We start from the raw sequence: 144,179 nt of genomic DNA, 5'->3' as shown, positions 1-144,179 counted from the left end.
GCTGTCATGAGATATTTATCTATTCTTACCAGAAGTACAATCTAACAACTTTTTACCTAGCAATATAAAGCTGTACCCAACAGTTTTATTATGATCACTTAGCTATAAGTCAACAACTGAGAGCCACTTGTACATAAAAAATGCTGGCATCCATTGTCTTCAGTAATTAGAGTAATTAAATTCTCAGAGTCTTGTGGGTGTATTGTAGGATGTGATTAATAAAACTGATCTAGTACAGTTGTCTAGCAGTTGCAGACAATTATTAGCCTTCAGATGCTGCTCGTAAACAATGGCATAGTATTGCTCAATGCAATAAAAACATTATATTACAGTAAACACAGAGGTGAAGCGGCAGTATCTGAACAAGGCATTCACCATGAATTGTGGATCTATTGGTGATGCGTGGAGACCAATAGATCCGTGGAGACTTTCAGGGGAATAATAGTGTCAGGTATTAGAAAATAGATCGCTGTGTACTGTTCATCACTAAAGGAGTAAGCTGAATTGTGCAACCTGATTATTAGTATGAAAACCTTGATATTTTGCTGAAATCTTGGGGTTAATGGATGCATTAAATCTTAAAAAAACAGTAGGCGGGCCATGTGATAACTGTATTGTATGGGAACGCATTCACATTTTTATCATTTGAATTTGCAAATTGGTGACAATGTACTTGTATTTTCCTTCATTTTTAAACAGAATGCCCTGTGCTCCCCCGCAATGCTGACAACCCTAACCACTTCAATACAGGGCACGTTCACCCTCTTTGTGCCCTGGCAAATTTACAACTTTCCGCGCTGTCGCATTTTGAATGACAATTGCGCAGTCATGCAACGCTGTACCCATATTTTTTTTTGTATACGTTTTTATTGAAAATAAAAGGCATAACAAGTAATACACAAATGCGCAAAATAGAAAACAATAGTCAAGTACATAACAGAAATAGAGAAAACGACCACATGATGGAAGGTAAATGTATCAATCTAGGCAATGAGTGCAGTACGAGAACAACGTCTGGGCTCAACATGTCCCACCATGTATTATATAAAACATGTAACAAACAAAAGAGAAAACAGGCGCCTATCAAAGTAAGTATAAGCGGATAAGATGGGTCCTTCCGGTGTCCATGTGGAGGCTGGGGCCCCAGCCTCCACATGGACACCGGAAGGACCCATCTTGTCTGCTTATACTTACTTTGATAGGCGCCTGTTTTCTCTTTTGTTTGTTGCATGTTTGGAGATCGCTTCTGCTCCCCAACAGGCTGGCCCTGAGCATTCAGACTATTTCCTCATCTCACCTTAAGACTTTATCATAGCCTTGATGTGCTATTATATGGACTATCGTTTTTATGTAGTGCTAACAGCTTGCGCCACTTGTTCCATTTCTTGTCTATATAAAACATGTGTCTGCGCTGCTCTTAAAAATATTTTTAGTGTACCATGTGGTAATAATAAAGTGCATAAATAATTAATTAAACAGTGATACTCATAATCCATATAACATTACGCAAATAAAATTCAAATAAATCTCCAACATAATTAATTATAGTCTCTAATCAGCAGTCTTTTTATATAGAAAAAAAGTGCTCAGTGCAAGAAAAGGGCTTCTTATATTCTTCAGTGACTCCTTAAAAAGTGCTTTGTGCTCAGATCCTTCCACTCAGTGCTCCCCTCTCAGTTCCCCACTCACCAGATATAGGAGGGGGAAATGCCTTTCAAAAACTTTTAGGCTACGTTCACATCTTGGCGTTGCTATTACAGGCGTTTTTATGAGCGTTTTTGCAGGCGTTTTACAGGCGTTTTTACAGGCGTTTTTTGTGCAGGCGTTTTTAGATTGAATAGAGACCAATGGAAAACGCCTGTAATCTGCCCAAAAAGAAGCTCATGTACTTTTTTGAGCATTGGGCGTTTTGCTCACAGCGTCAAAATGCTCAGATGTGAACAGGGGCCATTGAAATGAATAGGATTTGTCTTGTTGGGCGTTTTGAGACCTGATCCTAGAGCAGAAAAACGCCCCCAAGATGCCTACATGTGAACGGAGCCTTAGAGATGGTGGAGGTTATTGCACACTTCGATTGTAGTTGAAATATCTATGTGGCTGAGGATTATCAAGCTGGTCTCCCAATCGATTCACCCCAGAAGCATAAAAGAAGGTATCTCCATAGTCCCACCATGTAATCTGAGAAGACAAAAGCTACCCAAGAGAGTGATAGAAATGAAGAAGAAAAGACTGGGAAACATAGAAAAGGAGATAGGGGGGAATAGGAAAGGGGGGGAGGGTCAAGAAAAGGAAGGGGAAGGATAGGAGGGGAGGTTCAGGCTGGCCTTAGGTAATACTCAATATCTGAGCAGTCAACGTTAATAGACATCCAGTACAATACCATAGACAAATATCAATGAGGTATAGACATCAACTCAACATATTCTCTGGAGTGGGTGAAGGTGAGCCAGCTGGCCCATATTTTATAAGAAAGGTGAGCCTGGTCCCTATGTGCATAGGTTATATCTACCATACGGTAAATATGATCGACAGTTTGCAACCATTGCTGAACTGTCGGGACTTTCGATTGTTTCCAGTAGCACGTGATCAATGCCTTTGCCGCGTTGAGTAAGACTGTACCCATATGACATTTTTATCATTTTTTGACACAGATAGTGCTTTCTTTTGGTAGTATTTATTCACCACTGAGTTTTTATTTTTTGATAAACAAAGAAAAAATGCTTAAAAAATTAAAAGTTTTTCTCAAATTCCGTAATAAAATTTTGTAAATAAGTAATTTATTTCCTTAACTGATGTGCGCTGATGAGGCTGCACTGACGGGCACTGATGAGGTGGCATTGATGAGGGGGCACTTATGAGGAAGCCCTAATATGCAGCACTGATATGCAACACCGATATGCAACACTGATGGGCACTGACAGGCACACTGGTGGGCATTGACAGGCATCACTGATGGGATGCACTGATTATCAGTGCAGATGTCTCGACTGAGGTAAGCCACTTATTGGCTCTCCTCATGCGCCATCAGCGTGAGTAGAGGAATGCCAATAATTGTTCTGAATTACTTCGTAAGACGTCCACTCAGAACAATGAAACCCCCACCCAGCTGTCATTCTGCTATAGGCCAGACAGGAAATGGTTAGGGAGAGTTTACAAATTTTTTTTACTTTTTTTGTAGAAATCTCCTTATCAAAGTTATATAGGTGACATTGTATCATCACTGAGTGGGAGGAGGAGTTTGCATTAGAACACTGAATTTTAATGATCCTAAATATAATATTTCTTTAACTATGCTTTTATTACTTGTAAACCCTGTGATGCTCCCCGGAAGAGTATTCCAAAATTCAACGCAATCCCTTGCTTGCTCCTACCCTAGTCTCAAAGTTGAAGGGGAGTTCACCAGGGTTTAAGAGATCGGTAACTCTGGTATGGTGACCCCTTGCTTACATTAACATTTGCAGTTCTATATTGTGTATAATAACTTGCAATGATAGCAGCCTTGGAGTAGATAACCTCAGTGTCAGTGGTCTGGTATACCTGCTGGAGAAGCACGATTATGAAGGCAAGCTCCAAAATTATGAGAGGCCCAACAGCAGAAAAGACATCATTTCGGACAAAGTTCTTGAAGTCTTAAGAAAAAAGCATGGAGTAATAAGATGCAGAGACCAAGTCCAAAAAAGATGGTCAGATTTAAAACACTGTGAGCAAGACCAGCTTGAACAAATATTGTACATCACACTATTAGAAAACATAAGTATTATTTTTTTGGGTATCAAATGGATGTGACAACAATGCATTAAAGCAATGTTATAGTGTCTCTGCATGTATGACCTCTAAATGATTTTTCATGAAAATAACAATTTTCTTTTCTTATGATGGGGAAAACATTGAAGTTTAGAGCAAGACAGAGAGAAAGGCAAAGCAGATTTCATGCTAACCTAGTAATTCCTTGGAGCAAGAAGTTGATGATGATGACAACTCAGAAGATCATGTGCGCACAACCACTCACTCAAGTAGGTACTCTGGAGGATACTAGGTCAAAATAAACGTGATGCGCTGTCACTTATTATTAAAGTGCATCAAAATTAAATCAACCCCATATGAACCATAAATTTATAAAGTGCATCAGTGATGAATGTTTAAATCCATATTCAATAATATCTTAAGTGATAATTGCGTGATGAATTATGAATAAAATGTAATCATGCAAAAATAAAGTGCAAAGAAAAATATGCATAAAACAGTCCAGAAGAAAACGTCCATGTGGTTGGTAATCCAAAAGTGCCAATTGAATGGCTCCCTATATCTTCCAGTGGCAATCACTGTGCTCCCCTTTCAGATCAACAAATATAGCCTCTTACCAGAATATTAGACCTAATATAGGTCAATAACAGTTTGCGACAAAACAGGGGTTTAGTAAGCACACATTTGCGAACGCATGTGTAAGCTGCAGGACAGGGTAATTTGGTTGGTAAGCAAACTGGTTAGCAAATTAAACTGGGAAATTTGTATCTTTATTTGTCTCATGTGCGTTGCCCTTCCATGTGTTCTTTGCTATGAAGGCCAGTTATAGGTGGGGGCAGAAGCCATTTTCTTTGTTGTTCATGTATACTGGTGAGTGGACACAATTGATACATTTGCTGTTGTGCTATTGGCTGGGCGTCTATTGTGCCCCCAAGTACCTTTAGGAGGGTTGGTCCACCTCCAGGCTCACCTGCCCCCTATCTATCCATTAGCTTGCATGTGCTTCCACTATGGAGACTCTCATAAATTTACAAGAGTTAGGACTGCGGGTAATACAGGGTGCTGTGAAGTGGCCCTGTAGCTTACACATGCGTTTGCAAATGTGTGCTAACTAAACCCCTGTTTTGACACAAACTGTTAGACAGGTTAATTTGGTTGGTAAGCAAACTGGTAAGCAAATTGAACTGGGAAATTTTTATCTGTATTTGGTTGAAATATAACCAAGACACATCTAATTTAGTTACACAGCGCAACATTTGTATTCCTTCTATATAAGGTAAATGTCCAGGTTCACAAAACAGCTTTGTTCTTATAAGGCTGCCACCACATAGGCTTTCTCTGTAGGAGAAAACAACCTGAATCTTCCCCAAGGATTGAAAGAAAATCTACGAAAGCAGTTGCTTCCTCTTTAAAGGTCAACCACAACCACTTAATTTGGCCAGCATTTTAGAAAACACATCCCAAGAGCAAGCGTGCTTTCAAGTTCCAAACCTGTGCTGGGGCAGGACGGGCTTTACACTGCAATGGGAGTTTTTTTTTTCTGCCTGGTTTTGGAGATGTCCCAACTGCACAGTCATTTTTTTTTTAAATTACATTGGGGCCCCTATACAGTATATTCTGTTTTCTTGAAAAGGTGAAGCTAGCCTTTAAGCACTAATTAGTAGGGTAAACAATAGGATCTATTTCATGAGTTGGTGCCCAAAAAAAACAACAACACACTAGCAATGCACTGATGTAAACTAGGGCCATGATAAAAGAACACTGATTGTAGGCTCATCTGATTTACATGCAGATACAGTGCCGTAAAGGGTCACACAAGCCTACCACTATGATACATTATGGACTGCTAGAACTCAGAAAGGGCCAAAAATGTAATTTCTCTGAAATATGGATATAGATTAAAGGAATTTTGGGCTTGTGTTTTTGGTTCCATAGACTTCAGTGGATCAAAAATGTGTATTGAAAAATGAAAAATGCACCTGGAATATGTATCAACTGCAACCTGCATAGGCGTGAATCAGGCCTAGAAACTCCTGACTTGTTCTGGGACACTGACTCAAGAAGTATTGAAGGTATTGGATCTGAACGACACTAGAAAATTAATGTTTCAAAAAAAGAGGTCAGCAGTGGCACCCTATGAATTCCCCTAGCATAGGTTTCTTTTAAATTGTCCCAATTTTAGAATTTGTAATAGCTAACACACATATGATGCTTAACTTGCAGATCAGCAACCTTAGCTGAGAAAACTTGTCATATTTTATGTAGTTCATACCGGGTGTGATGACTGTAGCCATGTGTATTTTTGGGTACAACAGCAACCTTACTGCACTAATCCTCCACACTGCAGAGCCTGGAGAATAGAAAGCTCAGCAGGATGCATCTCTATAATGAAGGTTTGTGTTACAAAGAAAAACAGGTACTGTAACATCAGATCATTAAGTGCATGCTAAACAGCAGCCTAGATATTTAATGAATATAAGGTAAACTGGAACCCTTCCAACTCTCTCATTATCCTGCTTGAAATTCCCATATGCCACATTTTATTAGTGGGCCTAATTGAGCATTGAAACTTCAGGGTAAACTGGAAAAATACAGGATCAAAAGTAATTTAGACATGAAATGGTTACTGAGGCTGAATAAATGAGTCAGTCAAATGTGACATTTCACAAAACAAGTATGAAAAAAACATTTTCATAATGAACAACTTTATTGCTCATTGTCCTCTAACAAATGAAAGCTGACCTTGTATGAAAAAAAAATCATTCTAGCATTATAATCTACATTGCCTGCTCACTTTTCCATTTTTAAAGGCTACGTTCACCTTTTCACTAAAACACACTATGCTATCTGGGGGCCCCAGTGTGTAAATGCTGTGCAGTTTTCAAATAGTGCGCTAAAGCCTGGCACACACTATTAGGCTGGGTTGAACGAAAAAGAACTGACAGCTCAGGTCGGAGCCACTGTACTAATGATCCGATGCTAGTACAGTGATCTCCCCTGTTAAGCTGTTATGTTCTGACAGGGGGACAGCCCCTCGCCAGAATACTCCGATCAGCGTTCTCAGCCGCTGGATGAGAGCGCTGATCGGGAGTCAGTCGGCTGCTGGTTTTCCAGCATGCTCGTCAGACAGAAGTCGGGTGCCATACACACGGGCCAAATGTTGGGTCATTTTTATTAAACCGGCCGATGTCACCCAACATATGGCCCAACATATACCCCTATGAGGAGTCCCTTCTTAAGAAGTGGACTGTTCCACCGGTGGGGGACCCTCTGGATTCCAGATTAAATAAGGCAACCATGATTCCGATTGAAGAGTCCCCGGCCTTTCAGGACCTGGCTGACAGAAAGGCAGAGGCTGTGGCCCGCAATTTGTACACCCTGACTGGTTCGGCACTAAGGCCGATATTCACCATTGCCCTGGTGTCGCAGACTCTGACTGAAGGGGCTAAGCTTTTGGCTCTTTCCTGCCTTTGCTGAGCTGGCGGACCAGCGGGTCCAGGAGCTCCAGTTTTATTTATAATGCCTCTTTGGATGCGGCTCCTCCAGTGGCTCGGCTCTTTGTTTCAGCAGTGGTCCTTCGGCGTGTCTTTTTGCTCAAATGCTGGTCTGAGTACCAGACTTCTAAAAAGGCCTGACTGATCTTCCCTTTCAAGGGAGATTGCCTGTTTGGTTCTACCCTGGATGACATCCTTAAAGGTCTCACAGGCAGAGTACCTTTCTTCCGCAGGCTACTAAGGGCAAGGACCCTGGTTGTAGACGTGGGCCCTCCTTCTCGGCTCATAAGAAGTTTTTTCATCCTTCAGGGTCGACTCACAAGGGATCGAAGCCCTTCGGGGGCCTCCTCTGGAGGATCCAAGTGAACTTGGTCTGGCAAGTCAAGAGTGAGCTTCTCCAGACCCACGGACATGGCCACTTCAGCAGGAAGGTGTGCCCTCACCTATATCTGGGGTGGGGGGACATCTTCGCTGGTTCCTGAACCTGTGGACTTCCTTGGTACAAGACAAGTGGGTTCACAAGGTCATACGGTCCAGCTTCAAGATCGAGTTTCGTTCCTACCCTCTGGTAAGGTTCTTCCTTCCAACTTGCGACTGTCCCCGGTCCACTTACAGGCTCTTTTTGGGATGGTGCAAGACCTTTTACATCAAAGGGTGATTGTCCTGGTTGCGACATTCGGAACATTTTCAGGGGGTTTTACTTAAACCTGCTTACAGTCCCCAGGAAGGAAGGCAAGGTGCATCCAATTCTGGACCTCGAAGCGCTGAACTGCTTTGTGCGAGTACAGAAGTTCAGAATGGAGTCCATTCGCATTGGTGGTGGCTTCCCTGCATCACCTGGAAATCCCCATACGAGCTTTGAGGGAGTTTGGCTGGATACAGAATTTTCAGAAGTCTGCTCTGGTTCCGTCCACAAAGCTAGACTATCTGGATCTGACTCTGGACTCGGCCTTAGCCAGAGTTCTCCTTCCTCTGGACAAACTCCAGAAACTGCAGGCTGCAATTTGTCTCCTGCTGTCCAGCAGATAGTCATCCTTCTGGACTTTAATGTGGATGCTGGGCCTGATGGTATCTACCATCCAGGCGGTTCCATTTGCACAGTTCCATACAGTTCCTCCCTGTAGGGAGATTCTGGCCAAATGGGATAAGAATCTGCAGTCTCTGGACAATCAGATCCGGCTGAGCTGGGAAACAAAAGAGTCTGATATGGTGGCTTCGTTCTCTGGCACTTCGGCTGAGCAAAATCCTTCCTCTCCTTCTATTGGATGGTGGTCACCATGGATGCCAACTTGTCCACGGATGCCAACTTGTCCGGCTGGGGAGGCGTCCTCGGCAAAAAGTCTGCGCAGGGGATCTGGACACTGAAAGAGTCCAGACTACTGATCAATGTCTTGGAACTCTGAGCGATCAGACTGTGCCTGGAACATTGGACGGATTGTCTTCATGGATATCCTGTGCGCATTCAATCAGACAATGCCACGGCCGTGGCTCATGTCAATCACCAGGGGGCACAAGAAGTGTCCTGGCGGCTCTGGAAGTAGCTTACATTCTAAGGTGGGCAGAACAGTTTGTTCCAGCCCTCTCCGCCGTACACATTCCTGGTAACTGGCAGGGGAATTACCTCAGTCGGCAGGCGTTGGACCAAGGGGAGTGGTCCCTTCATCCGCAGGTGTTTCATCAGTTGTGTGTCCGGTGGGGCACCCCCAAGGTGGATCTGTTGGCGTCTCGGCTCAATAGAAAGGTGCGGATGTTTGTGTCTCGGTCACAGGATACTCTGGCGGACGCCACAAATGTGCTGGTGGCCCAGTGGGGTCAGTATCGTCTGATTTATGCCTTCCCTTCTCTCATGCTTCTGCCAAGACTTCTACGCAGGATTGAGGCAAAAGGGATACTGGTCATCTTAGTGGCCCCGAACTGGCCTCGGCTTGGTACGCCGATTTGATGCAGCTGGTCGCCGACGTTCATTGGAAGCTTCCTCTCAGGGAGGATCTGCTGTCCCAAGGGACAATCTTCCATCCTGCTTTACAGTTGCTGGCTTTGATGGCTTGGCTGTTGAACACCAGGTGCTGATGGATAGAGGTTTGTCTGAGTCAGTGATTCCAATGCTGTTAAAAGTAGGGATCGACCGATTATCGGCAAAGCCGATATATTGGGAGCCGATATGCACTTTCCCCGATATATATCGGAATTGGCCACTGAGGTTACCAATATTGCCGATATTACGGGAAAGTGCTTGTACCGGAGTAATGCCTGCAGCTAGAGGCATCACCCCGGTACTGGTGTCCATAGCTGATGGTCGGCTGTCTTGTAATGACAACCGATGCGGCTGAGAAGCTCCATGTAAAAATACTAAAGTGATGTCATGACATCACTTCCGGGTACTCAGCGCCAAATTAAAAAAAACGACAGCATTCAAAACAGCCAAACTTGGTGTTTTGAATGCTTTTAAGTGCAGAGGAGGGGTTTGGGGTCTTTTAGACCCCCAGATCCCTCCACAAGAGTACCTGTCGAAAAAAAATAAAAAATAGAATGTACGAAAATATCGGCTAATATCGGCCGATACCGATATGCGATGACCAAAATATCGGTATCAGTAATAAAAAAACGATATCGGTCGATCACTAGTTATAAGATAGGAAATCTACTTCTAGGAAGATCTACCATTGTACGTGGAAGACGTACATTGCATTGTGTGAGTCTCTTGGGGTTTATCCTTGCTCTTTTTCGGTGGCATGGATCTTGACCTTCCTTCAGTGGGGGGGTTGAGCAGAAACTGGCCTTGAGTACTATCAAGGGTCAGGTGTCGACCTGAGTGGTCTTCTATCAGTCTTCCAGAAGTCTCCTTTTGAGAATCTTCGGGAGATTCCCCTGCTTACGCTATCCCAGAAGGTGTACTTTTTTGGTGGCTATCACCTCTGCACGCAGGGTGTCGGAATAGTGGCTTTATCCTGTCGCTCACCTTACTTGGTGCTTCACAGAGATAAGGTGGTTTTTGCCTCTGTCCGTTTTTTTCTTCCTCAGGTTATCTCTGATTTTCATTTGAATGCCTTCCCTGTGTCCCAGACCAAAACATCCGAAGGAAATTGCTTTGCATGCCTTGGATATGGTCCGGGCAATTAGGGTGTACCTGGCAGCTACGGAGTCTTTTAGGAAGTCAGATTTACTATTTGTGCTCACGAATGGGACTCGGAAAGAGTTGTTCGCTTCTTCTGCGACCATTTCAGACAGACGGTGGTTTCAGGTCCATTCCATCCAGGGTCAGGTTCCTCCTTTCCCTGTCAAGGCACATTTTACTCCAGCGCTCAGTGCCTCCTGGGCCTTCGGTCATCAGGCGTCATTGACGCAGGCTTGCAAGATGGCCTGCTGGTCGTCAGTGCACACTTTCACAAAGTTCTATAAAGTGGATGTGTTGGCATCTGTGGATGCTTCCTTTGGCCCCAAGGTTTTTGCAGGCTGCTGTTTAGAGAACCTGGTCCTCTTTGAGGTTGTATTGTTTTTTCAGGTGAGCTCCAGTTGTTTTGGGAGTTTATTTTTCGCTATTCCCACCCCTCATGTTTAACACTGCTTTGGGACGTCCCAATGGTTAAGAAGATCAGGAGCTGTGTCCGTCAATGAACGAAAGAGAAAATGGGATTTTTGACTTACCATAAAATCCATTTCTCTGATGTTCATTGACGGACACAGCACCCACCCCTCTGTGGAGTTGTAATTCTTCTGACACTGCTTGTAACAAAACTGAGTACCTATAGCAGAGAGAGGGAGTATACCGCCTGGGACTGCCCATAGGCGTAGCCATACTTTTTTTCTGCCTAGTGTCCTACTCCTGTGGGGGGCAGTATAACCCAATGGTTAAGAAGATCAGGAGCTGTGTCCATCAATGAACATAAGAGAAATGGGTTTTACGGTAAGTCAAAAATCCAATTTTTCTAAACAGCAGTATATAGCAGCCTCGTGACTTGTTTCAGTTCCTAGTAAGGCTACTGTTTTTAGCGTCAGACCTTTTTTTCTGCAGCCAGCAAACTCCCTGGCATGTTATCCTATGTGTCCATGCACACACAGTCTGTTATCAGCAGTTTTTGGCAGGGGTGTTTTTTGGCAGTAAAAAAACCCCAGAACTAGTGGGTTCGGCTGTAAAAACGCTCTAACTGATAAAAGCTAAAAAAAAAAAAAAAAAAAAAAAACGGTGAAAAACACAGAAAAACAAGGCTATTCAGCATTTATTAAAGTTTTTGAGCCATAAGCTTTTGTGGGAGTATAGTTTTGAAAAAAAAAGCTAAAAAATGCCACAGCTGAAAAAAGCGAAAAAAAAAAAACGCTGAAAAACGCTACTGCAAAAAAGCTGAAAAACGCCATCTACAGCTACAGCTTTCTACTGATGTGTTGATAACGTCCAGTGTGCATGAGGCCTTAAGCTTGTAGGAGGAGTTTTCCCTCTCCCCTGACCCTCTGTCTGGACAGTGCTGATTGGCCCTGTGCTGATCACATACACTCTCCCAAGAAAAAAAATAAAATAAACTCACTAGCAATACACACCAAAATGTGCATGTGCAGCCCATCCCCTTGGCTCTGTAAATAACAGGTTATTTTTTGGAGACAGTGAAAGAAGAGGAGGATCAGGGATCAAACAGCCTTTAACCACTTGCCAACTGCTCACAGTAATCCTACTGCGGCAGTTCGGCTCTCCTGGGTCCAGCATCGTAGACCTATGTCGCTGGACTCCTAGTGGTCTCAGGGGTGCGCGCGTGCCGCCTGAGGCTTGCTCCCGCTGTGTTTAGACACAGCGGGTGTCAGGCCAAAGGAGGAGAGGCAGCAATAGACGCCTCACTTCCCCGATCGTCGGGGAAAGTGTGAGAAGACCCGCCTGCTTATGTAAACAAGGCAGGCAGATCTTCTCAGTGACAGACAGGGAGAGATCACAGGATTCAGCATACCTGAACCTGCGATCTCTGTCTGTGTCACAGAACCCCCCCCCCACATGTCACTGGCCCCCCCAAAAAGTGTCAAAAATGTCAATTAGGGGTCCGATCTGTCTGCCGCAATGTCGCAGTCCCGCAAAAAAACGCAGATCGCCGCCATTACTAGTAAAAAAAAAACAATAAAAATTACAAAAGATTTCCTGTAGTTAGTAAACGCGATAACTTTTGCGCAAACCAATCAAAATACGCTTATTGCGATTTTTTTTTACCAAAAATATGTAGCAGAAAACAAATTGGCCTAAAATGCTTAAAAATTTTGATTTTTAAATTTTTTTTTGGGAATGTTATATAGCAGAATGTGAAAATGTTTTTTTTTTTTTTTCAAAATTGTCGCTCTTTTTTTGTTTATAGCACAAAAATTAAAAATCGCACAGGTGATCAAATACCACTAAAAAAAAGCTCTAAAAAAGACGTAAATTTTGTTTGGATACAGTGTTGCACGACCACGCAATTGTCCGTTAAAGTAACGCAGTGCCGAATCGCAAAATAGGGCCTGGTCATTAAGCAGCAAAATCTTCCGGTCTTAAAGTGGTTAAACACAATGCAAAGGAATACCCCTTAGGTTCCACAGTGAGTATAACAAGCATGCTTTACTGCCTATACAGACTGATTTTACTGTTAAGGGTTTAGTAAGACTTTAAGTATAGATCAGTGGAATAAAGCAAGGTAAATGAAGTGAATACCTTTGAGACAACTTTGTGTCACTGATCTCAAGGCTTGCACTGTTGTCCTGTTGTTGTAAGGCTTTATGCGTAGTGCTTAACAGAAGAGAGAACCAGAAGCAGGTCACACCTGTACAAAGCCCAGGACCTTAAAACTACAAAAAAGTCACCAACCTTTTTACTTTACCACTTTACCACCGGAGGATTTTCCTGCTTTACGTCCAGGCAACTTTTTGCAACTTGGCACTGTGCGAATTTAACTGACAATTGCGCGGTCATGCAACCCTGTACCAAAACGAGATTTACGTCCTTTTATTCCCACAAACAGAGCTTTTTTTTGGTGGTATTTGATCATCTCTGCTCTTTTTATTTTTTGCGATATTAATAAAAAAAGAGCGAAAATTTTACGAAAAAATTGACATTTTCTACTTTGACAGTTAAAAAATACCCAATATATTCAATTTTTGTCATATATTTAGGCCAAAATGTATTTAGCTACATGTCTTTGACAAAAAAATTCTCAATGAGCGTATTTTTAACCGCTTTAAGACCGGAAGATTTTACCCCATTTCTGACCAGGCTATATTTTGCGATTCGGCACTGCGTTACTTTAATGGACAATTGCGCGGTCGTGCGATGCTGTATCTAAATTAAATTTATGTCCTTTTTTTTCCCCACAAATAGAGATTTCTTTTGGTGGTATTTGATCACCTGTGCAATTTTTAATTTTTTAAGAAAGAGCGACAATTTTGAAAAAAAAAAAAACGATATTTTTTACATTCTGATATATAACATTCCCAAAAAAAATTTAAAAATCAAAATTTTTTAACATTTTAGGGCAATTTGTTTTCTGCTACATATTTTTGGTAAAAAAAAATCACAATAAGCGTATTTTGATTGGTTTGCGCAAAAGTTATCACTTTTACTAACTACGAGAAAGATTTGTCATTTTTATTGTTTATTTTTTTTTTACTAGTAATGGCGGCGATCTGCAATTTTTTTTGCGGGACTGCGACATTGCGGCGGACAGATCGGACCCCTAACTGACATTTTTGACACTTTTGGGGGTACCAGTGACATTACTACAGTAATCAGTGCTATAAATATGCACTGTTACTGTAATAATGACACTGGCAGGGAAGTGGTTAACTTTATTGGTGATCAAGGGCTTAAATGTATGCCTCATGCTTACTGACGTGTGTGGGGGGAGGGGATTGTGTGACACAGGTCGCAGGTTCAGCTATGCTGAATCCTGTAATCTGTGACTGTCTGTCACGTAGGAGATCCGCCCGCTTTGTTTACACAAGCGGGCAGATTTCCTCACTCGATCTCCATGATCACCGCCTCTCCTCCCCTGGCCCGACTCCCGCTGTGTCTGAATACAGCGGGATCGAGCCTCCAGCGGCGCACGCGCGCCACCAAGAGGGGGCGGGATCCAGCGACGTAGGTCTACGTCGCTGGACGATAACCAGCCACTTTGCTGCAGTACCAGCTCAGTGAGCGGTCGGCAAGTGGTTAAACACCAATCTACATTTCACAGGGATCCTTTTTCACAGCCCTTTCCAAAGAGCACAGGCAAATGCTAAACTGAGAGCTTCATGGGTACAACTGTCTATATCTTTCTTACATTCTCACAAGTGTGTGCCTCGTTCAAACCCCTGTGGGATTGTCTGTGTATTGTTATATATACAACTGTCTAAATTGGATGTATTTTTCATTACTCCTAATGAGGCTTCCTAGGTACTGCAGCATTCTGTATGTTGATTATGCAACACAGTGATCCTAGTGTGAGGTTATTAAGGTTAATTAGAGTTTTTTTTTCTTGTTTGTGGTAATTAGATATGTGGATCTATAGCAACCTTTTTCAACCATGGTGCTCAGGCACACTGGGGTACCTTGAGGTTTCTTCAGGGGTGCCTTGGCAAAATGCCTAAAAATTTCCCAAAAAATAGTTTACAAGCCGGCAAGTGGATAAAGCCTGCCTTAAAGTTACACAAAGCCAAAATGGGATGAATTATAAAGAGACTAAATTCGTACTAGACTTTAACATACAACACAAAAAGGTTGAAGAAATTATAACAAAATATTGGCAGGTATTGAAGCAGGATAAAATCCTGGGCCTGCTATTGAAGGAAAAACCGGATTTCGTGTATAGGCGTGCCCCGAATTTGAGGGATAAAATCATTAAAAATGTGATAGAACCCCCCCACCAAACCATCTATGTTTGGATGGAATTTTAAGGGATTCCACGTATGTGGGCGGTGTTATGGATGCATAAGAGTATCTAATAATGTAAGGAAACGATTAACATTTGAGAATCCCTCAAACAGTAAAATATACGAAATTAGGGATTCATTACCTGTGATTCTGAGGGAGTTGTCTATGTCATCAAATGCCCCTGCGACAAATTTTATGTGGGGCGCACTAAGAGATGCCTAAGGGAAAGAATCAAGGAACATGTTTAAAATATCAATAGGGGATTTGAGAAACATTACCTTTCTATGCACTTTAAGGAAAAACACAAAAAAAGCTGTAAGGGTATGTCTTTTTGGGGAATTGAAGCCCTCAATAAACATTGGCGAGGAGGTAATTTTGTCAGGGAACTCCGTAAGAGGGAATCCTGGTGGATACACCAACTTGGATCTCTATTCCCAGGGGGGATTAATAAGGAATTTGATTTAGGTTGTTTTATCAGTAATTATTAAATCAATTTATTTATTTGGCACTCACTGTTGGATTTTAACATTTATGGATCATAAATTTTTTAAATTTTATTTTTAATTTTTATGAATTTAGGTACTGATTGATGAATTTTTATGGATCATACACATCTCCACATTATTTTAAGGATATAGGTCCTTAGTTGTCCTAATTTATAAAAAATGGTCCCAATTCTGGTATTTTTTAACTTATGTTTTTAATCTATATTATATCGCTACTAATATTAATATCCTATATGTTGATTTCAGAATATGGATACTCGAGTGGTCATGTGGGAGATACTATGAGACAGTCAGCTACTGTTCGCCTTTTTATCTCTATTTATTACCATGAATTTGTTGTGGTTTGCATTAATTCAATAGTATTCTCAATTCCGATTGAGCTCCGGTAAAATTGTGCCTATCTGTTCTATATAAAACACTGAGCACCCCGCCGTCCAATCAAATCCCCCGATGAAGACACGCGGTCCCTTGTGTCGTCACGCGTAGGGGAGGGGCAAGGACGGACGGAGCGCTTCGCCGAGCTACTGGAGAGACTGTCAGGCTGTCAGACTGAATCTACACAGAGAAAAGGACACAGCTGAGGCGTCTCCCACTATACCACCACGGTATTCTGAAAGTTGTTACACCTAACTTGTATGGCTCTTTAAAGGTGCATGGATGCACCATCACATGTGAGTGCATTACCTTACGTTTTTACAAGAATTAAAAGTTTTTTAAGGGTATAAGCACTATTGTAAGCCTTTTATTTTCATGATACGTTGGCTGTTACGGTGAGATCTGCTGATATTGGGATGTGATCACCCGGAAGTGTCATCCATAGTATATCTTGCATTTGAGCCTAACTAAATCAATTTTAAGGTGAGCGCCCAATCACAAGGGGGTGCACGGTTATGATTGAGCTGTGACACCTCGGTCACTCACTCTGTTTGGGAAACACTGCCACATCTAGGTGGCTTGAGCACCTATACAAGATTCTTTTATACCACTCTGCACTGATCATCACCAAAGACTTTTTTGGATAATTTATTATCATTTGATTTTAATATATTGCACGGACTGATTTAATTTTATCACTGGTATTATCTGTAATAACTCATCATTGTTTTTTTTTTTTTTTATATATTGCATGGATTGATATATATATACATTTTTAGCACTGGGACTTGTTGCAATATTCACTTGTGTTTTGCACTTTTTGCCTCTAAGCATTGGATTTTACTAATGATACATTGTTATGCATTTTTAGATTCAGGATTCTTTGCTTGAGGGCTGAGATTTACATATACACTTTCTTATACATTTTATTATTTATTATTTTTTACACTATTTTATAGATTTTTATTTGCGCAACACTATTATATTGTTTATTGGTTCTTTGCACTTTTATGAGAAGTGAAGTGTCTACGGCATTTAAAATCTGATGTAGGTAGGTTGCTCGCAGGATTACCGTATATACTCGAGTATAAGCCGACTTTTTCAGCACATTTTTTTTATGCTGAATAAGCCCCCCTCGGCTTATACTGGAGTCACATTCTCACTTACCTGTTCTCCGGTGTAGTGCACATGCGCCGCTGCTCGGGAAAGCCTGTACACGTTTGGCTATTCCTGGGCAGACAGTGCATACGCGGTGACGTGTTGGCGCCGGGCGGCGCCATTTTTAACTGTAAGGCGCCTCACCGAAAGGTAAGTGAGACTCCTCCGCAGCCCCTGTATCTCCTCAGGAAATGCAGTGCTGTGGGCATGGTACAGGAGATTCTCCTGTACCATGCCCGCAGCACTGCATCTCCTGTTCCATCTCCTATGCCCTGCCTGTGCCATGCCTGTACCATGCCCACAGCCCTGCATCTCCTGTACCATGCCGGAAGCCCCTGCCCCATGCCCGCAACCCCCTGTTTAGGGTCTCATAGTGGTCCAGTTGGGTCCAGTAGCTGCTGCATTTCCTACCCTAGGCTTATACTAGAGTCAATACGTTTTCCCAGTTTTTTGTGGTAAAATTAGGTGCCTCGACTTATATTGGGTCGACTTATACTCAAGTATATACGGTACATCATTAGTTGATAAGGATTATGTCAGTCACCTGCACGGTATCCTTTTTGGACCCTCCCCTGTTCCTCTTTGTCAGCACTGGGATCACATTAGCTGAGTGATGGGAAAAAGAACGAGAAGAGAAACATTGGAATACTAGTCAGTACCAGTTTGCAAAAGTGTATTTGCTTTAGAAGAATAAATCACCTCTGAAGTTGGGAGTCCTACGTGTGTGGATGTTGCTGCATTGTGTAAAACCACTAGAATTTTCAAATTTAAAACCATTTCATTTTAAAATTTAAAATAGGGTGCCTTGAGATTGTCCATAATTTTAGAGGGTGCCTAGACTGAAAAAAGGTTGAGAAACACTGATCTATAGAAAGTCAAGTCACAATGTAAACTTAACAGCCAGGACATAAGGAATATTTTAGAAAAACTGCAGCATGCTACAGATTAAGCCACACCATGGTTCAAACATGTTATAAATGAATTGTGTTTGAATACATGTGAAAGTGCAGCTACTGAGTTCAGTAATTTGCTATATGGCTCTATAGCAAATCAAGTCATGCAAATTTAAAAGACAAATCCAAAAGATATGACCATTTTATGTCTGAGCTGAGACCACAGATCAGCATCAGCAGCAGAAGAAAAAATTCAATAAGCTATAAACCTTCAGACATTAGGCCACTTAGGTCTAACACATGTGGATGGTGTTTTTATTGTGATCTCACTTTACAACATGCTGAAAGTGCTATTAAATCCAAAACTAAAAAAGTCACATATTACAGCTTAGCAATCATTAGATGTTCTGGTTGCATTGGGTTTGTTTTTGTTTTTTTAACCTTCCATTCTCACCTGGTGATCTGGCCAGTAACACACCTCCTGTATTAGGTGAATGAACGCAGGAGCACCTTTGGACATCAGCATTGTTAATCTGGGTGGAGAGGAGTGTTAGATGGACTAGCAGATTTAGGCCCCTTTCACATGGGCGCAGCGCCCGGTGGAGTCCGTTCTGCTCAGAGGGGGATCGATCCGCCGATCCTTGCTGAGCAGGCGGATGACACCTTCGTCTCGGCTCTGTGTGCAGAGACGGAGCTGTCAGATCCCCGCAGTCCTCTATGGGGAGATTGGATGAGAACAGACCGCCTGTCCATTCTCATCTGATCCGATCCTCCAGACGGATGGAAAATAGGGTTGCCATCCATCCGGATTTCACGGACAGGATCGGATAGCAGCGGGTGTCAGCGGAGATGTCTCCTAGTTGGTGGAGGACAATAAAAAAACAACTTTTTTTTAGCATTTATACACACAGTTGAAATACCTAATGCACAGTGATATACACTATACAGTAAAACCTTGGTTTGAGAGTAACTTGGTTTAAGAGCGCTTTGCAAGACAAGCAAAATTTTCAAATAAATTTTGACTTGATATACAAGCGATGTCTTGATATACAAGTAGCCTCAAGTCACAGCTGAGTATAAAAGAGAAGAGAGGCGCCTCTAAGTGTAGCAATATGGTTAAATTTAATGAAGGTTCAATATTTAGCAACTCACATGGTTGATGATTGGAACAGGCACATCTAAGGATGCAGGCATCCGGGGTAAAGCTGTCCACATAGGATCATCCTCTGCACCTCCGCACCGTCATCTACGTCATCCTTTCCATGCTGCCCCTCGTTTTCAGATCGCTTTACTGCAGGGTGGTCTTCCCGGTCAGGATTACAGACTTGCAGCCGGCGGTGCAGAAGATGGTCTATGTGGACAGCTTTATGCCGGATGCCTGCATACTTAGATGTGCCTGTTTTATTCATCAACCATGTGAGTTGCTAAATGTTGAACCTTCATTAAATGGAACCATATTGCTACACTTAGAGGTGCCTCTCTTCTCTTTTATACTCTGTAGCTCCTGCTGGATTTTGCTTCCAATCCCCTTATGGAAGTGGCTATTTTTGGATGGACATTTTATGGTTACACAACCTATCGCAATGCTATAATCTTTTTATATGGACTATAAATTGAAGGATTTATGAATAAATGGTTGTGGAACGAATCATCTGAGTTTCCATTATTTCTTATGGGAAAATTCGCTTTGATATAAGAGTGCTTTGGATTACAAGCATGCTTCCGGAACGAATTATGCTCGCAATCCAAGGTTTTACTGTATTACCAAAAGTATAGGGACGCCTGCCTTTACACGCACATGAACTTTAATGGCATCCCAGTCTTAAGTAAATGAGTTCGATATTAAGTTGGCCAACCCTTTGCAGCTATAACGTCTCCAACTCTTCTGGGAAGGCTGTCCAGAAGGTTTAGGAATGTGTCTATAGGAATGTTTGACCATTCTTCCAGAAGCGCATTTGTGAGGTCAGGCACAGATGGATGGATCATTGAACGAGAAGGCCTGTCTCGCAGTCTGCGCTCCAGTTCATCCCAAAGGTGCTCTATTTGGTTGAGGTGCAGGCCAGTTAAGTTCCTCCACCCCAAACTCGCTCCTCCATGTCTTTATGGACCTTGCTTTGTGCACTGGTCCAAATCATTTAGTGGAGGGGGGATTATGGTGTGGGGTTGTTTTTCAGGAGTTGGGCATGGGGTGGAGGAACTTGACTGGCCTGCATTTAACCCAATAGAACACCGTTGGGATAAATTAGAGCCAGGCATTTTCGTCCAATATTAGTGCCTAACCTCACAAATTAGCTTCTATAAGAACGGTCAAACATTCCCATAGACACACTCCTAAACCTTGTGGACAGCCTTCCCAGAAGAGTTCAAGTGGTTATAGCTGTAAATGGTGGGCCGACTTAATAATGAACCTATGAACGAATGTGTGCAAAAGCTGTGTACAAAGGCTAAAAAAGTTGGTTTTATTGTCCGCCGCATGCTTTTTGTAAAACAAGATATCTCTGCTATGACACAGAAATAATTTTCTATGTGTAACCATGATCTTGTAAACCCTAAAAAAAATATTGCAAAAGAAAATAATGCATCCATATACATTAAATGATTGGCAGGTAGATGCCTATACATGTAGGCACAAATGAGCAAACTTTAGGTATAAATGTTCACACTGCCCTATGCAAACCACTGGAGGTGTTGATACAATGAAATAAATGTGACACCAAAATTACATAAAACAGGAATATGATAGCTGCCATTGATGTCTTGCCCAGGATAGAGTATTTTCATTCCTAGAAGGTTCAGGGACAGGATAGAGTATTCTCATTCCCAGGAGGTACAAGGACATACCTCTATTCCTGTACACATGTAACCTTGGCTGTGCAGTTACATCTGTACAGCCATGGCATTTATCAACCTGTCATTGATTTATACAGGGTGCTGACCATAGCTGTATGCAAACATTTGTGACCCCCAGGTGCAGAAATACTAATTAATATTAATTGTGGTGGTGGCTGGCCCTCTGTGCCCATGTGCATGAACCGTACTTTCTCAATATTAGGCAAGTCATGTATTGGGAAGTATATCAGGTGTTCAGACATTTCACAGATTGTAGTTCTGGTCCGAAGCAATAGCTCACCAAATAATGAATTCAGTGGAAGATGACAGCACTGGTAATGGAAAGTCCACAAGTTGTTCTAAAAGATTAAATTTAAATAGAAATCTCTAAAATGTAGAACTTGACATGAGAAATGTACAGGGGCTATCATTACTGACATACTAATGAAAGGGCTAGTTTCCTGGCTGTTATTCAGATGCCAATATAAAAAGCCAGGTAAGCTTTTCCCCATAGAGAACAATAATGGCAGGCTCTGTATTTCTGTCATAACGGCTTTTAATTCAAGCAAAACTCCACCTTCCTTTGGAGCCCCCCATTTTTTTTTTATAAACACCTTTTTTTTTTCCAAAAGTCTTCAGGCTAGTTTTGTAGCAAGCATAATCTTCTACTAGGTGGTCCTTAAACCTCAGATATGAAATATGAACAAAACATATCCCTCTATAGTGTGTACTGGTCTCAATTAAAAGCACCAGGTGTAATTTCTGTCTGCTACTTCGTTCCTCTTTTAGCATGAATCACTTCTGAAGAGTTTTCCTGCCATTAAAAGAAAAATGGTGACAGGGAAGGGATCTCCAGCTGATTGACAGCCTCAGCTCTGTTCCTGTGTGCTGTGTGGAGGGGGTGTGTATCTCCAATCAGCTCTCCTCCCTGAGTTCTGCAGAGTGTTACGTCAGCTCCCTGTCCCCTTTTTCTGAACTCTCAAACAAGCTTTAAAATTCTGCACATTGATTGAATGTAGGGGAAAGACGGCTGTAGACAGATAGGTACAACTTAAGTAGGAGGATTTGTTTCATCTCTGTGTATCACTGTTGCTGATGTGATGATATCAGCACCATTCTTTTTACCATTTATATTATAAATGCAGGAAGTTGTGGTGATTCCCACCCAGGGGGCAAGTCCACGACACCCAGCACTTCAGGAAGTTGGTTGAACGACCTTGAGACATCATAAAATGCATAAAAGGATCAGCACTGGATCACAGAGTTGCTGACTCTGCAAGAATAATTATAGAAGAGGTGGTACATATTGCAGCTTTTTATTTTTAGAATTGCTAGCCAGTTTAAAAAAAAAAAAAAGATCTGGGGGCCCCTTCTAGATTCCCATTAGCCCCGTGCCCTCAGACCCCCACAACCACCAGCCACAGTTGTGGGGATAAGGCCTTTGTCCCTATCAACATGGGGACAAGGTGCTTTAGGGTAACGGGGGCAGAGCCCCCTGCCCCAAATCACCTACCCCCCCTCTTAACGGCATGTGGCCTGGTATGGTTCAGGAGGGGGGGCCGGCCCCCCCTTCCGGACATGACAGGCTGCATTCTCCAATAAGGAAGTTGCAAAGATTTGCCCATTCAGTATTTGAATGAGGTGCGACACACCCAATGATGCAATGTAAAAAGAAAGTTTATTGGAACATAAAATTTCAGTAGGTAAACACAGACAAGTAGCGTATTATGAAACAGATTTGTGATGTTGTGCATAGCATTTTATATATTCATTTTCAAGTTCAGTACTCCTTAGAACAATCCATGGTAGGTATGAAAATGCATTCTGGTAACCTGACACGTTTCGTGAACACCCGTTCACTTCCTCAGGGGTTGATGCGATACATGGTTTCTAAGAAATAAACAGTTTTTGGCATGTAATAAACATAGCAGATAATGTTATGCTAATGTGAAACACTAAGGGGCCACCAAGGGGCCCATACTTACAAATCTGTTAAAAGAAATCGCATGCTCATGATCCATTGGCTGCCCCTGGGAATGTCTATCCCGGGAGCTGTGGGCCTGGGATCCACGAGAGCCCAGCAGGACAAACAGGGCCAAACGCAAGCACAGACCAACATAGTGTGGCACCCACGGTAATGGTTAAAGGAGACATATCTATGTATTAGACCCATATCTAAAGTGAATATAAATAGTAATATCAGCAATCAGTACAAGTATAATGCTGTGCAGTAAGTAGGGGTATCAACTGGTAACAATAATGAGTGAGCCTGAGTTCAAAAAGTATTTATCTGATGCTCAGGTCAAATGCTAAAAGTGAGCAATAAAGCAAAAGAGTATCAATGATGTGCGATTAAAGTTGAACGAAATGACAAAACAAGAAGCAAAACCAAGGGGGGGAGTAGCCACGCCATCACGCCACACCAGGTGTTCCGAACTGCAGGCGGTCACGTTCGGTACACTTGGAACCATTGTTTATGCCCAGTTCCTTCTATTTGCCATGTAAGTATGTTTCTTTTTTAATAACGTTTTTTTAAAAGGATAATGCACTATTGGCACTTTATATATCTTTTGTTATGGGGGAGCTACATTAGAGTACAGTATCGCCAGCCACATCGGTGAGTTGGATATGGTAGAGTGGAGAAACAGCCCACGCATTGAAGCCACCATTGGATACCCTCTATCTGGTGCATCCGTATAAACAACCGTGGTTGATGCCTACCCTCTACATACTTCTGGTAAGAAGTTTGGACTACCACCGAGGTGTCACCTCACTTGATTTCATTTGTTCACATGTGGAAAGTGCCTTTTCACCAATAAGGCTCACTGTTTAGTGTTATCTGGTAAGAGGCTATTTCTTCTATTTCACCCTCACATATCGGTCTAAGATTAGCAAGATTGAAGATCCACTATTGATGGAAGCTTGATCTTTGGCTATTTGAGATTATCTGGATCAATTGGAGGACTTTATATTTTTTCACGATTGCTATAAATTATATGTTTTTGCATAAAGAATTTTCATATATGGTTTTTCACACTGTATGAAGATCACCATAATATTTGGGTCATCCCAGATGTCATATGTTTAATATTTATGATTGTGTTGAGCGCGCAATACCTTTTTTCACATTTATTCTCCCCATTTCAGTGCCGTCGCATAATTGTATGATTAGTGCACCCTATTTTCTTTCATATCCGGGGATATAGGACTTGAAGGGGTACTCGATTGTTTTGTGTGTATTTTGGAGTATATAACAATTGTACATGTTCAGTACCTGAGAGATCATTTAATTTAGATGTTTACTTTCAAATAGTTCTCTCTCAGGTACAGAGAAAACCATGGGGTGGGGATTACCCTGTAATGTTGAGTCGGAAACCCCCTGCAAGGGCTGTTGCATAAAAAGCCGTGTGTGGCCTCCAATAAACAAGTTCACCTTAGCTTTCAGTCTCGAATAATTTCCCTGGGGGAAAGCTATACCTGCTATATCACTACTATACCTGCTTCGGATTATCGCTATTAGGAAAGTCTACTTGTTATTGCTACAAAGACCAGAGTTACTACAGCATAACTCGCTACTAGGGGGGGAAAAGGACATCTCTAGCAGCAAGACCCGTGTTACTACCCGGGTGGCCGCCACACCTATTTTCGAATTTCAGCTTTATGTGACAACCCATTTCTGGTAAGTGTATTTTTTTAAATTTAGTTTAATTTAAAAAAAATGATAAGGTTTGTACATATATTTACCTGGAAATCCTTTCATGCACAGCTAAATATTCACCACTACAAGTGTCAAGTCAGATAATGTATTGTGGGTTGTATGCTCAGACTTTTATGTGTGTAATTTATTTAAAATCATCCTTAGTAGTAGGAAGCAAAGCAGTTTTCACACCTCTGTGAGTGCTGTAATGACAGGTCTTTGCTGACATGAATTTAAGTACTTTAATAACCAATCAAACTTGCTTTGAACGAACAATGAAAATAACTATTCATGCAATTTTATACATCGTATAAATAAATTAAACACAGTTAAAACGCAGAGTTCCACAAATCTGGGTGTTCGCTCTCTGGTGTAGAATATTTTCTTGTCTTATGTCAGAGACATTGTTTTTGGTGTTTGTGTCCCCACTGAACACATCTACCCACTATCTGTTTTGCTGACCAATGCCACGGAGACCGAAAGTGATGGAAAATTAAAAAAAATCCTGAACAGTTGGCATTCAGGAAAAAAAAAATCCACACTAAAAGAGCTGACATTCAGTTTTTGCGGGCCCCTGATAATGTCAATGCTATCGTGTTCTTGTAGCTAAATGTTCCCTTGGAGAGGAGGTAAGACCAACCATTGTTTCACTTGCTTCCCAAAGCTTTTTAGCAATTCCACTGTCCTGTGCATGTGGCTGCAACTTGCATGGTTTACTGTCTGAGAAATAACCTCCATTGTGCTGGAGAATGTCATCAGATACAGCACAATATATTACAGTCTGAGCAGCTGCCTGGCAGGAGATGAAGAACATGGATGTGAAGACATACATCACTATGCGGAACAGGATTGAAAATTGGGACGTCCACTCGTCAACAATATAACCTGTAAGAGAAAGGGAAAACAATTATGAGAGCTATCTTTTAACATATGCAGAGATGACTCAATTATTAAGGCTCAAGCCTGGGCATGGTGATTCTTTTGACGGCTTCATTTTTTTTGCCACAAGTTTTTAGAAAATGTGGAATGAAAATGTATTTTTTTTTTTTTTTGTACACAAAGTTGTCAAGTTAATAAGATATTTCTATCACACAACATAGGCATACTTAGAATTACATCCCAAAACACATTCTGTTACTCCTCCCAAGTACGGGGAGACTTTTTCACAGCATAGCCACACGAGAGACCCAAAATCCAAGGAGCATCTTTCAGGCTATCTGGTGGCAAAAATTATGCATTTATTTGCCTGACTACCCGTCATATTTGTGGACACTGAATGGTGTGCTGGTGATAGGAGACTCTGTGGCTGACTACAATAATAGAGTTCCTTCACATGTAAGGTGGGGTGTGGGGGGGGGGGGAGGGGTGAGGTGCTAAAACCTTGCTGTTTACCACTCACCAACCGCAACGCCTTTAGCTGCAGAGGCAGCTGCCGGGGGTGTACACATGCTGTGGCTGCAATAGTTTGCTTCACAACAGTGGAAAGAATTATATCCCCTGTCTCTTTTGGCAGGGTAGCGTCCACCAATCTTGTTTGTGGGTCCAAAGTGTTTAAGCAGGCACTGCCTTTCAAATGTTCTCAGAAGAGGGATACAAACACAGATAGCTCTTCAGAGAGCACCACACATGTGAAGAAACACAGGCCTTATGATGATACTGGGACTGCTGTGGTGGTGACTGGGGACACTGACTGACTAAGAAAAAAGAATAAAATGTTTCCTCAAGACAGAGTAAAGGAAAAAAAAATAATGGTATTAAATGATGAACTTGGATACATTATATTATGAGGGAACTGTACATGCATACATACATGAAAAAAGAAAACAGAAATAAAAACCAGACTGAACTTAACCTCCATTTGAAAAAAATGTGCAATGTGTCCCTAGATAAATGTATATTATATGAGGGGACCTGACTAAGTAGTACAACACATGTACCAGTAAAAGAAAATGACTTTATTAAACACTAAATCTAAAAATACAAAACGCCCACTATCCAACAAATAAAATAAAATCAAACCGGCTGCTTCAGAGGCAACTGTCACCCATCCTTGTGAGCAATGTTGGTAAATATACTTAAAATGGCTGCTATTGGCGCCAAAATGTGTCATGACGCAAAAAATGTCACAACACTGACTGGCTGCACTGGTCACATACAGTACTTTTACATACTGTCCCCAGCGCAAGTACATTGCCACTATGGCGACACTGTACCGCTGTGGCGGTGATCAGAGACAATGGCTTGTTGCTCGGATATCCCTGTATGTACATAATTGCCGCCACAGCAGTACAATGACACCATAGTGACACTGCACTTGCTATTGTGACAGTATGTAGCTATTGACCAGAGACACTGTGTGCTGCACTGACATACAGAGTCATCAGTTGAGTAGTCACTGTCTCTGATCAATAGACAGATCAGTGCAACGTCACCACATAGAAAAACACCCAACGTCTGACAGGCAGCAGCCATGCAACCTTTGTTTAAGTGTGATCCCTGTGACTGGTCACAGTGATCACATGGTACAGTACCAATTGGTCCTGTACCCTGCTCTGTGATTAGATGTGTCCGCGCTCACGGATATATGCTCTAGGGGCAACACAGGAGTGGCATCCTGCAACTGACAAAGCTCCTGTGTGACCATTTCAAAGTGGTTGTGAAGGTATTTTACCTTAATGCATTCTATATATGAAGGTAAAAAATCTGTGTGCTGCTCCCCCCCCCCCCAGCCCCTTCACAATTCAGCAATGTGCACAGGAGCCTCGGCTATCCCGGGTCTCTCTCCTTATTGGCTGACACACAGCAGCAGAGACACTGGCTCCCACAGCTGTCAATCACAGTTAAGTGAGCCAATGAGGAGAGGGCGGGTGGGACTGAGTTGTGGCTCCATGTGTATATATGCCTAGAACAGGGCTCAGGAGTAAGCATGCACCAGTAACTCCATAGCAAGTGACTCGCTATGAGTGAGGAAATTCTTTTCAGCAGTTGGTATGTTAAGGCTACTGTCTGCAGTGTGATCTAGATGAAATAGTAAGCACATCTAAAAAGGCATCTTGTTTTATCTTGAGTGAATCTTATCAGAGTCCCCCTTCTCCTGTGCACAAGGAATTCCAATGCAACTGACAGTGAACTGTGAGTTGTTGTGTTGCTCTCTATGTACTGTATAAAAGCAGTGTTTCTCAGGGAGTACAAATGGCTTGCTGAATTCCTTATTGTATTAGTTGATAATTAACTAATTATACATCAGCAGTAAAGACTATCATAAGGGGGTTCAGATTAGTGTCTTGTGATGTGCAGTGTGCATATAACACGGCATCTGGTTAACTAAAAATATGAGCAAAATTGTATACATTAGAACGGCATGATGTCTGCAAAATGTTAAACGCAATTGCAGCAATGTGTTGTACCTCCTGACTCCTCCCACCAGCCAGTGCAGAGCCAGAAATAAAATACCAGTGATGGGCATGGGACCTCTTTTCTCTTCAGTTTTAAGATACTAAAAAGAGAGGTGGAAGTGGTCCAAAGAGACATATGGACTTTCAAAAAACAATCATACTTACCTAGGTGGATACAGCATCAATTCTATGCTGCATCTGTCCCCCGCAGGCTCTGCAGTGAGAACTGAGTGATCAAACACTGCTGATCACTCAGTTCTCCCCCTCCTCTCTGAGCAATGAGCCATTACTGTCAGTCACTGTCTACTTTTTCTCCTCTCTAGCGCTTACTGGAGCACAAGGCTGGGGAGGGGCTGGCTCAGGTTAGAAGTGGATTGCTGAGAGGCTGGGCCAGGTACTGGTCCAGGCATCTGGGTGGATCCCGACCATATGGTCGGGATCTTTACCGAATCTGGACCAGCTGAGGACTTTAGCCTGCTGTCAGCTGAAAACGGGTCACAGGAGTGCAGAATGAAGAGTAAATAACTTTGGCCATACCTCTTTTCAGAGTATAAAAATTTAGATCGCTGTATACTAGGGTTCTGCTTTAAGGTGGGTGTCAGAGACAAAAAACTGGAAGTTAGGCATTTTGTCATAAACATTATACAGTGGATTTAAAAAGTCTACACACTCCTGTTAAAATGTCAGGTTTCTGTGATGCAAAAAATGGAGACAAAGATAAATAATTTCAGAACGTTTTCCACCTTTAATGCGACCTATAAAGTGTAAAACTCAATTGAGAAACAAACTTAAATCTTATAGGGGGGGGGGGGGGAGTAAAAATAAAAAACTAAAATAATGTGATTGCATATCCTAACTGGGGATGTAGCTGTGTTTAGAATTAGGCAATCACATTTAAACTTATGTTAAATAGGAGTCAGTACACACCTGCCATCATTTAAAGTGACTTTTATTAACCGCAAATAAAGTTCAGCTGTTCTGGTAGGTCTTTCCTGACATTTTCATAGTCGCATCCTACAGCAAAAGCCATGGTCCGCAGAGAGCTTCAGAGGGATCTCATTGTTAAAAGGTCTCCGTCAGGAGAAGGGTACAAAGAATGTCCAAGGCATTAGATATACCATGGAACACAGTGAAGACAGTCATCCTCAAGTGAAGAAAATATGGCACAACAGTGACATTACCAAGAACTGGATGTTCCTCCGAAATTGATGAAACGACAAGAAGAAAACTCGTCAGGGAGGCTGCCAAGAGGCCTACAGCAACATTAAAGGAGCTGCGGGAATGTCTGGCAAGTACTGGCTGTGTGGTATATGTGACAACAATCTCCAATATTCCTCATATGTCTGGGCTATGGGGTAGAGTAGGAAGATGGAAGCCTTTTCTTACAAAAGAAAAAACACCAAGCCTGGCTAAAATTTTGAGAAAACACATCTGAAGCCTCCCAAAAGCATGTGGGGAAATGTGTTCTGGTCTGATGAAAGCAAGGTTGACATTTTTGGCCAGAATTTCAAAAGATATGTTTGGTGCAAAAACAACACTACACATCACCAAAAGAACACCATACCCACATTGAAGCATGGTGGTGGCTTACTTCAGCTGGAACAGGGGTCTTAGTCAAGGTAGAGGGAATTATGAACAGTTCCAAATACCAGTCAATATCGGCAAAAAATCTTCAGGCTTCTGCTAGAAAGCTAAACATGAAGAAAAACTTAATCTTTCAGCATGACAACGACCCAAAGCATACATCCAAATCAACAAAGGAATGGTTTCACCAGAAGAAGATTAAAGATTTGGAACAGCCCAACCAGAGCCCAGACCTGAATCTGATTGAAAAGCTGTGGGGTGATCTGAAGAGGGCTGTGCACAGGTGATGTCCTCACAATCTGACAGATTTGGAGTGTTTTTGCAAAGAAGAGTGGGCAAATATTGCCAAGTCAAGATGTGCCATGCTGATAGACTCGTACCCAAAAAGACAGTGCTTTTTATAAATTCAAAAGGTGCTTCAACGAAGTATTAGTTTAAGGGTGTGCACACTTCTGCAACTGTATTTTATTTTTACTTCCCTTCACCTAAAAGATTTCAGTTTGTTCAACTGAATTTGTACAGTCTGTAGGTCACATTAAAAAGTGGAAAAAAAGTTCTGAAATGATTTATCTTTGTCTCATTTTTTTCATCACAGAAACCTGACATTTTAACAGGGGTGTGTAGACTTTTTATATCTGCTGTAAACTATTCAACTACACATAAAATTATTTTCACAAGCAAATTGTAATCAGTCTTAACCGCGCTGTGCGAACACAAAACTTGGAAACATTATAAAAACTGGACATCACATTGTTGCAGATTGAATATACAGAATTCCAACTACGCCACCAGACTGGATTATAACCAAGCAGTATGTGAATCATACTTTAAATCTGGTGCTAAGTTTTACCACTTCAATACCGGCACTTTCACCCCCTTCCTGCCCAGGCCAATTTTCAGCTTTTAGCGCTGTTGCATTTTGACAATTGCACGGTCATGCAAGACTGTACCTAAACCAAATTGATGTAATTTTTTTCCCACAAATAGAGCTTTCTTTTGGTGGTATTTGATCACCACAAGTTTTTTTCTTTTTTTTCTAAACAAATAAAAAAGACTGAAAAGTTTGAAAAAAAAAAAAAAAAAAAAAAGTTTTTTATGTTATACAATTTTGTAAATAGATACGTTTTTTCCTGCACTGATGAGGCCGCACTGACAGGCACTGATGAGGAGGCACTAATGGGGTGGCACGAATATGCGGCACTGATAGGCAGCACTGACTGGCAGCACTGATAGGTAGCACTGATATGCAGCACTGCTGGGCATTTATAGGCGGCATTGATGGGCACTGATAGGTGCCACTGATGGGCACTGATAGGCGGCACTGATGGGCACTGATAGGCGGCACTGGTGGGCAATAATGGGCACTGGTGGGGGGCACTGATAGATGGCAATGATGGGCACTGGTGGGCAGTACTGATGGGGAGGTCATTGGCGGGCAGCACTGATGGGGAGGGCATTGGCGGGCAGCACTGATGGGGAGGGCACTGGCGGGCTCCCTGAGCTCTGATTGCCATCCCTGGTGGCCATAGTGGGCATCCCTGGGGTCATGGGTGGACATCCCTGGTGGTTCTAGTGGCAACCCCCCTAATGATCTGCACTGGTAATCAATGCTCTGATTACCAGTGCAGACCCGCCCCACCCGTCAGGAGAGCCGCAGATCGGCTCTCCTCTACTCGTGCCTGTCAGGCACAAACTAAGGAAAGCCGATCAACGGCTCTTCCTGTGTACTATGTGACCAGCTGTGATTGGACACAGCTGGTCACATGGTAAAGGGCCTAGGTCAGTAGACTCTTTACAGAGATCGGAGATGCTTTGTGTCAGAGTGACACGCCGCAGCACCGATCGCCGCTCTGCGTGCCCCCGGGGGTGCACAGAGCGCATTATCCTGCCGCCGCAATATGACATCCGGTCAGGATAAGGCAACCACTTTCCCGCCGTGAAACGCCTATAGGGCGAGCGGGAAGTGGTTAAAGGTACCCTGTGCAGTCCTTGCATTAGAGTACTATCACCTTCTAAATGAAAAAGGAGCCCCAAAAACTAAGGCATTTATTGTGAAAATGTTTCAGAATCTTCACACTACATAAAAAAAAAAAAAAAAGAAGAAAAAACATAATAGAAAGTATTTCCTGACCTGGATGAACAGCACATGCAGATATGCCATGCCTCTCCACCTGTCGAGCCAATTCCTGGGTAAAGTAAACATTTGCCAGTTTGCTCCTGCAGTATGTAAAAAGTGGCACTATGTTGTAGTTAAGGTCTGTGAAGTCCAGCTTCTGATATTTGTGTATGTTAGAAGTGACATTAACGATACGGCTTGGTGCACAATGCTTGAGACGGTCCAACAGTAGATTAGTGAGAAGAAACGGTCCAAGGTGGTTGACTCCGAAACACATACTGAATCCGTTATCGGTCCAGTCCAGCAGAGCTGGTACTCCTGAAGATTAGAGTAAGAGTATAAAACAAACAAAAAAATGCAGCACAATTCATTGTAGAATGCTTTGCTTGCCTTTTTATTTAGTCTTTATTTTAGGTTTTATGCAGCATAAAAAAAAAGACAGCAAATGCTATATAAAGATGCATCATAAAGAACTAACCAGAAGGAAAAGAGCTGGAACACATTATTAAAAAGAGAAGTGTGGACTTTGTAAAAATACAAACAGCTATACTCACCTCCATGCTGCAGCTGTCCCCTGCTGGTTCTAAGCCTGAGAACTGAGCAACCACGTCACTGCTGATCACTCTGTCCTCCTGTAGCAGAGTGTGGTGACTGTCAGTCACCGCTCTCCATTCTGCCCCTAAAGTGCTCACTGGAGCACCAGGCTGGAGAGGGGTTTGGCACAGCTAGCTTTCTGTTCTCAGCCACGCACTGAGAGCCGAAGGCAGCCGTAAATTAGGAAGCTGGGTGGATCCTGATGATATGGTCCAGATCCTTTCAGAGCCTGGTGTGGCTCTGTGATATCAGCCAACAGCAGTCTTTACCCCGCTGTTGGCTGACTCTGGGTCGCAGGAGAGCAAAAGGAAGTGCACTCCTCTGACCCTGAAGAAGCTTTGGCCATACTTCTCTTTTAAATCAGGAAACCAAACACAAAGCTAATATTTATGTTACAAAGAGCTACTGTTCTGCGGCTTCTTTGCACAGTGCTGTGGCAGTTCATTGAGAACTACAAGCTGACAGCCGCAAAGGATGTCAGGGCTTGTAGTTCATTCATACACAGAGCTGTGTGAATAAATGATGTAGCCGTGTGGGCAGAGCCTCGCCCGGATTTTAAAAAGTGACAGCTAGTACTGGGAACTTCTCCCCATACTGCTGTCATGGGGGGGGGGGGGGGGGAGCCACAGCATTGGGAACATGTTACATGTTCCACCCTAAAAACGGGCAGAACATGGAAGATGTTCCTAAAGGTGAACTTATCCTTTAAAGACTGAAGTCAAAGATGTCGGTTTGAACTTTAGGCCCATTAATCGTTACAACACACAGGCTACAGGCAGGCAAAAATAAATTGCTGATTTTTCCTTAACTGAGCTATCCTTTCTATATCACTGTGATAAAGCTGTTCAATTATGTGACATCCATTAATTTCATCATCCTGCCAACCCAAGTCCTGATGAACACACAGTCGTAAAATGACTGCCGGCGTTGAATAAAATGATCAATGGGCTTATTTAATGAGAGTGCAATGAGCAATGGTGTGCAACATTCCATTGCACCCAACCAGATTTTAGCAATCTAGTTATAAAAGCTAATTTCTTGCTGGTCTCTGAAGGCTGCTTACTGCAAAAAATGATAACTGTACTCAAATGCACATCAAAATTCAAGTTTATTTTTTGTTCAGGCCCTTATTATTAGGAGTTACAGCTAAAAACTTATAAATGGTTTCTTCATAAACTCATTCTCTTTTTGTGCGAACATCTCATCCTCATTACCAAATGATAGGCCAAGGAGAAAATAGCCAGGACTGGCCATATTTTAGGCCTGCAACTAAGGTAATCACACTTAAAATTAAATAGTTTTATAAGCTGCAACATACAGTGCATCCTGAAAGTATCCACAGCGATTCACTTTTTCCACATATTATGTTACAGCCTTATTCCAAAATAAATTAAATTCATTATTTTCTACAGAATTCTACAAACAATACCATATGACAATGACATGACAACGTTAAAGAAAGAAAATTGTTTAAAATCCTTAAAAATGTATTAAAAATAAAAAACTAAAAAAAAAAATCACATGTGCATAAGTATCACAACCTTTGCTCAATACTTTGTTGAAGTACCTTTGGCACCAATTACAGCCTCAAGTCTTCTTGAGTATAATGCTACAAAGCTTGCCACACCTATTTTTGGGCGGTTTCTTCCATTCTTCTTCGCAGGACCTCTCAAACTCCATCAGGTTGGATAGGGAGCGTCAGTGCACAGCCATTTTTGGATCTCTCCAGAGATGTTCAATCGGGTTCAAGTCTGGGTCACTCAAGGGCATTCACCGAGTTGTCCTGTAGCCACTCTTTGTTATCTTGGCTATGTACTTAGGGTCATTGTCCTGTTGGAAGATGAACCTTTGCCCAGTCTGAGGTCCAGAGCGATTTGGAGCAAGTTTTCATCAAGCATGTCTCTGTACATTGCTGCATTCATCTTTCCCTCGATCCTGACTAGTCTCCCAGTTCTTGCTGCTGAAAAAACATCCACACAGCATGATGCTGCAACCACCATGCTTCACTGTAGGGATGGTATTGGCCAGGTGATGAGTGTTGCTTGGTTTCCTCCACACATGATGCTTGCCATTCAGGCCAAAGAGTTCCATCTTTGTTTCATCAGACTAGAGAATTTTGTTTCTCATGGTCTGAGAGTCTTTCAGGTGCCTTTTCGCAAACTCCAGGCAGGCTGTCATGTGCCTTTTACTGAGGAGTGGCTTCCGCCTGGTCCACAGAGAAACACTGGAGCTCTATCACAGTGACCATTGGGTTCTTGGCCCTTCTCACCTGATCGCTCAGTTTGGCTGGGCGGTCGGCTCTAGGATAAGTCCTGGTGGTTCAAAACCCCTTCCATTTACGAATTATGGAGACAATTGAGCTCATTGGGACCTTTAATGCTGCAGAAATGTTTCTGTACCCTTCCTCAGATCTGTGCCTGGATACAATCTTGTGCCGAGGTCTACAGACATTTCCTTGGACTTCATGGCTTGGTTTGTGCTCTGACATGCAATTTTAACTGTGGGACCCTTTATAGACAGGTGTGTGCCTTTCCAAATCATGTCCAATCAACTTAATTTACCACAGGTGAACTCCAATCAAGTTGTAGAAACATCTCATGGATGATCAGTGGAAACAGGATGCACCTGAGCTCAATTTGAGTGTCACGGCAAAGGCTGTGAATATTTATGTACATGTGATATTTTTCTATTTTTAATAAATTTGCAAAGATTTCAAACAAACTTCTTTCATGTTGTCATTATGGGCTATTGTTTTTACAGCCGTGTCCAAAATTTTTGAGAAGGACACAAATATTAAATTAAAAAGTCTGCTGCTTCAGTGTTATTAGATCTTTTTGTCAGATGTTACTATGGTATACTGAAGTATAATTACAAGCATTTCGTACGTGTCAAAGGCTTTTTTTTAAAATTACATTAAGTTTATGCAAAGAGACAATATTTGCAGTGTTGACCATTCTTTTTCAGGACCTCTACAACTAGCCCTGGCATGCTGTCAATCAACTTCTGGGCCACATCTTTACTGATGGCAGCCTATTTTTGCATAAACAATGCTTAGAGTTTGTCAGAATTTTTTTTTTTTTTTTTTTTTTTTTTACCCACCTCTTGAGGATTGACCACAAGTTCTCAATGAGATTAAGGTCTGGGGAGTTTCCTGGCCATGGACCCAAAATTTCGATGTTTTGTTCCCCAAGCCACTTAGTTATCACTTTTGCCTTATGGCAAGGTGCTCCATCATGCTGGAAAGGGCATGGTTTGTCACCAAACTGTTCTTGGATGGTTGGCAGAAGTTGCTCCCGGAGGATGTTTTTGTACCATTCTTTACTCATGGCTGTGTTCTTAAGCAAAATTGTGAGTGAGCCCCCTTGGCTGAGAAGCAACCCAACACATGAATGGTCTCAGGATGCTTTACTGTTGGCATGAAACAGGACTGATGGTAGCACTCACCTTTTCTTCTCCAGACAAGTTTTTTTTTTTCAGAATGCCCCAAACAATCACCAAGGGGATTCATCAGAGAAAAGGACGTTACCCCAGTCCTCAGCAGTCCAATCCTTGTACCCTTTGCAGAATATCAGTCTGTCCCTGATGTTTTCCTGGGGAGAAGTGGCTAGTTTGTTACCCTTCATGACACTCGGCCATCCTCAACAAGTCTTCGCCTACGGTGCGTACAGATGCACTCAAACCTGCCTGCTGCCATTCCTGAGCAAGCTGTCAATAGTGGTGGCCAAATCCCACAGCTGAATCAACTGTAGGAGACGGCCCTGGTGCTTGCTGGACTTTCTTGGGTGCCTTGAAGCCTTCTTCACAAATGCAGTGGAAATGTTTATGGGTTTAAGTTCATTCTTATGGCAAAGAGGGACTTTGCAAATAATTGCAATTTATCTGAGCACTCCTCATAACATTCTGGAGTATATGCAAATTGCCATCAGAAAAACTGAGGCAGCAGAGTTTGTGAAAATTAATATTTGTATCATTCATAAAACTTTTGATCTGGATTGTAGAATGTTGAGGAAAATAATACAATTAATCCATTTTGGAATAATGCTGTAAAATGTGGAAAAAATGAGGCGCTGTGAATACTTTCCAGATGCATTGAATGGTACATAAACTGATGATTTTTTTTTACAAAGGTAGCACAAAGTGCAAAAGGAAGTGGCCCATAGTAAGAAGATTTTAGTTTACTGAAGAAAGAGGAATATAAAAATAAAATTTCCTCTTTCACCACCTTGTATAACCAGAAAATACAGATGCTTTAACATTTTGTCTGAGTCTACCTTACAGGTCTTTTCTAGAGTACACAGCATGGCATAAAAAACAAAAAAGTCTACCGCTAAAAATGTTAGCCTTTCAATATAGCAATACATATTTTTTATTCCAAGATAATACACTTAATAGGAGACGACCATGAAATGCAGTTGTTCTAGATATAGTCAGTCATTCGCAACATAATCCACAGCTCCATCTAGTGGATATTATTATAAATGCAGCACACTTTGGTAGTCAATTTAATGAAATTAATTAATTCTGCGGAAGGCACAGTTGAAAAAGGTTTTCAATTAAAAACACATAGAAGATTCACTTGATTTAAAATGCTAAAGAATGCCTTTACACGCGTCTTCAGGGCAATTTCAGTACAACCTATTTTAAATGAATACTCTGAGGCAATTACTTCTTCTGCACCATATTTTAAAGTAACCACATTATTATGTACATTGGAATAATTAAAAAAAACATGCTACCGCATGCTATTATGTACTAAGGGTGTTTGTATTTAATGTATACGATATTATATATATACCCAAGAGCTTTCTGTTGAATCTCATATATAGAGACGAAAAAAAAAACAGCAACCAACCCATGACCTAAATTAATGTATAAAAACGTATGCAGCAGCACCAGGCACTGTTTCTTTATGTTCATTGTACAAATATTATGTCACACACTTAACTCCTTACGGGCGACAACTTCTTTTTTACACCCTATGCAGGGGCAACCATGCTTCCAACTCTCTTCCCGAATCCCCATTGTCACTATCTGCATCCACTTCCAACTCTCTTCCCGAATCCCCATTGTCACTATCTGCATCCACTTCCAACTCTTTTCCCGAATCCCCATCGTCACTATCTGCATCCACTTCCAACTCTCTTCCCGAATCCCCATTGTCACTATCTGCATCCACTTCCAACTCTCTTCTCGAATCCCCATTGTCACTATCTGCATCCACTTCCAACTCTCTTCCCAAATCCCCATCGTCACTATCTGCATCCACTTCCAACTCTCTTCCCGAATCCCCATTGTCACTATATGCATCCACTTCCAACTCTCTTCCCGAATCCCCATTGTCACTATCTGCATCCACTTCCAACTCTCTTCCCGAATCCCCATCGTCACTATCTGCATCCACTTCCAACTCTCTTCCCGAATCCCCATTGTCACTATCTGCATCCACTTCCAACTCTCTTCCCGAATCCCCATTGTCGCTATCTGCATCCACTGTCTGATCTCGGACTACAGTGCAGCGTAATGATGTAATTCGATCATGTGGCACATTCCCTTAGTGACTTTACACATCATTTATCATGTCACCAGCACCGCATAGTCTGCCCCTCTGCCTTGGCTGCTGTACACTAAATCATGCCAGTGTGGCTGCAAAGGGCACTCCCTCTTAGGAGACGTCCCATTGCAGGGAGAAATGTCATTGAATTCTGGAAGCTGTAATTTATACCCTATCCCTGTCCTGCCTAGAAGAGTAGAAGAACCAGATAACCCCACCTCCATGTTGTATTAACGACCTATTCAAAATGAGTGGGCTTCCTTAAAGTGGTTGTAAACCTCAGACATGAAAAATAAACAAAGCATATCCCTCTATAGCATGTACTTGTCTTAATTAAGAGCACTAGGTGTCATTTCTGTCTGCTGCCCTGTTCTGCTATCAACAGGAGTCACTTCTGACAAGTTTTCTGACACCAAGAGAAAAATGGTGACAAGGGGAGGGAGCTCCAGCACACAGCCTGTGATTGACAGCCTCAGCTATGTTCCTGTGCTGTGTGGAGGGGGTATGTCCTTTACCTAAAATCAGCTCACTAAGCTCTGCAGTGTGTTAACTTCAAGCGATTGGAATGTCTCTTTTTTTTCAATAAAAATAACAAACATGTTACACTTACCTGCTCTTTGCAGTTGGTTTTGCACAGAGCAGCCTGGATCCAACTTTTTCGGGTCCCTCTTCGGTGATCCTGGCTCCTCCCTCCCTTTGAGTGCCCCCACAGCAAGCAGCTTGCTATGGGGGCACATGAGCAGAGGCACAGCTCCCTCTTCATTGACTAACTGACTCTGACAGCAGTGGGATCCAATGGCACCGTTGCTGTGTCTTAGCCAATAAGGAGGGGAGTTGATGTCAGAAGCGCATCGGCCCTTGCGCTCCACGGTACGTTCTACCGGCTGCTCCAGCTAGTTAAGGCTGAGGTTAGATGCCGGTCTCGGATCACACGGGAGCCCTGGATCCATTGGATTGATGCCTTTGCCACGCTTGACCTCACCCATGTACCTCCATCTGGCATCTATGCTATTATTAGGGATGCATCGATCCGATATTCGCATCGGATTTCGGCCCCGATACTGGCAAAATAGCTGGATCGGGGATCGGTAAAATTTAGCAGACCCACAGGCCGATCCGTCGCTACTCTCCAGGCTTCTGACCCTCCCTCAATCACTTCAATAGGAGAAAAAAAAGCTTTTACTCATCCAATTCTACAGTTGCATGCATTCTTTCTTTCGGTATCCACATCACTGGCTGTGTGATGTGGACATCTCCTAGGTATCTGCCGATCCCGATCCGGAAGTATTATTTTGTTTTAAGCTCACAAAACAGTACTTCCGGATCGGCGATTTTACAAAGCAAAAGATCGGGATCGGGCCAAAAAAGTCGGATCGGTGCATCCCTAGCTATTATAGTGACTTATACTCACCTTGGAACACCAGGTGGAAGGAGTCCACTTATCGGGATCAGGAGAGTGGTGAGAAGCCCTAGGGCTCCCCTAGACTATAGGTCTTTCATGAATCTCTATATGTGTGACCTGGCTTAAACTTTTGAACTGAATCATCACTGTATCAGTAGCCAGGGGTGCCTTTATATTAAGCACAAGTGAGACCTATGTACTGAGGTGCCTTATGTTACTGTGTCTTGTGGATGTGGGTCGGCTGGTTCACCACCTGGACGAGGTGGCTTCATGTTATCAGCAGCCATGGTTTCAACATATTTATCATGAAGCACTCAAAAGGTCACAGATGACCCAATGTGATCCTGCATATTTAGTTCCTTTATACCGGCGCTAGCTTTGGAGCCATTTTTTTCAAGCCTCCTTTCAATTTGTACATCTGACTATTTCTGGACCTGCTGAGTTGATTCCACAGTAATGTGGACTTCTCCTACTGTGTGATGGATAGATTTTTCACAGTTTTTATATCTATATTCAAGGATTGAAGGCAGTTTACCGGTGACATGCACTTTGGAATGAATGAGGGCCGTATGAATGCTTTGTTTGTATCAATGCGGTCTGTTTGGTTTTATTGGTGTCTGGGCATTTATCCTATTTCCATGTGTATATACTTTTTTCATTAAAGATTTGTGATTTGCAATTTACACTGTAGTGTGTGCTCCTTTACAACTTCTTCCCCTTAGTGCCCCCTTCTCTGGGCAACCTTTGGGGGTTTTCCTTTGTCCAGAGTGTCTGCCCCAGTTGTGGAGGTACCCTGTCCTATTTAGGATGAATAGGTGAATTTGCAGTCCTTATACTGGCATATCAATTAGATGGTAAGGCCACTGTGTGTTTTCACATTTCTCCAATTTAAATAAGGAGGGGAGTCCCGGACAGCTGAGACATTTGCAGACAACGCTGGATCGAGAGAGAGCTCAGGTAAGCATTATGGGTGGCTGAGGAGGGCTGCTGCACACAGAAGGTTTTTTAGGCCTCATGCACATAGGACGTTTTTGGAGCTGCTGTCAACAGCGTCAGTCATTTTTTTTTTGCAGCTGCAGAACGCCCATCCATGTTATTCTATGGCCTCATGCACACATAGAGCTTTTAGGAGCTCCAAGTGGCATAGGCGTTTTACAGCTCCAAAAAAAAAAAAAAAACAGGAACTGTGCATTCTGGAGCTGCAGCGTCAAGCTGTAAAAACGTCTTATGCTGCTAAAGGCTGAAATACGTTTTTTTTCTTCCATTCAAAATCAATGGTTCCCTATGGGAGCCTATTAATTTTAATGGAAGGCGCACCGCAAGTTGGATCAGGATGATCTTGAGGGGGAACTCCACGCCAAAATGGGGAAAAACACGGCGTGGGGTTCTCCCCAGGTTCCAAACCAGGCCCTTCGGGTCTGGTATGGAATTTGAGGGTAGCCCCACACCAAAAAAATGGCGTGGGGTCCCCCCCAAAATCCATACCAGACCCTTATCCGAGCATGCAGCCCGGCAGGCCAGGAAAGGGGAGGGGACGAGCGAGCGGCCCCACCCCCCCTGGACCATACCAGGCCACACGCCCTCAACATGGGGGGGTGTGGGTGCTTTGGGGCAGGGGGGGCTCTGCACCCCCCACCTCAAAGCACCTTGCCCCCCTGTTGATGAGGACAAGGGCCTCATCCCCACAACCCTGGCTGGTGGTTGTGGGGGTCTGCGGGCAGGGGGCTCATTGAAATCTGGAAGCCGCCTTTAACAAGGGTGGCCCCCCCCAGATCCCGGACCCCCCTCCCTATGTGAATGAGTATGGGGTACATTGTACACCTACCCATTAACCCCATAAAAGGCAGTGTATGTAAATAATGACAGGAGACGTTATGAAAAGTTTATTAAAAATCTTCATCCAGTCTTCTCCGCTCCGGTCTTCTCCTCTCTGCTCTTCTCCCCTCCGCTCTTCTGCTCTTTTGCCTCTTCCTCGTCGGCGACGTAAGGGGGCGGGGCCTCCCGGTGATGTTACTGGTAGGCCACGCCCCTAATGGCTATATAATAAGCTGCAGAGACCGGCATAATCACCGAGGACAGCGTCGGAGGAGGACTTGAGGAGGCAAAAGACCAGAGGAGCAGAAGACCAGAGGAGCAGAAGAGCGGAGGGCAGAAGAGCGGAGGGCAGAAGAGCGGAGGGCAGAAGAGCGGAGGGCAGAAGAGCGGAGGGCAGAAGAGCGGAGGGCAGAAGAGCGGAGGGCAGAAGAGCGGAGGGCAGAAGAGCGGATGAAGATTTTTTAATAAACTTTTCAAAACGTCTCCTGTCATTATTTACATACACTGCCTTTTATGGGGTGAATGGGTAGAGGTACAATGTACCCCATACCCATTCACATAGGGAGGAGGTCCGGGATCTGGGAGGACACCCTTGTTAAAGGGGGCTTCCAGATTCCAATGAGCCCCCTGCCCGCAGACCCCCACAACCACCGGCCAGGGTTGTGGGGATGAGGCCCTTGTCCTCATCAACATGGGGGCAAGGTGCTTTGAGGTGCGGGGTGCAGAGCCCCCTCTGTCCCAAAGCACCCACACCCCCCCATGTTGAGTGCGTGTGGCCTGGTATGGTCCAGGGTGGTGGGGCCGCTCGCTCATCCCCTCCCCTTTCCTGGGCTGCATGCTCGGATAAGGGTTTGGTATGGATTTTTGGGGGGACCCCACGCCGTTTTTTTCGGCGTGGGGATACCCTCAAATTCGATACCAGACCCGAAGGGCCTGGTTTGGAACCTGGGGGGGGAACCCCACGCCGTTTTTTTCCCCATTTTGGCGTGGAGTTCCCCCTCAAGATTCTCACAGCGCAAGTCGGATCATCATGATCCGACTTGCGGTGCGCCTTCCATTCAAATCAATAGGCTCACATAGGGAACCATTGATTTTGAATGGAGGCAGAAAAAACGCTGCCAAAAGCTACGTGGCCAAACGTGCAATAACACAAATGGAAAAAGCTACTAAAAGCACGTTTTTACAGCTGCTTTTTCCTGGCGTCAAGAAACAGCTTTGGAGCTCGTTTTTAGGATGTCCTGTGTGCATGGAGCCTTAATGCACAAAATGCATTAAGATTAAAAAACCTTCTGCTTTCACACCCCCTTTTAGCTTATTCCCCTTTTTGTTATTACAGCTCAGAACTGTGATATAAATTCTGCACTTTAAACAGCTGTAGAGAAGAGAATATTGCAGATAAAACAGGAACAACTTATGTAGGTGGATTTGCTTCATCTCTGTATCACCTGGGGCCAGTCATTTTAATGGGCCTATGAAACGCAACACTCGTTAATGCTCATGCAGTAATGCACCACAACAGTCATAAAGGTCTGAATGTGACATTAACCACTTGTCAACCAGCCACCACAGATTATACGGCCGCAGGTCAGCAGGTTCCCGCGAATCACTGTACCTGTACAGCGGTCCGTGGGAGGGATCCTGGGGGCGGGTGCCCACTCGCCAGCGGGGAAGCCGATCCATGGGGCTGGTGGCCGTGATTGCTGCCGGGGACACCTGTAATCGCTCCCCATGAAGAGAGAACAGCAGTCTGCTGTCGTAAAAACAGCAGACCGTTGTTCTCTCAGGAATCAATACAGAGCTCCTGTGTTCCTCCTATTTAGGATCACAGGTCTCTGTATTGATTTCACAAACCCATCCCCACCACAGATAGAAAACACCCACTAGGCTCACACTTGACTCTCTGATCCCCTCTGTGTTAACCCCTTCTTTGCCAGTGTCATCATTACAGTAACAGTGCACATTTTTAGCACTGATTACTGTAGTAATGTCACTGGTCCCCCCAAAAATGTCAGTTAGCGGTCAGATCTGTCCACCACAATGTCGCAGTTCCACTAAAAATCGCTGATCACTGCCATTACACGTAAAAAAAAAAAAAAAAAAAAAAAAAAAAAAAAAAAAGACAAATCTTTCCCCTCGTTTGTAGGCACGATAACTTTTGCGCAAACCAATCAAAATACACTTATAGGGATTTTTTTTTACCAAAAATATGTAGCAGAATACAAATTGGCCTAAAATTATGAAAAAATTTGATTTTTAAATTTTGGATTTGGGAATGTTATATAGTAGAAAGTGAAAAATATATTTTTTTTTTAGAATTGTCGCTTTTTTGTTTATAATGCTCAAAAAAATAAAAATAAATTAAAAAAAAAAAAAAAAAAAAAAAAAAAAAAAAATCACACAGGTGATCAAATACCCCCAAAAGAAAGCTCTATTTGTGGCAAAAAAAGGACTTCAATTTTATTTGGGTACAGCGTCACACAGCCGCGCAATTGTCCGTTAAAGTAATGCAGTGCCGAATCGCAAAATATGGCCTGGTCATTAACCACTTTAAGACCTTTAAGACATTTGGGGGGAAAATCTTTCGGTCCAGAAGTGGTTAATGGAAGCTCAGAAATATCAATAAATTAAAAGAGTTTGCAATGTGGGAGTAATGATATCAAATTATATTGTACTAGACATTAAGCCTGTTAAATTAACGGGCGCTAGAACATATGTGATCAAACATTTGTAAAAACAGACTTGTTCCAGTAAGGCGTACTTTGCTACTAAAGTCAGTTTGCTTATAAATGTCCCTTTAATAGCGTTTCTATGTTCTGCAATTTTTTTTTTTACAGTAATGCACTTTATATTAAAAAAGAATAGCGTGCAAATGCAAAAGAAATTACTACCAAATCTGAAGAGAGTCCATAAATAAAAATGGGGGTTTGGTCCCACCATATGGACTTATCGTGCTCAAGCCCACTACTGCGTCAAAGTACCCCATTATCAGTGGGTCCTACACTATCCATGAAAAAGAGATGAATCCAGCCTTTCTAACCCTTGGAGATAATACTCCTTGCTGGGAGAGATGTGCAAATGCACTACAGGGGACTCCTCCTATATCCACTTGATGGTGGACACTGATTGAGTACAGGTGTGTGTGTGTGTGGGGGGTGGGGAGGGCTGCTCAACCTCGTAGTGCATTTGCACATCTCTCCCAGCAAGGAGTATTATCTCCAAGGGTTAGAAAGGCTGGATTCATCTCTTTTTCATGGATAGTGTAGGACCCACTGATAATGGGGTACTTTGACGCAGTAGTGGGCTTGAGCACGATAAGTCCATATGGTGGGACCAAACCCCCATTTTGATTTATGGACTCTCTTCAGATTTGGTAGTAATTTCTTTTGCATTTGCGCACTATTCTTTTTTAATATACATGTCTTTTGGTTCATAGCTGCAGCAGCTTTGGAAATACATGGGTATGCTCCCCCAAATTTTTTGCCTGTTTATTATGTATTCGGTCTGACCAGACTATCGAGGTTGAGCAGCCCTCCCCACCCCCCACACACACCTGTACTCAATCAGTGTCCACCATCAAGTGGATATAGGAGGAGTCCCCTGTAGTGCATTTGCACATCTCTCCCAGCAAGGAGTATTCTCTCCAAGGGTTAGAAAGGCTGGATTCATCTCTTTTTCATGGATAGTGTAGGACCCACTGATAATGGGGTACTTTGACGCAGTAGTGGGCTTGAGCACGATAAGTCCATATGGTGGGACCAAACCCCCATTTTGATTTATGGACTCTCTTCAGATTTGGTAGTAATTTCTTTTGCATTTGCGCGCTATTCTTTTTTAATAGTAATGCACTTACAGTGGTAGATTTCAATCAGACCATGTCCATTTAACAGCGTTTCTACAGTCGCAGATTTGCTTTGCTGAGTGTGGCAGTTCTTTTCTTCTGTTTAAATGATCCTTTTCCTGACAGAAACAGCTTTTTTCCTTTAAAAATTAATCATGGCTCTATTCGCTTTTTTTACCACAATAATTACAGTCAAAGGGTTTGCCAAGTATAAGTTTCCTCATGCAGTTCCAAGTATAAGTTTCCTCATACAATGTCCTTATAATATCTTTAAGTCTCTCCCTCATCAGCCTCCTTGTCCGACCTGTCACGCACTTCTGTTTCTCTAGCAATCCAATCTAGTGTCCCCATCGGAGGGCCTCCTTACATCAGTGTCCCCATCGGAGGGCCTCCTTACATCAGTGTCCTCATCGGAGGGCCTCCTTACATCAGTGTCCCCATCGGAGGGCCTCCTTACATCAGTGTCCCCATCGGAGGGCCTCCTTACATCAGTGTCCCCATCGGAGGGCCTCCTTACATCAGTGTCCCCATCGGAGGGCCTCCTTACATCAGTGTCCCCACTGGAGGGTGCTCCCTTACATCAGTGTCCCTTTATGTGTCCGGGTTAGAGTTCCCCTGTATGAGCCCCGGTTAAAGTGCCCCTGGTCAGAGTCCCCCTTTAATAATGCCGTCAGAGTCCCCCTTTAATAATGCCGTCAGAGTCCCCCTTAATAATGCCGTCAGAGTCCCCCTTAATAATGCGGTCAGAGTTCCCCTTAATAATGCCGGAGTCCCCCTTAATAAGGCCGTCGGAGTCCCCCTTAATAAGGCCGTCGGGGTCCCCCTTAATAATGCCGTCGGGGTCCCCCTTAATAATGCCGTCGGGGTCCCCCTTAATAATGCCGTCGGATTCCCCCTTAATAATGCCGTCGGATTCCCCCTTAATAATGCCGTCGGATTCCCCCTTAATAATGCCGTCGGAGTCCCCCTTTAATAATGCCGTCAGAGTCCCCCTTTAATAATGCCGTCAGAGTCCCCCTTTAATAATGCCGTCAGAGTCCCCCTTTAATAATGCCGTCAGAGTCCCCCTTTAATAATGCCGTCAGAGTCCCCCTTTAATAATGCCGTCAGAGTCCCCCTTTAATAATGCCGTCAGAGTCCCCCTTTAATAATGCCGTCAGAGTCCCCCTTTAATAATGCCGTCGGAGTCCCCCTTTAACCACTTAAGCCCCGGAGGATTTGGCTGCTAAAAGACCAGGGGGTATTTTGCGATTCGGCACTGCGTGACTTTAACGGACAATTGCGCGGTCGTGCGACGCTGTACCTAAACGAATTTGAACGTCCTTTTTTTCCCACAAACAGCTTTCTTTTGGTGGTATTTGATCACCTGTGCGATTTGTTGATCACGCGCTATAAACAAAAAAGAGCGTCAATTTTGCAAAAATAACAATACTTTTCACATTTTTTTATATGAAATTCCCCCCCAAAAAAAAGTAAAAATCAAAATTTTTTAACATTTTCGGCCAATTTGTTTTATGCTACATATGTTTGGTTAAAAAAAAAAAAAAAAAAAAAAAAAAAAAAAAAAAATCGCAAAAAGCTTATTTTGATTGGTTTGCGCAAAAGTTATTGCGTTTACTAACAAAGGGAAATATTTTTGTCATTTTTGTTGGTTTTTTTTAACGCGTAATGGCGGCGATCTGCAATTTTTTGCGGTACTACGACATTGGGGCGGACAGATCGGACCCTTGACTGACATTTTTGACACTTTTGGGGTTACCAGTGACATTTCTACAGTAATCAGTGCTATATATATATATATATATGCACTGTTACTGTAAAAATACACTGGCAGTGAAGGGGTTAACTTTATTTGAGAGGGAGGGGCTGTGTGTGTCCCTAGGGGCGTGATTCCAACTGTGATTGGCTGTGGCTTGAGGTGTAGTTACACTGATCAACGGTCCTACATAGTAGAACCGTATGATCAGTGTTTCTACACAGGCGAGAATGACAGGCAGCTTGTTTACACAAGCTGCCTGCCTTTCTCCCTCTCCCCCGACGATCGCAGAGTGAGCGGCGGACATCGGGTCCGCCGGTCACACGCGCGTGGGGGGGGGGGGGGTCCGTGACCGCGTGGGAGCGCGTGCTCGCTCCCCAGAGCCTCACAGGCTAGTGACGTAAATATACGTCACTTTGCCTGTGAGGGGCTGACTCCTGCAGTAAATCTACTGACGGCAGTCGGCAAGTGGTTAATAATGCCGTCGGAGTCCCCCTTTAATAATGCCGTCGGAGTCCCCCTTTAATGTGCCCCGATAAGAGCGGTGTTTGTGTTCTCTAATCAGACAATATACATAGTACAAAATGTCAGCTTCACAGAGTAATGAGACGCCTCCTACTGTCGCTCTCTCTACTTATCTGCTATGTAACCCTGATGGTGTACACAGAGCATATGTGTGCTACTGAGCAGATAACTTCTACTGTCTGATTGGTAGGTGGGAGTGGTTTACGCAAATTACCCACAGAACTGCAGAGCTGATCACATGCTGAAGTGCCATGCTGTATTTATTCGTTTCGAATATATATATATATATATATATATATATATATATATATATATATATATATATATATATATATATATATATATATATATATATTGTGCAGAATAAAATGTAAAGTCTTTAATATATATGTGCATTATGAAGTACATTGAATACAACATTTAAATGGCTTTTATTATTCATGACAGAATTCATCACCGTAATGTGAAAAAGGCAGTTGTTATGGGCTGGCAGCAGTGACTGCCAGCTATTCACTCAGATGCAGCTATGGTTTGCCACCCACAGTTTGGGAAGTCCTGCCCTAACTGACTGAAGTAGGGCGGGGCGAAGTGTCTGCACTCCCAACGGCTGTCTGTGGGGCACATGCGCAGTAGCGTAATACCACGGACACAGGGACAGGATGCAGAGACGCTTGGATTTTATTATTATAGATTTACCAGATATTGAAAAACCTTTATTGTTTGTTCAGTTTTTTCATCAAGTTTTATCATATTTAATTGGAAAAGCTTATGTTTGTGACAGGTTTAAATAGTTAGGTTTAAATCCAGACTGGCCAATGCAATGTGCGCAATTGCCTATGTATATAAAAAAAACACCCGATTTTTGAAAATACTTTTACTGCTTATTGGAACAGTATACCAAATGCCTGCTGATTTTTAGACTAAATTGGCTAGCTACTATATTCTAAGTGTTATTCGGGACTCTAGAGGGTTACATTTTTAGCCCCAGGCCACTGCTATAATATGTTGCCTGAAGAACATGGCAATCAACAAGCGTGAAAGGTGAAACCAAAAATAGACATTTACGGCACAATACTTACCATCATAGTTTATAAGGATATCAAGGCGTTTTTCAGCCTTCAGAAACTCTCTGCAAAAGTTACGAATGCTTTGCAGGTTTGCCAAGTTCAGACACCAGAATCGGACGTTCATACTTGAACTCTCTTTCTTAATCTCTCGTACAGCAGCCTCTCCTTTTTGTCCATCATGACATGTAATATAGACACGGGCACCACGTCTTGCCAAAGCAATGGCTGTCTCTTTTCCAACACCAGAAGTCCCACCTATTGTTTTAAAACAAGCACATTTAGTTTGAAAGCAAGGAGGATCTGCATTGCCGACAATTGCTTATATAGAAAGGGACATCTTAAAACATCACGCCATCCTAAGAGTCACCAACTTGTCCTCAAGTCCTGTGAACAATCCATGTTTTGTGGATACCTACACAGTTAAAGTGGTATTAAACCCAAAAGAAAACATTTATTGAAATAACTCATTGCAGACCGCACACTGTAGTTTTACTGCCAGAGTGTGTGTATATATATATATATATATATATATATATATGCATATACATACATATATACATACATACACACGCGATTCAGCATTTCTGGGTAGGGGGCGCAAACACCCACTTGTGCTGTCACTGGCCCTGGCACGTAGATACATATTCGCCAGCACAACAAGGATCTTGCAAAAGCAGTCCAAAAAACTTTATTAGATAAGATCACATCAGAAAAATATAGTGCAACGTTTTGGAGCCGCACAGGACCCCTTCGTCAGGCATGTGAGCCTACAAACCAGGAAGGTGTGCGATAGGAATATGAACTATACTGGCCCTGGCACGTCGATCAGAAGTTCACGGCCAACGATTTATGGCCAGGATCCCCCAATCATCAAATTTAATGACAGGAAAGAGCTTTGTGTATGTAAACAATACAAAGCTCTCTTCTGATAGCGGCGATGTATTGGTTTTTATTTCCCTGCAAAGCAGGGAATAAAAACTGCCACATCCGTTAGTAAAAGCACCACACAGTAAACATTGTTAGGTACACATTTAACTCTTTGATTGCGCCAGATGTTAACCCCTTCCTAGCCAGTGTTATTAGTACAGTGACAGTGCATATTAGCACTGATCACTGTATCAGTGTCACTGGAGAGGTTAGTGACAGTTAGTCAGTCCCACAAAGTGTCAGTTAGGGGTTTATTTACTAAAGCTCGAAAGGGCAAACTTAATTAGTCACAATTCCAGAGAAACCAATCCACTTCTAAACTCAACTGGTTTAATTAGGCTTCAGAAATAAAACCTGGAAGCGGATAGGTTTCTCTGCAGAATTGTGACTAATTTTTCCCCCTCTAGCTTTAAAATATAAACCCTTTGGTGCCAGATTGCCCGCTACCCTGATGATCACCGCCATTACTAGTATATAAAAAAACAAAAAAATTGCAGTAGCAGATGCTATTAACGTTCACACAAATCAATATAATACCATTTATTGGGATTTTTTTTACCAAATTCATGCAGCAGAATACATTTTGGCCTAAATGTATTAAATTAAATTTTTACATTTTTTTTTATTGGATAGGTTTTATATCAGACAGTAAAAAAATATTATATTTTTTTTCAAAATGTATTTTTTTTTTTTCGTTAATATCGCAAAAAAAAAAAAAAAAACAAACACTGTGGTGATCAAATACCACCAAAACAAAGCTCTACTTGTGGGGAAGAAAACTATACAAATTTCGTCTGTGTACAACATTGCATGACCATGCAATTGCCAGTTAAATTAGCACAGTGCCAAATAGCAAAAAATGGCATGGTCATGAAATGGTAAAATCTTCCGACGCTGAAGTGGGAAAAGTTTACCAATTCTTAGATGTGATGGTTGTGTTCGTTTTTATTTTTTAAGCGTTCTCTCTAATTTTCACCTGATGATATGGCTAGTAAGTCTGTTGTTTTAAAACAGAACAAACTGTCCCCTAAAGATGTAGCAGTTAGAGCAGTGGTTCTTAACCTGGGTTCGATCGAACCCCAGGGGTTCGGTGAGTCAGTCTCAGGGGTTCGGCGGGGGGGCAACAGGGAAATTGCTCCCCCCGAGAAAATATTACTGATTGTGAGGCCAACCCCCCCCCCCCCCCCCCAGGAAATCAGAGCTGCGGTCGGGACGACTCACAACCATTACACAGACACTTGACGCTCTGCCCCCTGTACCTCCCCCAGCAGGTTTCCAGCCTATCTCCTGCAGGCTGCTTGCTGCTTGAGTGGGCGGGATGGGGATGTACCTGACCACGGAGATCGCGCCCACCTGGAAGAAGGAAGTATGAGCAGCTGAGCAGAGGGAAGCGAGTGAATGTTCCTGGAGGTAGGCTCAGCTAGCTGTACATGGTGGATTAGTTTGCAAGCACCTCTATGCTAAGTCTGCTGAGTTACTGCAGCTTAGCATAGAGGTGCTGTTAGCTGACAAATGGAAATGCATGTCCTTTTCATTTAGCTCAATAAGCATTGTGAATTCCCCCTGGTGTGTGCCCTCCTGATACCCCATGGCATGCCCTCCCAACACCTCCCCCCCAGTGTGTGTCCTCCTGACACCCCATGGTATGCCCTCCCAACACCTCCCCCCAGTGTGTGCCCCCCTGACACCCCATGGTATGTCCTCCCAACACCTCCCCCCAGTGTGTTCCCTCTTGACACCCCATGGTATGTCCTCCCAACCCCCCCAGTGTGTGCCCTCCTGATACCCCATGGTATGCCCTCCCAACACCTCCCCCTAGTGTGTGCCCTCCTGACACCCCATGGTATGCCCTCCCAACCCCCCACCCCAGTGTGTGCCCTCCTGACACCCTATGGTATGCCCTCCCAACCCCCCACCCCAGTGTGTGCCCTCCTGACACCCCATGGTATGCCCTCCCACCCCCCCCCAGTGTGTGCCCTCCTGATACCCCATGGTATGCCTTCCCAAACCCTTCCCACCAGTGTGTGCCCTCCTGGCTCCCCCAGTGTGTGCCCTCCCAGCCACTGATGTGTGCCCTCCTGACACCCAGTGTGTGGCCTCCTGACTCTCCACTGGTGTGTGCCCTCACTACCCTCCCCCACAGTGTGTGTCCTCCTGACCCTCCCCCCAGTGTATGCCCTTCCAACCCCCTGGTGTGTGCCCTCATAACCCCCCGGTGTGTGCCCTCCTGACCCCCCCCCAGTGTGTGCCCTCCTGACCCTCCCCTGGTGTGTGCCCTCCCAGCCCCCTGGTGTGTGGCTTTACTGATCCCTGTACACTGTCCTATCCTCTGTCCTGGCAACTCCTGTCCTCTGCCCTATTCTCTGTACACCGTCCTACAGCCTACTGACCACTCTATCCTTCCCTACAATCAAATGACCCGTATACACTGCCATACATGCTACTGGCCTCTGTACACTGCCCTACATCCTACTGACCATTCTACACTGCCCTACATGCTACTGACCTCGCTACACTGCCCTACAAACTACTGAGCACTGTACACTACCCTACAAACTACTGAACACTGTACACTACCCTACAAACTACTGACCACCGCACGCTGCCCTACAGCCTACTGACCTCTGTACGCTGCCCTACAGCCTACTGACCTCTGTACGCTGCCCTACAGCCTACTGACCTCTGTACATTTTACTTTGTATGATACGTTTAATTCAGTTCTGTAAACAACACCTTAGTTTCTGGCAGTGCCCCTCCCGAGACTAGACTCATAAAATCATATTTTATTTTTCCAATTAAGAAGGGTTCGATGAATGCGCATATGAAGCTGGTGGGGTTCAGTACCTCCAACAAGGTTAAGAACCACTGAGTTAGAGGGTTGAGACAGACTATTTAAAACAGAAGTATGGGTTAAAAAAAAGAACAACAATAAAAAAAAACAAAAAAAAAAAACACTGTAGCCAAACAAAATGTATGTCCTTTTTTTCCACACAAATAGAGCTTTCTTTTGGTGGTGTTCGATCACCACTGTCTGTTTATAGCCCAAAAAAATAAAACCGACAAAAAAAAAAAAAAAAAAAGAACCCAAAACAATATTTTTACTTTCTTCTATATAACATATCAAAAAAAAAAAAAAAAATCTGATTTTTTTCGTCAATTTAGACCAATATGTATTCTGCTACATCCTAATAAGCATATATTGATTGGTGGGGCTGCGGTATTGTGGCAGACAGTCGGGACACTTGACACTTTTTGGGGACCAGTGGCACTATTAAAGTAATCGGTGGTGAAATCTATGCACCGTCACTGTACTAATGACACTGGCTGGGAAGGGGTTAAACATCCGGGATGATCAAAGGGTTAACTGTGTGCCTAGCCAGTGTTTTCAAACTGTGTGGAAGGTGCTTTTACTAGGGGACGGCATTGATCCTGCGATCCTGAAATTAACGCCTTCCCTACTGACAGAGAGATCTGCCTAGTTTACATAGGCAGATTGCCATTCTGCTGTGTACCGGACGATAAGTAGGCGGGAGTAGGACCGGCTGATCAGCTCCGGGTGAGTAGAATCACAGCGGGAGTAAGCCACCGGCGGCGCGTACTCACGCCCAATACCCGGAAGTACAGGATCACGTAGATATACATGGTTCTGCACAGCGTGGCGCCCTGTAGCAGTAAAACTGCTATGGGGCGTTCAGCAAGTGGGTAAAGGATCATTGTGCTAAAATCAAATCATCTCTTAAGGTAATGGTTGTACAGGAAAGCAGAAGAAAAAGACGTAGTGTAACATAATGGTAGAACAAATAGAGGGATCAGTAAAAGGTTTTGAATGACAAAAAAAAAAAAAAAGTGACACCTTTAGGATGGTGGAAAAGGGTGGAAGAGGAGAAAGGAAGTAGTGGAAATCAGTAACTCAGGAGCCAGATAGGATGGGGATTAGCGAAAGTCAAGTACAATAGGTGATAAATACCAGGCAGAGAAGATTGTAAGCAGAAATCAGGAGCAAAGGAAGAAAAAAAGCATAAACCACACACAAAGAAGGGCACAGGCTGAAAAAGGTCATAACAGGGGGTGAGGGGAGTGGGGCTGGTAGTCCAAACACAACATGTACTAAACTTGATAAGAAGGTGTTCATTTTAATGTCATAGCAAAAACAACATGAGGACATTCTTATGTCTGGAGGGTTAACCTTCACATATAGAAAGGATTCTTCACAGTAAGAGCTATGAAAATGTGGAATAGACTTCCTCAGGAGATGGTTCTAGATAGATTTTTGGTTTAGTAACACTACCTGCAGATGGGTTTTGCATTTGCATTTTGCCAAGTGGAATTCAAGTCAGTAGGAGGTCAACTGTAGGTGAAATGCACCAATCCATGAATTCTGAATGATCTGATGTCAAATCTGATGCCATCAACACAAGCCCAAAGCCCGTTTACAATGGCCCTAAGTTTGTGACCAGATTGTGACCAGATTCTGCCAGTATACTGTACCATCCTGATGTAGATAAAGCATCACATAAATGCCATTATGGATGCTTATTTATTATATTACTCAAAGCATATCATAAACCTAAAACAAAAATGTAATACGATGCACCTTAGCAATCCTTAGATGAGGTGTATGCATTGGTTTTCTTTTCCAGGGTTGTTTCCTTTATTTTTACTTTCCTGCGAATAACACACTTCCATTTCTGGGCACTTATTATTGTTTCTATAGATAGAGCCATATCTGTCACCCAGACTGGACTCGCTTTTTGTCCATTAGGTGAGAGTGGGGGATTAGTCCTTTACACAAAGAAGAGAACACTGTTTGCGCTTTCAGTTCACAGGAAGTGACAAGGACACTGTATTTCTGGCAAGATAAACAGGTATGTTTTGTACTTGCTATTCGGGATCGACCGATTATCGGTGGGGCCGATATTCACTTTTTTCTGAAGTATCAGTATCGGTCACAAACTTGCCGATATGGCAAATATTGCTTCAAGTGGCCATACCGGAGTGATGCCTGCAGCTACAGTCATCACTCCGGCACCGTTTTTTGGAGCCGACAGTCAGCTTTCTTGTAACAACAACCAATGCAACTAATCAGCCACTCGGCTGTTATTAAAAGCAGCAGGGGGATGGGACATCCCCTCCCACTGCCTTCAGCTGCTCCACCTGGGTCTCCCGTCCTAACGGGAGGCCCAAGCGAGCAGCCGACACGTCCACGGGCTGACCGAAGACTGGAACAAAGCCGGAATCGGCTCGGATCTGGTCTCAGATGTAGTAACCCGGAAGCGATATCATGAAATAACTCCCGTTTCTGGAGCATTTAAGGCGCCAGATTAAATTGAAAAATTACAGTATTCAAAACAGCCAAACTTGGCATTTTGAATGCTTTTAAAGTGCAGAGGGGTGGTTTGAGGTCTTACACACCCCCAGATCCCCCCAAAAAGACTACCTGTCACTGCCTTTTTTACCTGTTTACATTCCTTGTGACAGCAATAAAAGTGATCAAATAAATAAACAAATAAAAAGGACAGTGTAAAAAAAAAAAAAACCTTAAAATGTACAGAATATCAGCAACTAATATTGGCTATCGGCCTAAAGGGTGGCCCTGAAAAAGTGATATCAATCGATCTCTACTTGCTTAAAGCGGAGTTCCACCCATTTTTAATACGTTGGATTACATAGATGTATGTAATCCCCTTTAAAACTACTTTTACCAATGGAAACTTTTTTTTTTTTGCTAGTAAATACCTTATTTTCTTGTTTATTCCCCCTCTCCTCACTTCCGGGTCCGATCGGCGATTACGTCATTCGGCGATTCGCAGTGTGTGCTGGGATGTATTCCTTGCCAGAAATCTCGCAGTATTACCCAGGAGCTGAGCTGTACTGTGTGTATTCAGGCCGTGACCTGCCCCGCCTCCTCTCAGTGAGTTGTACTGTATGCATTGTATTCAGGCCGCTCTCTGCCCCGCCTCCTCTCAGTGAGCGTGGACTGAAAGCATTATATCCTCACTGAGCTCACTGAGAGGAGGCGGGGCGGAGGCGGGGCAGAGCACGTCCTGAATACAATGCATACAGTACAACTCACTGAGAGGAGGCGGTACAGAGAACAGCCTGAATACACACAGTACAGCTCAGCTCCTGGGTAATACTGCGAGATTTCTGGCATGGAATGCCAGCACACACTGCGAATCGCCGAATGACGTCATCGCCGATCGGACCCGGAAGTGAGGAGAGGAGGAATAAACAAGAAAATAAGGTATTTACTAGCAAGAAAAAAAAAAAAAAGTTTCCATTGGTAAAAGCCGTTTTAAAGGGGATTACATACATCTATGTAATCCAACGTGTTAAAAATGGGTGGAACTCCGCTTTAAAAGTGCTTAAGCTAAAAAACTAAAACAAATGCAGCTAATACATTTAATGACGTGTGCCCTGCCACACATTACAGTTTTTTACTTGGGTTTAAATATCCTTTAACTTATGAAACACAAAAATGGAAATACAATCTCACAGCCCCTAATCTTGTTCTTGCAAATGTAATGACTACTACTAACAAAAAAAAAAAAAAGCAGCATACACATAATGAACTAGCAGCCTGCAGAGAAGCAAGGCCAGGAGATGCCACATCCTCTGTGGGGGTGGACAGGTTTGAGGAAATGCCAGAAGTCACACAGAGACCAGGTGGCACAGCTAAAGCTTCCTTTTGAAAATCCAGCTACTTATGACTGTGAGTAGTGAATCTTTTACAGGCAACTGAACAGTCAGCTGGACAAAAGCACCTCTTGGAAAAAGTTTTGGTCATTTGGCATTTCTGCAAGTCGTGAAAGCCAAATCACAGCATGGCCTTCTGTAAATATGCACTTCTAGTAGCACACGCCAAGAGATTCATGGCATGAAGTGAGAACGCCTAATGAGAGATGAAAACATGTCCGCATCAAAATAAAGACGCTGGGTCATCCATATAATAAAAAAGGATGATTTACTTTTATTCTCTCTAAGTGGATTAAATTCAAATTAATATGTTCTTAAAAAAGATGATAAGCATCATGCAGTCTTGGCAACTGTGCTACTAAATGGTGGTTTAATTCAAATGCACCATGAAATCTCTGAATAAAGTGCAATACACTGCAAATTATTGCTGGAATATTAAATATGAAGCCCACCCAGAATAAAATTGGATTTTTGACTTCCTGTAAAAAAAATCATTTCTCTGATGTTCATTGACGGCTTGGGACCATTGGGTTATACTGTGCCCTACAGGAGTAGGACACTAGGCAGAAAAAAAAAGTCTGGCTATGCCTATGGGCAGTCTCAGGGGGTATACTTCCTCTCTCTGCTATAGGTACTGTTACAAGCAGTGTCAGAAGAATTACAACTCCACAGAGGGGTGGGTGCTGTGTCCGTCAATAAACATCAGAGAAATAGATTTTACGGTAAGTCAAAAATCCCATTGTCTCTTTCGTTCATTGACGGACACAGCTCCTGATCTTCTTAACCATTGGGATGTCCCAAAGCAGGGGTGGGAACAGAGAAAATAAACTCCCAAGGCTAACTATAGCCAATCAGGTAAACAGGAGCTCAACCAAAACAACTAGAGCTCACCTGAAAAAAACAATACACCCTCAAAGAGGACCAGGTCCTCTAAACATCAGCCTGCAAAAGCTTGCGGTCAAAGGAAGCACCCGCAGATGGCAACACATCCACTTTATAGAACTGTGTGAAAGTGTGCACCGAGGACCAGATGGCCTCCTTGCAAACACTAATGCCTGATGACGGAAGGCCCAGGAGGGACTGAGCGCCCGAGTAGAGTGCACCTTGACAGGGTAAGGAGGAACCTAACCCCTGATGGAATAGGCATGAAGCACCATATGTCTGATCCATCTAGTAATGGTCGCAGAGGAAGCAGACAACCCTTTCTGAGGCTCATCCCTGAGCACAAATAGGGAGTTGGACTTCCTAAAAGACTCCGTAGCTGCCAGGTACACCCTAATTGCCCGGTCCACATCTGAGGCATGCAAAGCAATTTCCTTCGGATGTGTTGGCCTGGGACACAGGGAAGGCAACACAATGTCTTTATTCAAAAGAAAATCAGAGACAACCTGAGGAAGGGACGACGGACAGGGGCGAAGAAGCACCTTATCACTGTGAACCACCAGTAAGGTGAACGATAGGATAATGCTGCCAATTCCGACACTCTGCGCGCAGAGGTGAAAGCCATCCAAAAAGACCACATTCTGGAACAGTGTAAGCAGGGGAATTTACCAAAGATTCCCAAAAGGAGGCTTCTGGAGGACTGAGAGCACCAGATCTAAGGTCCCAAGGTGGCAACAGAGACCGCAAGGAGGGGTCAAGTGCCAAACTCCCTGAAGAAAAGTACGCACAACGACTCGTACTTACAAACGGAGGGTTACAACAGGAAGTGAGGAGAAATCTACCACTAGGAAGGGAAATTCACTCCAGTAAAAGTTATCATGGGAAAAAGGTGTCTCCACTGAAGCTTTATCCCCAATCCTGGTTTCCACAACAATCCAAAATTTTCAAAATCCAATTGTCATAGGGACAGAAAGTGAGATGAAATCTTCTGAACAAGGGTAGAGACATCAAAACAAATGGTACAGGGGAGTTAACCCTTCCCTATGCTATCCAAAAAACCTAAAAAATATTCTTTTGGGCTGGGGCTACACTTAAAAAAAATATACCTGTTCTGACTTACAAAAAATTTGACTTAAGAACAAACCTACAGATCCTATCTTGTTTGTAAGCCGGGTACCGCCTATACCCTTAAATAATTAGGCAAATTATTGAAGAATCTATGGCACAGATATCCAAGGGCCAGTTCACACCATATGCAGTCCAGTGCGTTTTTTGTTCTGCATCAAAAACGCATTAGTACTAGCTATGGTTTTCAATAGCATAGTTTGTTTACAACAGTGCGATCAGTTCAGGAGAAAAAAAAAAAAAAAAAGAAGGAGGTAGAACATGCTGCATTTTATTCTGCACTGGACTGCACTGGAACGTGATAAAATGCATCAAAATGCACTAAAACATACATGTCCTTTTTTAAGGTAAAAAAAAATGGGGAAATAATGCACTGGACTGCATCCAAAATGCATCAAAATCCCACTGAAACGCATCAAAAACGCGCATGCAGAAAAGCATCTGAATGAGGTTTCTATGGTGTGATCTTGCCCTAAAGCTGGCCCTAGATGTAGAAGTTTTCTTGGTAGCAGGAAAGAAAATTGCTTGAAATCACTCTAGCTGAGCCATTTGGGGAAGGGGGAGGGGCGCAGGGAGTCTTCCAGACTCGGAGAACACACCATGATTATTGCTATAGGCTATAGCCATTGGCAATAATTGCATTCAAATTCCAACATGCCGGTTGGACCCAAGTTTATCACCTACCCACACATGGTTTGAATCTTGGTTGGTCCCTGCTGAACTGGCCAAGATTTGGAACCGGTTTTCAACCAGAGTGCCTTCTGGGCTTGTTAGGGGTGTCTCGCTGCATCCTAGATTTCTGCAGAGTCATGCATTTCCGTGATATAGACGGGCCAGTTGAGGAGTCTGATATGAAAGTGGGGGGGCTGAAGACTCTAATGTGAAGGTGGGGGGGGGGGGGGAGACCGAGGAGTCTAATGTGATGAAGGAACCCCATTTTAGACTGAGGTGCCTACAAATTTTACATACTTTTAAAGGAAGCAGTGAACAAAAAAAAAAAAAAAAGAAGGGTTGAGAAACACTAAGGCAATATATAGTCAGCCATTCCTAATACTTCCTTTAAAAAAAAAAAAAAAAAAAAAAAAACACGTTAGCTGCCTATCTTTTACACTGATCCAGTGGCTTACATTCTGGGGGAATTAACCAGGACCTCGGATATTGGCCTGACTTCCTAATCTGCATGTTTGTTCCTGATCCATTACTTGAAGCAATAAAGCCAGAGACTGTCCCCACAAATTAGCTTTAAAGTGGTTCTAAAGCCTAAACATGTTTTACCTTAATGCATTCCTTGGCTCCCAGTGCTGTCAACCAAAGCCAGTGACAAAAGAGTTGGGGGCAGGGCGCTTCAGCTCCAGAGGAGGGTGATGAAACATTGGAGGAAGATACAGATTCCTTGGAGGCGCTAAGTGAAGCGGCCTGTCCAAAGATACTTTGGAACAAGGGACTAAATCACCTAGATACAGGCTCTCACTTGAGGAGGTGGATACCTTATTGGGCATGATTTATGAGACCTTGGAGATTAAGAAAGAACAAGCTTCTCTGTCCCTCTATGATCAGATGTACCAGACCTTGAAAGAGGATCAAGGTAGGCTATTTCCGGTACACAGCGTATTATCAGACTATCAAAAAGGAGTTGGTGGAGCCTGAGAAAAATATATTTTCCTAAAAGCTTAAAGAGAAGACTCCCCCTTAGTGAGGATCGCCCCTGCGTGCGGAACAAAGTTCCAAAATTGAACACAGCTTTTTCCCAGTGTGCTAAGTCAAGGGACCTCGCGTTTGAGGAAATAGGGGTCCTTAGGGAACCCACGGACAAAAGAATAGAGGTGTTATTTAAACCATCTTGGGCAGTAGTTATGGCTAACCTAAAGCCTGCAGTGGCTACAACAGTGGTAGCTCCCAATTTGGAGGTCTGGATAGACCAGCTAGAGGCCCATCTAGAAAGTGGGACCTCACGGAAGGAAACCCTGGATTCCCTACCAATGTTACAGAAGGCCGCAGGTTATATGGCAGATGCCTCAGCAGAATCTGTCACACTCTCAGCCAAAACCGCAGCCTCTGGTAAATTCTTCTTGCTGGGCTCTTTGGTTGAAATCCTGGTCTCGGGATCCGGCCTCAAAAATAAGACTTTGTGGCATTCCTTTCGACGGGGGACGTATTATTCGGACAGGACCTGAAGGAACCCCATTTTAGACTGAGGTGCCTACAAATTTTACATACTTTTAAAGGAAGCAGTGAACAAAAAAAAAAAAAAAAGAAGGGTTGAGAAACACTAAGGCAATATATAGTCAGCCATTCCTAATACTTCCTTTAAAAAAAAAAAAAAAAAACACGTTAGCTGCCTATCTTTTACACTGATCCAGTGGCTTACATTCTGGGGGAATTAACCAGGACCTCGGATATTGGCCTGACTTCCTAATCTGCATGTTTGTTCCTGATCCATTACTTGAAGCAATAAAGCCAGAGACTGTCCCCACAAATTAGCTTTAAAGTGGTTCTAAAGCCTAAACATGTTTTACCTTAATGCATTCCTTGGCTCCCAGTGCTGTCAACCAAAGCCAGTGACAAAAGAGTTGGGGGCAGGGCGCTTCAGCTCCAGAGGAGGGCGATGAAACATTGGAGGAAGATACAGATTCCTTGGAGGCGCTAAGTGAAGCGGCCTGTCCAAAGATACTTTGGAACAAGGGACTAAATCACCTAGATACAGGCTCTCACTTGAGGAGGTGGATACCTTATTGGGCATGATTTATGAGACCTTGGAGATTAAGAAAGAACAAGCTTCTCTGTCCCTCTATGATCAGATGTACCAGACCTTGAAAGAGGATCAAGGTAGGCTATTTCCGGTACACAGCGTATTATCAGACTATCAAAAAGGAGTTGGTGGAGCCTGAGAAAAATATATTTTCCTAAAAGCTTAAAGAGAAGACTCCCCCTTAGTGAGGATCGCCCCTGCGTGCGGAACAAAGTTCCAAAATTGAACACAGCTTTTTCCCAGTGTGCTAAGTCAAGGGACCTCGCGTTTGAGGAAATAGGGGTCCTTAGGGAACCCACGGACAAAAGAATAGAGGTGTTATTTAAACCATCTTGGGCAGTAGTTATGGCTAACCTAAAGCCTGCAGTGGCTACAACAGTGGTAGCTCCCAATTTGGAGGTCTGGATAGACCAGCTAGAGGCCCATCTAGAAAGTGGGACCTCACGGAAGGAAACCCTGGATTCCCTACCAATGTTACAGAAGGCCGCAGGTTATATGGCAGATGCCTCAGCAGAATCTGTCACACTCTCAGCCAAAACCGCAGCCTCTGGTAAATTCTTCTTGCTGGGCTCTTTGGTTGAAATCCTGGTCTCGGGATCCGGCCTCAAAAATAAGACTTTGTGGCATTCCTTTCGACGGGGGACGTATTATTCGGACAGGACCTGAAGGTGGTCTAAAACCGAACTGCAGATAAGAAGAAAGCCTGTCCGATCAAAACCAAGAAGACTAGAAAGGATTTACTTTCACTGCCATAGGTCGCAGGGGCAGGCCCCTAAAGTACCTGCCACTAAGAAGCAGTGGGAGGCGGGAGGGTAAAACAGAAGGATGGCATCCTTTTTTCCACTCATAAGAAAACCCCAAAATCCCAATGACTTGGTACCGGTGAGAGGGAGATTTAGGCGGTTCCTCCCACAGTGGGAAAAGGTTACTCAAAATGGGTTCATACTGAAGATAATCAGAGAGGGCTATCGAATTCAGTTCAAGGGCACTCCACTCGCAAGGATGCTCTTAACCTCCCCTCCCAGAGATCCTCAGAGGGCGACATGGTAGACCATTCCGGTGCCGCAGCAAGAGACAAACCAAGGTTTCTATTCACACGTTTTTGTGGTTCGGAAACCATTGGACAAATTCCACCTAATTTTGTACTTGAAGTCTCTGAACAATTGGGTGGTCTACAAGGGGTTTCGAATGGAAACAATCTTTACGGCAAAATCTATTCTTCCCCCCAAATTGCTTTAGGACTTCCCTCGATTTGAGGGATGCTTATTTGCACATCCCGATCCACGAAGAATTGCAAATATTTTTGAGAGTGGCAATCAAGTGGGGGAAGAAAGTCTGCCACCTCCAGTTCAAGGCTCTGCCGTTTCTCATCCCCCAGGATTTTTACGAAGGTCCTGGCAAAGGGACTAGCCCCTCTGAGACTAAAAGGGATCTTGGTCATCCCATATTTAGACGACCTTTTAAATTTTGCCCCCTCCTCGCCCCAATCACAAGGGGACCTGCGGGTGGCAATTCCTTTGCCGCAAGATTTGGGGTGGTTGATAAACAGAAATCGAACCTGACCCCTGCACAGGACCTATGATACCTAGGTTACAGGGTAAACTCGGTAACGCAGAAAGTCTCAAAAATCTCACGGAGGAGAAGGTAGAAAAGGTAAAGGCTACAGTACTTTTCTTTCAAAGCAATCTAGCGTTGATCGCCCCAACAGCCATGTCGGGTCTAGGTCTCTTGGCAGCAACGATCCCAGCAGTTCCGTGGGCAAGGGCACATTTCAGGTGTCTCCAGGCCAATACCCTGGGTAACTGGAACAGAAGACAATCACTGGATAAGACATTTCTATTATCTCTAAAGACCAAGCGGTCTCTGTGGTGGTGGAGGGACGAAGAGAACCTCTTGCAGGGTCTTAAGTGGTCCTTTCCAGTGTCCGTATCACCATGGACACCAGTGCTTGGGGTTTGGGAGCCCACTGGGGGTCAAAAGTGGCCTAAAGGCCCTTTTACACGGGCTTTCCGATCAGGTCCACCTGTCAGTTTTTCAGACGGACCTAATCGGATGCTCCATGCACCCCTATGGGGCAGGGGATGTCAGCGGCCGGTGACATGTCCGCCGACAACCGCTGCTATCCGATCCGATCCTGTCCGTGAAATCCAGGTGGATGGAAACACTATTTTCCATCCGTCTGGAGGATCAGATGAAAACGGACAGGCGGTCCATTTTCATCCGATCTTCCATAGAGGAGAGCAGGTATCTGACAAGTCTGTCTCTGCAAAGTAAGCGGAGACGGAGCTGTCATACGCCTGCTCAGTGGGGATCAGCAAATCGATCCCCGCTGAGCAAAAAACGGATTCCCCGGGCGGAAAGCCCATGTGAAAGGACCCTTACTCTCTTGCAGAGATCAGGTGTCACAGCTAATCAAATCTACCAGGTGTGTCAGATAGCATATTTTACAGTAATGTGGCAGCCAGTGGCAGTATCCTCAGTGACACGCTACCGAACACCCCTGAAAAAACGTCAGTTAGCTGTGAAACCTGGAAAAAAGTAAAGAATTCACTTACTGCATGCAGGATAAGTATAAATCTTTTTCCTTTAAATAATTTCTTTGCCTGGATTTTTTACACAAGTGACAGGGTCACTTTAACTAAACGTAAGCCAAACTCTGGACTTTCCAATCAAATCTCTCACTCCATGCATAGTTTTTGCCATTTGTTTTTAGGGTTTAAGTACTAATATATTTTAATATTACCAAGTTCTGTACTGCATTGGGAAAAAGTAACAGACATGGGACTGAGCCCCAATAAACTAAATGACATTCTCTTACTGGGTGGGGCTGGGGAGGATTGGTTTTAGGGGTTATATATTTATCTATTTTTTTATATATATATATATATATATATATATATATATATATATATATATATATATATATATATATATATATATAAAAAAGATGAAAAGGTGACAAAACTAAAAGAAAAACAGCAGACTTTGCCAACTTTGTAATATTTCTGCTATTTAAAAGTTAATATATATTGTATACTGTATGTTTTGTCATCCTTTGTTATAAGATGACTGCATTTTCTTCCATCTCTGGTGTAGGTCACAAGCTGTAGTATTAGTTGTATGATCTAAAAATCATTTTGATGCCAGATGCTTGCTTTTAAAACGCAAACAGAACTAATGATTAGGCAACCCCCACACTTGCTCTTTATAAGATACAGAATTTCCTGCTATCTTGTAAACACCGCCTGTCTCCTCTATTGCTTCCTACGAGTTCCAGAAAACATGCTATGGCTAAACCGATCAGAACAGTTTTTTAATCTCACTTTGTGAACCCTAGGCATAAAGAGCTCCAGAATTAGAGGCTGCTTCTAGTAGTATCATGGCATCTAAAGGACTATGAAGTATAACCATGTACCCACGCATGGTCAGCAATTCACTGCCTATGTTTCTATTTTTAAGAAAGGATAGCTAAAAGATGTAAAAAGACCCGACATGAACATAGCAAAGGATAGCCAAATATTATATAGCAGTTTTTCTTTCAAATTAACTGGATGTAAAGTATGCTAGAATCTGCATACTACTGCATGGAAGATGTACCTCTTATTTTACACCATCCTTACTAGACCTAACTAGTTGGTTCAGCGAGGGAAAATGCCACAAAAATAGGCAGATTCAAGTGTCTAAAAAAGGTTGACATTTAGATGGACAGATCGTACAAAAAAAAAAAAAAAAATGTTGCTTAGACAAAAGACAATTCAAACACATATGCAGACTTCCTGACACCAAGGATGGGATTATCTAACTAGAACTAGAGTGGTTCCACAGTTTTCACAACTCTGCTTTTTTTCTTGGACAATCAACAGCTTCCTTGACACATTCAATGACTGTATCAAGGTGTCTGTGCTACCTGTATCAGTGAGGTAGAGTCAGGTCCATAAATATTGGGACATCGACACAATTCTAATCTTTTGGGCTCTATACACCACCACAATGGATTTGAAATGAAACAAACAAGATGTGCTTTAACTGCAGACTTTTAGCTTTAATTTGAGGGTATTTACATCCAAATCAGGTGAACAGTGTAGGAATTACAAAAGTTTGTATATGTACCTCCGACTTTTTAAGGGACCAAATGTAATGGGACAGATTAACAATCATAAATCAAACTTTCACTTTTTAATACTTGGTTGCAAATCCTTTGCAGTCAATTACAGCCTGAAGTCTGGAGCGCATAGACATCACCAAACGCTGAGTTTCATCCCTGGTGATGCTCTGCCAGGCCTCTACTGCAACTGTCTTCAGTTCCTGCTTGTTCTTGGGACATTTTCCCTTCCGCCTTGTCTTCAGCAAGTGAAATGCATGCTCAATCGGATTCAGGTCAGGTGATAGACTTGGCCATTGCATAACGTTCCACTTCATTCCCTTAAAAAACTCTTTGGTTGCTTTCGCAGTATGCTTCGGGTCATTGTCCATCTGCACTGTGAAGCGCTGTCCAATGAGTTCTGAAGCATTTGGCTGAATATGAGCAGATAATATTGCCCGAAACACTTCAGAATTCATTCTGCTGCTTTTGTCTCATCATCAATAAATACAAGAAGACCAGTTCCATTGGCAGCCATACATGGCCACACCATGATACTACCACCACCATGCTTCACTGATGAGGTGGTATGCTTTGGATCATGAGCAGTTACTTTCCTTCTCCCTACTCTTCTCTTCCCATCACTCTGGTACAAGTTGATCTTGGTGTCATCTGTCCATAGGATGTTGTTCCAGAACAGTGAAGGCTTTTTTAGATGTTGTTTGGCAAACTCTAATCTGGCCTTCCTGTTTTTGAGGCTCACCAATGGTTTACATCTTGTGATGAACCCTCTGTATTCACTCTGGTGAAATCTTCTCTTAATTGTTGACTTTGACACACATACATCTACTTCCTGGAGAGTGTTCTTTATCTGGCCAACTGTTGTGAAGGGTGTTTTCTTCACCAGGGAAATAATTGTTTGGTCTTTCACTATAGTTGTTTTCCTTGGCCTTCCAGGTCTTTTGGTGTTGCTGAGCTCACCGGTGCGTTCTTTCTTTTTAAGGATGTTCCAAACAGTTGATTTCTCACACCTAATGTTTTTGCTATCTCTCTGATGGGTTTGTTTTGTTTTTTCAGCCTAATAATGGCTTGCTTCACTGATAGTGACAGATCTTTGGATCTCATATTGAGAGTTGACAGCAACAGATTCCAAATGCAAATAGCACACTTTAAATTAACTCTGGACCTTTTATCTGCTCCTTGTAAATGGGATGAGGGAACAACACACACCTGGCCATGGAACAGCTGAGCAGCCAATTGTCCCATTACTTTTGGTCCCTGAAAAAGTGGGAGGGACTTATACAAACTGTTGTAATTCCTATACCTTTCACCTGATTTGGATGCAAATACCATCAAATTAAAGCTGAAAGTCTGCAGTTAAAGCACATCTTGTTTGTTTCATTTCAAATCCATTTTTAGAGAGCCAAAAATATTAGAATTGTGTTGATGTCCCAATATTTATGGACCTAACTGTGTATTATTATTATACAGGATTTGTATAGTGCCGACAGTTTATACATACGTAATGCAGTAGGAATCAAAGAGCCTTGCTCGTTAGAGCTTACAATCTAAGGAGGAGGGTCAAGAGATAAAAATGGTAATAGCTGTCGGGTAAGGACTGATGGAGGAAATAAAAGTACAGTTAGGTGGGGGCCAGATAGGCCTCTTTAAAGAGATGAGTTTTCAGGGATCTTTAAAGAGATGAGTTTTCAGGGATCGTCAAAATGTGGACAGAGTAGGAGATATATTGGACAGATTAGATTAGGGAGTTCCAGAGGCTAGGATAGGCTCAGGAGAAGTCCTGGAGGTGAGCATGGGAGGAGGCGACAAAGGAGCTAGAGAGCCGGAGGTCTTGGGAGAAATTAAGACAACAATTAGGTTGGTATTTTGAGAATATGTTAGTTATATATCTGGGGGCAGAGTGGTTGAAGGCAATGTAAGTTGTTGTTAGTATTTTGAATTTAATTCATTGGGTGAGCAGAAGCCAGCAGAGGGATTAGCAGAGAGGGATAGCAGGCAATGAGTGGTTTGTAAGGTAGATGAGCCTGGCAGCAGCAGTCATGACGGACTTAAGGGGGGATAGCATATGTAAGGGTAAGCCAATGAGGAGGAAGCTACAGTAGGGTATATTCCAGATGCTCATTAGAACTGAAGAGGTGGCATGGATAAACTAGGACATGTCATCAACATTAAAGAACAAGTTCCGGTTGAATGTGACTAACTGCTACTAGCTCTACCATGACCTGGATAATGAGAACGGTCACAGACAGACAAAAGTGAAAACCCTGTTATGATACCAGTCTTTCAATGGAAATGCTTGTCGTAGCTTTGACAAGAATCTAAAAAACTCTGGGACATTATTGTGCTGAACTCTACTTTACTTTAAAAGCTTAAAAAATGCCCACTGCGTGTACCTATCCAAATTTTGTAATCCTACAAATACATAAAATGCCAAGAATAATTTGTGTCCATTAGCCACCTGAGTTATTCTTTTCTGCCAAATGAAATTTATAACAACAGACACTGTGGTATTAAGAGACCACTATGGTGGTGTTACAGCGAAACCCAAGATCTGAAAAGACATATTGAGGGTAGGGTTAAAGCCAGTTTAAGAAGAATACAAGACACCGCTTTTAGAAACATCGGAGGGAGGAATGGTCTCTGTAGCCCTCAGAAACAATCATACACTTAATTTGTACTATTATGTAACAGAAGTGTGACAGCAAGGCAGACAAAGAGAATACTTCTTTCACACATAAGAGGTAATGTGATAATTCAACTACAGGAATAGTTGTATTCAACCACCTGGTAAATGTATTTAATATTTGGTGCAAAAATAAAAACTAGGAACTAACATGCAATCTAAATAAAGCAAGAGATTTAAGCAAATCCTCAACCAACTACTGCACTAGTAAACACATACGATGTAGGCATAATTTGGATCAGCTTTAGACAAGAATGAAGGAGCTATTTATGTAAAAGTAACTCACCAGTAATGAGGACAGTTTTGCCATCCAGTCTTTTTGCATCAAGACATAGGCGTCTGCTCTTAAACCACTTTAAATAAAGAGTTAAAAATAATGCCACCAGCACAGTGACCAGCACGTACATGGTGTCCTCCTGCAACAAAAGCAAACATCTAATCAATTATACTTTTACACATTATTACTCTGTATAGGTAAAGCAGTGTCTCCTAAACCTGTCCTCAAACCCAACAGTCAATGCTTGCTGAGGCAAGAATAACTCCATCTGTGCATGTGTGAGGCTAGCTTTTATTTATCCACTTTTGGTGGGCAGGTTTAAGAAAAACTAGTGTTTACTACAAAGATCAGTTTGGAAGTTGAAACTTTTTTTTTTTTTTTTATTTTTATTTTTTTTATTAAAGAAAGGTACATTACCAAAAGTTTAATTCTGTAAGGAACTGGAATACATCTAGTGGTAAAATGACTGACTTGGCAAATTCTGAGTATCAGGATTTCAAGAACTGAAACCCTTAGGCCCCTTTATAACACAAGCAAACCGTTCAGATCCGTCTGTCTGTTTTTCAGGCGGATCTGAATGGATGCCGCATGCATCTCTATGGGGCATTGATGTCAGCGGAGACATGTCCGCTGACATCCGAATGGATGGAAACCCTATTTTCCATCCGCCTGGTGGATCGGATTAGAACGGACAGACGGTCTGTTCCCATCTGACTCCCCCATAGAGAAGAATGGGGACCTGACAGCTCTGTCTCTGTACACAGCTGCCATCCGCCTGCTCAGCGGGGGATTGGCGGCTTGATCCCCCGCTGAGAAAACGGAATCCGCCGGACTACCGCGTGTTAAAGGGGCCTAACTTATGGCAGAAAAAAATTATATAAAATAACTTTCTCCATGTTTCGAGCATAAAAAAGTTTTTGCACATACCATAAAACCCTTTTCTTGGGAGCACAAGTGACCAAACAAGTCTTACACCTTTGGATTATATTGCCATGGACTGGCTACTTTCAAACAGAAAAAGCTGTTGCCCATCCTAGGGTATAACCACTCACAGCATGCCTCAATTTTGGAGCAAAGCAGTACCAAGATCATGATTATATATATATATACAGAGGAGTGTTCCTCAATGGATTCCAAGAAAAAGATTGTATGCCAAGTACAAATACCCTTAAATCTTTGGGATTTCCAAAAGCAGTCCAGTTGAGGGGTAGGCAAGACAGCATTGAGTTACTAACAGGACAAACAAACCCCATGTACCTGGGACAGCCTGCAGCTCAAAGACCTGCCTGAAGGACCTACACACAAAGATAGCATCAGATGAGGCATAGATGTCTACCCGGCAGAGGCAGAACATGGAAACAGAAGACCAGGTGGCAACCGTGCAAATTTGGGAAACAGAGGACCAATGCTGTAAAAACCCAAGAGGCGTTCACTGCCCTAATGGAGTGAACCTTAACTGAAAAGGGAGGAATCTGATCCTTTAGACCTGTGGTCCTCAACTCCGGTCCTCGGGGCCCACCAACAGGCCAGGTTTGCAAGATAACTAAATTACATCACAGATGATCTCATTGACTGCTCAGTGATTGTAGTATTCTAGTCTGCATCTCCCCAAGGTAATACTTAAAATCTGGCCTGTTAATGGGCCCGAGGACCAGAGCTGAGGACCACTGCTTTAGACCATAAGTCTAAATGATGGGTTTGTATAGGTGTAGCACAATTCCCAGGCATTTTGCTGGATATGGGTCCCCTGGGTTACTTAAGCATGTTTCTTCAAGTGTGAGCACTGAGACAATGACCAGTCCAGTATCTATGGTTTTTTTTAAATTTATTTAGGAACTTGGATGGGAGAAGGGATGAGTGGAATACTCCTTTAACTCAAGACAAAAAGAGAGAGAAGACCAAGCGCCAATCTAAGTGTAGCAATGCAGTTGATTTATTAGCAATTTAAAAGAGTATTACTCACAAACGTGCGTTAAAAACAGGCATCTCAAATAGTACAGGGCATCTGGGCGCTATTCATCCAGGGTGTCATTCCGGATCCCTTGTGGAGCTGGCGCTGTGGGGGATGAGCGGCGATCTCCTGTTGTGAGGCAGGGGACGTGCAGATCCTTCGGCGGTGGTGTAGCAGCGTGGGTCCTTGGGTCCTTGGGTCGGAGGGCTATGACATCACTTCCTGGGGATGCTGGTGCGTAGAACAGCGACGCGTTGCGGAGCATGCGCTCCTTCTTCAGGCCGACTCAATCATCTGCATTTTTGCCCATATCTAGATTATCGCAGCAGCTCGTGTAATCCGATTGCGCCAATCTCCCCCCCTTTTTTTACTCCTTTAACTCAACTATGCACAATTTGGCAGAGACACCTAAGAAGTACTGTTTGACGCTGACTGAATGCCTGCCAATGCGGACTTGACGCTGGTTAACGCTGGCCGGATGCCAGTTAATGCTGAGCTATTCTTGTAACTGAGCCTCAACTAAAGAGATCTTCTCTTAGGTGCCTCAGGTACTCCTTCCTGAGGTAGCTACTTGTAGACTTTTTCTGCACTGCTGAACGCTTCAGGGCCCACACTGGCGCCCCCTTTCACTCCCTTATCTTCAGGGCTTAACACTTGGCACCCCCATTCTATGCCACAACTACCAGTTAGCTGGATCCTGGATCCCCGTGACCTTCTGGAGTGGCCCCCTCTCTTAGGCAGACCCCTGGGCAGATTTTGAGTACTCACAACACTGTTTTTCCTGGAAACTCCTGCCAAGGAGCTCCACTTGGATCCCTTTCTGCAGCCCAGCTTAACCTCCGGTCCTTCAAGCCGACTGCCCAGGACACCTTCACTCGCTCTGACAGGAGGAGAGACAGCCGTCAGCCTCCTCCTGGGACTCTGCTTCCCGCCAAATACGCTCTATCACATGCTCCCGCCAGGTTTATACACAATCCCAGGGTGCATTGCGGTGAACTCTGCCCACTGGGACAGCTATAAACCCTGGCACGCTATTGCTCAGGTTTCCTCCACTGTCCAACAAGAGCCCTCATTGGATACAGTGGGGATACTCCCCAGACTCAACAGACTCCACCTGGAAACACATGACATCCTCACTAACTGATCAGGCCCCCCTGATAAGCAGACAGGGCCACACATATACGTCTCCTAGCACCTACCTAGGAGGGTGCTACATTAGCTATATAAAGAATGTGAATCGAGAACCCGGAGCATCCTTTGTTAGTCCAGGATCTGCTCTACATCTGTTAATGCAGGGAGATGTTTTGTTCCTCCCTAACTGGTATGAATCACTGCCATGGTGTTGTCAGACTGGAACCAAATGAAATAGCATTCCAACAGGTTGATCCATCCATATTGCCCAAAGCTCTAAAAAGTTTTGCTTTGGAGATGAAAGTGTTCCTTTGGCGACCAGGTCTCCAGTACTGATAAAGTGCTTGGGACTTCCCCTAAGCTGAACAGGCTGGCATTTGTTGTCAGAAATCTCCAGAACACAGGAAAGATTTTCCTAACAGCAACATCAGATCTCAGAGGCACCAAGCCAGGGAAAGCCTGGTCCTAGGTTTTATCCTGATGTCCATGCACAGACAGCACAAAATTGTCCCGCAATGACAGATTGTTGTTTTGCAGGTGTCTGGATTGGAATTGGACAAATAGAACTACCTCAAAGGAGTTTACCATCATCATGCAGAAGCAGAGGGTCGGATTACTTCTAGGCTGAAGAAGACGGACTTGTTGACTTAAAGTGATTGTAAAGCTTTAATTTAAAATAATAAAAATGTTCTACTTACCTGCTCCATGCAGTGGTTCTGCACAATGTGGCCTGGATCCTCCTCCTCTTGAGCCCCACGTTAGCACTCCTGTCGGGTGTCCCCAAAGCAAGCACCCGAGCCGCTGCTTTGTGTGTCCATTCACACACGGAGCTGCAGTCTGGCCCTGCCCCCTCCATCTCCTGATTGGCTCACTGGCTGCGATTGCTGCCAATAGCCAATCAGGAGTGTGAATCCCCTGAGAGGCAGGGCTCTTGTGGACATCGCTGAATGGAGAGGGGGCTCAGGTAAGTATAAGGTGGGCTGGGAGGGCTGAGGCACACAGAAAGTTTTTTTATCTTAATGCATAGAACGTACGTAAAAAACCTTGTGCCTTTACAACCACTGTAAGACTTGCAGACCTTACCATCTGAAATGTATCCTGGGAAGTGTCACATTCGAGAAACTTCAAGTAATGAAGCAGAGTCAACAATCATTTTGAAAGTTCAGGGTCTACACGAACCTCTGCAATGTCTGGACAGTCAGAGACACGTCCTTCAAAGACTTTGCTGACTGTTTTCACAACTGAAGGCCATCCAATTATCCTACACTTGGAATATCCCAAGAGCATAACAGGGCTAACATTGGATCAAGCACCTTGGTGAACACCTGAGAGGCAGAAGACAGGCAAATGGAAAAGTAAAAAATTGCAGAGGTCCGACAGCAAAAAGAACAAAGTGTGGATGAGCTGGAAAGATGGGCACATTTAAAGCGGAGTTCCACCCAAAAGTGAAACTTCCACTCATTTGCCCCCCCCCCCTCCCCCGGTGCCACATTTGTCACCTTTCTGGGGGGAACGGGTACCTGTTTTTGACAGGTACTCTTCCCCACATTCGGGAGACAGCGCCGCAGAGCTGTCCCTCGGAAGTTTGGCTCCCTCCTCCTTCCCCCTGCCGCCGAGCCAATCCGAATGCACAGCGTGCTTCGCGCATGCACAGTAGGAACCTGCCCGTGAAGCCGCAAGGCTTCACTGCCGGGTCCCCTTACTGACAATGGCGGCGGCAGCACCCGACAGCCGATGGAAACATCGGCTGCAGTGCCGACATTGCTGCACTCCAGGACAGGTAAGTGTCCTAATATTAAAAGTCAGCAGCTACAGTATGTATGTGTAGCTGCTGACTATTCATTTTTGGAGGGGGAGGCTGGAACACCGCTTTAAGTATGGTATTTATGGTGTGAAAGGAAGCGATGAGAGATCCAGTTGAATTTATCCATAATTTGTGGAACCCAATGTAAACATTCCGGGCCTTGAGGCTGAAGATGGGGTGAAAATCCCCTTTGAGTTTTGGGGCAGTGAAAAGATTAGAGAAAACCCCATGAAATTGTTCTGCACCAAGGACTGGGGTTATGACTCCATGGTCCAGAAATTTAGTAAGTGCCAGATGAACATCTGAAAGGGGGGGACACAGGGAGATTTGACGTTAGAAACCGTGGAGGGGGCATGGAACGAAACTCTAGTTTGTAACCCTGAGACACCACCTCTTGCACTCAGGCATTTGGAAGATATCTTCCCACTCTGGAAAGTGGGGGCACACAGTCATGCTAAGGATGGTTTGTCAGTGCATTGGGCAGCTTTGGAGCCCTAGACGGATGGACAGGGATTCAAACTTGGGAAGCCTCTAAGCTGAAGCTAGGGTGGGCTAAATTGGAAAGTGACAGTAGTTCTACTGCAAATGTGTGGCACAGGCAGGCATGTTGCTAATTTGCTTCCAGGTTTGGGTCACGCATGCGTGCGCCCCTTGCCAACCCGCGCTGTGATTGGACACAGCACGACTTTTGGCAGCTGATTTCAGCAAATGATTTTGGCTGTGGCCAATCACATACACAGAGTTCTGTGTTTAAGAAAACACAGAACTCTGTGTACTGTAAACAGCGATCTCACTGTTTCTTCTCCCTGCACAGCAGCAGGAAAAAACAGCTAGATAGTAAAGTAAAAGCAGCACACAGTTAACCCTTTGGTTGCCCCTAGATTTTAACCTCATCCCAGCCAGTGCCATTAGTACAGTATTAGCACTGATCACTGTGTTAGTGTCACTATTGATGTCAGTGTACCTCCCAGCCAGTGTTAGCTAGCTCCAGATAGCCTGTCACACTAAGTCGCTGTTCACGCCATCACTAGCATAGTGTCATAGCTGTGTAAATTCCAGTTCCTATACCATAAACTGTAGACACTAGTACTTTCACAGAAACCAATTATACAATTACTGGGATTTTTTTTTTTTTTAACCAAAGAACTGTAGCAGAATACATGTTAGCCTAAATTTACAAAAAAATTTACATTTTTAGATTTTTTTTTTTTATTGGCTGGATTTTATAACAGAAAGTAGAAAATATTGTTTTTTTTCCCCTCAATATTTTAATTTTCTTTCCCCTCAAAATTAGCTTTTTCCACATTTTTATAATAAAAAATAGAAATCCCAGTGGTGATCAAATACCACCATAAGTGCCCATTCACACTACCGCGACTTTTCAGGCGACTGGACAGCCTGACAAGTCGCGGTCCATGCAGTGCTACGGGAACCGTTCTAATAGGAGCGACTCAAGTCGCTCCGACTTAGAAAGTAGTTCCTGTACTACTTTGGTGGCGACATCGGAGCGACTTGCATTGACATTCATTATATGAAGTCCGTGCAAGTCGCGCCGAAGTCGCGGTGCATGCGACTTCACAGGTCGCCCCCGAAGTCGTGCTGTGGTAGTGTGAACCGGCACTAAGAGAGCTTGATGTATAAAGTTTGAGTACAGTGTTGCATTACCGTGCAATTGCCAGTTAAAGTAACACGGTCATGAAGGGGGCCAAATCTTCTGAAGCTGAAGTGATTAGTGAAATGTCATTTTGTGGCACTTCAATAAAGTTAAAAAAAAAAAAAAAAGTAAAGCGATGCACTGAAAATGTGAATTGCACTTCCCCCTCACTGCTAGGCCCCTTGCCTACATGGTTTTTCATTTTTTTTTGTCATTCATCATTTTCTCATCAGCTGCTCTTCAGTTTTTTTACATCCACTACTAGTGCAAAAACAGAGCGTTTGTCCGTTTACATTACTTTTTCGTCCATTCTGTTTTTTTAAACAGAACAAAAAAAGGGTTTTGATCTGTTTAAAAAAAAAAAAAAAAAAAGGATGTTGACGGATGCGGATGTAAACTGATGTAAATGGATGATCATCTATTCACATTTGTTTTTTCTATAGCGATGCATTGATGTCTGTTTTTCAAACGTCGATGGATGGATGAAAAACAGTTCGCAAGTGTGAAAGGGGCCTTAGGTTAGTGAACGGGGTATAAATTTGCTTTGCAAAAATAACCCAATCACGAGCAACAAAAAAAAAAGAAAACAGTAATTTTGCTTGTACATGATTGGATGATGGAAGACAGCAGAGCATCAACTCATTCACTAAGCTAAGGGAAAATTCCCCTGCAAAGTGAACAGCTTACTTGCCTTTAGTAAGTGTCCATTCACACTACCGCGACTTGTTAGCCTGACAAGTCGCGGTCCCTCGCGGTCCATGCAGTGCTACAGGACCCGTTCTAATAGGAGCGACAAAAGTCGCTCCGACTTAGAAAAAGGGTCCTGTACTACTTCGGACGACCTCAGAGCGACTTGCATAGACATTCATTATGTGAAGTCCGTGCAAATCGCGCCGAAGTCACGGTGCACGCGACTTCACAGGTCGCCCCCGAAGTCGGAGATACCTAGTGTGAACCGGCACTAAATCAGTCCCTATTAATCATAAACAATTGCAATGGATACTTGTGTTCACCTGCCGCTACTTTCTGTCTACATGCATGTACTCCAGCAATGGTTACATGGGACTTCTCAGGGTGGGTTTCCCTGACAGTGACAACAGTGATTTAGGCCTATTTAATGTATAGGGAAAATAGCCACTTGTCTCCAATTTTCTATGTGACAACGTAAGTGTAAAATTGTGGGACAGGGACAGAGCGTTGTCACCCTGTAATGAGAAGTGCTGAATATGGATTGCAAGAACACCGGGTATTGCTGTGATTAAAAAATGTAGATTTTAATGACATTACCATGGTAACCACTTGCGGACCGCCCACCGCCATTTACCGCAGCAGAGCAGCAGCTCCATGCCAGATCACACACCAAGTACGTGATTTGACACTTCCGGGTCTGGGGCACATGCGCACCACTGGTGACCCACTCCAGCAGCGCAGGAGCGGGTACCACGGACTTAATATTAGATGGCACCCGCCGATTATACAGCACAGAGGCAAAACGACAATCTGCCTATGTAAACAAGGCAGATTGCCATTCTGTCAGGAGGGAAGGTAATGATCCTGTGTTTCTGCGAAGCAGGGACACGGATCTATGCCTTCCCCTAGTCAAAATCACCTCCCCCACAGTGAGTAAGCACAACTTAGGCACACAGTTAGCCCTTTGATTACCCCTGATGTTAACACCGTCCCAGCCAGTGTCATTAGTACAGTGACAGTGCATATTTTTTAGCACTGATTGCTGCATTAGTATCACTGGTCCCCAAAAAGTGTAACTTAGGTGTCAGATTTGTCCATCGCAATATTGCAGTCCCGCTATAAGTCGCTGATCGCCGCCATTGCTAGTTAAAAAAAAATTAAATTATATATATATATATCCCATAGTTTGCAGATGCTATAACTTTTGCACAAACCAATCAATATATGCTTATTGGGGGGTTTTATTTACCAAAAATATGAGGCAGGATACATTTTGACCTAAACTGATGAAGAAAAAAAGATTTTTTACATTTTAGTATTGGATAGGTTTTATAGCAGAAAGTAAAAAAATATTGTTTTTTTTTCTTTTTAAAAAAAATTGTCATGTTTTTTATTGTTTATATAATAATAAAAAAAACAAAAAAAAAACAAAATCGCAGAGGTGATCAAATATCACCAAAAAAAAAAAAAAAAAAAAGCTCTATTTGTGGGGGAAAAAAAAGGTCAATTTTACTTGGGTACAGCGTCGTATGACCACGCAATTTTTAGTTTAAGTAACACAGTGCCATATCGGAAAAAATGACCTGGTCACGAAGGGGGGGGGGGGGGGGGTAAATCTTCCACAAGTCAAGTGGTTAAAGCTTATATGCAGGTCTCCATGCACCTAATTTAGAATATTAGTTGTGTAGCAGTTATATACACAGGGAAGGGGGAATTTACTAAACTGGAGCAGCTGCTCATTAAGTAACCAGCCGACTTCTAGCTTCAGTTTGCTCAGTAAAGATTTGGAAATGAAAGCTAGAAGCTGATTGGTTGCCATGGGCAGCTGTCTTAGTAACCCCCCCCCCCCCCCCCACTGTATCTAATGAGGAAAGTGGAGCTGTCCTAATGCGACGAGTACTGACTAGGAGGAGAGATTACACATTCACACAGCGAAATCTGCTCATTTTCCAGTGATGTCAGTCACCTCCTCCTCCTCACTGTATAGAATCAGCGATCCCCGGCTCCGTCCGCCACCTCCGCCCGCTCTGTGCTGTCACTGTACACACCGACACCATGTCCTGTCTCTGGACCGCAATTACACACTCTACTTCCGCTTCCTCATACTTCCTATTGGGCGTCCTGAGGCCCGCCTCTACCACGTGACAGCCTTCCAGTGGTGAACTAGGATCGATACACGTCTCTGAAAAATGTCACAAGCAGCGGCCATTTTTCTGGAGTTCAAACAGTGACAGTCTACAGACACATTGAGGATTAACCAGTTCAGCTCCGGAAGGTTTTAATCCCTTAATGACCAGGCCATTTTTTGCAATACAGCACTGCATTATTTTAACTGTCAATTTTGCGGCTGTGCGATGCTGTAACTTGATGTCCTTTTTTTCCCCCACAAATAAAACTTTCTTTTCGTAGTATTTGATCACCTCTTCGTTTTTTTTTTTTGTTTTTTTTTTGCGCTATGAACAAAAAAAGAGCGACAATTTTGAAAAAAAAAAAAAAAAAAACGTTTTTTTTCTTTCTGATATAAAACATATTCAATAAAAAAGTTGTAAAAAATCCAATTTCTTGTAGGCCAATATGTATTCTGCTACATATGTTTGGTTAAAAAAAAATCCCAATATGCTTAAATTGATTGGTTTGCGCAAAAGCTATACAAACGTATCTACAAACTGTGGGATATTTTTTGGGGATTTTTATTTATTTATTTTATATTTTTCTATATTTATTTTATTTATTTTTTACTAGTAATGGCGGCGATCAGCGGTTTTTAGGGTGCCTGCAACATTGCGGTGGACAAATCCAACACCATACTGACAATTTTGACACTTTTTTAGGGACTAGTGACATTATTACAGTGATCAGTGCTAAAAATATGCACTGTTACTGTACTAATGACACTGGCAAGGAAGGGGTTAACATGAGGGGCGATCAAAGGGTTAAATGTGTCCCTAGGGGGTGCTTTCTAACTCCTAAAGGTAACTCTCCTGCGCTCAGGTGTTATGCTTTAGGAGAAGTGTATCTTATACTTCGTTAGTAGCACATAGAGTCTTGCTGCCCTCTCAGGACCATGGGTATCCACAGGAGCTAGAAAGATAACGAAAACAAGAAAAGGTCACACCGACCTAGTGCAATTCAAGTAAACATTTATTGAAAAATATAACAAACATCATACTCATACATCATACTCACAAACGCGTGTAATCAGTACGCATGTCAAAGCACTGAATTGACAGATATCCTCCAGGACATGGACTGTTCCAATGCTGCAAGGAGGTCAGATGGCATGTATACAGGTAGACTGACGTATTTCAAGGGAGAACTTTCTTGCTCAGAGCCAAAGACACAAATTACCCACTACACAAATATATACCTACACGTTGGACTGCCCTCATTGTTTAGTCCCGCCCCTCAGATATCATCAATAGTGATGGGCCGAACAACCCCTTGTTTCGGTTTGCACCAGAACATCTCCAACAGGGGAAAAGTTCTAGCGAACATGCAAACTCTATTAAAGTCTATGGGACACAAACATTAAAAATCAAAAGTCCTCATTTTAAAGGCTAATTTGCAAGTTATTGCCATAGAAAGGGTATGGGGACCCGGGTACTGCACTGGGGGACATGTATCAATGCAAAACATTTTTTTTAAAACAATAATTTTTACGGGAGCAGTGATTTTAGTAATGCTTAAAGTGAAACAATAAAAATTAAAAATTCCTTTAAATATTGTGCCGGGGGGGGGGTCCCCTTAATGTACCTGCAAAGTGGCGCATTGGTAGGATGTAAAGACCTTGCTGCAGCAATACTGACATTTCTAAAGGAAAAAATTTAATTAAAAACTTGCTCGTGGCTGTAATGTATTGTCAACTCCCAGCAATACAGACAAAAAAAACTGAAAAAAAAAAACGGCGTGGGCTCCCCCAAAATTTATTCCAGGCCCTTATCCGAGCATGCAGCCTGGCAGGCCAGGATGGGGGGGGGGGGGGCGAGCGAGGGCCCCCCCTCCTAAACCATACCAGGTCACTTTCCCTCAAAATGGGGAGGGTGCTTTGGGGTGTCCTCCAAAGCACCTTGTTCCCATGTTGATTGGGACAAGGGCCTCTTCCTGACAACCCTGTGCTGTGGTTGTGGGGGTCTGCAGGTGAGGGGCTTATAGGAATCTGATAGCCCCCTTTAACAAGGGGTCCCCCAGATCCTGTCCCCCCCCATGTGAATGGGTATCGGGTACATCATACCCCTACCCATTCACCATAAAAAATGTGAAAAAGGAAAAACCACAGAACACAGTTTTTGAAAAGTCTTTTATTAAAAAGAAAAAATAAATAGTGTCCCGCAATGTAAATCCATCGTCAATCACGACAAAAAATAGAAAACGGTTCAAAAACGCTTTGCGTCTTCTGAGGTCCATGCAAATGGTGTTCGCAGCACAGGGAAATAGAATCACATTGCAGAATGAAGCTCTATTTCCTCACAGAGCTCTTTAGGTGTCAAGGATCCTAACGTGAAGATCCAGAACGCTTCTCTATGCAAAGCTCCCTGTATGTTCTACTATAATCTAGATCCTTCCCTAGTGCCTCAATGACAAAGGCAAAAATAAACAAAAAAAGGGCGCACTCAGTGGCTCTGAGGAAGAGGCTGAGCCTCGAAACGCGTCAGCCGCCATCTTAACAGGATTATGGACTAATACATGGACTATTCCTGATACTGGAGCAACTGAGCTTGATATGATTATTTTCCACCTGTGTTTGTGAGTAGCTATTTTATATGTTACTTTAATAAAAAGCCTATTATTGAGGATAATGGGCTAGGTCGGTGCGCCCTTTTTTTGTTTCTTTTTGCCTTTAGTATTGTTGGACTACCCCAGTCCTTTTTGGGCAGCAAGACCTTAGCAATCCGAGATGCCATTTGTGAGTCCCGTGGGGAGTGTGGTCGAGGAGCTTGGATTCTAAGCACAGGAGAAGGGTGGTATCACCTTATTGTTTTGGATCCTCAATGACAAAGACCTTTGGCCTTCTGAGCTGCTAGTATGTACATCTGCAAAGTGCCAAGGAACTGAATAGTTGTCTTTCTTAGTAGTGATATTGCTCCTATGCACCTATTCTTACACTGGACGTGACGTACAACCCACGCATAAGAGCCCACAAGGGCACAGTAGACCATAGACCGCAAGAAGATGTCACAATTAATAAAATGTTGAATTGTATGCACCTTCCCATTTATTGCAGTCACTTATTTTTTGCGATGACACATGACTACACAGGTGCCACAGTTACTTACTCCACACCTGTAGCTAACTTTTTGATCAAAAATGGTGGTCCATGGGCCGCTTAGTGTGCTCTTCCTGACTTTTTTAATCCTGCTTGGTGCTACCATACTCCTCAGGTCTTTTGGTTTCACTTCCGGTCTACGGCCGAGACCGCAAGTATCGGAACGCACCGCATCGGCGGTATCCTGCAGTATTATTGAACGGATTCTATCCTGATTTTAAATGTAAGCGTAATGTATTTTGGATTTATTAAAATTAATTGATATACTACACTATGAGAGTCCCCCCTGTTTATCTTTTGTGAATGAGTATCCCAGGAACACTGCATTGGTTGCCGCCTATATGATGACCCTATAGAAGATAATTGAGTATCCATTGGGCATTTCCATATACATGAGGATTGTATAGCGATTACTTAAGTCTCTCAGTGGATCGGCGATTATTCTGGAGGTCCCTCAGGGTGATTCATCATATCCAAATGCTCTATTGAGTGTGAATGGAGGTGAGCGGCCATTACACTTAATGTTGGATTTCAAGCTCACGAAAGATCGCACTGGTTGTCACCGGAAGTGTTTTGTGTCACCCAGTCACATATGAACTGTTGTCATCTTCATTTTTTACATTATTGCACTTTTTGCACATTTTTTTGGGACTTTGTGATTTTATGCGATTAATATCCAAAATTATTGTTTTTATGTATTTATTTATTGGGTATTATTAAGCACTTTAAGTGATCTGCTTTCACTGAATATCGACTGATATTTGCACTTGCACTTGATTCTGTTATTTAGATAACCACTTGCACTTGATTCTGTTATTCAGATAACCACTGTTGCAACCTGAAGTTGCAGTTTTTTCCCTTTTCATCATTTAGCAACTATTAAGTTGCAGTTGATCATTCTTTCTTTTATTTTGGGCATTGATCACTTCATCTTTATATTACCATTTGGGCATTTTCTATACTGGGTAAAGAAGATCACCACCTATATACTTATCACTTGTAGCATTTTCCTGCATTTATCCGTATTTATTATTGAGCACAAGAGCACTTGATTGATCACTGCTATTGCACTTTATACATTATTTTATTGCTGTACTATTTTGCATACAAGATTATTATGGCTTTTATCTAGAATGTATATGTTCATACTTCTCCATCAGTGATTTATTTATGGTCCACCAATTTTAGAGATCTAGCACTGATTCTCTCCTCTTTCTCAATTAGTTTAGTATTTGGTGACACTACTGAATTAGCAGCTGATTTCTGGTGCTCCAGTACATCATTTATTTTTCACATTTCTTTACCCCACTGGTAGCGCATAGGTTTATTTCTTTTTAATTAAACTCACTTGGTGCCTTGCCTGCATGAAGTTTATCTCAGAACCTGTGTAATTAATATGTGTTTGGGTTTAAAGGGATGAGGTGACCAAACTTCATGCAATGGATCTATGGCACGGCAGAGGAGCCACACTTGCGCTGACCTGCTTTTTTTTCTGTGCGTTCATGTGTTTCAAAGCACATTAACTAGTGATGAGCTCAGGTGCATTCAGACACAAGTCCAAACTTGCCTGACTTGACCTCCAGAAAGCTGTCAAAGACGACAACCATTCTTATGAGGTGCCCCGCAGCCACACATATGCAAGGGGAGTGTATATGTGCAGCTACAGGACAGGGAATGCTTTCGCTGCCTATGATTGGCTGGTGGGCAAGACAGCTTCCCAGCAGGATAGCTTAGGCAGGTTTTGGCTAGTTTCCAAACCCACCTGAGCTCATCACTGGCAATAACCATGCATTGCTTTGTGCTAAAGTAATGCTTGCTCTACTTTTTTTCCACGGCACACCAGCACATAGTAGAGCAAGGCACCAGTGTGAAATGCTTCCATTCATATAACTTAATTTTCACAGGAGCTTTGCGCTGTCATGCAGTAAAAATGTATTTTGTGCCCTTGGGAGGTGATTGGTACAACCTTGGACAAGAAAGGAAGGGACACCAACACAGAAAGATAATAAATCTTTTTTGGGCACATTCACACCAGACTGCAAATTAAAACATGTATGCTGGTGTATATTGTGTAGTGGCAGTGAGGGGCAACGCAATATGTTTTTTTTTTTTCTATTTCAAATTTTTTTTAGGGTCATTAAATATTTCATTCAAGTCTCGTGCTTCATTTTTATTCAGCACTCTTCACTGAGTGCAGTAGTACGGTGTGTACAGGGCACTGTCAGGGACTGAATTTGAACCCAGAAACTCTGCTGGGTCAGGCAATGTCTCTTCTTGTTAAGACATCTGGAATGCTAGCGCATGTCCTTAACAATTCTTTGGATGATCCTGGCTTGAACCTTGAACTCTTTGCTCCTGCCATAAATTTGCTCATTTAAGCCATGTCTCTGCACTTTCTGTTTGCCAGATTGTTGTGCTTTCTTCAGCCAGTATTTCGGTCACGTCTTCCCTGCTGCCGTCCATATTTTGCTACCACTCGTTATTGACCCTATTTTGCTACCACTCGTTATTGACCCTTGGTTTGTTCCTCGACTACGCTTCTGCCTGATCCCAACCTGCAACTACCCATTCCTGACCTTTGGCCTGTTTACTGACTAAGTTTCTGTTTGATCCCTATCTGCTTATCCGCTACTTGCTCACCTCCTGGTGGGGCGATCCTGAGGACTGCGACCTGGTACTAACATGCAGCAAAATCTAACTCCACCATCAGGAGCTCTGATGAACACTGGTTAGTACTTAGACCCCGCACCTCAGGTGAGCCCGCGTCATCTGCCAGGGTGACTGCCTGTGTACCTATCCTGCTGGTCGGTGGTAGTCCTGCTACTGCTATAGCAACTGGTTTTTGAACCTAACCCCTGATCATGACAGGCACGTAGAAAACAATCATGCCCTTGTGTTGAGCACAAAGGTAAGTACAAGTTGTCCTTTAAAGCGGAACTTTAGTGTAAATGCAACCATTTGTGAGAAGGCGGGTTTAAAGGCCAACTCGAGGAATTGAAAAAAAACACTCTTGCTGCCTCCCCCTCCCTTCCCACTACAAGGGCTTAAACGTATGCAATCTTATTTGAGCACCACAGTGGATTTTTTTAAATTCCAGAAGCTGGCCTTTAATTATAACAGAACAGACAAAGAATAAAGGATTCTTACATTCCTCTTCACGAATGTCTCCCATGCGCAGCTCAATGTAAAATGTCAGCATTTGCTAGGGGTATGGCCCTGCTACCCCAAGTGCAGCCCATTTTACCTGGTGCTTACATTGGCCCCCCTTTCAGTAATCTTCACTGTGCAGCCCAGCTGGAAGCTGCACAGCCTACCTTCAGAAGGCCTTCTCACCAGCTCCGCTTCATGCTGGCACATTCAGTGCTGTTGGGAGAACCATACACATGGCTGACATCAGTGGTCCTGTAGAGTACAGCTCTTCCCATAGGAATGAATGGAGCTACAGAGCACACATGCAGAATGAAGAGGACCCAACAAGAATGTTTTGTGAAGCTCACAGAAATGCAGGAGGAGATAAGCATCGGTACAAAAAAATGGCAACCACCCCAACCTATAGGTAGCCTTTGCAGCAAGGAGAACATGGAAGGGCAACGCACATCAAAAAACAAACAAAAATTCCCAGCCCACTTACCAGCTACCCTGCAACAAAACCAAATTGATCCTGTCTAACAGTTCACGTTAAAACAAGGTTTTAGGCCTCATGTACACTGGACGTTATCATAGCGTCAGTAGAAAGCTGTAGCTGTAGAAGGAGTTTTTCAGCTTTTTTGTTTTAGCGTTTTTCAGCAGTTTTTAGCTTTTTTCAGCTGTAGCGTTTTTTTTTTTTTAGCAAAGCTATACTCCCACAAAAGCTTATGGCTCAAAAACATTGATAAATGCAGAATAGCCGCGTTTTCTGCATTTTGTGACGTTTTTCAGCGTTTTTAAGCTTTTATCAGAGTTAGAGCATTTTTACAGCTGAAAAACACCTCCTAAAACCCAATAGTTTTGTTTTTTTTTCAGCCAGAAAACACCTGTGCCAAAAACTGCTGATAACAGCCTATGTGTGCATTGACACATAGGATAACATGCTTGGGAGTTTATTGGCTGCAGAAAAAAACGTCTGACGCCAAAAACAGCAGCTGTAAAAACTTCCAGTGTGCATGAGGCCTAAGTTGCACACATTTGCAAACATATTTGTAAGCTGCAGTGGCCACATCAAGTCACCCCAGTGCACTATGGTCTTAACTCTATAATCTCTCAACTGTAACAGAGTAACTGACTCTTAGGGACCGATCAGAGCCATTAAGGAATGATGACAGCTATCTTGGCCTACTTAACTATTGTTATCAGTTTCCTTAAAGTAAGTGGAGGTGTTTAAATACCACCCTTTTAGTTCAATATTATGGCCTAAAAAGTGGACTCCTGTGGGACTGGCCTCATATTGCAACAAAATGCCTAAAGAGTTATCGTTCAAGCATTCCATAAACTCAGTCAACAATTCTGTACTCTCATCCCATAGGAGAAGAACGTCATCTATGTACCTCCCCCAGAAAACCAACTCAGGTCTCCTGTCGACATAGACAACTTCCTCCTCCCACTTCGCCATAAACAAGTGAGCCATACTTGGATATTGATAGTGCTGTATTTCACTCGCTATTGTTGAGAGGTAATATTTATTTATTTATATTTATTCTTATTTTTTAACTCTAAGATTATATATATATATATTGGGTGCAACCACCAGGGGGTTGTACCTATAAATAAGAACTTTCAGGTGGTGATTTATGGACCCTGTAATGGGGTTGCATTTTACATATAGCTGGTGGGCAATTAATAAAACTCCTCTGAGGTCTGTTTGCCCAGTATTAAAATTCAGTGGGGAGTCAGCCTCAAGAGGGGCTCCACTATTTCTTTTCCTTGTTTAGGTATACCTTAGGATGGTTAGAATGCTTATGGGAGGCAGCTGGCAGTATGCACATGAGAGCCTTGGGTCTTGTTGGTGACTTCTGGCCTCTCTTGGTTAGCTGCTTTTGGGCCGCTGGAATGCACTGGGTAATATGGTGCAGTTCAGATGGCAATATCCGGTTAACGTTAGTTCTGGTTTCTTTAATTTATATGGGCATACTTGCGCCATTAGGCTATGCATCTGAAGAAATCGAATTGGATGAAACGCATCAGTCAGAACACTGAGACACAAGTACGCTACGAGCCTCAGTTCTCTGTATATTTATGATGCTCATACTTTATTTACCTTTGTAAGTACATTTCTAAATAAACTCCTTGTGATTTTATACGGACCTTCACTATGTCCTGTCTTTTTGTCTCTTCTTGGTGGCATCACCTTTGTGTGTGAGATTTTACATTGATTTATCCAGCATAACAGTGGGGTCTGTATGGAGGAAGGCTTTTAAGGATTCCTGCCAATTGAAGGTGTCTGATGTAAAGCTGCTCATCTGATGGTTGATGATGACCACACGGGGGGCCGGATTTAAAGAAACTGCAGCTTCAAACCTCTATGACGTGTTTCAGTTTCGCCGCGTTCAAATCAATTAACTGGCGCTGCGGCGAATTGGCGAGTAAAACAGCAATAATGAATTCCGCCGTCAGCGGGATTCACTTACGATCGCGGCTTCGCCAATTCGCAAACTTATGTCTTCGTGCTTATAGCAGTTTCACATAGCGATGTGGGCTAGTGGATTAGTGCACACATCACATGTCTGTAATTCATCTCCCTCTGCTGTAGGTTCGAGGCTTACCATCTCCACCTACTTTTTTTATTTTCTTTTTTTGTTTATATTGCTAAAATGTAACGGATTACATCATATATATTGCTAAATAATGTTACACTCAGAAGCGCTTGCAAGCTTACACCATTTTAAGTGTTTTTTTGATCTTGTCTGTGTGTCGAATCGATCTTATGAAGGAAAGTACCAAAGGCAAGTGACCAAACCCCTACCCTACTTCAGGGCAAGATGAAACCTCACAATTTTACCATGGTCTTCTTCCCACATTCCATACAATGTTTAGTTCTTTAGCTATATGTGCTTTTTAGCCTTAACACACTCCATTTTTTCCACCATACAGCTTTATTCTGCACAATAGCTAAGTGCTTTGCAACTTCACTGCAGTTCACAACGTCATGGGTTCAAATCACATCACTACACTTGGGATCTCTTTTCACTCTCATTTTTTTAAACAGTTTTTTTAAACTATCTTGAATTTGGGGGGGGAGGGGGGTGTCCTACCCAAATTTCAAGCACATCAATGGAAACAACACAATTTTGATTTTATGAGTGTGGTCCTAGTTTTATCGAGATGCAATTCTTTACATATTTACCATGGTTCTTACAATTTCTTGACCAATAAACATAGGTGTCTGATATTGGACTCTCTCCATATTTCAACAACACAGACCCTCATAGTCCAACACTACATTTGCCTCACACCTCAACACAACACTGTCACATCCCTACTCTACATTACAACCCCTCACATCACCAGTACAAGCAGCATGCAAAGTGCAAAACTCCGGCCTTGGCAGCTTAATGGGCCATACACTAACAATTTGTCTAGACTTTTTCCTGTAGACTTAACCAAACCATATAATAGAAGCTCAAACCTCAACACTTTCAATTTGGATGCAATCAGGCAGGCCCTTGCACTACATAGAAAATGTCAATCGGAAGGATAAAGTCTTCTCTAAATCTTACAGTGTGGATGGCCCTTTTGTCTGTAGGCACCCACACAAAACAAAAAAACACATGTTCAATTCTAATGTATTTATTTATTTGAGAATGACAGCAGAAGGAGGGATGCAGCAAAAGAATATTGTCACTCTCCAGTCCGTGTGCCTTTACAGCGCCAGACCACGATCTTTGCTCCATGGCTACGGGATTCTGATGTCTTCCACAACTTCCGGCAGAGTTCAGAATCCATTCTGCACCTCTACCAGCTCATAGGGGACAGGCATGGCAAGGTTGCTGGGCAGCTTCCAAGCCACTTTCAAAGTTCCAGGGTGTTCATGTTGGTCATTGGCCATGTGCCTTACCAAATATCCACTGACCACAAAAGAAAATGAGTGGAGTCCATCAAGGTGGGTTTCTACCACCTACACCCGCAAGCAGTACCACTCCTGGAAAAATAAAACAAAGGATAAGACATTTCATAATGAAAATCACATCTTAATGCCTGTTTGCTTCATTCTGAACTTCATTTAATTTCGACATCACGAGTGAAATAACACATTTTATGCCAACTTACACAAACCAGAAATCATTAATGTAAACATTTGAATACACACCTGTGACGCCAGACAGCCCATCACCACAGGCTTCCCATGGTACGTGCCATGATTCCAAGATGTTGATGTTCTGGAAAATTACAACACCATAAGATACCAAGCAGCCGTTCATGTTATCAATAACTACACAGGTGGCATAGACACAAATAAACACCTGCCAGCTCTTCTCAGCCCTTTACACTATTCACAATACCAACATGTTTATGGTTAGAGGTGCATGTTTTTGCTCAAGTAACACAATTTTACCAATGTTTATCACACACAATGGCAAGTGTCATTGGCAGATGATAATCACCCTCTGTCTCCCTGTGAGTGGCACCTCTGCTAACTAGCTAATTAATACACATGCCCTATCTTGACCGGTTACAGTACTTACATGTAAAGTGGCTAGCAACCAGGGTATTCCGGGTGGCCATACCGGCAGCGGTGCTCCGCCGCCTGGGGGCCGCCGGCTGACGGACCTCTGGCTCCCTCTCCTCCGTCAGCTCCCAAGAATCATCCCGGGCAACGCACATGTTGTGCAACACGCAGCACGCCAGGATGATCTTGGAAGCCTTTGTAGGAGAGTACAGGAGTTCACCCCCAGGCCGGGCCAAGCAGAGAAACCGGGACTTGAGAAGACCTATGGTCAACTCAATGATACTCCGGCTTCTCCGCAAGGCCCTGTTGTAATTCCTCTCTGCTGGGCCCTGGGGGTACCTGATTGGAGCCATCAGCCACGTCAGCTGCGGGTAACCAGCATCCCCTGAAAAATAAGAAAAATATACATTAGTTATTCATATCATGTGACTTTAGATGACTCCTCAAAATGGGAGACAATTAGGCATTTTACTAAACAACCTGCTCGTCTGTTTGCAAAAAATCATATGAAACATCTCAACTCTGTCTAACTGCCTAAATCACTAATACAAATGGGAAAAAGGACACACAAAGTGGTGGGTTTCTCTTGCAAGTTTCAACTTGGCCCCTATTTTGTTCCTATTACATTAGCCTAGGTCTTACTTCTGGAATATATCTGCAACTAGAGTGAGGAAACCAATATTGACTCACTTATGCAAAGTACTTTGGGGATATGGCAATACCATTGGAATCATTTGTCGGTTTTCTTTGGGTGGCTAGAGGACACCATTTACACATTGGTTAACCACCTTCATTGGACTCAAAGACAACTTTGCAAATCTTTCTTTTGTGAGCTGCTAAGCTGCTGATCTGGTTGTGTGTGAACAGCCTGACAACTCCTAACACATCCATTTTAGGTAGGCTTTGCTTAAATCAGGGTGTACACCGATGTAGCTTATTCCTATGTCTATGTAATCTTACAGTTTATGTTGTTAAGACAAAATACTTTACCAATAAGCCACCCTTCGGGCATTTGTCCACTTTCAAACACCTCGTACAGAGTACTTGTTCTTAACATACTGGAATCATGGCACGACCCTGGGTGACCAGTGTTGACACTCATGATGCGCTGTTTGGCGTCACACACTAATTGGACGTTCACGGAGTGGTACTGCTTGCGGTTCCGGTATTCACTTTCGTGGCTCCTTGGGGGCCTAATGGCTATGTGGGTGCCATCGATTGCCCCTAGGATTTGCGGCATGTGTGCCCGCCGGTAGAAACCCAACTTGACTTCATTCCACTCATTTTCATTCTGTGGCCAGTGGATAAAATTGGGCACTATATCCACTATGGCATTAATGACCAACATGAACACCCTTGAAACTGTGGGCTGGCTAATGCCCATGATACTTCCCGAAGTGGCTTGGAAGCTGCCACGCCCTAAAATATACAAAGTGGCCAGCAATCTGGCCATGCCGGGCACCGCATGGCCGCGCTGTGTGTCCGGGTCAATTTTCTCTGCTATGAGCTGGTAGAGGTGTAGAATAGTTCCTCGCTCGAGCCGGAACTTCCTCCTGACATCAGAATCCCGCAGCTTGTCCAAATAGATCCTTGGAGCAAAAATGCGTGGCTGGCGAGGTAAGGGCACACGGACTGGAGGTGCTGCTGCTGGAGGTGCTGCTGCTGCTGCTGCTGCAGCTTCCCCACCTTCTGCTGCCTCCTGTGCCAGGGCCTCCTCAAACAAGGCACCAATAAATGCCAGCATTGCACCATCTAATGCGTCTGGGATATCGTCCTCAATTTTGAACGCGCAAATTCGCGAATGCGCAGATATATATAGAAACGGCCGCTAATTATCACACCTGTGAGCCAGCTATAAAAGGAGCACATGGCCAATATGGCTGCTGGATGTTATAGATCGATGTTTCTTATGTGCTAGCAAGACCCTGTGACCCACAACCTACATTATCTGGAGGTAAGACAATTGTATCTCTCTCTCCCAAAAAAAAGGAAGGAGACAATTTGTACTTATCTTGGGTGTGCTTAAGTTGTCTATGGTGAATCCCCTCCAACCCACAATAGCTTGGGAACCCCTCAAGTGTCTTTTAATCATTGGCAGTTGGCCCCATGTGCATGTGGTTTGGACATGTGTTTTCTCATGTTTGTTAAAGGTGTGCAGTCTAGATTTGGCATCTAAACCTGCCCCCTTACCTTCCCAGCTTCCAAAGACACAATTTTTGCTTTCCTGATAACTGTAATTTATTATGTGCACGTATGTAGGTCATGCGATTTCTCATGTATGTTTAATGTTTGCAGCCTCCTTTTGCCTATAAAGGATTACACCACCACCACCACCACCACTGTGTTTGTGCCATTAGGTAAGTGTTTGGAGGGCCTCGTGTGATTTGTACCCCTATGAGTTTTCTTATGTGTTTTTTTTTTCCATTTCTTTGCAGCCTCTTCTGCTCTTTGCCACCACCACCACCACCACCACCACCACCACCACCACTGTGTTTGTGCCATTAGGTAAGTGTTTGGAGGGCCTCGTGTGATTTGTACCCCTATGAGTTTTCTTATGTGTTTTTTTTTTACATTTCTTTGCAACCTCTTCTGCTCTTTGCCACCACCACCACCACCACCACCACCACCACCACCACCACTGTGTTTGTGCCATTAGGTAAGTGTTTGGAGGGCCTCGTGTGATTTGTACCCCTATGAGTTTTCTTATGTGTTTTTTTTTCCATTTCTTTGCAGCCTCTTCTGCTCTTTGCCACCACCACCACCACCACCACCACCACCACCACCACTGTGTTTGTGCCATTAGGTAAGTGTTTGGAGGGCCTCGTGTGATTTGTACCCCTATGCGTTTTCTTATGTTTTTTTTTTTTCCATTTCTTTGCAGCCTCTTCTGCTCTTTGCCACCACCACCACCACCACCACCACCACCACTGTGTTTGTGCCATTAGGTAAGTGTTTGGAGGGCCTCGTGTGATTTGTACCCCTATGCGTTTTCTTATGTGTTTTTTTTTTCCTTTTCTTTGCAGCCTCTTCTGCTCTTTGCCCACTACTACCACCACCACCACGACCAAGTCTGTTTGTGCCATTAGGTAAGTGTGTTCTGTAACTGTTCACTAATTATACTGTATATGAAGAGCAATCTGCAAATCCTGTTTTTTCTGTTTTCTCTTTTGTCATTTCAGATTTAGGAGTTTGGGGCTCTTTGCTGCTGCTGGACAGCCAGATTCTCTGCCCACCTCGTGCTCCCATGGCCCCACCCACTGGAAGGATGAGAAGGGGCAGGGTGGCCAGGGGGGCCAGGGGGGCCAGGGGGGCCAGGGGGGGCAGGGGGGGCAGGGGGGGCAGGGTGGGCAGATCGTCTGGCTCTGGTGTGAGGGAGGCTCCAGCTGTATCCATGAGGGAGTCCACCATCCCCATCCCGGAGGAGGAAGCCGGGGGAGGTGTTAACACACCAAGTGGACAAGCTGGCTCTTCTGACAGTAGTCCTGGAGCGGGTCCGTCCACCAGAGTCAGCTTGTCCACATTACCCCGGCTTCCCCGTTTCACCCACAATCAGTGCTGTGCCCTGGTCCACGCCTATATGGCCAGATATCAGGCGATACATGGGACCAGGGCCGCGTCTTACTCAGTAACAGAGAAGAACAGATTGTGGGATGAAATCCGGGATGCTGTAAATGCACTGGGTGAAGCACCTCGCCACCGTGACAGTGTGCGGAAGAAGGTCAACGACATCTGTGGGTCCGTTCGGAAGAAGCTAATTGCATGGGCTGCGGAGGGTCTTTATGACCGTCAAGGTCGGCTGGATGAACGTGCACGAAGTTCTCTCTGGGATTATCAATTACCTTTCTTGAACATCATAGGACCCGATACCATCTTTCCCAGAGAGGACTTAGATTCGGATGCTTTGCACCGAGGTAGGATATTATCTTGGATGTCAATTGTGTGAGTTGTTTGGAAAAGATTAACTACTATCCTATGTGTGACATTAAGAGAATGTGATACTTGCCCTTCCAATTGTCCTTTTTTTGTTTTCCCCAACCTGCAATTTGTTCATCTGTAGCACGGATCTCAGCCCCTCCACAGCCCATGCAGCTTGGCGAACCAGACGGACTCACAGGTGTTGACATCAGTGCTGACCCTCCTCCTGGTAGGTCCAATATCATACTGTGCCAAACAATGTAGATGTTTTTTTTTTCCAAGATAGCTCATATTGCTATGTCCTTTACAGAAGATCCGCAGCAGGGAACACACCCAGTGCAGCTAGGCCTGGAGGAAGGTGTTGGTATGTCTAGTCAAATAATGTTTTTTTGAATCTTATTAACCCCATTAACACACATGTTTTTTCTTAGGAAAGAGTGTTGCCTTTTAGATGTTTACCCTGCAAAACACAGTTGACAGCATTAATGGGTGCCGTCATTAGTAGGCAGACCAAGCCTTCTTAACCTTTGGGAGGGTTTAGCAAGTGTCCTATGAGCCCAGGAAAGCACTTTTGAATGTTTGGCCTCAATGCTTCATTCATGAAGCTAGGAGGGCAATCTGGCCATAATCATTACTGACTAAGGTTATGTACTAAACATGTTTTTTTTTTTTTTGTTTTTAAAAGAACATCAGGCCCCTCTTGACGTTGCAGCTGGAGTTGGATCAGGAGCTGGCGACGATTCTGCATCCAGTGCTGTGGTATGTGATATAAGGGAACAAGGTGCACATGTAACATTTCAATGGTAGCATTGATTTTGGACTAGATGTGGCTTACATTGTGTGTGTTAAATTAGTGCTATGACATTCTGACGATGCACCAGCACAACAAGAGTTCTATCTTGAACATCAGGGAATTATGTTATAATTTGGTGTGCCACTAATGTTCCAAAAACATCCAGGATCTTTAAAGTCCGGCCCGTCTTTGATTTTCCAGGTCCAAATTCATGGGTATCGTTTGTTTGGGTTGTCCTGTAGCCGATTGATGGCAAGATTTTAGACAACATACGTAGATGTATAAAGTCATTGGTGTAGTAACAGATTTACCAAAAGCATAAACAACCTACCACACCAGGGTTAATTGGGAACACCTTCATGTTGAATCTTTTTTGCCTTTGTCATATTAGTCACACCAATATAATATGTACCCATTATCAGAAGTGTTGCTAGCTTGGATAATCTTACAATGAACAAGTACTCATTAGAAGCACATCAAACTTTTCAACGTTCTGCTTGGGGTGTTAAGTTGTCAAACTAATCTGAAATATTTAGTCATGATGTTTGATAATGATTTGGTCTATTTCTTCTGCTTTCAGGTAGCCTTAGATGCAGAGGGATTGTCACCTACCCAACTTCGTCCATCTATGCTGGATGTAGCCGAGAGGCTGCTTGATGAGTATCAGGTCCAAAATGAGTTAAGGAGGCGTACTCAGCAATCTACTGAGGCAGTACGTCTGCTCGGGCTCATACAGGAATCTGTAGCAACAATGGTACAGGTTCACCAGGATATGTTACAGGTTCAACAGGATATGCGTAACAGCTTGGTAAGTTTAGCAGACCAGCATCAACGGGATCGGCAAAGTGTTGACACTCAGGTGCTGGCCACACGCCAATGCCTGTTTGGATCTGAAGATGCCCCATTGGCAGAGCCCTCCCAAACATCTCACTCACCTGCCACTGCAGGTTGTGGTAGTGGGAGGGTAATGCCAGTGTTGGCCACTTGTCAGGCAGCTGGGGATGGGACAATTCCTCCTGTAGCCACTCCTAGCACTTCACACTCCGTTCGGACTCCCACACCCCTCAATGAGCAATCCTCCTGCACAACCTCAATGCGCACTGGTTCCACAGTACCCCTTCCACCTGACTACATTCCCTCCACACCTTTATCACTTCACTCCTCCCCAGGCCGTTCTTCTTTTTTGTCACCAATGCGACATGTCGTTTGCCCCCGCACCGTGGACCACAACAAACAATCAACCACCACTCCCCACACATCTTCACAACCCTTGCACCACCAGCAGCATCAAATAGCCTTGGAGCAGCAACGATCCCATCTCATGGTAATGGCACACGTTGCCCAAATGCTTAGGCTGACCCCAGAGCAGATGACACTATTGGCCGAACATCTTCTGTCTGGGACATTTCCAACGTTCAACACCCTGCATCATCAGCAGCCTCAGACAGAAGATATGATCCTAATGGGCCACTTGAGCACAACTCTACAGTTAACCCCAGACCAGATGGAACTCTTGGCACACCATTTGATGGCAGGAAACTTAACAATGCTCACCACACTGCTTCAGGCACGACCACCAACTTGATTTTTTGTTTTTTTGTTTAATTTGGTTTAGTTTTGTTAATGATTTACATTGGCCAATTTTTTGGGCCATTTTTTTTTTTAATTTGAGGGTGGCACAATATGATTTATTATAGTGCTTCTTTTGGGGATGAAATAAAATTTTATGCAAAATGATTAGTTTGTGTTTGCTCTTTGGTTTTTTAGGAGTGTTGGTGGCCAAGTAATGGCCCTGGTTAATGTAGGCATTTATACACACGTGCTTCTCTATCTCCAAACATATGATTTCATGTAAATTTAGATAACTCAATGTTCACATAACGACCCAAGAAAAGGTCTCCCTTCAAATGTAGCTTCAAAACAAGTCTCAAGGCTAACATAAACCAAAGCCAACATACTAACAATTACAGACCACACCACTCAAGTAAACAAATACAACACAAAAGACATTCGATGTGTACACCAAAAAGAAAACTTGGGTAATAAAATAAATGTTTTAATAACACATGTGGGTGTCTACCAACTGTAGCGTACAAAAAATATATTACAATATATAATAGAATGAACTAAATTGCCAATGTAACATTTGTGTTGCAAAGAGCAACATACTTAAATTTAATTTAGATAAACATTTTAAACATTTTTTATGTTTTGACATCATTTTTTGGAAGGTTTTCACAAAAACAATTCTTTTTTGTAAACATTTGTGGTTTTTTCCGTTGCCATAAAAACAACAAGGCTTATTTGTAAACATTTGTGGTTTTGTCGGTTGCCATAAAAACAACAAGGCTTTTATGTAAACATTTGTGGTTTTGTCGGTTGCCATAAAAACAACAAGGCTTTTTTGTAAACATTTTTGGTTTAGTTTGTTACCAAAAACAACAAGGCTTTTTTGTAAACATTTGTGGTTTTTTCCGTTGCCATAAAAACAACAAGGCTTATTTGTAAACATTTGTGGTTTTGTCGGTTGCCATAAAAACAACAAGGCTTTTTTGTAAACATTTTTGGTTTAGTTTGTTACCAAAAACAACAAGGCTTTTTTGTATACATTTTTGGTTTTTTCCGTTGCCATAAAAACAACAAGGCTTATTTGTAAACATTTGTGGTTTTGTCGGTTGCCATAAAAACAACAAGGCTTTTTTGTAAACATTTGTGGTTTTGTCGGTTGCCATAAAAACAACAAGGCTTTTTTGTAAACATTTTTGGTTTAGTTTGTTACCAAAAACAACAAGGCTTTTTTGTAAACATTTTTGGTTTAGTTTGTTACCAAAAACAACAAGGCTTTTTTGTATACATTTTTGGTTTTTTCCGTTGCCATAAAAACAACAAGGCTTATTTGTAAACATTTGTGGTTTTGTCGGTTGCCATAAAAACAACAAGGCTTTTTTGTAAACATTTGTGGTTTTGTCGGTTGCCATAAAAACAACAAGGCTTTTTTGTAAACATTTTTGGTTTAGTTTGTTACCAAAAACAACAAGGCTTTTTTGTAAACATTTTTGGTTTAGTTTGTTACCAAAAACAACAAGGCTTTTTTGTAAACATTTTTGGTTTAGTTTGTTACCAAAAACAACAAGGCTTTTTTGTAAACATTTTTGTTTTTTTCCGTTGCCAAAAACAACAAGGCTTTTTTGTAAACATTTTTTTTTTTGGTTTGCCAAAAACAAGGCTTTTTTTTTTTTTTTTGTTTTTTTGGGTCCCAAAAAAAGGGTTTTTTTAAAATTTTTATATTTTTTTGGTTGCCAAAAACAAGGCTTTTTTTGTTTTTTTTTGTTTTTTTGGGTCCCAAAAAAAGGGTTTTTTTTAAATTTTTATATTTTTTTTGGTTGCCAAAAACAAGGCTTTTTTTGTTTTTTTTGTTTTTTTGGGTCCCAAAAAAAGGGTTTTTTTTAAATTTTTATATTTTTTTTGGTTGCCAAAAACAAGGCTTTTTTTGTTTTTTTTTGTTTTTTTGGTTCCCAAAAAAAGGGTTTTTTTTAAATTTTTATATTTTTTTTGGTTGCCAAAAACAAGGCTTTTTTTGTTTTTTTTGTTTTTTTGGTTCCCAAAAAAAGGGTTTTTTTAAAATTTTTATATTTTTTTTGGTTGCCAAAAACAAGGCTTTTTTTGTTTTTTTTGTTTTTTTGGGTCCCAAAAAAAGGGTTTTTTTTAAATTTTTATATTTTTTTTGGTTGCCAAAAACAAGGCTTTTTTTGTTTTTTTTTGTTTTTTTGGTTCCCAAAAAAAGGGTTTTTTTTTAAACTTTTTTTGATTTTTTTGTTAGATTTTTGTTTATAATGGGCAACAATTACAAATGTGACATTTCTTTGTGTTGCAACGTGCAACATAAGTAAACAAACAACAAAAAAAAAATACTAGGATCTTTTTAAAGGTGTGACATTCCTAACGAATGGCTCCTTAGGGTCTGGATCCACGCCACAAAGGTGTTCCAAATAGAGAATTCGGTCTCCGCACCACCTCATATAATCCAGGAGGACCTCGTAGGTGAGGTGGGTGTGCCCTGGGTAGAAAAAAACATGACAATTAGTTTTAGGCAAAATGATCCAAACAAGGATTGTAATTAATGTGCCTCAACAAATATGCTTAGGAGTCTATTGGTTGGCTTTTATCAACACTCTGAAGCAAATATGCTAAATTGCTGTTGTAAACCTTAAACTCAAACTTTCACAGCAAATTGTTCAAAAGGTTACATAAGATGGCTTGGAATGTTAGTAGCAGTTCCACCAAAGCTAAGTAAAATGCTTTTCTGCATGTAAACACAAGCAATCATTTTGAAGAATGTAAGGTGTTTTGGGTTCAATTGGTCAACACGATACATGTGCACACATTTATCTCTATCACCATTGGAATCTGTGGAGCGTTCTCTCTCCCTCTTACTGTCTATAGATTGAACCTGACACATAGTAGAGACTCACCCTTAGGAATTTTGAGGGCCAGTTCTGGACGGAGCAGATGTGTCTGCTCCCCTGATCTCCTTTCCGCCATCCCAGCTGTGTTAAGAGAGAAGAAAAAGTTTATCAACAAATGGACTCACGCTAACTGTAGGTTACGCAGTCATGAAAACGCTCTAACACCCACTCATTACCCCTCCACATTTCCCTGAAAGTTTTATTTAGACATTGATATGGTGGTGATGCAGATTTGTACAGTGCAAGCGTCATTCTTCTGGGTGAAGCTTGTAGCGTTAAGGATACGTACTCCCTGCTTTTGTGCTGATTGTGTTTTTCAGATGTTTTTGGTGCCTCAGCCCTGCCTGTTCTAAGTGTTGGAAACATATCATTTTGGGAGGGCTGCGGAAAACTAATCAGGTTAGACTTACACTCTCTAGGTTTTTGGGGACAAGAGAAATAACAATCCTCCTTTTTACATGGCCCCTGTACACACCTCTAGGCACCTCCCTCCTGTTGTTTGACCCCACAGCAGGCAGCTTGCTATGGAGGCACATGAGATGAAGCCAAGCACCCTGTGCCTGTTCAGGCACTAGGCTGTGAGCCAGCCTTGCCCCCCTCCCTTCCAATGGTCTCAATGATTAGGAGTGACAGCATCAGGAGGCAATATTGGCATGCTGTCACCTCAGTTAAGGAGGAGGGGGAGTCTGTTCCAGACAAGTATTAGTGCAAAAATTTGGACCGTAAAAAATGGTCCCAGTAAGTCTTAGGGGGAATATGCACACCTATCACTTGGAATACTAATGCATAGAATGCATTCACATAAAGAACCCGCTGCCTTTAGAACAACTTGAAGCCTGAGCGGGGACATACACAGTTAGCATTTCTCCACTTACTAAGTAGACACATTACTGGAAAAGCACACAACTTACCATCATCAGGTTTTTTTGGGGCCCCTGAAGTGGATGGCGTGGCTGGCTCTGGAGAAACTGCACAAAAAGAACACAAATTGTGAACTGGAATGTGGTACATTACCGAGGAAGAGTATTTATGAAAGATTGACAAACACACATTTTCAGTGTTGACTAAATCAGGACATGATTAAATTACAATGTCCCCTAAAAATTTACAAGTACAAAGCACACCATTTCCAATGTAGAGAAACTAACACCAATTTAGAATAGGGTGGCTTGAGATAACTTACAAAAGATAACATGTCCTGTAAAGCTCCCCAAAACCACCTTTCAAACATGAAGGTTAAGCAAGAGTGTTTCATGACCAACCTTCCTGTCACATATAGCAAAACTACACTTGCTTTGACTCCAACTTAGATTATCCTAGATACACATCATCCTAGCACACACAATTCATGTGAGAATCTAATTTTAGGTACTTACAGACTAGTTCAGGGGAGCCTGGAGTGGGGGAGGATGGGGGAGACCCTACATGGGGGGATGGTGTCCCTTCATGGGGGGATGGCGTTGTATCTCCTAGAAACACAAAGACACAAATACAATCCTTGAACAAAAGCTATTTGATAAAGGCACACAGAAAGTAGTCTGGAAACATTGAAGGTAGTAGTTACAGTGGACTGGGTAAGCAGTGGCCCCTCTTCCCCAGTCCTCCACAACAAACATCCTCAATGTCAGCTGCTACAAAACCCCAATGTCAAAATATATATATTACAGCCCTTATATTTACCAGGACACATTGAACACACAAACACATGTAGAATACTTACTTCCCCTTTGAGGAGAGCCCAGGTCCTCATCCGAGTCGGACCAATTGGCCTCTTCTTGGCCAACAGTTTGTTCCTGGCCCGGATCCAGGCGACTTGGCCCTGCCTGAGGCTCCTCTCTTGCTGAAGTTACATCAACCACAAAAGAAAACAAAACAAACAATCATTCCTCCAAGTTCGACCTAATACACAACACACCAGCACATCCACATTACTTACAGGGGGCCTGAGAAGGCTGAGCCTCCACATCCTGATCACTGGTTTCTAAAATAAAAGAAAAACATTATATATTATTTATGGACACAAATAGGCAGTAACCTCTCATCATGCTAGCACCATACTCAATGCCCCTACAATTCAGAACATAGAAGTGCACTTACACCAATGAGATGCATTGACCATGTTTTAAAACAGGAGGGCACCATGCAAATTAAGCGGGCGCCTAAGGCCTCGCACCTACAGGGGCCTTGCGGCCAGTGGCGGAGCACCAACATTTCGAAGGGCGCAGTCAGGGAAATCTCCCAAGTAAAAGATTGCTTTCAATCCTCGGATCAAAAAGTTGCAGCAGTGTGCTGCAGTCCCTTCACTGCGTCTGCCAGGTGTCTGTTGTCCGCTGACACTTACTCCTCCTTCTCTGCCTGGGGATTGGCCGTCTGATCATGTTATCCTAAGATGTGGAGGAATCGGTAGGTGTGTACCTGCACCAGTAGGAAGTGACTGGCCGGTCAACTCACTCTGCTATCATCAGTTGTTGCTCTGGGAGGAGAGCTCCGCCCTGGACCCGGAACATACAGGTAACCAGGCCCAGACTTGATATTTTGCAGGCTGGTCATAGATTTGTTGTGTCCACTATGCAAAGTGGTTGAGTAGCCCCAGGGAAGTTGGAAGAGTCTGAAAATGGTTGGTGGAGGAGGAGGAGAAGAAGGCCCTGGGTGGCTGGGGGACAAGGAGAGGGCCCCTGGGGGTTTTCTAGAGGAGGAAAGATCCACAATGACGCCAGAGTCAATTGCCAAGGAAGAGAGTGGAGCTGAGCAAGTCCTGCCTATCTGACATGAAAGCCAAACATGGTGTAGATGGAGCCCTTTGCCCTACACAATGACAGCACCAGAGGTGGAAGGTGAGTGGTAGCGGGTCTTTGACATTATAGAGCATATGGACTCTGTCCATTATTGGTAGTTTTGTTTGGAGTTGTCCTTTAGATGTTTAACTGTGTTGTTTTTGACCCGAGCTGTGAGGGACTGAGGTATGACAGCCCACTATGCTGAGACTTATAGTGCCCTAGAATGTTGAGGACTGAGGAATCCTTAGTCCCTAACAGAGGGCACTACAAGTCTTAGCATAGCAGGCAGTATTTCCTCATTCCCCTACAGAGAGGATTACAAGTCCAAGCAGGTAGCCTTCTGCAGTGGGACTTGTTGTGCCCTTGACTGTGGTGGACTGAGGAAGGGAAGTGTAAGAGGGTCTCTGTAAGCTCAGATGTATGGGGGAGCTTTGGGGAACACAGAGTTCCCTTTTACACCAGAGTCCCCAGCTTCCCCCCTCAAATAATGGTTCCCAAACTCTCCTTATATCAGAGTCTTCACACTTCCCTCTTACAGTGTAGTAAGTCTGGAGACTCCGATGTAAAGGGGGCTCTGTAAAATGTGATTAGAGATTAGAAATTTCTAACATTTTTATTTTCTACTTACGATCCACAATTTTCAGCTGCTCAAATGGCTCGCTGCCTCTGATTGCATATTGGAGTGTGGCCGTCCTCCTCCTCCCCTTCTTCACCAAAAGCACAAGAGGGTGCCGTCCGTCCGCTTTGGCTAGAAGCAGAAGAAAAAAAAAAAACATAAAAAATACGAATGTACATAGTAGTATTAAAGGTTGTGAAGAGACACTTGATGGAGGTAGGAAAGGTAGGAGCGAGAGGGAGGGGGGGGGGGGTGTTGGTATTAGTGTTGTTGCATAGCTAAACACATGTCCACCTACCCAAAAAATTGTAACCTATCTGGTCACATGTAATGTATATTTTTACTTACCGGAGATTTGCTCCACAGCCTTTAGCAGGAGCTTGGGTGAGCGCCTTTTGGCATCACTCCAGGCCCGCTGCAGATCCACTATCTCAGGCAGAAACTGAAATCTCCGCTGCAGCCTCATCCGGAGACGACACATCATCTTGTGCTTTTGGTGAAGATGCGTATAAACTTTATCATACCCCCAGAGGAGGAGGAGCTGTGGAAAGAGCAGTGTATGTTTGAGTCCAAGTATGTCCAAAATAGTACAGTCTTCAAATAACATGCTAGGTCGTCTTTGAGATATTGTAGAACAAAGAATTCCATTTCTGGTGATACATATACATCGATGTCCAAATCTACCTCCATGACATAGGTTGCCCCACACTGGTGATTTCCTCTACATGATATAGCCATTTTCTCAATTGGCCTTTCATGACACACCCAGGGCCGCCATCAGGGGGGGACAGGCAGTCACTGTATTTACAACCTTATTGCTGTCCATTTAGCAGGGTGCAAGTAACTTTACACACATGTAGCATAGGTATCAACTTTTGTCACCATGTTAAAAGGACAGCAGTATGGGTAGCATTACAGTGACTGTTATTAGTCCAGGCTCACTAAACTAGCCAATGCTTGGAAAAGCAAGCCATGCAGATTGCTTTTCAGGTCCCTTTTAACACGAGCTGTCTGATTGGGTGTGGCTGTTAATTTTTGACGCAGACCTGATAAGCCCCTCAATTCTCCTTTATGGAGTGTTATATGTAAATGGGATTGCTTCATTTGAGATGCAGATTTAAACTGTGTATGGCCAGGCTGAAGGTACCCAAGTTGATTGGTCGATCACCTGGAGGACAACGTACAACCAGTCTGTCAGATTTTACACACACTTATCGCTAGCATCTCTTGTAGCCACTAGCAATAATCACTGTGTTTTCCTGGCAGGGGCAGCACCAGGAGAACACAATGGCTCCGCAGGAGGGTTTCCCCTGTCTGTGTTGATGGTGGAATCAAGGCAAAATGTTTTTCCTGCAAGCCACGGGACAAACAAAGATAGTTTTTTAATGAATCCATGATTTTGCCAAAATGGAAAAAAAAAGATGTTTGCTTTGTATATTCTTAAGTTTGCTACATAACTAGAACATGTAACAGTGTTATATCATTGCAGGAGATTTCCCTTCACTTCCTGTCTTGGTGTCACCAGGACAGGAAGTGAGGGAATCTCCCGTGGGGATACAGCCAGCAATTCTTTCCTTTTATATATACTATGGACATTATAAGGCAACAATTGCAAGCTATTTCCCCACAGTGATATTCCCCTCACTTCCTGTCTTGGTGACACTAAGACAGGAAGTGAGGGAAAATCTCATGCAATGATATCACCCTACTAGAAATTGTAGTTCCGTCTAAAAAGTATACATAAAGTAAGCACTTGGTTTCCAAAGTGGCAAAATTATGGAGGAGTTAAAACCCCATAGTGTGATCGGGTAATCTGACGGTGTGTTCCTACACTCCTCAATGTGTCTGTTCATTAAGCTGTGCTGAATTATCCTTGATTCACAATTCCTGCAAGAGTTGCACATGGTATGTGGGAGATGCAAATTTAAGGTGGCATAATTATCCACACAATCACACATAATCCTTTTTAAAGGTCCCCAGCAGAATTTGATGGCATAGTGGTTCACAGCAGTGCCATCATATTCCAGTTAGATCTGTAAATTAACAAAGCAATGTGATCTGGGGGTGTATTTAACTTGCAATGGACACCCCCATTCATTATCATATGGCAGTGTGAGATGGGTGTGTTGGGAATGTGATCCATTGAGACAAGTGATTATACACTCATGTGTTTCTTTTAGAGGTGATTTGTTCAAGGCAATCCTTTGAAGACATGACCATTCCAGATTTTTGTGATCACTGATTCCATCTCAGGTGAACCAATTAGCTGCTGTGTGCAGATCCAGCTTATGATGGTAAGAGTGTCAGACAAGACAAACGGGGCCGAGCTTGCAGTGTGTATGGATGTATGTAAGGCAATAATTTTTGGCATTATGCATTTAGGGAATATAATGTTTCTAATCTTGCATATATGAAAAGGGTCAATACATTTGTCTTTATCTAGATAGATTCCAAAGCGTCAGAGCAATCTGTCACAGATAATTGGGTTTCATTTTGTGTAAAAGTTGAAACGAATCAAATCTATCTATATACAGGCATAGCCCACTTTAAGTACACAATGGGACCAGGGCATGTATGGAAACTGAAAATGTACTTAAAGTGAAGCAATCCCTTTTTTCTTTTCTCGATGCATGAAAATACACCAGCTCCATTGTAAATTTTGGCCACATTGACATAGCCTTACTCCCAAACCATGTGGGAGCATGTTAAGGGGATCCAGGACTATGACATGATAGATTACCTAGGCAAGCTGGCCAGCCACAAAATGGATATGGTGTAGTCCTGGGTACCTGGGTACCCTGTCGTTGCTCCCTAAGTTTGTTATCCCTGTCACTTATGGTTTGTGAGCAGTGTCATGGCAAGCTGAACAAGCTGTGTCCTTAATCACGATTGTATATAAAGTGAGTGTACTTAAAGCAGGGTATGCCTATCTATATCTATATAGAAAGTTCAGAGATGTGAACCTGTTCCCTATTATATACACTAATATATGGTATATAACATATTCTATAATGTATCTAATGTATATATATTGTATATAATATATACATAGTATATATATTGTCTAATATATATATTTTGTATAATATATATATATATATATACACATACATACATATATAATATATATACATATATATATACATATAATATATACATATATATATACACATATATACATATATATATATACATATATATATATATATATATATACATATATATACATATATATATATACATATATATATATACATATATATACATATATATACATATACATATATATATATATATATATATATATATATATATATATATATATATATACACATACACATACACATACACATACACATATATATATATATATATATATATATATATATATATATACACACATACATATATATATATATATATATATATATATATATATATATATATATATATATATATATATATATATATATATATATATAGGGAACAGGTTCACATCTAGGAAGTTTCTATAACAGGAAGCTTCTAGATCACGTCTAATAGGCAGAAAGTGCATGCGCAGATCAGCAGACCAAAAGTTTCTTGCACACCCGCTAGATAAGCGACCCACCCAGCCACCATCCCCCATCCCCCATCCCCCATCCCGCACCCTGCACATTCACACCCCCTCCTTACCTTACACACAAATGCCACTATTTCGGCTGTAAACAGTGCAGGAGCCATGATGCACACTTACGACAGGGCCTGGACAATTTCCGGAAACGTGTGCACGCACCAAAAGTTTCGTTTCCGGTTTCATGTATAAATGTGAGAACGCGGTTTTGTATATTCGCGAATTCGCGAATAGTGAACATACACAACCATTAAGCAGATTTAACTTAGAAAAAGAAATACAAATACATACATTTGTGGACACCAGAAAACTTTATTTAGACACATGAAGACATTTTAAAAAAAAAATTGGAAACATGCTGTTTATTACATTTGTATTTTTCAAACCAAAACAACCTTTGTACAACATTTAGACCATATACATCGACAAAGAGCCCATAATCAACAGATGCATGTGCAGATTGACAGAATTATGTTAACAGCAATAAATACTTACAGAGAGTCAACACACAACACAGCCAAATCTCACCTCCATAAATAACAAAGGGCCAAAAATGTTACCCATAAAACATGTGACACACAAATATATTGGACCTCTTCGTAGGTCAAATCTTTCCTGATGTCTGAGTGAGCTATATATAATCCAAGCAAACACACCCAGAATGGTAACGCCCAGTCCAAAAATTAACTGTGTGTATCCTGTGTGTTTTGGAGCATGCTCAGTTGCCAAAACAAGGGAAATAGAAATGAGGAATAGAAATGTATGTAGGTGTGTATAGTATATGTGAATTGAAAAAATTCTCTCTTGAAGTTTGCTAGTCATTATTTAGAATGTTTAGATACAGGAATACATACATATATATACAATTACGTGAGAGAGAGAGAAATATATATTTAGGGAAACAATTGAAACACACCTTTTGGGATTTGAGAAGTGAGATTGTGACGATTGAACAGATATGTAAGCCAACAATCTGACTCATCACTCATGAACATCCCTAAATTTGGCGTGGCAATTATATCAGGCGTTCTTATGTGCATTTTGGCTGGCGTTTTCACAGGCGTTTTGACATGCATTTTTTGGGCAGGCATTGTTATATGAAATCACCTACAAAAGCCCCAAAAACAGACCACAAACACGTACATGTGAACGTAGCCCGTTTGGGGGCGTTTGAGGGGGATTTGTCCAGCTCAAGGATCAGCTCCCAAAACAGGCAAAAAATCCAATCCTATTCAGTTCAATGGCCCCTGTTCCCATGTGAGCATTTTGACGGCATGAGGAAAACACCCAACGCTCACTGAGAAATAGCACAATGATTAGGGAGTCTGCCTTCCTGCTGTAGGTTTGTAAGTTCGAATCCGGAAGGTGCCCTCTGTATGGGCAACACTTGGATATCTCCAATCCTCCAAATGTTGACATCATTAATTTTGTTCATGTTTGAAAAAGGCATGTGTATCAGCAAACTTTTAATCCAAAGACATGAACAAAATACAAAAGATGCCCCATAAAGTCAATATGTAGCAATATTGTGAGCTAAAGCTCTATTTGTTTGTTGGGCATACTTTGCTAATTAGCCAAGTATAAGGGATATATATATATACCTTCAGTTAAATGTGTAGTAAAATGGTAACACTTGGCCATACCCATATGGAAGAAAAGGTAGTATTTGCAATATATTTCTAAAAACATTCTTTGGAAACACATAAAATATTGTCAAAATTGTGACATTTCCTTGATATGTGTGAAATGCTAATAATCTTTCTTTGAAATATGTTTTACATCTATTTTTTTTCTATCTGACGACCAATTCCCCAATGTAATATTTTGTGGGTTTTTTCAGAGAATGTGGAGGTTCTATATAAACACTGTAGATTTGACTGCTATGATTTCGGAGTTAGCAGGAAAGGTGTATGGAATGTGATGGTGTTTACTAAAGGATCCCTTGTTGGAAGTGTGCATGTTTTTCCAATTCCGCCGGTTTTTGCCATTTTCTATGGGCGAGACAGCGGATTTGCAAGCGGTATTCAAAAAAAAATTGACACAAAATCGCGCTGGCGAAATTTTTTGAGCCAATTTGGCGTTGCGCATGCGCACATTCGCGAGTTCGCAGCTCGCGGCTGGAGGAGCTGTTTAACCTTTCCACACTTTCGCAGATATCTCTCTTTCTAAGTCAGTTTTTGAGATTTTTTAAACGCAAGTCATCTCCAAATTGACTTCCACACCTTCCACAGTGATTTGGGATTTTTGGGGGTACAGGGGAAAATTTGGCTAAACTTTAGTCGAGCTTTTAGCTGGCGTGGTTTTAAGTCGCGCTCTGACCATATTGCATCTTAATGAATCTCACACTAGGTGCTATTTTCCGCCCGCCGTTCTTTGAATGCCAATTTCAGACTTAAATAATCGCCGCTTCGCAAAATCACGCCGAAACGCCAATTCGCCGTACTATGAATCAGGCCCATAATCTCATATATATGCCTATGTTCTTCCTTTGCTCTGGTACAGAGATTTGATTGGCACTGTGGTGTTGTGTGCTTCTCATTCACACTGAAGCTGGTGTTGGGATCTCATCTTTTCTTTTCATCATTGAATACGGACTATTATGCATTTCATTTGTAGCGCTGCATATGGATTTTATATAACATTACTAAGCTGGTGTAAATCTCAGGGGCATACCAATTTGAATTATACAAATCATAAACCTAACAGCTTAAAAAAATAAATAAATAATAGTTTGGACTGTGATATGCTTAGTGGCAATAGTGAAAATAAGAATGTTGAGAAAAAGGCATGAATATAGGTAATAACAAATAAGTTACATTTCATAAACTGGAAAAGGTATGTCTGCTAAGAGGTATAAAAGGCCCAAAAATATTTTTACAGAAGTGATTATATAAATATAATGAAAGGAAAAAAAGAAAAAGTGAGAAAAAAAGGGGGATTACAAGAAAATTAGAAAATAAAATAAGAAAGAATAAAAAAAAGGGACGGGTTCTTTCTTTTCTTCTTTGTAAGGTGGGGCTTGTAGGCCAGCTGCTCTTTACCAAAAAAAAAAAAAAGGAATATAACCAAGTGAAATATCTGAGGTCAAAAGCTCTACTTAGTCACATCTCTAGATCATAAAGATGGAGAAATTTATGCATTCCATAAAATGTATCCAAGGAGACCAGATTTTCTTAAACTGAGGATGTCGATCATGTAGTAGTGCTGATTGCTCCTCCATTCTCACAAGGTTACTCAACTCAGACAACCATTCTGTTATGGAAGGTGCTAACTGGGATCTCCAATGCATTGCTATAACTGCCCTGGCAGCCACTAAGAAAAAAACTGAAAATTAATTTATTGACTCTAGATATAGTTTTTGAAAATATTAATAACAGTGCTATTTGTTATTCTATAAATCTTGTCCCTGCGCCTATAATGGGACAATACCACCACATATGTTGCAAAGTGCCTTCATGAGTTAAAACAGCACCAACAGCGATTGGATACAGTTGGAAACATTTTATGTAAAAACATAGGGCAACAATACCATCTTGTAATAGCTTTATAATTGTGCTTCTGTGCCACACTTGCAATAGAAAGTTTATGGGTTAGAATGCATGATTTTTGGACTTTTTTCCTCTGTGAAAGAAACACAGAGCTCTCTTTCCCAGTCTGCAAAATAAAAAGGTTTAGTGGGAGAAACCTCTGATAATAACTGGTTATAGAAAAAAGACACAGGGCCGGATTTAAAGAAACTGCAGCTTCAAACATCTATGACGTGTTTCAGTTTCGCCGCGTTCAAATCAATTAACTGGCGCTGCGGCGAATTGGCGAGTAAAACAGCAATAATGAATTCCGCCGTCAGCGGGATTCACTTACGATCGCGGCTTCGCCAATTCGCAAACTTATGTCTTCCTGCTTATAGCAGTTTCACATAGCGATGTGGGCTAGTGGATTAGTGCACACATCACATGTCTGTAATTCATCTCCCTCTGCTGTAGGTTCGAGGCTTACCATCTCCACCTACTTTTTTTATTTTCTTTTTTTGTTTATATTGCTAAAATGGAACGGATTACATCATATATATTGCTAAATAATGTTACACTCAGAAGCGCTTGCAAGCTTACACCATTTTAAGTGTTTTTTTGATCTTGTCTGTGTGTCGAATCGATCTTATGAAGGAAAGTACCAAAGGCAAGTGACCAAACCCCTACCCTACTTCAGGGCAAGATGAAACCTCACAATTTTACCATGGTCTTCTTCCCACATTCCATACAATGTTTAGTTCTTTAGCTATATGTGCTTTTTAGCCTTAACACACTCCATTTTTTCCACCATACAGCTTTATTCTGCACAATAGCTAAGTGCTTTGCAACTTCACTGCAGTTCACAACGTCATGGGTTCAAATCACATCACTACACTTGGGATCTCTTTTCACTCTCATTTTTTTAAACAGTTTTTTTAAACTATCTTGAATTTGGGGGGGGGAGGGGGGTGTCCTACCCAAATTTCAAGCACATCAATGGAAACAACACAATTTTGATTTTATGAGTGTGGTCCTAGTTTTATCGAGATGCAATTCTTTACATATTTACCATGGTTCTTACAATTTCTTGACCAATAAACATAGGTGTCTGATATTGGACTCTCTCCATATTTCAACAACACAGGCCCTCATAGTCCAACACTACATTTGCCTCACACCTCAACACAACACTGTCACATCCCTACTCTACATTACAACCCCTCACATCACCAGTACAAGCAGCATGCAAAGTGCAAAACTCCGGCCTTGGCAGCTTAATGGGCCATACACTAACAATTTGTCTAGACTTTTTCCTGTAGACTTAACCAAACCATATAATAGAAGCTCAAACCTCAACACTTTCAATTTGGATGCAATCAGGCAGGCCCTTGCACTACATAGAAAATGTCAATCGGAAGGATAAAGTCTTCTCTAAATCTTACAGTGTGGATGGCCCTTTTGTCTGTAGGCACCCACACAAAACAAAAAAACACATGTTCAATTCTAATGTATTTATTTATTTGAGAATGACAGCAGAAGGAGGGATGCAGCAAAAGAATATTGTCACTCTCCAGTCCGTGTGCCTTTACAGCGCCAGACCACGATCTTTGCTCCATGGCTACGGGATTCTGATGTCTTCCACAACTTCCGGCAGAGTTCAGAATCCATTCTGCACCTCTACCAGCTCATAGGGGACAGGCATGGCAAGGTTGCTGGGCAGCTTCCAAGCCACTTTCGAAGTTCCAGGGTGTTCATGTTGGTCATTGGCCATGTGCCTTACCAAATATCCACTGACCACAAAAGAAAATGAGTGGAGTCCATCAAGGTGGGTTTCTACCACCTACACCCGCAAGCAGTACCACTCCTGGAAAAATAAAACAAAGGATAAGACATTTCATTATGAAAATCACATCTTAATGCCTGTTTGCTTCATTCTGAACTTCATTTAATTTCGACATCACGAGTGAAATAACACATTTTATGCCAACTTACACAAACCAGAAATCATTAATGTAAACATTTGAATACACACCTGTGACGCCAGACAGCCCATCACCACAGGCTTCCCATGGTACGTGCCATGATTCCAAGATGTTGATGTTCTGGAAAATTACAACACCATAAGATACCAAGCAGCCGTTCATGTTATCAATAACTACACAGGTGGCATAGACACAAATAAACACCTGCCAGCTCTTCTCAGCCCTTTACACTATTCACAATACCAACATGTTTATGGTTAGAGGTGCATGTTTTTGCTCAAGTAACACAATTTTACCAATGTTGACTACACTTTATCTACAATGGCAAGTGTCATTGGCAGATGATAATCACCCTCTGTCTCCCTGTGAGTGGCACCTCTGCTAACTAGCTAATTAATACACATGCCCTATCTTGACCGGTTACAGTACTTACATGTAAAGTGGCTAGCAACCAGGGTATTCCGGGTGGCCATACCGGCAGCGGTGCTCCGCCGCCTGGGGGCCGCCGGCTGACGGACCTCTGGCTCCCTCTCCTCCGTCAGCTCCCAAGAATCATCCCGGGCAACGCACATGTTGTGCAACACGCAGCACGCCAGGATGATCTTGGAAGCCTTTGTAGGAGAGTACAGGAGTTCACCCCCAGGCCGGGCCAAGCAGAGAAACCGGGACTTGAGAAGACCTATGGTCAACTCAATGATACTCCGGCTTCTCCGCAAGGCCCTGTTGTAATTCCTCTCTGCTGGGCCCTGGGGGTACCTGATTGGAGCCATCAGCCACGTCAGCTGCGGGTAACCAGCATCCCCTGAAAAATAAGAAAAATATACATTAGTTATTCATATCATGTGACTTTAGATGACTCCTCAAAATGGGAGACAATTAGGCATTTTACTAAACAACCTGCTCGTCTGTTTGCAAAAAATCATATGAAACATCTCAACTCTGTCTAACTGCCTAAATCACTAATACAAATGGGAAAAAGGACACACAAAGTGGTGGGTTTCTCTTGCAAGTTACAACTTGGCCCCTATTCTGTTCCTATTACATTAGCCTAGGTCTTACTTCTGGAATATATCTGCAACTAGAGTGAGGAAACCAATATTGACTCACTTATGCAAAGTACTTTGGGGATATGGCAATACCATTGGAATCATTTGTAGGTTTTCTTTGGGTGGCTAGAGGACACCATTTACACATTGGTTAACCACCTTCATTGGACTCAAAGACAACTTTGCAAATCTTTCTTTTGTGAGCTGCTAAGCTGCTGATCTGGTTGTGTGTGAACAGCCTGACAACTAATAACACATCCATTTTAGGTAGGCTTTGCTTAAATCAGGGTGTACACCGATGTAGCTTATTCCTATGTCTATGTAATCTTACAGTTTATGTTGTTAAGACAAAATACTTTACCAATAAGCCACCCTTCGGGCATTTGTCCACTTTCAAACACCTCGTACAGAGTACTTGTTCTTAACATACTGGAATCATGGCACGACCCTGGGTGACCAGTGTTGACACTCATGATGCGCTGTTTGGCGTCACACACTAATTGGACGTTCACAGAGTGGTACTGCTTGCGGTTCCGGTATTCACTTTCGTGGCTCCTTGGGGGCCTAATGGCTATGTGGGTGCCATCGATTGCCCCTAGGATTTGCGGCATGTGTGCCCGCCGGTAGAAACCCAACTTGACTTCATTCCACTCATTTTCATTCTGTGGCCAGTGGATAAAATTGGGCACTATATCCACTATGGCATTAATGACCAACATGAACACCCTTGAAACTGTGGGCTGGCTAATGCCCATGATACTTCCCGAAGTGGCTTGGAAGCTGCCACGCCCTAAAATATACAAAGTGGCCAGCAATCTGGCCATGCCGGGCACCGCATGGCCGCGCTGTGTGTCCGGGTCAATTTTCTCTGCTATGAGCTGGTAGAGGTGTAGAATAGTTCCTCGCTCGAGCCGGAACTTCCTCCTGACATCAGAATCCCGCAGCTTGTCCAAATAGATCCTTGGAGCAAAAATGCGTGGCTGGCGAGGTAAGGGCACACGGACTGGAGGTGCTGCTGCTGAAGGTGCTGCTGCTGCTGCTGCTGCAGCTTCCCCACCTTCTGCTGCCTCCTGTGCCAGGGCCTCCTCAAACAAGGCACCAATAAATGCCAGCATTGCACCATCTAATGCGTCTGGGATATCGTCCTCCATTTTGAACGCGCAAATTCGCGAATGCGCAGATATATATAGAAACGGCCGCTAATTATCACACCTGTGAGCCAGCTATAAAAGGAGCACATGGCCAATATGGCTGCTGGATGTTATAGATCGATGTTTCTTATGTGCTAGCAAGACCCTGTGACCCACAACCTACATTATCTGGAGGTAAGACAATTGTATCTCTCTCTCCCAAAAAAAAGGAAGGAGACAATTTGTACTTATCTTGGGTGTGCTTAAGTTGTCTATGGTGAATCCCCTCCAACCCACAATAGCTTGGGAACCCCTCAAGTGTCTTTTAATCATTGGCAGTTGGCCCCATGTGCATGTGGTTTGGACATGTGTTTTCTCATGTTTGTTAAAGGTGTGCAGTCTAGATTTGGCATCTAAACCTGCCCCCTTACCTTCCCAGCTTCCAAAGACACCATTTTTGCTTTCCTGATAACTGTAATTTATTATGTGCACGTATGTAGGTCATGCGATTTCTCATGTATGTTTAATGTTTGCAGCCTCCTTTTGCCTATAAAGGATTACACCACCACCACCACCACCACCACTGTGTTTGTGACATTAGGTAAGTGTTTGGAGGGCCTCGTGTGATTTGTACCCCTATGCGTTTTCTTATGTGTTTTTTTTTTACATTTCTTTGCAGCCTCTTCTGCTCTTTAACACCACCACCACCACCACCACCACCACTGTGTTTGTGCCATTAGGTAAGTGTTTGGAGGGCCTCGTGTGATTTGTACCCCTATGAGTTTTCTTATGTGTTTTTTTTTTACATTTCTTTGCAGCCTCTTCTGCTCTTTGCCACCACCACCACCACCACCACCACCACCACCACCACTGTGTTTGTGCCATTAGGTAAGTGTTTGGAGGGCCTCGTGTGATTTGTACCCCTATGAGTTTTCTTATGTGTTTTTTTTTTACATTTCTTTGCAGCCTCTTCTGCTCTTTGCCACCACCACCACCACCACCACCACCACCACCACTGTGTTTGTGCCATTAGGTAAGTGTTTGGAGGGCCTCGTGTGATTTGTACCCCTATGAGTTTTCTTATGTGTTTTTTTTTTTACATTTCTTTGCAGCCTCTTCTGCTCTTTGCCACCACCACCACCACCACCACCACCACCACCACCACCACTGTGTTTGTGCCATTAGGTAAGTGTTTGGAGGGCCTCGTGTGATTTGTACCCCTATGAGTTTTCTTATGTGTTTTTTTTTTACATTTCTTTGCAGCCTCTTCTGCTCTTTGCCACCACCACCACCACCACCACCACCACCACCACCACCACTGTGTTTGTGCCATTAGGTAAGTGTTTGGAGGGCCTCGTGTGATTTGTACCCCTATGAGTTTTCTTATGTGTTTTTTTTTTTACATTTCTTTGCAGCCTCTTCTGCTCTTTGCCACCACCACCACCACCACCACCACTGTGTTTGTGCCATTAGGTAAGTGTTTGGAGGGCCTCGTGTGATTTGTACCCCTATGCGTTTTCTTATGTGTTTTTTTTGTACATTTCTTTGCAACCTCTTCTGCTTTTTTTGCCACCACCACCACCACCACCGTGTTTGTGCCATTAGGTAAGTGTTTGGAGGGCCTCGTGTGATTTGTACCCATATGCGTTTTCTTATGTGTTTTTTTTTTTTCCTTTTCTTTGCAGCCTCTTCTGCTCTTTGCCCACTACTACCACCACCACCACGACCAAGTCTGTTTGTGCCATTAGGTAAGTGTGTTCTGTAACTGTTCACTAATTATACTGTATATGAAGAGCAATCTGCAAATCCTGTTTTTTCTGTTTTCTCTTTTGTCATTTCAGATTTAGGAGTTTGGGGCTCTTTGCTGCTGCTGGACAGCCAGATTCTCTGCCCACCTCGTGCTCCCATGGCCCCACCCACTGGAAGGATGAGAAGGGCCAGGGGGGCCAGGGGGGCCAGGGGGGCCAGGGGGGGCAGGGGGGGCAGGGTGGGCAGATCGTCTGGCTCTGGTGTGAGGGAGGCTCCAGCTGTATCCATGAGGGAGTCCACCATCCCCATCCCGGAGGAGGAAGCCGGGGGAGGTGTTAACACACCAAGTGGACAAGCTGGCTCTTCTGACAGTAGTCCTGGAGCGGGTCCGTCCACCAGAGTCAGCTTGTCCACATTAACCCGGCTTCCCCGTTTCACCCACAATCAGTGCTGTGCCCTGGTCCACGCCTATATGGCCAGATATCAGGCGATACATGGGACCAGGGCCGCGTCTTACTCAGTAACAGAGAAGAACAGATTGTGGGATGAAATCCGGGATGCTGTAAATGCACTGGGTGAAGCACCTCGCCACCGTGACAGTGTGCGGAAGAAGGTCAACGACATCTGTGGGTCCGTTCGGAAGAAGCTAATTGCATGGGCTGCGGAGGGTCTTTATGACCGTCAAGGTCGGCTGGATGAACGTGCACGAAGTTCTCTCTGGGATTATCAATTACCTTTCTTGAACATCATAGGACCCGATACCATCTTTCCCAGAGAGGACTTAGATTCGGATGCTTTGCACCGAGGTAGGATATTATCTTGGATGTCAATTGTGTGAGTTGTTTGGAAAAGATTAACTACTATCCTATGTGTGACATTAAGAGAATGTGATACTTGCCCTTCCAATTGTCCTTTTTTTGTTTTCCCCAACCTGCAATTTGTTCATCTGTAGCACGGATCTCAGCCCCTCCACAGCCCATGCAGCTTGGCGAACCAGACGGACTCACAGGTGTTGACATCAGTGCTGACCCTCCTCCTGGTAGGTCCAATATCATACTGTGCCAAACAATGTAGATGTTTTTTTTTGGCCAAGATAGCTCATATTGCTATGTCCTTTACAGAAGATCCGCAGCAGGGAACACACCCAGTGCAGCTAGGCCTGGAGGAAGGTGTTGGTATGTCTAGTCAAATAATGTTTTTTTGAATCTTATTAACCCCATTAACACACATGTTTTTTCTTAGGAAAGAGTGTTGCCTTTTAGATGTTTACCCTGCAAAACACAGTTGACAGCATTAATGGGTGCCGTCATTAGTAGGCAGACCAAGCCTTCTTAACCTTTGGGAGGGTTTAGCAAGTGTCCTATGAGCCCAGGAAAGCACTTTTGAATGTTTGGCCTCAATGCTTCATTCATGAAGCTAGGAGGGCAATCTGGCCATAATCATTACTGACTAAGGTTATGTACTAAACATGTTTTTTTTTTTTTTTTTTAAAAGAACATCAGGCCCCTCTTGACGTTGCAGCTGGAGTTGGATCAGGAGCTGGCGACGATTCTGCATCCAGTGCTGTGGTATGTGATATAAGGGAACAAGGTGCACATGTAACATTTCAATGGTAGCATTGATTTTGGACTAGATGTGGCTTACATTGTGTGTGTTAAATTAGTGCTAGGACATTCTGACGATGCACCAGCACAACAAGAGTTCTATCTTGAACATCAGGGAATTATGTTATAATTTGGTGTGCCACTAATGTTCCAAAAACATCCAGGATCTTTAAAGTCCGGCCCGTCTTTGATTTTCCAGGTCCAAATTCATGGGTATCGTTTGGTTGGGTTGTCCTCTAGCCGATTGATGGCAAGATTTTAGACAACATACGTAGATGTATAAAGTCATTGGTGTAGTAACAGATTTACCAAAAGCATAAACAACCTACCACACCAGGGTTAATTGGGAACACCTTCATGTTGAATCTTTTTTGCCTTTGTCATATTAGTCCTACCAATATAATATGTACCCATTATCAGAAGTGTTGCTAGCTTGGATAATCTTACAATGAACAAGTACTCATTAGAAGCACATCAAACTTTTCAACGTTCTGCTTGGGGTGTTAAGTTGTCAAACTAATCTGAAATATTTAGTCATGATGTTTGATAATGATTTGGTCTATTTCTTCTGCTTTCAGGTAGCCTTAGATGCAGAGGGATTGTCACCTACCCAACTTCGTCCATCTATGCTGGATGTAGCCGAGAGGCTGCTTGATGAGTATCAGGTCCAAAATGAGTTAAGGAGGCGTACTCAGCAATCTACTGAGGCAGTACGTCTGCTCGGGCTCATACAGGAATCTGTAGCAACAATGGTACAGGTTCACCAGGATATGTTACAGGTTCAACAGGATATGCGTAACAGCTTGGTAAGTTTAGCAGACCAGCATCAACGGGATCGGCAAAGTGTTGACACTCAGGTGCTGGCCACACGCCAATGCCTGTTTGGATCTGAAGATGCCCCATTGGCAGAGCCCTCCCAAACATCTCACTCACCTGCCACTGCAGGTTGTGGTAGTGGGAGGGTAATGCCAGTGTTGGCCACTTGTCAGGCAGCTGGGGATGGGACAATTCCTCCTGTAGCCACTCCTAGCACTTCACACTCCGTTCGGACTCCCACACCCCTCAATGAGCAATCCTCCTGCACAACCTCAATGCGCACTGGTTCCACAGTACCCCTTCCACCTGACTACATTCCCTCCACACCTTTATCACTTCACTCCTCCCCAGGCCGTTCTTCTTTTTTGTCACCAATGCGACATGTCGTTTGCCCCCGCACCGTGGACCACAACAACCAATCAACCACCACTCCCCACACATCTTCACAACCCTTGCACCACCAGCAGCATCAAATAGCCTTGGAGCAGCAACGATCCCATCTCATGGTAATGGCACACGTTACCCAAATTCTTAGGCTGAGCACAGAGCAGATGGGACTATTGGCACAAGATCTTCAGTCTGGGACATTTCCAGGGTTCAACACCCTGCATCAGCAGCAGCCTCAGACACAAGATCTGATTCTAATGGGCCACTTTACCAGAACTCTAAGGCTAACCCCAGAGCAGATGGGACTATTGGCCCACCATTTGATGGCAGGAACCTTTCCATTGCTCACCACACTGCTTCAGTCACCACCACCACCACCAACTTAATTTCTTTTTTTTTTTTTTTTTTGGGTTTTGTTAATGATTGTTACATTGGCCAATTTGTGGGGCCATTTTTTTTTTAAATTTGAGGGTGGCACAATATGATTTCTTATAGTGCTTTTTTTGGGGATGAAATAAAATTTTATGCAAAATGATTAGTTTGTGTTTGCTCTTTGGTTTTTTAGGAGTGTTGGTGGCCAAGTAATGGCCCTGGTTAATGTAGGCATTTATACACACGTGCTTCTCGATCTCCAAACATATGATTTCATGTAAATTTAGATAACTCAATGTTCACATAACGACCCAAGAAAAGGTCTCCCTTCAAATGTAGCTTCAAAACAAGTCTCAAGGCTAACATAAACCAAAGCCAACATACTAACAATTACAGACCACACCACTCAAGTAAACAAATACAACACAAAAGACATTCGATGTGTACACCAAAAAGAAAACTTGGGTAATAAAATAAATGTTTTAATAACACATGTGGGTGTCTACCAACTGTAGCGTACAAAAAATATATTACAATATATAATAGAATGAACTAAATTGCCAATGTAACATTTGTGTTGCAAAGAGCAACATACTTAAATTTAATTTAGATAAACATTTTAAACATTTTTTATGTTTTGACATCATTTTTTGGAAGGTTTTCACAAAAACAATTCTTTTTTGTAAACATTTTTGGTTTTGTCGGTTGCCATAAAAACAACAAGGCTTATTTGTAAACATTTGTGGTTTTGTCGGTTGCCATAAAAACAACAAGGCTTTTTTGTAAACATTTTTGGTTTTGTCCGTTGCCATAAAAACAACAAGGCTTTTTTGTAAACATTTTTGGTTTAGTTTGTTACCAAAAACAACAAGGCTTATTTGTAAACATTTTTGGTTTTGTCCGTTGCCATAAAAACAACAAGGCTTATTTGTAAACATTTTTGGTTTAGTTTGTTACCAAAAACAACAAGGCTTTTTTGTAAACATTTGTGGTTTTGTCCGTTGCCATAAAAACAACAAGGCTTTTTTGTAAACATTTTTGGTTTAGTTTGTTACCAAAAACAACAAGGCTTTTTTGTAAACATTTGTGGTTTTGTCCGTTGCCATAAAAACAACAAGGCTTTTTTGTAAACATTTGTGGTTTTGTCCGTTGCCATAAAAACAACAAGGCTTTTTTGTAAACATTTTTGGTTTTGTCCGTTGCCATAAAAACAACAAGGCTTATTTGTAAACATTTGTGGTTTTGTCCGTTGCCATAAAAACAACAAGGCTTTTTTGTAAACATTTTTGGTTTAGTTTGTTACCAAAAACAACAAGGCTTTTTTGTAAACATTTGTGGTTTTGTCCGTTGCCATAAAAACAACAAGGCTTTTTTGTAAACATTTTTGGTTTAGTTTGTTACCAAAAACAACAAGGCTTTTTTGTAAACATTTGTGGTTTTGTCCGTTGCCATAAAAACAACAAGGCTTTTTTGTAAACATTTTTGGTTTTGTCCGTTGCCATAAAAACAACAAGGCTTATTTGTAAACATTTTTGGTTTTGTCCGTTGCCATAAAAACAACAAGGCTTTTTTGTAAACATTTTTGGTTTAGTTTGTTACCAAAAACAACAAGGCTTTTTTGTAAACATTTGTGGTTTTGTCCGTTGCCATAAAAACAACAAGGCTTTTTTGTAAACATTTTTGGTTTAGTTTGTTACCAAAAACAACAAGGCTTTTTTGTAAACATTTGTGGTTTTGTCCGTTGCCATAAAAACAACAAGGCTTTTTTGTAAACATTTTTGGTTTTGTCCGTTGCCATAAAAACAACAAGGCTTATTTGTAAACATTTTTGGTTTTGTCCGTTGCCATAAAAACAACAAGGCTTATTTGTAAACATTTTTGGTTTTGTCCGTTGCCATAAAAACAACAAGGCTTTTTTGTAAACATTTGTGGTTTTGTCGGTTGCCATAAAAACAACAAGGCTTTTTTGTAAACATTTGTGGTTTTGTCCGTTGCCATAAAAACAACAAGGCTTTTTTGTAAACATTTTTTTTTTGGTTGCCAAAAACAAGGCTTTTTTTTTTTTTTTTTTGGTTTTTTTGGTTCCCAAAAAAAGGGTTTTTTATAAATTTTTATATTTTTTTTGGTTGCCAAAAACAAGGCTTTTTTTGTTTTTTTTTTGGTTTTTTTGGGTCCCCAAAAAAAGGGTTTTTTATAAATTTTTATATTTTTTTTGGTTGCCAAAAACAAGGCTTTTTTTGTTTTTTTTTTTTTTTTGGGTCCCCAAAAAAAGGGTTTTTTATAATTTTTTATATTTTTTTTGGTTGCCAAAAACAAGGCTTTTTTTGTTTTTTTTTTTTTTTTGGGTCCCCAAAAAAAGGGTTTTTTATAATTTTTTATATTTTTTTTGGTTGCCAAAAACAAGGCTTTTTTTTTTTTTTTTTTTTTTTGGGTCCCAAAAAAAGGGTTTTTTTTTAAACTGTTTTTGATTTTTTTGTTAGATTTTTGTTTATAATGGGCAACAATTACAAATGTCACATTTCTTTGTGTTGCAACGTGCAACATAAGTAAACAAACCACAAAAAAAAAATACTAGGATCTTTTTAAAGGTGTGACATTCCTAACGAATGGCTCCTTAGGGTCTGGATCCACGCCACAAAGGTGTTCCAAATATAGAATTCGGTCTCCGCACCACCTCATATAATCCAGGAGGACCTCGTAGGTGAGGTGGGTGTGCCCTGGGTAGAAAAAAACATGACAATTAGTTTTAGGCAAAATGATCCAAACAAGGATTGTAATTAATGTGCCTCAACAAATATGCTTAGGAGTCTATTGGTTGGCTTTTATCAACACTCTGAAGCAAATATGCTAAATTGCTGTTGTAAACCTTAAACTCAAACTTTCACAGCAAATTGTTCAAAAGGTTACATAAGATGGCTTGGAATGTTAGTAGCAGTTCCACCAAAGCTAAGTAAAATGCTTTTCTGCATGTAAACACAAGCAATCATTTTGAAGAATGTAAGGTGTTTTGGGTTCAATTGGTCAACACGATACATGTGCACACATTTATCTCTATCACCATTGGAATCTGTGGAGCGTTCTCTCTCACTCTTACTGTCTATAGATTGAACCTGACACATAGTAGAGACTCACCCTTAGGAATTTTGAGGGCCAGTTCTGGACGGAGCAGATGTGTCTGCTCCCCTGATCTCCTTTCCGCCATCCCAGCTGTGTTAAGAGAGAAGAAAAAGTTTATCAACAAATGGACTCACGCTAACTGTAGGTTACGCAGTCATGAAAACGCTCTAACACCCACTCATTACCCCTCCACATTTCCCTGAAAGTTTTATTTAGACATTGATATGGTGGTGATGCAGATTTGTACAGTGCAAGCGTCATTCTTCTGGGTGAAGCTTGTAGCGTTAAGGATACGTACTCCCTGCTTTTGTGCTGATTGTGTTTTTCTGATGTTTTTGGTGCCTCAGCCCTGCCTGTTCTAAGTGTTGGAAACATATCATTTTGGGAGGGCTGCGGAAAACTAATCAGGTTAGACTTACACTCTCTAGGTTTTTGGGGACAAGAGAAATAACAATCCTCCTTTTTACATGGCCCCTGTACACACCTCTAGGCACCTCCCTCCTGTTGTTTGACCCCACAGCAGGCAGCTTGCTATGGAGGCACATGAGATGAAGCCAAGCACCCTGTGCCTGTTCAGGCACTAGGCTGTGAGCCAGCCTTGCCCCCCTCCCTTCCAATGGTCTCAATGATTAGGAGTGACAGCATCAGGAGGCAATATTGGCATGCTGTCACCTCAGTTAAGGAGGAGGGGGAGTCTGTTCCAGACAAGTATTAGTGCAAAAATTTGGACCGTAAAAAATGGTCCCAGTAAGTCTTAGGGGGAATATGCACACCTATCACTTGGAATACTAATGCATAGAATGCATTCACATAAAGAACCCGCTGCCTTTAGAACAACTTGAAGCCTGAGCGGGGACATACACAGTTAGCATTTCTCCACTTACTAAGTAGACACATTACTGGAAAAGCACACAACTTACCATCATCAGGTTTTTTTGGGGCCCCTGAAGTGGATGGCGTGGCTGGCTCTGGAGAAACTGCACAAAAAGAACACAAATTGTGAACTGGAATGTGGTACATTACCGAGGAAGAGTATTTATGAAAGATTGACAAACACACATTTTCAGTGTTGACTAAATCAGGACATGATTAAATTACAATGTCCCCTAAAAATTTACAAGTACAAAGCACACCATTTCCAATGTAGAGAAACTAACACCAATTTAGAATAGGGTGGCTTGAGATAACTTACAAAAGATAACATGTCCTGTAAAGCTCCCCAAAACCACCTTTCAAACATGAAGGTTAAGCAAGAGTGTTTCATGACCAACCTTCCTGTCACATATAGCAAAACTACACTTGCTTTGACTCCAACTTAGATTATCCTAGATACACATCATCCTAGCACACACAATTCATGTGAGAATCTAATTTTAGGTACTTACAGACTAGTTCAGGGGAGCCTGGAGTGGGGGAGGATGGGGGAGACCCTACATGGGGGGATGGTGTCCCTTCATGGGGGGATGGCGTTGTATCTCCTAGAAACACAAAGACACAAATACAATCCTTGAACAAAAGCTATTTGATAAAGGCACACAGAAAGTAGTCTGGAAACATTGAAGGTAGTAGTTACAGTGGACTGGGTAAGCAGTGGCCCCTCTTCCCCAGTCCTCCACAACAAACATCCTCAATGTCAGCTGCTACAAAACCCCAATGTCAAAATATATATATTACAGCCCTTATATTTACCAGGACACATTGAACACACAAACACATGTAGAATACTTACTTCCCCTTTGAGGAGAGCCCAGGTCCTCATCCGAGTCGGACAAATTGGCCTCTTCTTGGCCAACAGTTTGTTCCTGGCCCGGATCCAGGCGACTCGGCCCTGCCTGAGGCTCCTCTCTTGCTGAAGTTACATCAACCACAAAAGAAAACAAAACAAACAATCATTCCTCCAAGTTCGACCTAATACACAACACACCAGCACATCCACATTACTTACAGGGGGCCTGAGAAGGCTGAGCCGCAACATCCTGATCACTGGTTTCTAAAATAAAAGAAAAACATTATATATTATTTATGGACACAAATAGGCAGTAACCTCTCATCATGCTAGCACCATACTCAATGCCCCTACAATTCAGAACATAGAAGTGCACTTACACCAATGAGATGCATTGACCATGTTTTAAAACAGGAGGGCACCATGCAAATTAAGCGGGCGCCTAAGGCCTCGCACCTACAGGGGCCTTGCGGCCAGTGGCGGAGCACCAACATTTCGAAGGGCGCAGTCAGGGAAATCTCCCAAGTAAAAGATTGCTTTCAATCCTCGGATCAAAAAGTTGCAGCAGTGTGCTGCAGTCCCTTCACTGCGTCTGCCAGGTGTCTGTTGTCCGCTGACACTTACTCCTCCTTCTCTGCCTGGGGATTGGCCGTCTGATCATGTTATCCTAAGATGTGGAGGAATCGGTAGGTGTGTACCTGCACCAGTAGGAAGTGACTGGCCGGTCAACTCACTCTGCTATCATCAGTTGTTGCTCTGGGAGGAGAGCTCCGCCCTGGACCCGGAACATACAGGTAACCAGGCCCAGACTTGATATTTTGCAGGCTGGTCATAGATTTGTTGTGTCCACTATGCAAAGTGGTTGAGTAGCCCCAGGGAAGTTGGAAGAGTCTGAAAATGGTTGGTGGAGGAGGAGGAGAAGAAGGCCCTGGGTGGCTGGGGGACAAGGAGAGGGCCCCTGGGGGTTTTCTAGAGGAGGAAAGATCCACAATGACGCCAGAGTCAATTGCCAAGGAAGAGAGTGGAGCTGAGCAAGTCCTGCCTATCTGACATGAAAGCCAAACATGGTGTAGATGGAGCCCTTTGCCCTACACAATGACAGCACCAGAGGTGGAAGGTGAGTGGTAGCGGGTCTTTGACATTATAGAGCATATGGACTCTGTCCATTATTGGTAGTTTTGTTTGGAGTTGTCCTTTAGATGTTTAACTGTGTTGTTTTTGACCCGAGCTGTGAGGGACTGAGGTATGACAGCCCACTATGCTGAGACTTATAGTGCCCTAGAATGTTGAGGACTGAGGAATCCTTAGTCCCTAACAGAGGGCACTACAAGTCTTAGCATAGCAGGCAGTATTTCCTCATTCCCCTACAGAGAGGATTACAAGTCCAAGCAGGTAGCCTTCTGCAGTGGGACTTGTTGTGCCCTTGACTGTGGTGGACTGAGGAAGGGAAGTGTAAGAGGGTCTCTGTAAGCTCAGATGTATGGGGGAGCTTTGGGGAACACAGAGTTCCCTTTTACACCAGAGTCCCCAGCTTCCCCCCTCAAATAATGGTTCCCAAACTCTCCTTATATCAGAGTCTTCACACTTCCCTCTTACAGTGTAGTAAGTCTGGAGACTCCGATGTAAAGGGGGCTCTGTAAAATGTGATTAGAGATTAGAAATTTCTAACATTTTTATTTTCTACTTACGATCCACAATTTTCAGCTGCTCAAATGGCTCGCTGCCTCTGACTGCATATTGGAGTGTGGCCGTCCTCCTCCTCCCCTTCTTCACCAAAAGCACAAGAGGGTGCCGTCCGTCCGCTTTGGCTAGAAGCAGAAGAAAAAAAAAAACATAAAAAATACGAATGTACATAGTAGTATTAAAGGTTGTGAAGAGACACTTGATGGAGGTAGGAAAGGTAGGAGCGAGAGGGAGGGGGGGGGGGGGGGGTGTTGGTATTAGTGTTGTTGCATAGCTAAACACATGTCCACCTACCCAAAAAATTGTAACCTATCTGGTCACATGTAATGTATATTTTTACTTACCGGAGATTTGCTCCACAGCCTTTAGCAGGAGCCTGGGTGAGCGCCTTTTGGCATCACTCCAGGCCCGCTGCAGATCCACTATATCAGCCTGGAACTGAAATCTCCGCTGCAGCCTCATCCGGAGACGACACATCATCTTGTGCTTTTGGTGAAGATGCGTATAAACTTTATCATACCCCCAGAGGAGGAGGAGCTGTGGAAAGAGCAGTGTATGTTTGAGTCCAAGTATGTCCAAAATAGTACAGTCTTCAAATAACATGCTAGGTCGTCTTTGAGATATTGTAGAACAAAGAATTCCATTTCTGGTGATACATATACATCGATGTCCAAATCTACCTCCATGACATAGGTTGCCCCACACTGGTGATTTCCTCTACATGATATAGCCATTTTCTCAATTGGCCTTTCATGACACACCCAGGGCCGCCATCAGGGGGGACAGGCAGTCACTGTATTTACAACCTTATTGCTGTCCATTTAGCAGGGTGCAAGTAACTTTACACACATGTAGCATAGGTATCAACTTTTGTCACCATGTTAAAAGGACAGCAGTATGGGTAGCATTACAGTGACTGTTATTAGTCCAGGCTCACTAAACTAGCCAATGCTTGGAAAAGCAAGCCATGCAGATTGCTTTTCAGGTCCCTTTTAACACGAGCTGTCTGATTGGGTGTGGCTGTTAATTTTTGACGCAGACCTGATAAGCCCCTCAATTCTCCTTTATGGAGTGTTATATGTAAATGGGATTGCTTCATTTGAGATGCAGATTTAAACTGTGTATGGCCAGGCTGAAGGTACCCAAGTTGATTGGTCGATCACCTGGAGGACAACGTACAACCAGTCTGTCAGATTTTACACACACTTATCGCTAGCATCTCTTGTAGCCACTAGCAATAATCACTGTGTTTTCCTGGCAGGGGCAGCACCAGGAGAACACAATGGCTCCGCAGGAGGGTTTCCCCTGTCTGTGTTGATGGTGGAATCAAGGCAAAATGTTTTTCCTGCAAGCCACGGGACAAACAAAGATATTTTTTTAATGAATCCATGATTTTGCCAAAATGGAAAAAAAAAGATGTTTGCTTTGTATATTCTTAAGTTTGCTACATAACTAGAACATGTAACAGTGTTATATCATTGCAGGAGATTTCCCTTCACTTCCTGTCTTGGTGTCACCAGGACAGGAAGTGAGGGAATCTCCCGTGGGGATACAGCCAGCAATTCTTTCCTTTTATATATACTATGGACATTATAAGGCAACAATTGCAAGCTATTTCCCCACAGTGATATTCCCCTCACTTCCTGTCTTGGTGACACTAAGACAGGAAGTGAGGGAAAATCTCATGCAATGATATCACCCTACTAGAAATTGTAGTTCCGTCTAAAAAGTATACATAAAGTAAGCACTTGGTTTCCAAAGTGGCAAAATTATGGAGGAGTTAAAACCCCATAGTGTGATCGGGTAATCTGACGGTGTGTTCCTACACTCCTCAATGTGTCTGTTCATTAAGCTGTGCTGAATTATCCTTGATTCACAATTCCTGCAAGAGTTGCACATGGTATGTGGGAGATGCAAATTTAAGGTGGCATAATTATCCACACAATCACACATAATCCTTTTTAAAGGTCACCAGCAGAATTTGATGGCATAGTGGTTCACAGCAGTGCCATCATATTCCAGTTAGATCTGTCAATTAACAAAGCAATGGGATCTGGGGGTGTATTTAACTTGCAATGGACACCCCCATTCATTATCATATGGCAGTGTGAGATGGGTCTGTTGGGAATGTGATCCATTGAGACAAGTGATTATACACTCATGTGTTTCTTTTAGAGGTGATTTGTTCAAGGCAATCCTTTGAAGACATGACCATTCCAGATTTTTGTGATCACTGATTCCATCTCAGGTGAACCAATTAGCTGCTGTGTGCAGATCCAGCTTATGATGGTAAGAGTGTCAGACAAGACAAACGGGGCCGAGCTTGCAGTGTGTATGGATGTATGTAAGGCAATAATTTTTTGCATTATGCATTTAGGGAATATAATGTTTCTAATCTTGCATATATGAAAAGGGTCAATACATTTGTCTTTATCTAGATAGATTCCAAAGCGTCAGAGCAATCTGTCACAGATAATTGGGTTTCATTTTGTGTAAAAGTTGAAACGAATCAAATCTATCTATATACAGGCATAGCCCACTTTAAGTACACAATGGGACCAGGGCATGTATGGAAACTGAAAATGTACTTAAAGTGAAGCAATCCCTTTTTTCTTTTCTCGATGCATGAAAATACACCAGCTCCATTGTAAATTTTGGCCACATTGACATAGCCTTACTCCCAAACCATGTGGGAGCATGTTAAGGGGATCCAGGACTATGACATGATAGATTACCTAGGCAAGCTGGCCAGCCACAAAATGGATATGGTGTAGTCCTGGGTACCTGGGTACCCTGTCGTTGCTCCCTAAGTTTGTTATCCCTGTCACTTATGGTTTGTGAGCAGTGTCATGGCAAGCTGAACAAGCTGTGTCCTTACTCACGATTGTATATAAAGTGAGTGTACTTAAAGCAGGGTATGCCTATCTATATCTATATAGAAAGTTCAGAGATGTGAACCTGTTCCCTATTATATACACTAATATATGGTATATAACATATTCTATAATGTATCTAATGTATATATATTGTATATAATATATACATAGTATATATATTGTCTAATATATATATTTTTTAGATACACATACATACATCTATATATATACACATAATATATATATATACATATAATATATATACATATATATATATATATATATATACATATAATATATATACATACATATATATATATATATATATATATATATATATATATATATATATATATATATATATATATATATACATATAATATATATACATATATATACATATAATATATATATATATATACATATATATACATATAATATATATATATATATATATACATATAATATATATATATATACATATAATATATATATATATACATATAATATATATATATATACATATAATATATATTAATATATATATATATATATACATATAATATATATATAATATATATTAATATATATATATATATACATATAATATATATTAATATATATATATATATATACATATAATATATATTAATATATATATATATATACATATAATATATATTAATATATATATATATATACATATAATATATATATATATATATATATATATATATATATACACATATAATATATATATATATATACACATATATATATACACATATAATATATATATATATATACACATATAATATATATATATATATATATATATATATATACACATATAATATATATATATATATATATACATATACACATATAATATATATATATATATATATACATATAATATATATATATATATATATACATATAATATATATATATATATATATATATATACATATAATATATATATATATATATATACATATAATATATATATATATATATATATACATATAATATATATATATATATATATATACACATATAATATATATATATATACACATATAATATATATATATATACATACATATAATATATATATATATATATATATATACACATATAATATATATATATATATATACATACATATAATATATATATATATATACACATATAATATATATATATATATATACATATAATATATATATATATATATATATATATATATATATATATATATATATATATATATACACATATATATATATATATATATATATATATATATATATATATATATACACATATATATATATACACACATACATATATATATATATATATATATATATAGGGAACAGGTTCACATCTAGGAAGTTTCTATAACAGGAAGCTTCTAGATCACGTCTAATAGGCAGAAAGTGCATGCGCAGATCAGCAGACCAAAAGTTTCTTGCACACCCGCTAGATAAGCGACCCACCCTGCCACCATCCCCCATCCCCCATCCCGCACCCTGCACACTCACACCCCCTCCTTACCTTACACACAAATGCCACGATTTCGTCTGTAAACAGTGCAGGAGCCATGATGCACACTTACGACAGGGCCTGGACAATTTCCGGAAACGTGTGCACGCAGCAAAAGTTTCGTTTCCGGTTTCATGTATAAATGTGAGAACGCGGTTTTGTATATTCGCGAATTCGCGAATAGTGAACATACACAACCATTAAGCAGATTTAACTTAGAAAAAGAAATACAAATACATACATTTGTGGACACCAGAAAACTTTATTTAGACACATGAAGACATTTTAAAAAAAAAATTGGAAACATGCTGTTTATTACATTTGTATTTTTCAAACCAAAACAACCTTTGTACAACATTTAGACCATATACATCGACAAAGAGCCCATAATCAACAGATGCATGTGCAGATTGACAGAATTATGTTAACAGCAATAAATACTTACAGAGAGTCAACACACAACACAGCCAAATCTCACCTCCATAAATAACAAAGGGCCAAAAATGTTACCCATAAAACATGTGACACACAAATATATTGGACCTCTTCGTAGGTCAAATCTTTCCTGATGTCTGAGTGAGCTATATATAATCCAAGCAAACACACCCAGAATGGTAACGCCCAGTCCAAAAATTAACTGTGTGTATCCTGTGTGTTTTGGAGCATGCTCAGTTGCCAAAACAAGGGAAATAGAAATGAGGAATAGAAATGTATGTAGGTGTGTATAGTATATGTGAATTGAAAAAATTCTCTCTTGAAGTTTGCTAGTCATTATTTAGAATGTTTAGATACAGGAATACATACATATATATACAATTACGTGAGAGAGAGAGAAATATATATTTAGGGAAACAATTGAAACACACCTTTTGGGATTTGAGAAGTGAGATTGTGACGATTGACCAGATATGTAAGCCAACAATCTGACTCATCACTCATGAACATCCCTAAATTTGGCGTGGCAATTATATCAGGCGTTCTTATGTGCATTTTGGCTGGCGTTTTCCCAGGCGTTTTGACATGCATTTTTTGGGCAGGCATTGTTATATGAAATCACCTACAAAAGCCCCAAAAACAGACCACAAACACGTACATGTGAACGTAGCCCGTTTGGGGGCGTTTGAGGGGGATTTGTCCAGCTCAAGGATCAGCTCCCAAAACAGGCAAAAAATCCAATCCTATTCAGTTCAATGGCCCCTGTTCCCATGTGAGCATTTTGACGGCATGAGGAAAACACCCAACGCTCACTGAGAAATAGCACAATGATTAGGGAGTCTGCCTTCCTGCTGTAGGTTTGTAAGTTCGAATCCGGAAGGTGCCCTCTGTATGGGCAACACTTGGATATCTCCAATCCTCCAAATGTTGACATCATTAATTTTGTTCATGTTTGAAAAAGGCATGTGTATCAGCAAACTTTTAATCCAAAGACATGAACAAAATACAAAAGATGCCCCATAAAGTCAATATGTAGCAATATTGTGAGCTAAAGCTCTATTTGTTTGTTGGGCATACTTTGCTAATTAGCCAAGTATAAGGGATATATATATATATACCTTCAGTTAAATGTGTAGTAAAATGGTAACACTTGGCCATACCCATATGGAAGAAAAGGTAGTATTTGCAATATATTTCTAAAAACATTCTTTGGAAACACATAAAATATTGTCAAAATTGTGACATTTCCTTGATATGTGTGAAATGCTAATAATCTTTCTTTGAAATATGTTTTACATCTATTTTTTTTCTATCTGACGACCAATTCCCCAATGTAATATTTTGTGGGTTTTTTCAGAGAATGTGGAGGTTCTATATAAACACTGTAGATTTGACTGCTATGATTTCGGAGTTAGCAGGAAAGGTGTATGGAATGTGATGGTGTTTACTAAAGGATCCCTTGTTGGAAGTGTGCATGTTTTTCCAATTCCGCCGGTTTTTGCCATTTTCTATGGGCGAGACAGCGGATTTGCAAGCGGTATTCAAAAAAAAATTGACCCAAAATCGCGCTGGCGAAATTTTTTGAGCCAATTTGACGTTGCGCATGCGCACATTCGCGAGTTCGCAGCTCGCGGCTGGAGGAGCTGTTTAACCTTTCCACACTTTCGCAGATATCTCTCTTTCTAAGTCAGTTTTTGAGATTTTTTAAACGCAAGTCATCTCCAAATTGACTTCCACACCTTCCACAGTGATTTGGGATTTTTGGGGGTACAGGGGAAAATTTGGCTAAACTTTAGTCGAGCTTTTAGCTGGCGTGGTTTTAAGTCGCGCTCTGACCATATTGCATCTTAATGAATCTCACACTAGGCGCTATTTTCCGCCCGCCGTTCTTTGAATGCCAATTTCAGACTTAAATAATCGCCGCTTCGCAAAATCACGCCGAAACGCCAATTCGCCGTACTATGAATCAGGCCCACAGTATGCTTGGGAGGAATAAGTTGCCTACACATTGACTTAAAAGTAGAAAAAGGACAATGAGGGTTTCCTTGGTTTTTCAAAGAAACATAAATGTTCCGAATTGGAAAATCTTTTAACCACCTACCCAGGTACTGAGGTAGGAGATCAGTCAGTTGTGTCAGAGGTTTCACATCAGATGAACCTAAAAAATTGGCTAATGAAAGACGATCTGCAGATGTGGAGGAATATAGGGCATTTAAAGTTAGTCCTGGGGGGAATTCTGGATTACCTGTAAAAGGAGTTAAACGGTCCACATAGGAGGACAGCAGGAAGGTAGGAAGGTTCAAAGCAGACGTTCCCAAACTCTCATAAAGTGAACTTGGTGTACAGTTTTTCACCTTAAGGTCATCACAGAGGACAAGGGGCACTCTTTATGTCTGGAGGAAAAGGGATTTAATCTCCTAATACAAAAAAAGGCTTATTCACAGTAATAGACTCCCTAAAGAGCTGGTTCTGGCCAGCTCAGTAGATTGCTTTAAAAAAGGCCTGGATTTTTTTCCTAAATGTACATATTATAACTGGATTCTAACATTTATAGGTAAGGGTTATCCAGGGAATATCCGATTGCTTGTTGGGGGATCAGGAAGGAATTTTTTCCCCCACCAGAGCAAACTGGATCATGTTCTATTGAGCTTTTTTTTTTGGCCGTCCTCTGGATCAACTGTGGGTATAGGATTGTGTATATTGAGGTTTTCTATGTTTGAGGTTTTCTATGTTTTTCTGTGTTGGTTGAACTGGATAGACTTGTGGTTTCTTTTTTCAACCAAAACAACTAAGTTAATCCGGCTCCTGAAGACGCAATGCCATGCGAAACAGCGTTGGGATTAGCTGTTAAGTTAACTGCTTGAGGTTATGCTGCCATCCTCTGGAGGATTGGCTGCACCTGATGTAAGTGATATATGCAGCATTTGTATTATTGTTTGGTTTTAATCTTTGATGTTTCTATACTGTATTTACACTTAAAATCACCATTAAACTACTGCACTATGATCATTTTTTCTTATGGTTGGTGACTCTTTGTGGATGAAAATATTCATACTGATCCCTGGGGGGACCACCTATGGAGAGAGAGAGAGTCCGTGATGGATACCACAAAACAAGGCAAATGAGATGGAGGGCACTCTGGATAACCAGGACTTGACCAGAGATGACAATCCGCAGTATTAGTAAGGTGCAAAACAGACAGATGAATGTTCTGAACAAACACTCGAGCAGCACTTCATAAGAGGCAAGCAGTTCTCTGGTAAGGATAAAGCACATACAGAAGGTGCTTCTAAGTACAGTAAAAAACAAGACTTTATTGCTCAAAAAGAAAAAACACTACAAATGAAAACAGGCTCATCAAAACACATATGTTGGCCATCCGTTTGAAGTCCAACGGATAGCCCAAATTGCAGCACTAATGGATAGATCCCAGCCAACCAGCAGTGGGGAGCCACATGGAGAAAAATCCAGAAAGGGCAGCCGTACTGCCGGGACCAGCATGGAATGCAGGTACCCGGTTTTGACGTCAAAGGGGGCAGGGCGTGTTTCGGTGCATGCATCTGTCTATATTTATATCCTTGTGGTAAATGCGCAATTTACTATATGGTGAAGGATTGCTGCGATGGGTGCTACTTAATTTCATGGTGAAAGTTCAAGTAGGACTCTTGGAATATATTGCTTTACTGGAAAAACATCATGTTCACACTTTATGCTGTGATACTTTATTAGAAAGAGTGTCTTTCTTTACTATTGATTGGATCATGTATGGATACTAATTATCCACTCGCCTAACTGTAAATGTACGTCATTAATTTGAGGATAAATACTGGGGTTATGGCTGCAGCTAGATACCATAACCCGGTATTTTTCCTCAGGTGGTCAGCTTTCCCATAAAAGTGATCCCAGTGGTGGATTCTGTGCGAGATCCCTTTTAGAAGCAGCGGACGAAGCACCCCCATCCATGCGTGCTTGTGTGCAGTAGTGAACCCATTTGTAGGTCCCGCGCACATATGTAAATGGTGTTTGCACCCCACATGTGAGGTATCACCTCGAATATCTGAGCAAGAGCAATAATTCTAGTACTAGACCTCCTCTGTACCTCTAAACTGGTAACCTGTAGACCATTTTAAAGCGTCGCCTATGGAAAATTTTAAGTACCATAGTTTGGCGTCATTCTACAAGCGCGTGCAATTTTAAAGCATGATGTTAGGTATCTATTTACTCTTGGCGTAACATCATCTTTCATATTATATAAAAATATTTGTAGTATATATTATGTTTTATTTTTTTAAATTGTATATTTTCCCAATAAATTGCAATTTAAAAACCGCTCTGCAAAAATTGTGTGATATTTCGTGTGAAAAATTTCAACACCCACCATTTTATTCTCTACGGTCTCTACTAAAAAAATGTATATAATGTTTGGGAGTTCTAAGTTATTGTCTAGCAAAAGGCCCGGTCAGCAAGTGATTAAATTACATAATTTATATATTTATAAATTGAGTGCTGCAATCAATTTTTAATATGTAACTATGTCACTGTATAAGAGTTTGTGAAACGCTCAAAATATTGAGCTTGCGCCCGATGGTAGTGAAGGCAGAATCCACGGTAGGGATGTAAGAAAAGAAAGCTGTTCCTCATTTGGACCCATTGTTTCCTAGGAGAATTATGAAACCAATCCAAGATGCGAGTAAGATGTATTGCCTTGTTGATAGCATGTTTTAATAATACGCTTCAGCTTCATTTGAGTTTAAAAATATGGATGAATCATTGTAGAATTTATAAAACATTGGCAATGGAAATAAAATATTATACCTTAACAAAACAGAGTGGAGTATTTACCAGTTATCTTTAATATGTGAATCACATTTAGGCAGACCTATATTTATACAGCGTGCAGATTCTCAGCTACATTTAAATATGAAATTTTGTGGATGAATCATCAACCACATATGTGCACTGATCTTTTCAAAATATTTTTTATTTTCGATAAACACATTAGTGTCAATCAAAGCCATTTATAGTACACGTTGATTATTAATATAAAACAGTGTTATTTAGTGAATCAGCATATTCATTTATGGAATATTTCCTTGTCTTTAAACATCCTTTTTATAACTTTTCAGGGCTTAGGAGTTGCCTGCCTCTGCTATTTAGTACTACAGTATAATGTTTTCTATCTTTAAACAGTTTAAGCCTCATTCACACAGGCGAACCTATCCGTACACCTATACGAAGGGCCATTTTTGCCCATGCAGGATGCACAGGTGTTCCTTGCCACCACGTGCAGGCAGTTGTGCGGGTGTGTTCGAGGACCCGCACCCACTTGGATGTCAATATGGGACCAGTGACTGTGTTTTCGTGCAACCGTTACAAATAGACATAATTGGGATAGCCTGCTGCAGATGCATTGAACACCTGTGCAAACCATGCAGGGTGTACAGAGAGGTACGTTCATGAGTAAATGAGACCCTGCATGTTTACTTCACTTATTCCCTCCTCTTCAGGAAACCACACAGGGCAGCAAGGTGGCATAGTGGTTAGAACTTCTGCCTGGCGGGATTGAATTGAATCCCAACCATGACACCACCTGCCTGGTGTTCGCATGTTCTCCTTGTGCTTCCATTGGTTTTCTGTGGACACTCCAATTTCCTCCCACACTCCAAAGAAATACTGGTAGGATAATTGGCCCCGGTATTTATATCATGGCTACAGTAGGTTATCTGAACTTTTTTAAAAATAAAATAAAATTATATGTAGAAGTAATCAGATATTATCCAGTTTTTTAACATATACAATAGCTTTACCCCAAGGTCTGTCAGAACTGATATTCTGAAGTTACCTATAGAAGATCATTTCTCCAGCTCCAGCTTAAAATGGCTTTATCCGAGGCCTGATCTCCCTGATGCCATGGATGAAAACACACTTGAATTGAAACGTTCCTGCATAATGCTGACAAGAATTTAATCTCTTGGTTTGTCAATTTGTCGCTTCCATACTGTAGTAGGCACTATCCCTACTGCAGTTCCAGAGAGCTGTAAAGACTTTTAAAGCAGAAACTTTACCTCAATTCGTTTTATAAAAAATAATGTTCTTTAGCTGTTCTTTAGCAAGGAACATACATTCCACATAAATAATTATGCCACCAAAATTAGTGTGTGCTGTACATTGCCTCCAGCATTTCTCCTGTTTCTTCTTCGGAGGCTGCCATTTTGCTGAAGCCCAAAACCCCGGAACAGCAGTAAACCTTTAGGCTGTCAGCAGATCAGCCTCTTTAAATTCTGCAGGCATCAACCCGGCACAGTTTTTTAGAGGCGGCGGTCAACTTTATAGTGATAACAACCGATGCGGCTTAGCAGCCCCTCGGCCATTATCCCAGCGAGCGGGAGGGGACATTCCCCCCTTTTCCCACTGCCTTTCAGGGCTCTGCCCGGGTCTCCCATCCCACCGGGAGACCCAAGCAACCAGCCGGCACGTCCGCTGGTTGGAGTCCTGAATGAAGCCGGATTTGGCTTCGATTGGGTCTCTGATCTTGTAATTGGGAACCTATGCAACAACGTCACTTCCGGTTTACTCGGCTGCCAATCAGGCGCCGATTTAAAAAACTGTCAGTATTCAAAAATGCCAATTTGAATATTTTGAAAATATTTTGAAGTGCAGTGGAGAGGTCTGGGGTCTTTTAGACCCCAGATCCCTCCTTAACCACTTGCCGACCGCCGCACGGCTATCTACGTCGGCGGTCAGCCCCTCACAGGCAAAGTGACGTAGGGCTACGTCACTAGCTTGTGAGGGTCTAGGGACCGAGCGCGCGCTGCCGGAGGCGCGCTCCCGCGTGGTCACGGACCCCCCCGCGCGTGTGACATCGGGTCCGCCGGCCACTCTGCGATCGGCGGGGGAGAGGGAGAAAGTCAGGCAGCTTGTGTAAACAAGCTGCCTGTCATTCTCCCCTCTGTATGAGAGATGATCATATGGACCTACTATGTAGATCCGTTGATCACTCTGCATACAGCTGAAGCCACAGCCAATCACAGTTAGAATCACGCCCCTAGGGACACACACAGCCCCTCCCTCTCAAATAAAGTTAACCCCTTCACTACCAGTGTATTTTTACAGTAACAGTGCATATGTATAGCACTGATTACTGTAGAAATGTCACTGGTAACCCCAAAAGGGTCAAAAATGTCAGTCAAGGGTCCGATCTGTCCGCCGCAATGTCGCAGTACCGCAAAAAAATCGCAGATCGCCGCCATTACGCGTTAAAAAAAAACCAACAAAAATGACAAAAATCTTTCCCTTAGTTAGTAAACGCAATAACTTTTGCGCAAACCAATCAAAATACGCTTTTTGCGATTTTATTTTACCAAACATAGGTAGCATAAAACAAATTGGCCGAAAATGTTAAAAAATTTTGATTTTTACTTTTTTTTTGGGGGAATTTCATATAAAAAAAAGGGAAAAATATTGCTATTTTTGCCAAATTTACGCTCTTTTTTTTTTTTATAGCGCGTGATCAAAAAATCGCACAGGTGATCAAATACCGCCAAAAGAAAGCTCTGTTTGTGGGAAAAAAAGGACGCCAAATTAGTTTAGGTACAGCGTCGCACGACCGCGCAATTGTCCGTTAAAGTCACGCAGTGCCGAATCGCAAAATACCCCCTGGTCGTTTAGCAGCCAAATCCTCCGGGGCTTAAGTGGATAAAGAGTACCTGTCACTGCCTATTACTGTCACAAGGGATGTTTACATTCCTTGTGAAAGCAATAAAAGTGATCAGATATATTTATTTTTTTAAAAAAAAACAGTGTTAAAAAATAAATAAAATAAAATAAATAGGAATTTTTTTTTTAAAGTGTCCCCGTGAGCTCGTGTGTGAAAGAAAACACATACGTATGTCGCACCCGCAAATGAAAACGATGTTCAAATCACACATGTAAGCTATAGCTGCGATCTTCAGAGTGGGAGCAATAATTCTAGAAAAAGACCTCCTCTGCAACTCTAAACTTGAAACCGGTAAAAAATTTTTAATCTCTCCTATGGAGATTATTAAATACCGTAGTTTGTCGCCATTCCATGAGTGTGCGCAATTTTAAACAGTAACATGTTAGGTTTTTTTTTTTTTTTTACTGAATGTGACATCATCTTTCACAATATACAAAAAAATTAACTTCACTGTTAAGTTTTTTTTTACAATCCAGTGAAATGTATTTTTCCACAAAAAATGTAAAAGACCGCGGCGCAAATATTACAATGACCGCCATTTTATTCTCCAGAGTCTTCACTAAAAAAGAAAAAAAAAAAATATATATATACCATATTTTCCGGCGTATAAGACGACTGGGCGTATAAGACGACCCCCTAATTTTCAAGTTAAAACATAGGTTTTGGGCTATACTCGCCGTATAAGACTACCCCCCTTCCGAAGCAAGGCAACACCATTGAAAAACATCAGATTTCTCATAGATCTCCAAGGTACCCTGGTACTGTAATACATTTAATCTCTCATAATATCTCCAAGGTACCCTAGGTATAAGTAATACCGGTAGATGTAATCTCAAGACGCTGGCTGGGCGGGAATCCTGTACCGGTATACCGTATGTACCGTAGCTTCGGCTACATACAGTATACCGCGCTGAGCCAATCACGGAGAGCGATGTATTCTTTTATTTAATGCAAATCCTGCTTGGATTGGCAGAGTCAGAGAGGCGGGCTGATGTTACTCTGCCAATCCGAGCAGGCTTTGCATTCAATAATAGAATACATCGCTCTCCGTGATTGGCTCAGCACGGTATACTGTATGTAGCCAAAGCTACGGTACATACGGTATTCCGGTACAGGATTCCCCACACAGCCAGCGTCTTGAGAGATTACATCTACCGGTAATACTTATACTTGGGGTACCTTGGAGATATTATATTCGGCATATAAGACGACTCCCCATTTTTGGAGGATTTTTTTGAGGTTCAAAAGTAGTCTTATACGCCAGAAAATACAGTATATATATATATATATATATATATATATATATATATATATATAAATATATATATAATGTTTGGGGGTTCTAAGTAGCAAAATATACTGATTTTAACTTGTAAACAACATGTGTCAGAAATAGGCCCGGTCCTTAAGTGATTAATGTTGTATGTAGCTATAGCTGCAAAAGGGACAAGCCTGAAGTGATCTAGCAGGACTTCATTTTCTCACTGTTTATTCAGAAGTGATATTTAGTTATATGTGGAACTTAGTGGGTTGAGTTAGCTATAAAAATTGGCGCTGGTGTGTTTGGGATCGTAGTCCCAACCCACATGTCCGATACCGCCAGGAAGCTGACACTGCACACCACCAATCACAGGCAGTGGGACATTTCCCTGACCGCAGCTGCAGGAAATGTATCACTGCCTGTGATTGGTGGTGTGCAGTGTCAGCTTCCTTGCGGGATCGGGCAGGTGGGTTGGGACTAGGATGCTGAACACGCCAGAGCCCATCCCTAATTAGCGACTGCCTTCTAAAATGTCCTATATTCTGCACCAAGGAGATCCCTGTTCCTGTCTATCTAAGAATTTTGCACATTCTCCTTTGTGTGTTTCAGTTCCACCTGCTGCATTCTTAAAAATATAAAATGGTTCTTCCACAGATGCTTGCAGATCCAAGAACCCAACAAGCAGGGATCTCAGCAACAGAGAACCTTAAAGATGTTAAAAAAAACTGACCCCAAATGCTCTTAAAGAACAGAACAAAAGAACCTGAACTGGTCAACAGGGTTGCCATATTTGGGTTCTGGGAAAATTGAGCAGATGGCTGCACATGAAACCTGTAGCATCAAAAGTGGGTGTGGTTTATTTAATTGGGTGTGTCTCATTATATTTAAACCAATGTGGTTTAATTATAATTAGCATGATATGGTTTCACCTAGCGATCCAGCCAGTAGGTCTGTCAGTAACACTGGTGCTTACAATGGTCAGCTTTATAAAATATTTATTGATAAAATGTTAGCTGGAGTTTGGATTTAATTGGTTAGTAAAGCCCATCTAAATCGGCTAGTGCATCTAACATTACCCTCTTCCCCAGATTAACAGCACTGTCCAAAGGTGTCTCCATTGCTCCTCCATACAGAGTGGATCACCAGGTGAAAATAAGGGAAAAAAGGACTAAAAACAAAAAGCAAATGCAGCGACCATATATAAGGATATTTAGTATGCAATGTATTAATTTCTTTTTGTGGGTTTAACCACCTGACCTCCGGAAGGCTTACCCCCCTTCCTGACCAGCACTATTTTTTTGCAATATGGCACTGTGTTATTTTAACTGACAATTGCGTGGGCATGCAACACTGTACCCAAATAAAATTAATGTCCTCTTTTTCCCACAAATAGAACTTTCTTTTGGTGGTATTTGATCACCTCTGCGGTTTTTATTTTTTGTGCTATAAACAAAAAAATGTCAATTTTGAAAACAAAACAATATTTTTTACTTTCTGCTATAAAACATATCCAATAAAGAAGATGTTTTAAATCAAATTGCTTCATTAGTTTAGGCCAATATGTATTCTGCTACATATTTTTGGTAAAAAAATCCCAATAAGCGTATATTGATTGGTTTGCGCAAAAGTTATCGCATCTACAAACTATGGGATATATATATGGATTTTTTCTTTCTACTAGTATTGACGGCGATCAGCGACTTATAGCAGGACTGCATTATTGCGGTGTACAGTCGGGACACTAACTGACACTTTTTTGGGAACCAGTGACATTATTACAGTCATCAGTGCTAAAAATATGCACTGTCACTGTACTAATGACACTGGCTGGGAAGGGGTTAACATCAGGGTCGATCAAAGGGTTAACTGTGTGCCTAGCTGGTGTATCAGTGTAGTGTGGGAGGTTCTTTTACTAGTGGAAGGCATGGATTGGTGTCCCTGCTTTACAGGAACACAGGATCCATGCCTTCTGTACTGACAGAATGGCAATCTGCCTTGTTTACATAGACATATGGTCATTCTGCCTGTGTACAGAATGATCAGCGGGTGCTAGCGGACATTGGGTATGTATGTGATCCTGCGCAGTGCAGCCGTCCTGTAGCAGGAAAACTGTTATAGGGTGGTCGGCAAGTGGTTAATACAGATTTAAGCTTAGCAGCTTATAACTCCTCAGTCTGCAGGGTAGTAAAATCAATGCCTAGGAATAAGGGAAAAAATTATAAATAATAAGGGCCCTTTCACAGGGGCTTTCCGATCAGGTCCGCCTGTTAGTTTTTCAGGCGGACCTGATCGGAGGCTCCCCTATGGAGCGGGGGATGTCAGTGGTGGGATGTCTCCTGACACCCGCTGCTCTCCGATTCGATCCTTTCTGTGAAATCCACACAGATGGAAACCCTATTTTCCATCCTTCTGGAGGATTGGATAGGATCAGATGAAAATGTACAAGTGGTCCATTTTCAACCGATCTCCCATAGAGGAGAGCGGCGATCTGACAGGTCCGTCTCAGCATAGAGGGCGGAGACGGACCTGTCATCTGCCTGCTCAGCGGGGATCAGCAGGTCGAACAAATGGAGTCCGTCGGGCGGAAAGCCTGTGTGAAAGGACCCAAAGTGGTGAGCAGTTCTGCTTACATTGAGAGAATGAGCCTATGTTTAGGAAAAAGTGGGCCATGGACAGGCACATATTGAGAGAGTCATCAGTGAGTCACACGGTTATGGCTGCCATACTTCCAGCTCAAAGTAGTAGGCCAAGGGTGGGCATAGACTGAGTGATTGGTCTGTGAGACATTAAGCTGTGGCCAGCACATACTTCTAGAAGTGGGAGGGTTACAAGCTTCAGAAACATGGCGCCCATGAAACCAATAACACCGGGCTTTACCAGAGGAAGGTATTTAACCAGACAATGGTTTCCAAAACCAGACTAGTGGCAACGCTTTGGGTCATCTCATCCAATATCTTCAAAAAAGACTTTAGCTACTCACTTTATTGAGGAAGCCACAGTAAAAGAGTGTAGCTTGTCAGGCATTGCTAGACAAATAGCACACAGATGCATATGTCTGCCATACATACAATGTACAGAAAAATAATCAAATCAGTCAAGACCCTTGGACATGAGCTATCTATAAAAGTATAGAAGCGTCATAAATATTCCTAATGAAACATGGCATTATTTCACAGGAGCGCAAATATTTTTTCTAATTAGCATTTAACTCCTAAATAACAAGCCACAGAATAAACCTAGTACATTGGGCTGTCATAAAGATAAATTACTCAGTGATAATGAATTTATTAAGAATGGTAAGCCCTGCTTAGATAACACCTCTTTTGTCATCTAAACGCAGAGGCTTTGAACAGTTAGTTAGAGCCTGTCAAGAAACCCATTGAGCTATAGGTCAGTTTTAAAATATAACATCAGCATGCAGCCTGATTACATGCCATAAAAGAAAAATAAGACGGAGATGAAGGAAATAAGAACTGTTAGCCTTAATCACGTCTTCCACAAAGCACAAGGACTGGGTGCTATTTGCAGATAACTTACCCGTTGAAAGCACCATCAACAATAGCAGTGGCTGATGATCAGGTGATTTGCATATGATTGGAAGGTACAAACATAGCCTGCCATCCAACCATCAATCTTGCAGCAGATGTCCAGCTAATGATATGTGCTCTCCTTATGAAGCTCCTTACTGCTGTACAATTTGTTGTAATCTAATTATTCTGTGAAACATGGCTCTGGAGGTGGCAGTAGGAGTAAAGGCTCATTATGATTTTTCTTACATTCGCTGTTTCCTGTTCTAATGGAAAGCATGTTTTCAGATACTTCTATCTTCCTTCGATCTTGAAATTCAGTGGGTGTATGCTTATTGTTATGACAAGTGATTTATCTTCTAGACAAATATAGGCTAATATAAGAAAATTGTTTTGCTTAGACATGGGAGAGATTTTCTAGTTCTTTTTTTTTCTAACTATTTTTCATTTATACTTCACTTCTTAGGCTGGCCATAGATTATTCTTTTTTTTTAAATCAACCAGTGGATTGAATGAAAAAAACAACCCCAATTTTTTCCAAAAACCCCAAGAGTGTGAATGGGGGAATCCTCCCCAATGTGCCTTTGTATTCTGACAGTGGGGAGACTTCCCCACCATCAGAATAGACTGATCAGCTCTGTTGGGTATAGGAATTTTTCCAACAGGCTGGTTGAACAGAAGCTGATCAGTAGATAGACTTCTGTTCAGTCACAGTGGCCATACATGGATCGAAATTCAGCAGGTCTCTGCTGAACCAGACAAATTTCGATCCATGTATGGCCATCTTGTTCAAACAATACTACTTGACTTGTCCAAACAATACAACTTAAAGTTGTTCTAAACAAAAAAACAAAAACAAAAAAACAAACATGTTATGCTGGTTTTTCAAAGAGCAGCCCAGATCCCCTTCTTTATGAGTCCCCCACTAATGGTCCTGGCTCCTCTTCTCTGTGGAGTGCCCTGAATAGCAAGCCGCTTGCTATGGGTGCACTCTAGCAGGTTTGCTCCCAAGCCACGCTCCTGTGAATGGACATTATCTATACACAAAATGATCATGGCTTGGTCCCGCCCCCTCTATCTCTCCTCACTGGGTCATTGGCTGTGATTGACAGCAGCAGGCAATGGCTCTTGCTGCTGTGTGAGCCAGTGAGAAGACAGAGACCTGGAAGAGCCACTGCTCTTATGCACATCACTGGATCAAGATAGGGCTCAGGTAGTAAAAGGGGGGCTGGGGGGAGGAGCTGCAACCCAAAAGGTTTTTTACCTTAAAGTGATTGTGAACGATCACCTTGTAAAACAAGCCATTCATTTTAAAATAGAAATGAAAGGCAAAACATTTTTTGTATAAATATAAAAAAAAACATTATAAATATCGTTTTACCCTTTTTTTTATACTTGATCACATTCCCTCTGTTCTGAGCTGGGGGAGGAGAAGCAACAGCACAATGAGCTTGCCAGTGAAAGGTTGTGCAGTGGGGGCGTGTCAGGACAAGTCTAATCATTGGAGTAGAGCAGGCAACATAGCTAGGGAACTGACCACGATGCTTGGTGCGGTCAGTCTTTAATAGTAACTATAGACCGGTCGGCCTAACATCAGTAGTCTGCAAGATTTTGGAGGGGATGTTAAGGGATTATATACAAGACTTTAGTAATGAAAACGGTATCAATAGTAGTAATCAGCACGAATTAATGAAAAATCGTTTAACCTTCGACGATGAAGTGAGCTGCCACCTAGATAAAGGTAAGCCTGTGGATGTCGTGTATCTGGACTTTGCAAAGGCATTTGACACAGTTCCCCACAAATTCTTACTGTACAAACAAAGGTACGTAGGTATGGACCATAGGGTGAGTACTTGGATAGAGAACTGGCTCCAGGGCTGAGTCCAGAGGGTGGTGATAAATGGGGAGTACTCGGATTGGGCGGGTGTGGAAAGTGGGGTCCCCCAAGGATCTGTCCTGGGACCAATCCTGTTTAATTTATTCATAAATGATCTAAAGGAGGGGAAATCTAGCGCAATCTCTGTATTTGCGGATTATATTAAACTAAGCAGGGCAATAACTTCTATGCAGGATGTGGAAACCTTACAAGCAGACCTGAACAAAATAATGGGGTGGGCAACTACATGGCAGATGAGGTTTAATGGTGAAAAATGTAAAGTAATGCACTTGGGCTTCAGAAACACGAACACAAGCTACTTGTTAGGGGGGGGGGGGGAACCTCTGGGTGAATCTATGATGGAAAAGGACCTGGGGGTTCTAGTGGACAACAGGCTTGGCAGTGGCATGCAATGCCAAGCCGCTGCAAGCAAAGCCAACAGAATACTGGCATGTATTAAAAAGGGGAAAGAGATTATTCTCCCACTTTACAAGACTCTGGTCTGGCCACATCTGGAGTATGCCATCCAGTTCTGGGCACCGGTCCTCAGAAAGGATGTGCTAGAACTGGAGAGCGTCCAGAGTAGGGCAACAAAAATAATTAGGGGAATGAAGGATCTCAGCTCTGAGGAAAGACTACAAGTGTTGAACTTATTCTCTCTGGAGAAGAGACGCTTGAGAGGGGATATGATATCAATGTACAAATACTGTACTGGTGACCCTAGCATAAGGAACATACTTTTCAGAGAAAGGGAATACAAGAAGACATGTGGCCACTCACTAAAACTAGAGGAAAAATGGTTTAACCTTAAAATACGTTAGGGGTTCTTTACTGTCAGAGCAGTAAGGATGTGGAATTCTCTTCCACAAGCAGTGGTATCAGCAGGGAGCATCGATAGTTTCCAAAAACTATTAGATGGGCACCTTAAAGACCACAACATAAATGGGTATACAAAGTATGGTATACAAAGTAAGGTTAACAGCAAACACGCACACACACATCATAGGTTGAACTGGATGGACTGGTGTCTTTTTTCAACCTCACTAATTATGTAACTATGTAAAGCAGAGGCACTGGTGGGAACACCAGGGATTTCACACAAAGGAAGCAATACAAAGAGAACAGGGTACTTTCTCATACAAATACATGGTACAGCAGGCACATATCAGGAATATGAAGTGTTAATATAACAAACACTTAATTGCATAGAATGCATTAAGGTAGAAACATTCTGCCTTTGGAACCACTTTAAGTACCTGTTAAAAAAAGATCATTAGTGCTTTAAATAAAATGTTTTCTGCAAGAGCCATACTCAGGGGCGGACTGAGCGGTCAGACATTTCGGACGGGGTCCGAGGGCCCGGCCAGGGAGGGGGGCCCAGCCGGGAATGGGGCCAGCCGCCCAGTACAGAATTAACTCACCCGGTGTTGTCTCAGAGACAACATCGGGCTATCTTGGCCTGGCGATACGTAGGTGGGATGAGGGGAGGGGCCCCGCGCTTCTTCTGTGGGAGGAGGGTCCCAGCTCTGGGTTTCCATTGTGTCCTGTGAGCGGGGGTGCGTTGGCGTCACATACTGATGTGACGTCAACATGCACCACCTCCACAGGCCGTGATACGGGGTAACCTTACCGGAGACGAGTTCCTGCTTGCTGATGTAATGCCTTGCGAAGGAGTAGTTCCTCTTCCTCAGATCCCTTGTTTCTGTTTGATTGTGAGTAGTTCTTTTGTATCATATAGCCTCTATTTGAAATCTAGCTCCACTCAATGGTCTCTCCTCTGAGGAATAATGTGTACATTTGCATTATCCCACAAAATTTTAATAAAAATATATGATTCATTTATTTTTCATATATTTTTATTAAAA

At 42.2% G+C, this 144,179-nt stretch overlaps 1 protein-coding gene across 2 annotated transcripts; it reads right to left on the bottom strand.

The window, feature by feature from the left end:
* Positions 1 to 25,077: 25,077 nt before the first annotated feature.
* On the bottom strand, positions 25,078 to 140,603 carry LOC309565055 (retinol dehydrogenase 12-like). Of its 2 annotated transcripts, none has more exons than XM_082269804.1 (5): positions 140,449 to 140,603; positions 67,645 to 67,774; positions 48,207 to 48,449; positions 31,662 to 31,964; positions 25,078 to 25,436 (listed from the first exon to the last, which is right to left on the bottom strand). In XM_082269804.1, the coding sequence occupies exons 2-5, from the start codon at positions 67,763 to 67,765 to the stop codon at positions 25,141 to 25,143; spliced, it is 963 nt and encodes a 320-aa protein (XP_082125930.1). In that variant the 5' UTR covers positions 67,766 to 67,774; positions 140,449 to 140,603; the 3' UTR covers positions 25,078 to 25,140. The 2 variants fall into 2 exon arrangements, with proteins under 2 accessions (XP_082125930.1, XP_082125929.1); XM_082269803.1 differs by lacking the exon at positions 140,449 to 140,603 and adding an exon at positions 76,832 to 76,967.
* Positions 140,604 to 144,179: the final 3,576 nt, after the last annotated feature.

Source organism: Pelophylax lessonae (genome assembly GCF_965119305.1).
Source record: "Pelophylax lessonae genome assembly, chromosome: 1".
NCBI classification, from domain to species: domain Eukaryota; kingdom Metazoa; phylum Chordata; class Amphibia; order Anura; family Ranidae; genus Pelophylax; species Pelophylax lessonae.
Note: the sequence above shows the minus strand (reverse complement) of the source record. Positions and strands in the feature narration are given on the sequence as shown.

Excerpts from the sequence above, each read along its gene's own strand:
- LOC309565055 (XM_082269804.1), bottom strand. The coding sequence starts at position 67,765 with ATGTACGTGCTGGTCACTGTGCTGGTGGCATTATTTTTAACTCTTTAT. Across the intron at positions 48,450-67,644 it reads CAAAACTGTCCTCATTACTG|GTGGGACTTCTGGTGTTGGA; the intron begins GTGAGTTACTTT and ends TTAAAACAATAG. Across the intron at positions 25,437-31,661 it reads TGCATGTGCTGTTCATCCAG|GTTATATTGTTGACGAGTGG; the intron begins GTCAGGAAATAC and ends TTTCTCTTACAG.